The 144179-nt window shown below is 33.3% G+C and overlaps 2 protein-coding genes across 2 annotated transcripts; one reads left to right on the forward strand and one right to left on the reverse strand.

The window, feature by feature from the left end:
• Positions 1-1367: 1367 nt before the first annotated feature.
• Positions 1368-72008, forward strand: LOC308509197 (putative ATP-dependent RNA helicase DDX60; the record flags this gene model as incomplete). The annotated part of the gene is made up of 37 exons (XM_081076950.1): positions 1368-1635; positions 4931-5000; positions 6418-6607; positions 6955-7296; positions 8298-8420; positions 10208-10378; positions 11494-11652; positions 12899-13040; positions 13880-14035; positions 15083-15185; positions 20895-21010; positions 23569-23735; positions 26212-26464; positions 27853-28016; positions 30736-30891; positions 31791-31940; positions 33578-33697; positions 34739-34834; positions 37803-37918; positions 38543-38682; positions 39641-39750; positions 39850-39954; positions 40547-40672; positions 46534-46661; positions 47987-48145; positions 50047-50191; positions 52171-52323; positions 54941-55045; positions 55655-55855; positions 56588-56692; positions 56836-56980; positions 58811-58932; positions 61137-61284; positions 64467-64609; positions 65882-66033; positions 71752-71814; positions 71903-72008. 37 exons carry the CDS (start codon positions 1368-1370, stop codon positions 72006-72008), a joined length of 5418 nt encoding a protein of 1805 aa, XP_080933076.1.
• Positions 72009-74119: 2111 nt separating this feature from the next.
• On the reverse strand, positions 74120-114382 carry ANXA10 (annexin A10; the record flags this gene model as incomplete). Its single annotated transcript, XM_081077371.1, has 11 exons — positions 74120-74188; positions 76174-76296; positions 78400-78458; positions 80774-80869; positions 81535-81628; positions 81725-81778; positions 88473-88552; positions 89542-89632; positions 91173-91286; positions 108563-108657; positions 114283-114382. The coding sequence occupies 11 exons, from the start codon at positions 114380-114382 to the stop codon at positions 74120-74122; spliced, it is 975 nt and encodes a 324-aa protein (XP_080933497.1).
• Positions 114383-144179: the final 29797 nt, after the last annotated feature.

The raw sequence follows: 144179 nt of genomic DNA on the forward strand, positions 1-144179 counted from the left end.
CGTCTTTGTCTTATTTCTGATGTTACGAAGAAAGCTTTCAGCTTTCACCATTGAGTATGATGTTAGCTTTGGGTTTGTCACATATGACCTCTATTATGTTGAGGTATATTCCTTTTATATTCACTCTGTTATTGAGTTTTTATCATAAATGGATAGTGAATTTTGTCAGATGAGTATGTGCTTCTTGAGGCTAGAGGTCTTGATGATATTGTCTAGAATAGTGTCTGATGTTATAGTAAATACGCAATAAAAGATGATTAAGTAGATTAATTAATAAATTAATTTTATTATTATAGACATTCAGTAGGATGACAGGTATTATAGCCAAATAACTCTCAGCTATTCTTTTTACAAAAATAATACATCGACTTTTGCATATCTGTGTATGTAGTTTCTTTTCATATAATTTAATCATTAATATCTATGATTTATTTTAAACAGTCCATGACATTAAAATATCTTGGTGACACTATTAATGCTACTAATGCTATTAATACCATGGAGTTTATTTACAGAGAATTATTCTATCTCCGTAACTGTTTTGTGAATCGAAGTATCTATATTACCTATGGCTGTATCTATTTGCCTTAGGTATATAGTGGCCCTTGATAAGTTTTATTTCTGAGGAACCATATTTGACTCTTTCCTCTATAAGCTGAAGAATGAACATTTTGATGTAATATGAAGTCATGCTATCTGCCAGCCAACATGGCAGTGTCCCCCTGTTGGTATCTTTCTTAATGTCACCACTTAAATATTAAATCTGTTCCTATTAAAAAAGGAACAGATTAAGGAAGAGTACAGATGTTGATACAATGATAGAATGCATATTTCATAAACTCAGTTGAGAAGATGATGAAAGTCATTGGGCCAACAAAAACCAGCAAATTTTAACATTAATTGGATGCCTATGCATTATAATCTGGTTACAATGGACTAGGTGCTCAACTATGAAATAAAAGAATACAATTGAAGGAATATTTAAAATGCTGGGACTTAATCTATGCAGACTGTTCCAAAGTTAACATGTACATAATTTTTTTTCTATATTCTAGTTTTCTTGGATCGAATAAATCCTCTTTTAAACATGTACATTACTTTTTGTTTTTGTTGATGTGACTTTCACATGTATATTTTCAGAAATATGTTTTGCCTGACCGTGCAACTCCACCATTCCTGTTGAGTGACTTAATTATAAACACGTTTGGGGAGAGGATTATGAAAAATTATCCTCATTAGGAAACTAGGTTTTGAAGAGATTTAGAGACAAGAAGGAATTGAAAAGATTTTTCCTTTGAAAAGAATAAACTATATTTTCATATGTTATTTTAAATAAAGTGATATTAAAAGCTTTGTTTTTATAGATCATGGCTTCTGCACCTACTATGTCAGATGAAAAATCAAGCCCTAGTAACAGTGAAACTGAGAGTGATACTGAAAGTGATAGCAGTGATGACGACACCACAGAGAGCTTGTCTTCATTTGATCAATCTGAAGAAGAAGGTCATATAAGTTCAGAAGACATAATAGAAGAGCCAGCTTCTGAGCAGTTACTGTGTGAGTTTGAAATTGGTGAAGAGAAGACTTCTGAAGTTGAAACTACAGACATTAAAAGCTATGATTTAGAAAGATCAGGTGAGGCATTATCCATGGGTGAATTTCTCTCCCTCCCTCCCTTCTCCTCCTCTTCTTCCTTTTCCTTCTTTTTTTCTTCTTCTCTCTCAATAATATTGATGCCTTCAGACATTTTCTCTTCCATATTAGAAAAAAAATATTGTTTTTTAGTTGACCACACAAATGAATAGTTTGCTTGGCTAAGAATCTATATAATAATAATAATAAAAAAAAGTATGGACTTTTTATTTTTTTATTTTTTATGAATGTGTATAGGTGATTTTATGTAAGTTAAATATGGATCTGTCACACTCCACTCTAGCATAGATTCTTAGAATTTTCATCAATCCAATTGTATAAAAAAATCCTTGGGGATAGGGACTGAGTATCAGTAATTTTAATAAGTTTCTCACATAATTCCGATTATAGTACTCTACTCTAAATTTAAAAGCAAGTCCCAATGACTCTGCTTGACACAAAAGGATGAAGAGTACTCAAATGTTAAGCATGAATTCCTAAACTAAATATTAACACATAAAATACAATTATACTGAATGTAAAAAGAATCAAGACCGTGTTAAGTTTTGATATATATCTCAATATAAAAAATGTAATAAAATTCTGTATATTATCAGATTACAGGAAAATATTTCAGTAGATGCAGAAAAACATTTAATAAAGTTCAATAGTTACTCATGATTACTTTTTTTCATCAAATAGGAAAAGAAGATATTTACCTAAACTTAACAAAAGTAGCCTGCTAAAAATCTAGCTCAAACATTGAATAATGATAAAACTTTATCTGGTTTGTCATTAAAATGAGGAACAAGAAAGTGTATTTGCTCCCATCACTATTTAGTATTCTATTGGAAGTTTTAGTAAGTTTAATAAAATCATAAAAGTACATTAAAAATGTGAGGATAGGAAAGAAAGAGGAAATTATTTTTATTATAACCTACCTCAAGCATTGAAGACAATCTACCTTAAATTTCCAAGAGAATCTACACACAACTGAGATATAGGAGAAATATCCTTTAGGATATAAGATCGACATTATTAAAATACTGATTCTAATCAGCATCAGTATGGAAATGTCCATTAGTATGGAATCTAATACTGATCTAAGCATCAGAAATGACTAATTGGAAAATTTATTAAAGAAAACCATCAAAATAGCCACACAAATTAAAATATGCTCAAGAATAAATCTTACAAAACATTAAGGAGAAAATAATTATGAAACATTATAGAACTTAATTGTACTGAATAAATGTAAAAATATACTAGGTTCTTGTTATCATTCAATATCATAAATATATTAAATATTTCCAAATTAATATTTAAATTTAAAACATGTTCAATCTGAATCTACTCTTTCAGCTTGCCTCAGCTTGTAGAATATCTTTAAAATCTTGGGATAAATTTCTTAAGCAAGATAAAACAACTGCTGAATTCCTTAAACAAATAAAAGAAAAATTCAAATAAAAAATAAAAAGTTTGGTAAATTTTACCATAATCAAAGAAAGAAGTTCTATGTAACAACAGACTCCAAAGTTAAAGGGACAGATTGGAATCCATATATAAAGATAGGAATCACTTATCCTGGAAAACTAAAGACTATACAAATAAATTGGAGAAAGACAGACTAATAGAAAATGAGCAAAGATACAAATAAGCAAACCACAAAAGGGAAATCTGAATGTTAAAAATATTCTACAAGATACTTATCATTGGTACTAATATAAATTAGAACCATGAAACACAATTTCACATTTCTCAGATTAGAAATATTTTAAAATTTGGCAATATCAATAACTTAATGATGCATTCAATACTATCTAGTAAATTTGCTTACTTCTACAGTTCTTACTTTTTAGAGAATCTCTCTTGCATAGGCTCAGTGAGACACATTAAAAATAATGTACAGTATGCCATCATTTGTAAGATAAGACAAGAAAACAAAACAACCTAAATAACTATCAGTATGGAAGTTGGTTTTGATGGGGATTCCATTAAATCTGTATCTTGCTTTGGATATGGCCATTTTAACTATGTTGATTCTGTCAATCCATGAACACAGAATATTTTCCCACTTCTTTGTTCCTTCTTCAACTTCTTTTAATAATGTCTTGTAGTTTCCAGTGTGTACGTCCTTTACATCCTTTATTAACTTTATTCCTAGGTATTTTATTCTTTTTGTTGCAAATACAAGTGGAATTTTCTATCTTTTTCTGAAATTTCATTGTTAGTGTATAGGAATGTAGTGGGTTTTTGTACATTGATTTTGTATCCTGCAACTTTATTGTATTTGTTTATTGTTTCTGATAGTGAAGTCATTAGGGTTTTGTATATAAAGAACCATGTCATCTGCAAAAAGTGATGATTTGAATTCTTCATTGCTAATTTGGATGCCTTTTGTCTTTTTCTTGCTTGATTGCTCTGGCTAGGACTTGCACTACTATGTTGAATACCAGCGGTGAGAGTGGGAATCCTTGTTCTGTCCCTGCTTAAAGGAAAAGCTTTCGTTTTTTTACCATTAAGAATGATATTAACTGTGGGTTTGTCATATATGACCTTTATTATGTTGAGGTTCATTCTTTCTATACCTATTTTATTAAGCATATTAATGATAAATGGATGTTGTATTTTGTTTCATGCTTTTTCTGCATCTATTGATATGATCATATGATTTGCATTCTTTCTTTTGTTCATGTGGTGTATCATATTGATTTGTGTATGTTGAACCATTCTTGTGCCCCTTAGACTTCACTTGGTCATTATGTGTAATCTTTTTTAATGTATTGTGGTATTCAATTTGCTAGTATTTTGTTTAGGATTTTTGCATCTGTATTCTTCAGAGATGTTGGTCTGTAGTTTTTTTTTCATTTGTGTTACCCTTACCACGTTTTGATATCAGGGTAATGTTAGTTTCATAAAATAAGTTAGGAAATATTGTCTCTTCAATTTTTTTTGGAAGCATTTGAGAAGGACAGGTATTGAATCATCTTTGAATGTTTGGTAGAATTTACTAATGAATCCATCTGGTCCTGGACTTTTGCTGTTGGGGAGTTTTTTGATTGTTTCAATTTCCTTGCTGTCGATTGGGCTATTTAGATTTTTCAGTTCTTTATGATTCAGTCTAAGAAGGTTATATAGTCTCATTTTTAACATATCTGTCTTTTACATGCTTACTGAATATTTCAGCCATGTAGATGCAGTCTTGCATAAAATGTAAATATACTCAGTTCACAAGAGAAGCTGTCATTTAAAATTAACCCAAAATTTAGTTTAAACCTCTGTTATTTATTTTTTAAAGGATTAACTGAATATAAGGGAATTCTGAAAAAGCTCTCAGCAGTGATTTTGGAAACTCTATCAAAATCTAAGTAAGTAAAACACAAATTCTCCAAAGTAATATATCATTAGAAGTAATTCATTTCATCTGTGTAGCATAATTTTATATTTCTTTCTGCTAAGAATCATTTTGGAGAAACTGCCAATGGGACAAGAGATTAAAATATTTGAAAATGGGTAAACATTTCCTTTTCTTGGAAAGGGTTATGGTATATGGCTTTCATTCAGTATCAAGGAATAAGATATTGAAAACTTTGAAGAGAGGTATAAGTGGAGGAAAGATTCACCTTTCTTTTAATATTGCACAAGACTAAAGTAGCAATTTAATTGGAATTATATTACATGTCAAAATATTAGGCAAGTCTCATAAAATTGTCTTTGGTATGTTTTAACTAATGCCAAAACATTATGTAAAACACAAAAATGAAATTAGAAGAATGTATGTCGTTCATGTTTACACAGTACTAGGTGTTGGAAATTATGTAGATGAATTGGATTCCTGACATCTGCTCATGAAGGTATAACTCCATACAATTGCTTTAGAGAACAATTTGGTATTACCTTATGATGCACAAATCAGTAATGCCATTTCTATAAAGATATCCTAGAGTTGCATCTGTGTGTTAGGAAACATTCACAAGAATGATCATTGCAGCATGGTTTGTAATAAAAATAAATGAAAAAAACAATTCATTAAAAGGAGAAAGATGTAGAATAAATTGTGGTGTAGACATATAATTGAATATTATGTAGTAGGTAAGTTATTCAAGTGTCACTTCCTGTAATCATATGCTAGAATTTTAATAATTGGTAATTAAGTTTAGAAAGTAAATTCCAGAAAACACATATAAGACATTGTCCTTTTAATAAAGATTCAAAACTAGGCTTACATATTTTGCCATAAAAACTTTAAAAAATTAAGCAAGACAATAATGAAAACTAAATTCAAGACAGTAGTTGCCTTTGAGAGGAGAGGTAGGGAGAGATGAAGTCTGAAAACAGCTCATAGGGTAAAGATAAGTTATAGAAAATATGTTATTTCTTGAGTTTGGTGAAGAGTTCACACCTGTTTGTTATATATTAATTTACAAAGCAAAATAAGATAGTTCCATACATATAATTGACCAAGTATAACAATTTATTTAATTTTTCACACTGAAGTACAAAGACAGTATTTAGGTTTAAAATAAAGATGTAGTTTTTTGCATAAGTTTATGCTTATACTGATGAATTTTGAGTCAAATCTTTTAAGGTTTATTCTATCACAGAATGATGGGAATGCCATAGAAAAGTGTTACTTAAATATGATATGAATTTGTGGTTAGTTTTTCTGTAAGTTTCTTTCTTAAACTGGAAGAAAATTTGTATAACCGATTGAACTATGAGATTTTCTCTCAAGCTGCTATTATTTTTATAATTTTTGGATTATGTGTTTTATATGTTTTTCAGAATCGTAAGCTTATTTAAAGACTTTGTTGAGTCTGAATTTTTTTTGGTTGACGGAGATTCATTATTCATCACTTGTGCTTTTAATGTGAATTTCAAGAAAGGACAAACTCTTCACTTCTTCTATATTGTAGAACGATTTCTTCATGATTTAATTCAAAAGGAAGCCAAATTTGTAATAGTTTTTTTTAAGGTAACAAACATTTAATTCTGTATTCTTATTTTGTAAAACCTATGAAAAAATATATTCATTTTTAAATGTGATCAGTCATTACTCACACTTTTAGATATTTTGTTTCTTCAAATTATAACGAAAGTCTCTACTGATAGGAATGATACCAAGTATCATTGATAGGAAAATAACCAATGAGTCTTTATTTATCTGACATTTCTATAGGATTCAGAAATATATATTTCAATAAACTTGAACTTCTTTGTATCATGTTAATACAACAATTTATGCACAATATTTATATTTAGAAAATAACGAGTTATTCTATTTTCATCTCTAAAATTAAAATGGTTTTTTTTTTTTTACAGGATGCAGAATATATGTATTTTAATTACCCTAAACTTCTGGCCCTCCGTACCACATTGATTCAACATTTAGAATACAATACTGATGTCACTGTTTATACAGAATTTTCCAACTGTTTGTCACCAGAATGGGAGTTATTTCTTAAAGAATGTTATCCATATTTCTTAATTGTCTCAGAAGAGGGTATAACACCTCATCAAACAGACTTTTTAAACATTTTTATCATTCATGCTCTTCAGAAGAAAATCAATATTGTACAGTCTTTGGGAATAGAATCAGATGTCCTTAGAACTTATGGACACTATACCTTAAGTTGCTATTCACACAAACAGTTTTTTGAAATGGTAAGTTAGGTTAAATTGCCCAGAAGAAATAAGCAAATCAGAAATAAGTAAACGTGGGAAAGTTAACTAGACACCTGATAGCATAAGTCTTTATTAGAAAATGCTGGACATGAGAAAACTCTGAAGGAATATTCGAACATGGGAAAAGAGGGCAGAATTTTTTATATCACCTTAGCAAGAGGTTAGTTTAAGTTCTTATGTATTAATTAAGCCTTTGTTTGGCGATTTTGAGAGGTGGGAAGGAAAAGTATGGGCTAAACTCAAGCACAAGGGACAATGGGGAGGGATAGTTCAGAAAGATCAGGGACATTTGAATACCACAGTGGGAAATTCTCAGCCAGTGTTCTGCACATAAATTGCATGTATGTGTACATACACACATACATTCACATACACATACATTTCTATATTCCTATATATTATATATGTATGCTTGTTGTGTGAGTATAATTTACACAAATATATGTATATGTGTGTGTATATATTTATAATATATATGTGATGATTTTTGTTTCTATTCTCACTTTTAAAATTAAGATAGCTGATGGAGAAAATATTGTATTATCTTATTTGTCAGTACTTTTTTGCAACCATTTTGATTAGTTGTACCCATTAAAAATAGGAAGCTATAAATACTAAGGCTTGAAAATATCACTTATAATATTCTTTCTTTCTTTCTTTTTGCAAATAGGTAACAGATTAGAGTGGGGCAATATAAAACAATTATACTATCACTAAGACCAGTACTTTTTAAGTGATTGATTTTATTAGAAATAAATGCATTTTAATTTCTGTTCTTGTATTCTAATAATCTCAGTAGTGAGTAGTTCGAGCAAAAGGAGTGGAAGTCTACTATTTTAACTTGAATTAACTGAGTTTGTGCTTGGTCTGTAGTCAAATGACATACACATTATTTTCTACCTTCTATTTGGTTTAACTAGAAGTTTGCAATATATATTTTTATTTGAATCGAAGACTTATTTATATGTTTTGTTTTTTAGCATGAGATACAACTGCAACAGGCTTTACATGCCTATGTAACTGAGTATTACCGAAGGGCACAGAAAGCAGAAATATTTTTGTATGGTCATTTGAAACTAAACTTGGGACACATGCAGAAAGAGGTAACAACACATTTATCTGGAAACTTATCAGCATTTAGGAAATATACTTTTAACGATGTTTTGCTTTTACAAGATAGACATGTCTTTTACCAATATTTACATCCTTATTGATTATATAGATTTGCATCTTTAAAATGTATTCTTTAAGCACTGAGGCAGAAGGAACCTTGCTGTATTTATTGATTACAAAATCCTAGACATTTTCTACAAAATAAAATCTTTGTATAAAACATATATAGTAAAATTGGAGGAAGACAACTGCTGTCATAAAGATCTCAAACTCGTATTCTTAATATCTGGGTGACTACTATGGTATTTTATTCCTAGAAGTTAGGAAATTTTAAGTATTCTGGAAAGGAAAGCTGTCTATGTAGCTAGTAAATGGAAGTTAAGCAATTGATAAGTCAAAGGTATTTTACCCTTTTGATTACTCCAAACACACTCTCTGATATTGTTTTCCCTTCCATAGATCATTCTTTTTGGAAGACTATGTATGATGTGATGATGTGATGAAAGTCACATGACTCTGTAGTCAATATATTTATAAGCAAGATACTTAGTTTCTCTCATCAACAACATCTCCCCATGGATTTTTAATAGACATCACAGACTTAACATGGCTAATTTTAAGACCTCCACTCCAAACCCTTTGCATTGGACTCTTCCACATGTCAGTTAATGGTATCTCTATCCTTATAGTTGTTCAGGACAAAAACTTGGGAGGTATTTTTCACTTTACTCTTTCACTCATACCCACATCCCATCCACTAGTAAATCCTGTCACTATGTGTTCTGAACCTGACACCTTCTCACCATTTCCATCACTATGACATTAATTTGAGACTCTATCATCTCTTTCATGGACAGATTTTCAAATGCAGTAGACTAGAATACATGAACCTGCCTATATTTCTGCTTCTGCTCTTCATCTCCTATGATTTACATTCTACTCAGTAATCACAGTTGTCTTTTAAAAATGTAAATCTGATATCATGGTTATTACTTGTCTCAAAATTCTACAAGGCTGTGTTATCACTCTTAGAATAAAATCCCTGTAAACCATACATAAAATGTGGACACTAAACAAGCATTTTAAATGAATGAATACGGTTCAGTGACTTGTTTACTGAACATCTTAAGCTTTAGGAGAAGCCAAGTTTATTGGCTCAAACTTGATACCCTGCCACAGATCGAGAAAACTGCCTTAAGTCTGTATAGTTACCTCCTATTCTTGTCTAGTTAGTTACCTTGCTGAACTTCTCAATTTCTTGATCCTTTCCAACTTTCTCCAAAGTATGGAGGTTGTAGTGGTGACACTGTTAGTAGCAGTGGTTCATAATTATCAATTTATGAGAAGATGGCTTTGAACATGAGAATGATACACCTATTTGTCTCAGTTGCCTCAGTGGCCAATGAAAATTGTCTGACTGACAACACTGAAGAATTTACAAGTTAATAATTTAGGGACTTGCAAATGGGGCATGGCTTATCCAGGTTTGTTAAAGACTATACAGATTAGGGGGAGAAATAGTTATTAATATTAAAATGGTACTTAGAACCTAGTGAGATACAGCCTTATTTTCATTTTTCATTAAACATTTTCCAACTGTTCTGTTCTTCCCTAGGCATTTCTTTTATATTTTTTTGTTTATTCTTTAAAAGATTAAATTTCAGTATTAACATTATTAAGGGGAAAAATTCAACTTCTTTTTCTAGAGTTCAGTATAATCCGAGCTTTGAATCTTGTCACTGGTAATCACTAGATCTTTAAAAATTTTTTATTGCAGGTACATCAAACCTTGACCTTGCTTAAGAATCTGTGGCCAGAAGGAGCTGATATCAGAAGTGTTGTCTGCTCTGTTTCATGCTCTGTGACACTTAAACTCTATAAAAAAATGTTACATGATGCACAAGACTGTGAAAACCTAAACACACGCTCAGAAAATCATAACATACAGGTGGGATTCTTTCAAAAATTAATTATTCAATAATACTTTTAAAGACATGGTAATGCTTATGAGTAGTAGCTATTGGTTAACTTCATCACCAAATGGGAAATATGTGATTCTCACATGTTCATTGAATAAACATTGAGGTAAATATATTGATTGTGTTCTTATGAAAGCATGCAGCACTCTTTACAAAACAAGTTAGGAACATCTTTTTTTTTTCCTGTGGTGATCTCATCACTTCTTTCTTCCCTGACCAAAATATTGATTTCATTCTTGTTCTCAGCTGATTATCACTGCTGCTGAGAATTTCATAGACCAGTACCAGGGAATAGGTGGTAACATCCTACAGGGGACTTAACATTTGTAAAAGCTGATGGAGAATGGTATTGCTGGTTGTAATCTAGATGAATATGCCATCTACTCTGTTGCACGGAACCCCTGTTTTCTGTTAGGAATACCAATAATAATGAAGATGTTACTATTAATAGTAGCAGCTAACTTTTGCTAAGTCTATTATGTGCCAATGCCAGGTACCTTCTACACATTATCATTAATCTTTACAGTCATTATCTGCAGGTAGGCATTCTTATTATTCTGCTTTATAAGTGAATAAGAATCAAACAGGTAATTGGTGGCAGAGCTAGGATACAAACCCAAGTTTGTTTGTTTTTTTGTTTTTGTTTTTGTTTTCCATGCTAGACAACACTGACTTAGTATACAGGTCATATCTTCTACTAAGCCATGGTCTTCTACATAAGAACAGGTGTGATAATAAGAAACATTATTAACCTCCTTGTATTTCTGCTTTGGGATTGTAAATAAGTAGGTACTAGACATGCTTCCAAACAGGTGACCATCCTCCACATTTAAAAAAATGAAAGTATTAGATATAGTAAATGTTGGGACTCTATTTATTTTGAAAAGTCTTCTAATCAAACTCACTAGTTATACTGTTTAGAAAAATAAATCACATACTTATTAACATTTTTCTTAAAATAACTGAGCAGAAATGCATCGATCATATGGGGAAATTATGTGTAAGATGCTTTAAGATGCTGTTATTGCATATCTGAATTTTTACATTGCCTGTGTTGATACTTTTTAAATTCATATTTTTCTAGGACTTGAAGAACCCACCCACACTAAATGAAGCAGCAGATCTTTGCAGAATGTATTGCCTTAGTGTGATTTTCCTTCAATATATACCCCTGTTTCAAAGAGCTAAGAGTAGAATTATTACTTGTATTTGGGACAGAACACTTCCACCATTTCTAAGAATGGTAGGTGAACTGCATGGAGATTCATAAATACTGTAAATTCAATAAGGCAAAAGTTAGAAGGCAGAATATTTTGCTTTTTTTGATATTGCTTTCCCCCCACTGTATGCAACTTAAAAATTGCCAGCAGCAAATAATGCATGTTTCTAGGAAAAATAGGTCTGTCATAGATAGGAGTACTTAAGAAGTAAAGTACTTCAACTACATATAAAATGATCTATATGTTGAAGAATTCCAAATAGTTAATTTATTTAAAGAAACAACCGTTTACACACACACACATGCATGCCCATATATGTAATGAATAGTTTAGGTCAATTACATGTTTACACTTTATTATTAATTAAATCAGAACGATAAATGTAATAGTTGTTTGTCAACTATTATGAAACTTTAAAAATCTTAGTTTTCATATTTAATATAGTGCTTCATGGTTAGATTTTTTGTATGATATATTGCAGTCTTATTTTGGATTACCATTTTAGTTCAAGACAAAAGATGCGCTTTTGAGCAAATTTAACCAGAGCATATTATAGTATAATCCTTTTTATTACAACTTAAGTCTGCTAAGAGTAAAATCATTCCCATTAGCTTTAGCACAGTATGAGCTAAAGGGATGTTAAGTTACATAAAACTGTGAGAAACCCACATAATATAATAAAGGATAGTTGTCTGGTTATAAAACTGTATTGTCGATTTTATTACTTAGTTGTGTCAGCACCATACTATTATATTACACGTATACATTCAGGTGACATTTTCATTGTATATTTAAGAAATCCCATCTGGTATGTGATAGTGTTTTATTTAGAACCTTACTCATTAAATGATGCCATAAGCAACATTTAATTGAAACTCTATAACAATAACAATGAAACACCCACTACTTTTCTATAATGACTTTATTATTTTGAGTCAATGAAGGAGTATTTCTTGTGCTCATGATTGTGATGAGCTCAAAAGAATCATCTCATTTTAGACCTGCAAGGTACCTTGGAAGGTTTCGATTAGTCATGTTATCTTACAGTTGGAAAACATAAAGCATGAAGATAAGCCATTTATATACATTCATATATTTTGTCAATGTCAGGAAAGTGGTATTGCATTTTGATATTTACTCTAGTTCCTTTTTCTTAGTTAAGCATAGATCCTGTTGAAAGAAGCTTGAGAAAGATCTGAACATTCTGGGAAGATTTTATATCATTAGAACATGCCCCCCACCCTCTCTCTGTCTCTTTTTTTCCCCCAGCTAAATAGGTGTCAAGTTTTCATCCTAAAACAGTTAAAGGCTAAAAATAATTGGAGTGTGAATTTCACTGGCCTGCCTGACTTAACTGATAATAGTTTATGGAAAAATATTGCTTATTATTATGAAATTGAATACAGTAGAGGTATGTTTTAAATAATTGTATAATTAAGTCTTATTCATGTTTTTTGGTGGGTGGGTGAGTATTGTATCTTACAAATAATGGCAAAAGGCTATTCGTTAATTAACGACAATTCAATAGGAAGTTTTCTTTGCAGAGATTTTCTATGGAAAGTCTGCATGTTCACAAAAAGTAAATGCTTCCATTGAGGATCTTGCAATATATATATATATACATATTTCCCCCCCAAAGCTATGGAACAATATCAGCTGTTTGGGAGAAAAAGGAAGTTTAAATGGTAGGACTTTAGGAGCTACCCCTAGAATACTATGATAAGCGTTACCATTTATTGCATATCTTTCATATATCAGATAATTTGCATATATTATAAAATGACATCAAAGCTTTGCTGCTGATTGTTTTGGACAAGGTGTTGTTCTCATGAAAACTGAAAAGAAGAGTCAGGTTGGAGTATTATGAGAAAAAGGAAGATGCTCAGTGTAGAAACCCTGCCCCACTTCTCCAACATGACCTTCAGGACTCCTGATATTGGTTCCTGAGTCCTTCACCTATCATATTGGAGCCATGGGTTGACTTCTCATTGACCCATCTGGTTTTGTTTCCTTAGTGACAGAAAATTACAGCAATACCAGTAACAGTTCAAAAATACTTTTACTTTTTTATAACATTAGTTACAACATGAAAAATATGCCAGAACCTATTCTGTTTTGTTTTAAGCGTTCAAGATGAGATGCTCACTGACATAAGCTTATGAAATAATTCATATACTCGTAAAATAAAATATGGTGACTACCACTCAGACTTTCATTATTGATTTGAATTTGTTTTCTTCTTTTACGTAGGGCTAACTTTGGGTTTGGGTGACACTTTGATGCAGGAATATCAGAAGTTGTGGAACACGGTCTTAACATTATCAGAGGATAGTGATCTTGGAGGACCCATGCCCATGAGGACAACATCCCGGCTATTTCTTACACAGACAAAAACATCTCCTAGAGGTGCTGACAATTTTTTAAAGCTGATCTCATGCAGGATAGAAAGAGATTAGCAATACAATCTGTGTTTAAAAATAAATCTGACCTTTTAAAACGTTGTCTTTTTACAGGGTTAGTCCTGCTCTTAGCTCCAGGCCTATACACCTTCTTTGTCTTCCCATTGTTTTGTTTCTTCGCTTATTTTGTTCTCTATCTATTTCTTGTGAGAAATGAGAAAGTAAACTAACGTTTATTAAATACTCATTCTGCCACATACTGTGCTTTGCCCTTCACATGAATTTTCTTATTTGGTTTTCAAAACAGCCATACTCCTGGTATTATTATTAATCTAATTTTACAGGTAAAATCTTGAGAAGGTGTCATAAATACACAGCGAATTCAGGGTAGAAGATTTGAATCCATTTCTGTCTGTCTTCATAGGAACACAGGGCATTTTGTAATAATATCTTTACTATATTTTCTACAAAAAGTGTACGTTTTTTTAAAGCTCATATGAAGAAGCCAGCTTGTATTTAAGTGGACCTTTGAGGATGGTGATAGATAAGACCAGCCTATTTATGTGGAAATTTTTATTTGGGACTAAATGAAATATATGAAAGTTCTTTTAAGTTTCAACCAAGCAAAGAAACAGATGTTATTTTATTACTATTTCATTTTATTAATACTGATTAAATTTAGAAAATTTTTATAAACAATTTCCTTTGGTCTATGGAAAAACAGACATCTTTTTTACTGTGGTTCAGAATAAATTCTTGTCTTTTCTAGATTGCATAGTAATTTCATGACAATTTCTCAAATGCCTTCAACTTCAATTGAAATGAAATTTTATATTAGTTAATTCAATATAGACTTAACTAATTTGTGACTTAATAGATGTAATATAAATTTGATTGAAACATCCTGATTTACAATAATTCTATTGATGCATTTTTTATTTTGCAATAAACATTGAAATGTTTTAGCTTTCCTATTCCAGAAACATTTGCATCACAATGGGAAATTATTAGAGTTTTGTGTTCAAATATTAATTGTATTCCTGAAAACTACCAGGATCAAATCAAGAAATTCATAAGTTGGGACTCATTCCTCTGAAAGCTGAGATTATAGATGATTATGCTGGAGATATTTTGTCAGAAGTACCTTTTCTAAGCAGGTATCTATAGAAAAACTTTGCATGTTTGTGATATCTATATTTCTATATTTCTATATCACTGAACTGGAATTATTGTTTTATATATTGTGTATATGTGATTAAAACTTTACAGTGGAAGATACATTTTAATAAGAAGTTTATTGAATTTTGCTTTCATATGTGATTAATAATCATAATTCAAAAATACATATATTTTTCTTAAAAAACTTGCCTTCATTTCTCACATATAGAGAGATCTCCTTTACCTTTTTCTCTGTAATAGGTATGACTAGTTAAGAATATAATTAAAAGAGTGGGTGGCCAAGATATGGTAGTAGCCGAGATATAGAAATTAAAGGCTAGATGTGAAATGAATCACCAATGTGAATTTTGAAATCATTAAGAAGGATGAGAGAAGAACACAGTAAAGAGAACGATAGTAAGGTCGGTGTATATCTTACTGTGAAAAGAAACAGAACAACAGGTGGATAACTCTCTCAACCTGGAAGAATTGTTGGAGTTGACACAAGAGTAAGGCTACATGGAAGATACTTACACTAAAATGTATTCATTGTTTATCTGAAATTCAAGTTTGTCTGTGTGTCCTACATTTTTATTTGCTAAATCTATCAGTATTATATCAAATATATATATTTCAATGGAATAGAAAAGGAAAAAGATGTCATAAAGCAGCAAAGAGGAGCAAGGAGAATATTCAGTTGCCTCTAGGTCCAATAGTAAGAGAATTATTGAAAGAAAAAAAAAACTCGAAGAGGAAACAATGGAAGCAGAAAAGTTCCTCAGGGAAGAGTCAGGTTTTAGTCAGAGAAACTTGAGTGAAGCATATTCAAAGAATTTATGCATAGAGGCAATTGCTAATGACAGTCTCTGAGTTCTACAATATGTAGTGAAAAGGTTTAGTGGGGTTATAGAAGTAGATTCATATGAAAATTATGGTCTAGCAATGATGTATGGTGACCTTATCAGTATAGACTTTGGGGGAAGAATGAGATAGATGGAGGTATCTGGCCTGATGGAACTAGTTCTGAAGGTGGTTTAAAGTAGTCCAAATATTAATCATCATTGTATGGATGTGTATTTTAGGCAGTTAATGGTGGTGAGACAAGAAATGCTGGAATGTGTCTGAGGGGGAAATTGTAGACATTGATGGTCTCACCAGGAGACTGGAGAATTTGGAAGTAAAGTCAATCTGACCAATTGCATATATGGCAGACATAACAAAACAAATCGCTCAAAAATAACAAATTATTTTGCAAATGTTATATATTTTTAAAATATGTATATATTTTTTAAAAGGAAGTCCATCCCTACATGACATCATTCAATACAATAAATTACAAATGGATAGAAATCTAAATGTAAAAGACAACAGTGGAATAAAATAGGAAAATATCTTTATGATTCCAGGGTACAGGTATCAGAACTTTCAAATACATTACAAAACTTAAGTTATTGAGAAAAAAGTGATACATTTGACAATATTAAAATTAAATACTGTAATACAAAAATTTTGGAGATGTTTAAAATGTATGTTACTAGCATAGGTAGGATTAATATCAAGGATTTAGTATAGAGAATTCCTATCATTCGTAAAAAAAATTATGAATGAGACAAAAGAAAAGGGAGAAAAGAATAGGAGCAGTTAATTAATAGACAGGCAAGTGTGGTAATAAAGTGTGGTAATAGCCAATGAAACTTTAAAAAGATATTCAACTTCACTGTTAAGCAATGAAATAAAGATTAAAATTAGTCATTATTCAATTAGTCATTATTCAACACTTTTCATTTTAGGAAGAATTTATAAGACTAAGTGATGCTAAATGTGTATGGCAATGGAAGCTAGTTAGAGAGGCAATGGAAACGTTCAAACATTGATAGTGGGATAGAATCTAGTAAAACCTAATCAAGTTCAAGATGTGTATGTTCTACAACCTGCAATTTAACTAGAGAAACTCTCCTTTATTTGAGTAAGGAAAAACTGCATTAATGACCATTGCAGTATTGTTTGTGCAGAAGTAGGAGAATAAAAATTACATTGTGGAAATTAATACAATGCAATACTACACAATGAAAATAAATAACTACACAAACACACACATCAACATGTATAAATCTCAAAATCATACTGTTAATGCAACACCGTAAGGTAGAGAATGGTGTATCTATCATGATTATCATTTATGTGCAGTCTATTTAGTAATAGTCTATAAACTTGCATGGGACAAGGGGATAGTTACTTTTTGGAAGAGAGAAGAATGAGATTTCTTAGTAGTATCTAGGAGGCTTAAAATATATCTGCAATGGTTTATTTCTTTAAAATAAATAAGATCTGAAGCAAAACTGGAAAATCATTAACATTTCACAAAGTGAGTGGTCATTCCCTTGGTCATCCAGTATCACAAATTTAAATAGCAACCTTTTGCTAGCATGTATTGAATTCATATCTCCAGCCTTTTTTTTTTTTTTTACTATGAAATCCCCAAATTGTATCTTGACTCAATCCTCTGAACTCCTGATTCTAATTCTATTAATTGGATGTCTCATTCCAAACTCAATTTGTAAGTACTAAACTCCTGATCTAGAAGGAAGCTCATTTTGCCCTCAGTGTCCCTGTCTCCATATTCCCCTTTCTTTCAGTTTCTCAGGGCAGAATGCTAGGAATCATGCTTGACTTCTCTTTATGTTTCTCATATCACATGCAGTCTCTCAGTCTAACCCATTTCTCTTCCCCCCAAATACATGGAGAGTATTTTCTTGCTTCTGCCAACCCTACGTACCCTGGACAATATGCACTGATCTCTCCATTATTGCAGTAGCCTCCTAATTGGTCTCCTGCTTCTGCTTTTGCCTCATTCCCTGTGTTAGCACAGCAGCCAGATTATTTCTTTCCTCTGCTCAAAACCTTCCTGGGAGTTTGAACTAACGCGGGTAAAAAGGACTACAGAGCTCTACTGCTCTCTGTCCTTGAACCTACTCTCCTTTACCTGTTGACCTTATTTTCTACTAATCTGTCCCAAATTCTCTTGCTTTGTTCATTCTGGCCTCCTTACTATTCTTTCCCATCCCCCCCAAGCCTAATTGCAATATAATTGACATATAACATTGTGTAAGTTTTCGATGTACAATGTGATGATCTGGTACACAAATGTATTGAAAATGATGACCTCAATACGGTTAATTAACCCATTCATCACCTCCCTTAATTAGCCTTTTTTGTGGTGAGAACATTTACTGTGTTTCCACGAAAATAAGACCTAGCCAGACCATCAGCTCTAATGTGTCTTTTGAAGGAAAAATTAATGTAAGACCCGGTCTTATTTTACTATAAGTAAAATAAGTATAAGTATACTTATACTTATTTTACTATACTATAAGTATAGTAAAATAAGACCGGGTCTTTAATATAATATAGTATAATATATATAATATAATACCGGGTCTTACATATAATATAATATATAATATAATATAACATAATATCGGGTCTTACATGATATAATATGATATGAGATCGGGTCTTCTATTAATTTTTGCTCCAAAAGGTGCATTAGAGCTGATTGTCTGGCTAGGTCTTATTTTCAGGGAAACATGGTAAGATCTACTCTCTTAGCAGTTTACAAGAATTCAATACAGTATTGTTAACTAAAGTCACCAGGCTGTACTTATCATCCCCAGAACTTATCCTTCTTATAACTAGAAGTTTGTATCCTTTGACCCACGTCTACTCATTTTTTCCCATCCCCAGGCGCTGGCAGTCACCATTCTATTCTCTGTTTCTAAGAGCTTGGGTTTTTTTTTGTTGTTGTTGTTGTTTTTTCGGTTCTTCATGTAAGAGAGATCATATTGTATACATCTTTCTTTGTCTGACTTAATTCACTTAGCATAATGCCCTCTAGGTATATCCATGTTGTCTCAAATGGCAGAATTTCCTTCTTTTAATGGCTGAATAATATTTCATTGTGTCTATCTACCTATCACATTTTTACCCATTCATCTGTTAATGAATACCTAGATTGTTTCCATATCTTGATATTGTACTTCTTGAATATAGTGGTTGCTCTCCCACCTTACACCCTTTCTATTTGCTATTCAATTTGCTCAAAATGTTTTGAGTCAGACAACCCTTAACCCATTGCTTCTCCTCCTCCCAGAACTCACTCTTTATTTTTCTCCTTCCTGCTTTTCACCATCTGCCATAGTATTATATAGTCATGCACTGTATGATGTGTTAGTCAATGATGACTACATATATGACAGTGGTCCCATAAGATTTTAATGGATTATAAGCAAAAAGTTTGTTTGTGATGTTTAAAGAAAAAGCTGGACCCAACTATGGTGTTGAATTCACTAGTAATGTTGAGTGGTTTAAACAGACAAGCAGACTCAATATGCTGTCCATCCATCCTTCATTCCTCTGCCTGCCCAAGGCTGTGGCCCTGGGTTGGCAAGGGAGTGAGAAGAGAGGGCTGGGAAGGAGGGGAGCCAGGAGCCTACCCTCTGTGCTGCGCCCCCCCCCCGCCCCCGCCATACACATGCACACACACACACACACACACACACACACACACACTTGTGCACACAGTCATTTCCCTTTTTTCTTTTTATCTTTTTCCTCCCAGTCCCTTTCTGCTCTCTCTTTCTTCCTCTCCCTCTCCTTTTTATTATTTCTCTTCTCTTTCTCCCTCTCCCTCTCCTTTTTATTATTTCTCTTCTCGAACTTTATCTCTCTGGGTCTCTTTTGATCTCTGCTTTGCCTTTCTCTCCCCTATTTTTCCTCTGCTCTCCTTCCCTCCTCCTGACATCTACTCTCCCTCTGAAGTCACCTCCCTCCAGAGCCCCCACACCTGGCCATGCAACGTATGAGAGTGTGCACACACATGTTATCTTTTCTATAGCATTTTTGCTGTACCTTTTCTATGTTTAGATATGTTTAGATACACAAATACCATTGTGTTATAATCCCCTGCAGTTTTCAGTACAGTAACATGCTGGACTGGTTTGTAGCCTAGAAACAAGCTATGCTATTTAGGTTTGTGTAAGTGCATTCCATCCACAATGTTTGCACAATGAGGAAATTGACTAAAACATTTCTCAGAATGTATCTGATCGTTAAGCAACACATGACTGTATTTTACATTTATGTTTCTTTGTTGTTTGTAACCCTCTGTCATTATATAAACTCCACAAAGACAGTTTTTAAGTCTGTTTTGTTCATTGACATAGTCTCAGTTTCTAGAAGAGTATCTGGCATATAGCAGGCACTCGATGGATATCTTGGAATTGAATGAATAGTCAGTTCATGGGTGTCATTTATTCTTTAATTATTGTCTGTGCTTGACATTTTTTACAAGTATGCACTCATACATACAAACAACAAGCTAAAATAATCCGGAAAGATTTCTCAACTTTAGAAATATCATCTTTTATGGGTAAAACTATACACTTCATTATTATTTGGTAACTAATTCAATCCCACATACAAATAAATTCTTAATATGTATGTTTTATTGCTATGGAGATGACTGTTCTACTGATATTCTTGCCCACTTGACTATTTCTTCTTGAGAGAAATTGTTTTTTAAAACAGGTTTTGTTAATTTATAGTTGTAAAATTAAGGGTAGAGACCCATTAAATAAGTTCAGGGCTTATAATTGAAACAAAAAAAATTATCGGTGTATTATAATATATGCTTTTTTATTTTTTCCCAGTGATGATCCAGCTGTTACATCTCATTGGAAGAAGAAAGAATTTGATGAACTCATACACTGGCACTCTCATAGACCTCTCAGTGATGATTTTGAAAGAACTAGGTGCAATAGTGGTTGTAAGTGTAATTAATATCTAGTCAACGGTTTCAACTTTCTTATATATTAAAGAATTATAGTATATGTATAAGAAAAAAAATAACTCATCTGTGATTAACAAAGTCTAATTTATAGTCTCCTTCTTCTCTCTCTCAGGCTACCACAGACATTTCCAACACTTTTCACATCAAAACCAGGAAGAAGCTAGTTTCTATAGTATGAAAAATGAGATTCCAATCTATTGGGGAGAAAATCTATTTTATTGAGACAGGATCTTTTAAAAATGTTCCTTAGTTTGCTACAATAAATTGCTTTGCATGTTGTTATTTAAGTTCCTTTACTTCTTGGTTCTTCTCAATTAAGAATTCCTATTGTATTATCTTATGAGACCCAATGCCTTCATTAATCACATTCTATTTTCATTATTTGCCCAAATTACTAATTATGTTAATAACTTGCTGTAAAATATTGTTTAGTAATTATATTAATTAAGTGAAATACATATTAAATATTCAAATAATCTAATAATTGTTTTGGCGGTGATATTTTATGGGCCTCTATAGTTTGTTAATCTTTTTTTCTTCTTGGATTTAAAACCTGTAGAGGAAAATCAGTATAGGAAAAATTAAAAATCAGTTGCACACAATCAGGATTCCTTATAGATTGGGAAGTGGCTGCCAGATTGGTATTGCAGATGTCTGGCACACACATTCAGCTACTGTTCTATGAATTGAAACCTATTATGTGCCCAGCTTTGTGCTGGACTCCAGGAGTATAGCAGGGAACATGATATATATGTTCCTGTTCTGGTATTGCTCATAGTTTAGCAGGGAAAGCAGATGTTAAGCAAACCATTGGAGATAGTTATTTAAAATTGTGATGATACTACAATCAAGTGCAAAGGGTATAAAGAGAGTTGGCTTGAGGGACTGGGGGATTTTCAAGCCAAATCTGAAAGATGAAGATAGTTAGCTTGGTGTGTGTAGTGATGGGGACTAGTAGGGAAACCCCAGAGAGCCCGGAGTCCAGAGAGTGATGTGAGATGAGTACAAATCATGGAGGCTTCTGTAGGCTTTCGTGAGGATTTTGAATAATAGAAGAACAGGAAGCCATTGAAATGTTCAAACCACATGAGTGACATGATCAGATTAACATTTTAAAGGAATTGCTTTGAAAAACCAGTGGAGAGATTATTTGTTTAGTTTGCTCATTTATTCTATTCTTTAGATTCCACATATGAGAGCATGTGGTATTTGTCTTTCTCCATCTGACTTATCTCACTTACATAATATTCTCTAAGTCCATCCATGTCATTGCAACTGGTAAGATTTCGTTCTTCTTTATGGCCAAGTAATACTCCAATGTATAAATGTACCACAGTTTCTTAATCCAGTCATCTACCGATGGGCATTTCAGTTGTTTACATGTCTTGGTTGTTGTGAATAGTGCTTCATTAAACATAGGGGTGCATATATTTTTTTCAAATTAGCGTTTTGGATTTCTCTGGATAGGTACCTAAGAGTGGAATTGTTGGGTCGCTAGATGGGAGGGTGGTGGGAATGAGGGAGAAGTTGAGGGGATTAGAAAGCACAAATTGGTAGCCATAACGTTGCCATGGGGATACAAAAGACAGTTTGGGGAATATAATCAATAATGTAAAGATTTTGTAGGGTTCCCGATTGACATTTGTCTTACTAGGGAGACTGCTACATGAATGGCGTAGATTCCTGACCACAGCACTGTACATCTGAAGCTGAACCTGAATTATATTAAATGTCAACTATAATTTAATATATGTAGTCACAGGACATGAAGCACAGCATAGGGAATAGAGTCAGTGGAACTATAACAGCTACGTATATACGATGTCAGTGGGTAGTAGATTGGCGGAGGGCGCTTATCACTTTGTGAGGGGTGTATATGTCTAGCCGTTACATTGTTTTGTACACCTGAAATGGGTAAAAAAAGGAAAGAAAATGTAGACTAAAGCCGTAAAAAAAAAAAAAAACAATTGAGAAAGCAGACATGTCTTTTAGTTATGTCCAGCCTGCAAAATTTAATAACTTGTTTCCAGAGTCCATTCTGTGATATTACCTGGAATTTGATAAAGTTGTTTTAGTTAAATGTTTCTGACCTAATTTTGGGGTAGTTTTCAGAAACTTTTTCTAAATCAGATGCTTTTTCGAGTGTCTGTGGGCTTCGTTCCTGACCTTGGACACAGTACCATCAACAAGGCCAAAGAGCTGAGATTTTTCTGATGGCTTTGATATTCTGGAAGAAAAGAAAGACATAAGCTCACTACTGACTTATTCTATGGAGCATACTCATAATGCCTAGTAAATACTAATAAAGTGAAAATACAAATGACAGACACTGATTTAGATTCATCCATATGATTTAAATATGGCTCAAATAATTTGAGTTTTTATATCTCAATCTCTAACATGTCTGTAAATAGATTAGTGCAAGTTTCTAAGAGTCTTTGCCAAAATCTTTTTTCATGAATGTCCTCTAAATGAAACTTTTATTTATGAATAACATTGTTAGCATATTTTAGTAATTTATTTGTTTCCTACAGTTAAATCCAAAGATGCCAAAAAAAGAAGGGACATACAGAAATTACATCATTATTATCACGTGTTTGGGAAATCTTTGATCGGGAGTAACAGGTCAGTAAGGATCGTAAGAGGAAGAGCTCTGCCACCTCCAGAAAATTCTTCTGTGCAAAAGACAAGAAAACACCAGGTATATTCTTGATCAATCAGGGCTCAGTCATGTGGGGTCCCTACTGCTCTATCTTTACATGTGGGACCTTCATGAACAATATCCAGAATTATGCACACTGGTAAATTCATGTGTTATTAAAGAAGAAATAACTCCCTTTTCTAAGCAAATTAATAACAGTCAAATCAAGTAGACTCTAAATACTAACCATGAATTACAAAAAATTAAAATACTTGTAAAAGGAGGAAAAGTATAACAAAGAAAATAAAATCCTAATCGGAACTTCATGCAGAGTTAAAAACTTTTAGCATTTTAATGCATTTTCTTGTTATCATTTTCCCTTTCATGTTACTAAAGATGTTGTGAAACACGTTTTTTGTGTCTGTATATAATATGGCATTCTATTATATGTTGAATTATTTTTGAAGTATAAAAAAAGGTAAGAAAAAAGGGAAAAAAATAAAAGTTTATACTCACATCCCACAGATAACCACTATCAACATATTGACGCACAATCTTTCAATCATTTCCACTCATAATTTTTTTCCCCAACCCCTCTATGTATTTTTAACCTATGTTCCCCACCTATTGACATATATAATGGACATTTTTCTTTGTCATTAACTATGCTTTCATAATAGCACATTGTTTCCCAAATTTTAAATAGCTTTGAAAAAAAGATTATAAAGGTTATAAAGATTATAAACACATCTAGTAAATTTAGGTTATCTAGAAAAGTATCAAAAAAAATCACGAAAATTTTGCCCCACCCCCAAAGTTACTTTTATTAGCTTTCTGGTGACTATCCTTTGAAATATTTCAATCTACATATACATATTTACAAAAACACACAAACAATTTTAAAATTCACATGTGGTTTTATTATGCTTCCCTATTAAACGATGTATTTTGAAGAACTTTCTATTTCAATGAGCTAGGAATAAACTTTTCCTTGTAATATTTGTATAATATTCTATATGTTTATTTTTCTTTTTAATTGTTTATTATGTCTCCATTAGTTTACTATTCTAACTTATGCTATGATAAATAGAATTTTATCTGAATCTTTCTACCCTTTTATAATTACTTGGAAAAGTCATTGCTGGATCAAAGGCTATGAAAACTTTTAAATGCAAACATTTTAAATATTCATTTTGAAACGTATTCTTATTTAAGATGGCTATTCCAACTTTTATTTTTATTTTAATATTAATACAAATAATAATAATATGCTACTGATTTATTGAACTCTTATGTGAAAAACACTGTGCTAAGTTACAGAGTTAGTGAGTTGCTGACCCAGGATGGACTCTGGAACCTGCCCCTTTAACCATTCAGCTGTAATGACCACCACCATGTATGAGAGTGCCTGCTTTTTTTCTCTTTCCCCCCCTTTTTTTTTTTCAAAAACAAATTTTTAATTTTTTTTATAGTTTTATTTTATTTTATTTTATTTTATTTTTACATCCCTCACACCGTGAACCCTCTCCCCCCTCTTTTCCTTTTTTTTAATTCCTATCATGAGAGGTTTTAGTCTCAATGTTTTGGACACCAGTAATATGGGTATATTTTCAAAATTTAGACTCCATTTGGGTTTGTTCCCCTATGAATTTCTTTCATGTCCTTTGTGTACTATTGAGAGGGTATTTTTCCTTCTGCTTATTCATATCAAGAGCTACACATATTTAAACTTAACATTCTGTTTCATATATATTGAAAATGTTTTGAGTCTTAATTCTCTGTTTTGTTCTTAAGGAAGCTCATTTTTTCTGGATGTTACCCTATAGACTACTCTCTCCAGTTACATCTTTTTACCTCTGGTTAGGATGTGCTACTCCCATGAGGAGCTAACATCACTTAACTGGCACTCGGAAGTTTCTAAAATGGTCCATTGTTTTCATGTGGAGGAGACAGATGGTAGAAGAGAGTTAAATAAGCACATACCCTGAGTTCTAGACAAGAAAGTTGTTACAGAGATTGGCTATGGAAGCATTCTCTTTTGCATACAATAATTCAGATATTACAATATTAGACCTGATGACTTTGTACCCCATTCAGGCTTACTAGCTTTCTTTTGGACATCTTTTAGACATGAGTTATATTTGTTTTTCTATAAAGCACAGTATGGTACACTCCTGGACAGTTTTTTGTGATTACATCACAATTGTCTAGTTTTACAAAAGATACATTTCCCAATTGGATATTGTTTTCCTTAGACCCAACCCCACTGGCTTGGAATGCCAGAACACTTATTTTCTGGATTAAGAAAATAATAGCTGAGGAGGGAGAGAAGGGAATGTTGAATTATCATGCTTGTATAAATATAGATGCTCTCATTTAATTATTCAGGACCTGTAAGATCCTTTTTGATGCGCTATTTCAGTGTCCTAAATGGTAAACTAATGGCCTAAGATACTAAATATTTCTTTAAAAATGTATTATTCTGGAAACACTTGTTTTATTGTTGATTATTTTCCTATTTCTTTTTTTTTCCCAGAAGACAAATGCAGAAAAATTTATTGAGGAAAATCAAAAGAGACAGCTAGCTAAACTAGAGAAAAGAGAGGAAGAAAGATGGAATAACTTGTCCCTATATATTGAAAAGGAAATTAAAGAAAATCCTAATTCTGGAATAAAAAGACTAGAAGATTTTCTCCAAACATGTTCTGTTAAATCTGTAAAATTTACTGCAGAAATGGTAGGATTGGATGCCTGTTTCAAATTTTGGATGGAATACTGTTTAAAAGCAGGTACATAAAATATTAATTTCTTGAAATACAAGGTCAGTAAGAACAGAGCAAAATAATTGATAATGACCACATATGCAGAGTCTTCCAGCCTGTATCACTTCCAGGAACTCTTTTTGATGTCTAAAGAGTAAGACGATTTCCTTTTGTTTTAACTACTAACAACATTATGACTGTTTGTAAATGTGATATGTATTGGCGAAATAGATTTAATTTGGAATTCAATTCAGTAAACAGTGTTTCAAGGTTAGCCATGAACTGAGTACCTCATTCAGTACCCAGGGGGCTTCTGAAGAGAAGAGTATGTATGGGCCCTGTTCTGAGCTCCTTAATGAATAGTCTCTCAAGGGACTCAGGCAACATACTGCAATGACCACAACCAAAACTATATACTCATACAATAAGTCCTCATGTAAAGTCATCGATGGGTTCTGCTACGTCAAGTGTATAGTGAACCTGATTTTACCTTAGGCTAATAGGAGTTAAATTCCTATGGCATCTCATCAGTGTTATAATGAAATGACATTGAACAAAATGATGTTATTTGAAGACCTACTGTGTGTTATATATATAGAGAGAGAGATTCTCACAATTCTCTGATGCAGATTACATTGCCCTGATATTACATTAATAAACCGAGGTTCTAGGAGAACAAATTATGTGTCCATCAAATGTCAATAACAGGGAAAGAACTTTAATATAACTCTCTTACTCCAAAAAATAAGCAGACAATAAATAATTAGTAAACTGGGGCACAACAGTGTTTTGGATGTGGGCCAGAGAATGAACATTTCTGATTGGAGGGAAGATGAAAGATATTTATCTCTTGTGTTCACAGAAAAGTAAATATTAAAAAAGTAAAATATGGAATGGCCTTGTTTTTAAAAAAAAAGTCAATTCAGCCTGTACTCCATATTAATCCTTACGATTAATAATAACTGCTGCCATTATTGTATTTTTGTATAAATTAATTTGTTTAATCTTTATAATAACTATATGAGGCGAGACCTATTATTAGTATCCCCATGATCTGCATAAAGAAAATGAAGCTTAGAGAGGTAACTTTTCAAGTTGTTAAATCAAGCACAGAAAAATTAAATTTGAATTTCAGAGAAATAACAATTTTTTAGTATACGTGCATGTCATGAAATATATATCTTAAACTGGATCTCCTATATTTTTATTTGCTAAAACTGGCAACCCTATTCTAACTCAAGGCCATACTCAACTGCTATGCAATAGTAGTTGCTATGAATCCCTCAATTATTATGAGTGATTCATATGAATATGTTTTTCTAAAATCCTGCAATAAAATTAAGTCAATTTGGGGGGTTTATTATCAATATGTTACGTAACTTAAATTACGCATGCCAATGTTTTTTTCCCAACAGAAGCAGAATCCAGAGATATAAGTATAATAATTAACTTGATGAAAAGAATTCACATAATCTATGAAAAATATTCAGAACTATTACAAAATACACATCGACAAAAATTAGCCAAGTATCTAAAATATATTGGATTTGACAACTTGGCACAGTCATTATCTCCTCAGGTAGATGCTATAGAAAATATTATGTGACATTCATGTGTGCGTGTGTATGAAATATTTTGTGGGATGTATTTAGAATTAATGTTTATTAGATTAAGTTAATAATTAGTCATGCATTGTCCTATATAGACACAGATCTAATGTTTTTTATGGATGTATGTTTTATTTGTTGTAGAGGTGCTATGATCTAAATATTTGTGTCCTCCCCCCAAAATACATGTTGAAATTTTAACCTCCAGAGTGATTGTATTTAGAACTAGAGCCTTTGGAAAGTGATTAGGTAATGATGGTGGAGCCCTCATGAATGGAATTAGCGCCTTTACAAAAGACTGGCTCCTCTCTTTGCCATGTGACATTAGAGCAAAAAGAGGATCTTGTAAGGGGCAGACTCTTAGCAAACCACCCAGTTTATGGTATTTTTGTTGTAGCAGCCTGAATGGATAAAACACAGGAGCTTCCCATTTTACTTAGAATGATTTTTTGTTTTTTTACCAAAGCCCACAAGTCCCTACATATCTGGTCCTCAATTACCAATCTGTTCCCATTTCAAATCATTCTGTTTGTTACGTGAACAGGATTATTTTTCTTGCATCATAGTATTGCATCAGCTATTTCTTCTATGTGAACGTCTGTTCCCTCTCATGTTAATATGGCTTACTTCTATGGTTATTAATGTTTTAGGTGACACATCATGTTATCCAAGGAACATTTTATGGCTGGCTTGAGACCATCAATATTAAGTAGCATTTCCTCCATTCTTCCCTCCTACCCATGAAGTCACTAAAAGATTAATTTCTCTTTCTTAGCAGCATATGTCACTATCTGAATTTTTTTGTGTATGTTTTGTCCATTTGTTTATTGTTTGTTTCCCAGAATTAGAATGTAAGTTCAATAGAAGCATGGCCTTTTTATGTCTTGTTTCTTGCTGTGTCCATAATGCAGTAATTTTAAAAACCTGCTCAATAAATGAAAGGAAGGAATAAAGAAAGGAGGGGAGTGTAGAGGGAAGGAAATAATTTTATAGATTTGAGTGTTGCCTATAAATTTTGTTGTCTGTTTATCTGGGAGATTTCTGAAGACTTCTGGAAAGAATTAAAATTCACCCTCAGAGAGATGGACCAGATTAACCAAATCAGAGTAACTGGTCAGAAAGAGGAAGCATAGTTAGACTTTCATTTCCTCCTGAACTAGACCTTTCTTTAATGGCTCTATAATGTTCCCAAGTCTTCATACTGACCTACCCCAAAGATCCAGCCTTTTGCTAGTTTGCCCATTCCTGAAGAATTCTAACATTGCCCATAAATCCTTTCTAGCTGTAGCTTGCTTCCATAATCTCAGGATTTATTACGTTGGGCCACTACTTGGCAATTCTGTAAGCCCCAGTGGAGAGCGTGAGGCTAGCTTTCCCAGGTGGCTTTTGTTTTCCCATATTATACTTCACATTCAGCATGGAAACAGCCCTGCATTTTGATTACCCAAGTGCCACAGATAAAATTCACCTGTCATATTTAACAAGACTTTTGAAGCTATGTGGATATAGAAATGAATTGCACTGCAGAAAATTATCTCAATGTTGAATATGAGATGAGCTCATAGTCCAAATCCAACCATAATATCGATAAGATATCTCGTTCATTGGTTGCTGTATCCTGACCTCATATTGCAAGGGTATATAATATCCAACCAAGGGAGCGCTATGTTTCTTCACTCCTTTGAGGGACCTGAAAAATTGGGGGTAAAGAGTTTTCCTAAAATAAACATACAAGCTCAAGGGAAGCAATTCTTTCTTTAAACAAACAAACAAACAAACAAACAAGAAAAAACCTAGATGATGGATGGAATTCTAGCTCCCCACTGTTTCCAACTCTAGATCTGGAGTTTCTGCTACAGCTCAGAAATAACATATTTACTTTATTATTGAACGACCAAAAGTATTACAGTATTTTTCCTTTTTTGTTAAACATGAAAGTAAATAGAAAAAAATATTAGTCATTTAAAAAATTTAATTGTATTTTTGGTAATTTTTAATGGAATTTTTTTCTGCTTCCCGCCATCAATGTTTCAAAACATGTTTTGTGGTTAATTCTCAACCAGAGCACCACAACATATGAATTTGTATTTCCCACGCTTTGTTAATATTATCATAATCAAGTGTTATCAGAACTTCAAGAATAAAGGCCAGGTCAAATATGTGAATTTCTTGTAATGGTGAATTCCTTAATGATAAGAATTATTTACTTATTGGTAGAGTTCTTTGAGTAAAATAATTTGTAAGATGATGTGTACTATTATATAGACCCTGATAAGAATATTTCCTTTACTAAAGAAGCCCTTTCAAGATTGACAAGAGTACTTTAATTGAAACACGATTTTTATTGTGTGTGTGTGTGGGGGGGGGGTTCTTGTTGATTTTAACAATTATCGAATGTTATGCTGATTTATAATTGAAATATTAATTTTATATTCATTTTACTTATGTTCTATGGAACATGGTACTGACATATAAAATAGTATTTTAAAATTATAGTGAAATATAGTATCTATATCTTATCCCCTTCTTTGTTAACTGAACCATCATGAAGCATGAAATAATAATCTTGTTGAAATAAAGCAAACGACAATGTTATTGATAATAATTTCCTTGCCCAAGTTAAAAATCATAAGTATGAAAATGTCATACTTATTGTATGAGTAATATAATACTCATGTAATATTATTTTAGTTGCAGGAATCAGCTACTAAGAAGGATATTTCTAAATATTCAGTGCCCATGGGAGCAGCTCGGTTTCAGTTAACATACATGGGTCCTTACTTATTTCGAGATGAAAGAAGTGATCCAGATCCCAGGGTGCATCGTTTTATACCAGACACATGGCAGGTATTTACCAAAAAAGTCTGTAGTCCGGAAGAATGGAGAAACTTGATGGAAACAGTTGGTTCACATCTCATTGTGTGTGACAAGTTTTGGATATGTCAACCATTATAGAATGCAACATAATGACAATGAAAATAAATCATCTTTTGACCTAAAAGGAACACAATAGTCAGCTGAAATAATATATATATATATATATATATATATATATATATATATATATATATATATATATGTTCTATTAAACGATAGAGCCTGGATTGAAAACTAGGTTCTCTAACTCCAGTTAGTCTGTTCTTAATTATTATATATAGTGTTTCAAATCAAAATGTAGTACCTGATGTTTAATGATATATATTTGGCAAGAATTTACTATTCTTTGAAAGTAGTGATGCTTTCAGATTGTTCAAATGTTGAACAGCAGAGTCATTCATAATTTATCATGATAATGAGAAATATATAACCTATTCCATATCTTTATATTTTTTGGAATATAACTGCCATTTTCTATACCTTATTCATTTGTTGATACTTAAGTTATAAATAGAAACATGGAAAATTAAGAACAACAGATTTGGGTAATTTTGATTTCAGTCTGACGTTCCCCAAGCTAACAAAGAGTGCAGAGAGCTGGGCTGCTTGATAGCCTGGGCAGACCCCTTGCAATGATGGGTATTTATTAGGGTATTTTTATCCAAGTTTAAGTGAAGAAAGAGAGATGTGAGTTATTTCCTAATGAGAGGAAATGGTGATTCCCTTAAGTACCTGCCATCTTGAACACTATTGTATCTCAGAAGGAACTGTGAATTCTCATTTGCCTTAGATACAGTTGTTGATAAGTTACAATGTGACACTAAATATGTGTTTTCAAAATGAAATATGATTTTTTTTTTCTTATCTAGAGGGAACTTCTTGATGTTGTGGATAATAATGAATCTGCTGTAATTGTTGCCCCGACTTCATCAGGGAAAACTTATGCCTCTTACTACTGCATGGAGAAAATCCTGAGAGAGAGTGATGAAGGGGTGGTTGTGTATGTTTCTCCAACAAAGGTATTTTGTCCACATGACACTGTATGTCTCACCATAATTTTCCTGACCTGTAGTTTGTGCTTTTAACCACAGTATCCAGGCTCCTGCACTGCAGTCATGGATTTGAGGGCTTATGTGCTGTGTGATCATGAGCCTGTTTTTTCCCTTGGTTTTTCTACCTGTAAAAAAAAGATAATAATGCTTTCATTATACATTAGTCCTGCCTTATCCATGGTTTCACTTTCTGTGGTTTTTGTTACCCAGGGTCAACCATGGTCCAAATATGTTAAATGGAAAATTGCAGAAATAAACAATTCGTATGTGTTCGCTAGTGTGCTATTCTGAGTAGGGTGATGAACTCTTACACTGTCCTGTTGTCTTCCTCCCTGGGTGTCAATCATCCCTTTATCCAGCCTATCTATGCTATATGCACTCCCCGCCCATTGCTCACTTAGCAGTCTCCTCAATGATCAAATCTACTGTTGCAGTGCTTGTGTTCAAATAACCGTATTTTACTTAATGACTCCAAAATGCAAAAGTAGTGATGCTGGCAGTTTGGATATGCCAAAGAAAAGCCATAAAGTGTTTCACTTAAGTGAAATGGTATGTGTGGTTAGGAAAAAAAACAACAACAAAAAACATAGTACTGTACATATAAGATTTGCTGCTATCTGTGGTTTAAGGCACCCGTTGGGAGTTTTATAACATATGCCCCGTGGATAAGGGGGACTATTTACTTTTATTCTAAACATTAAGTCACCTGAGATATGTAAAGCATCCAGCATATTGTCTGGGCGTAAACAATGGTCAATAAGTGGTACCGTTCCCCCTTATTTTTTATTAATTTTATTGTTTAAGCCTCCTTAGGTCCAGTACTTATTATTAATAAAAATAATGATCTGACACTTTTGAGAAGTTTGCTAAAAAAAAACATTTGGTGTCTGTGCCAAGGTTAAGAGAGTATGGACAAGTTCATGACAGAGAGAGGAAGAGGGAAAAACAGCTGTTCTTGGTTGGATAAATGTTCTGCAAATAACCCCTGATTATTGCAAGTGCTGTAGACTTCTTCCTTTACAGCATCCTGTGTAAAATGAAGTCAAGAGGCTTTTGGCCAAATCAGATTTTTTTCTCTTTATCTAGAAGGGATTTGGGGTATCCCTCTTTCTCTCTCTTTCCCTGAGAGACTCCTTAATTGTAATCCTTAAAGATGCACTGAGAAGAAATTCAGAATGCTAGTTTGGGGATGGATCATCTCTATCATATGACCCAGTCCTCTGACTTTACAGATGAGAAAACAGAGGCTTAGTGAAGCTAAGTAATGTGCCTATCATTGGAGAACCAATTACATTTTTCAATAAAAAATCATCATCTGATTTCACCTGTACAATGTATATCACATTTCTGTGGCATGGATTGTTTACTGTTTCTAGCCAGCCCATTAATAAGCAGTGTCATATATGATACATTAAGGACAAGTTTAAAATGGAACCGGTGGGAACCACTTGTGCAAGTAAGTCTTTTATTAAGAAAGACTTATATAAAATTGGTACCGCAGTTTCTTACATGTAAATTTGTTGCAGACGTTAGTTTACTTTAAATGCTTTTTTCAGTGCTGTCAATAACAACTGAATACCAGGTTATGTCTTTTATGATTTAAGGCTCTTGTGAATCAAGTGGTAGGAACTGTCTGCAGTTTATTTACCAAAGCGCTGCCAAAAGGATTAGTGGTGTGTGGAGTCTTTACAAGAGATTACCGTCATGACACCTTGAATTGTCAGGTACGTCACACACATGCACACATAATAAATAATAAGGAATAGTAGGGTACTTTGGTAGGCACGTCAAGGTTTTAATGTGAGGATAAATTAAATTCACAATGACACTGACCCATATATTTATATTTGAATGTATTATTTCTATTATTTTTTTTATTTAATAATTTGATTAACTTTCAAATAATTACCGTACTTTGCCATGTATAATGTTCATCAACAATTTTGTCCCAAACTTTCAGGTAAAAAAAATCTTCCTTTTTAATTTTTTAATTCAAATTTTTATGTTTACATTTAAGTAGTTGTTTTTTGTATTATAAAAGAGTTTTAGCATTTATGTTTTAACATGTTATGGTGTGAGAAATTTTATGTAACAAATAATTATGAAACACAAGAACAGATACAAGGTACAAGAAATTTTATGTACCAGTAACAAATTTACAATATTTAAACAACACAGAAGGCCAAGAACTCTTCGTCTTGCAAGTTCATCCTAAGTTCAACAAAACCAATTATCGTATTCCAGGGTATTATTTTACATATGAATATTATTGATTTCTAGAGTTAGCTTTCAACTCATAATAATAAATAAAATAATTAAAAACATTTATATATATGGAATTAGTACTACCCATGTATAATGTCCATCCCTATTTTTTCCTCACAAATTTGGGCAAAAAAGTGCCCATTATACATGGTAAAAGATGATGTATTTTCTATACAAAGTAGAATTATTTTCTTTTCTGAAGTTTCAACAGGAGGAAGCAACTTCCTTCAATGGTGATGGTTTCAAATGCTGATGATTTTATATTCCCAATGTATTGAATATTATTAATGAAATAAGCTTAACTCCTTTTTAATTTGTCAGCAGCAACATACATCTATTACAAAAATTTGTTTTGTTTTTCCACAAATGAGATGGTTGTTTTAATGGAATGACAATATAAATGTACTGTGTTACCTAAAATATGTTATTAATGTCTAAAAGTTAAAGTTTGATGTTTGAAAAAAAATCAAGTCAATGGTTCCCTAATTTTTCAAAAACAGATATTGGTGACAGTGCCTCAGTGTTTGGAAATACTCTTACTATCACCTCATCATCAACAGTGGGTGAAAAGGATAAGATATGTCATATTTGATGAGGTATGCTACCTTTCATCATCATTATCCCAATTAAATACTTTTATGTATATAAAATATGTAATTCTTGTACTTTAGTAAAGATGGTGATCATATGGATAATTATTAAAATAAATACTCAGTTTATGAAAGGGGTATGTGCTCATGGTAATAGATAGATCTGGAAGGAGATGGAATGGGAAAACAGAAAGAAATTCTAGATTAAGAGTGCTAGTAGCAGAGAAAAAGTATTCCCAAAATCACTGGACACACCAATGACTAATTGGTAATAGACATATTTTTCTTTAAGCAAAAATATTTTATCCCACTGAACTAACTATTTTTTAAGAAGTACTTTTTAATTTTACCTATCTACCTATCACTGGGTGCATTCATGGAAAATTAGTCATGTTTTCTCTATTTCTGGTTTTTAAAAAAATGCCTCGTACTTCCCAGCTAGCATTAATTTGATGAATAACACTAGGAAGGAAATAAAAAGCAGAATACAAATACACAAATAAAGCAAACAGATAGACTAAAATAAACAAATAAAATAGGCAGGCTGCAGATTTACAAAGGTGACATATAATTTAAACATTAATTTTGAGTTCTTTTCTGATACATGTACGTATTCTTTTCTAATACATTAATGCATTGAAGATTATGCATTAATCTTAAAGTACTGCTTGAGCAACACTTGAAACATTTCATTTTTTTTAATCATTCAGTTTAAAACACCTTTTATTGACAACATGATTTAGTTTTCGGTCCAGGATTAATTAGAAGTATATATCTTAATTTCCAAATATTTTTTTAAATTTCTTTTTGGCTTATCTTTCTAGCATAGTTACATTTAGGTCAAGAATATATCCTTATATTTTTCATCCTTTGAAATTCAACTTGATAAATAATTTTCATGTCAGTGACACATGTTGAGAAAACGAGATAAATAAGCATTTTTAATATCATTATAATTGCATAAAATATATGAAGTACTTTGGAATAAATCTTTAAAAAGATGTGCAGACATCGATAAAGAAATCTTTAAACTTTACTGAGTGATATATTAAAACCATTAAAAAAATAATCGAATGAATAGAGATACCTAGGGAAATGGTCCATGTTTTTATATTGGAAAATTCAATGTTATGATTATAACTGCCATGATTATGATTATAATAGATCATTTTGGACACGCATATTATTAAGTCCCCAAGTTGTCCAATATATTCAGTACAATCACAATAAAAGCTCACAGAACTTTTTCTGTCCTTCTGTGATATTTGTGTGTGTGTGTGTGTGTGCATATGCACTTTTTTTTGCACACATTTGTATGTTTGGGGGAGGGAGTTGATTACCTGATTCTGAAATTTACATGGAAGTTCCAAAGGGAAAAAGTTACCCCAGATAAATTTGAAAAATATTCAAGTAGTCAAAAAGATACATTTGAAAAAAATGATAAAGGTGGACAAACTTGCTCTATCAAGTATCAGGATTTATTATAGATCTATGGTAATCAAGTGATGTCTTTTGATGAATGTCTAAGTATTACCTTGTCTTGTACACCTTTAACTAATAAATTATAAATAATAATAATAATATATAAATAAATAAATAAATAAATAAATTTTAAAAAAAGTGATGTCTTTTGAAAGAGGGATAAACATATAGACAAATGGGACAGAAAGCCCAGAAATAGAACCACATATAGACATTTTATTTAAGAAAATTGTGGTACTGAAAACAGTATTAGAAAAATTGGGAGTCCATATGGAAGATAAATGAAATTAGATCACTTCCTCACATCATACACAAAATCAATTTCAGAAATGATTTAACACATAAACATTAAAGGAAAATGGATGAAACTTTAGAATATAATATTTGAATGTCTTCATTACTTAGGAGTAGAGAGAGACCTCTTAAACACAAACCTGAAAAGCTCAAACTATGAAAAATAGATTTAACAAATTTGACTATATTAAAATCAAGAATTTTTATTCATCAACATACATCATTAAGATAATGAAATTAAAAGCCATTGAATGGGAGGTATTTGTAATTTATAAGTGGTGGAGAACTCTCATTGAATATATAAGGATTTCCTTAAAATAGTAAGAGAACGGCACTCCCAAAAGAAGATTTCCATATGTCTAATACACACTTGAAAAGAACCTCAACTAAAAAATAAGTTAAAATCATAATAAGACTCACCAACAATACAGTAAAAATTAGAATCTGACAATGCCAAGTAAGTGGAGCAATGCGAAGGTCATACACAGCTGGTGGTTGATACTCAGCAACGAGGTATGTGACACTTTTTCTAGGATGAGTTTGCAAGCTTAATTGTTTGACCTCCTACAACCCAAATTGCAAAACCTTACAAAACTGGCAAATCAACTTAAATTGTTTGTGAATACACATATGTGTACATAAAGAACGAGGCTTTCTCCAGGTTTCTAACTAGTACAGGATAAGTGCTCTCCGTATATTTACAGACTGAACCCTGGAGAAGTTTATTTCAAATTAATTTATTTCATAAATATTTTTATCTATATTTCAGAGGTAGGACTAGTGACACATGAATAAATGTCTTATTTTGATAGAGATATTTTTTCATCTTATTTTTTTGTGGCAACACTATAATTTAGCCAATTTTTCATTTGTAAACAAGACTTACAAAATGTATCCTTTAGCTCAATTTGTTCTTGTTTAAGAGTATTATTATTACCATGGCACGTAATAATCTTTTTCACAGTCAGCTATTGTCATGCCTGATAGAGCAAGTCATTTGTCAATATGTTATTCTTAAACTTGCTTTAATTCTTCTCAAAAATTATGTTGGGATTCTTGGACCCTTTTTGCCAGTAGGTGAATGAACATTACTGAATGTGGACAGAGAAGAAGTAATAAGTTCTGGTAGCATAATCTATTGAAATTTGGGGGGGATTGTAATTAATTTTTTAATGAGTCTATTTGACCACATTGCCAGGTTCACTGTCTTGGGGGAGAAATTGGAGCAGAAGTTTGGGAACATCTCCTTGTTATGATTCGGTGTCCCTTTCTGGCACTTTCTGCTACTATCAGTAATCCTGAACATCTCACTGAGTAAGCCTGAATTTTGCATTCATTATAATTGCTGTTAGTTATGATATTAATAATAATAAATAATCCAGTCATACAATATTTAAAATAATCTCTAAAACAAAGCAGAAATGTCTTTTCAAGTAAGACTTAGCTTCTTCAAATTTTGTTATATTTAACTATAAAACACTTGTTCTCATCCTTTGACTAGATGTAATTTACATGCTTACCTGTTTCTTCAAGAATTTTGTGTGAGCGATTTAATTTTCCTATTTATAGCTTAATATTTTGATTCTCAGAGAATAGTGTAAAGTAGTTTAGAAGTATCCTCTCAATATACTATGAACACTACTTTCCTATGCAAAACACCAAAAATGTTTTCAAAATGAGTCAACACAAAAAGAGAAATGGATACAACCGCTTTATTTTTGGGTTAACAAATTTCATAAGAAACATCAAAGTATCAGTTTTTGGTAATTGTACAAAAGTGATTAAATTATGCGAATATAAATATAGTTTTAATATTCTCAAAGATTAGAGAAGATTATTATTCTCTTAGAATTGAGTTTTAATGATCTTTTTCTTAGAAAAGTAATGATATTATAGATTTGTTTTTTGTGACAATAATACTTTTTTTTTTTTAAATAGATGGTTGGTGTCAATTAAAAGATACTGGCAACATGCTGAGAGCACGATGGAAAATTCTGGTCCAGTTCAAAATACCTTGAAACTTTCAAAGAAACAACAAAAAAAAAGAATAGAAAAGCCATCATACAGAGTTAGACTGGGTATGACTATTTTAACTTAGGAGAAGGGGAGCTCAGAACTACTCAGTATACTCTATGTGTTTGTGTCATATTAGTGCATGTTACAAATATAAAAAGAAATAGTGTTACTACAACTCTGAAGGGAAATCAATTTTGTTCTAATATACAGAAGAAATTAAATAAGTAGGAATCTTAGCCATAGAAGATTAAGTGACATGCGGAAGTCCACACAGCTAACAAAGAGGGGATCTAACAAATATTAAAGTTCCTAATATATGCCAGGCCCCATTATTGTCCTTAGCATTACAATAGGAAGCAAACTGTTTGCTATTCTGGAGCTTAAATTTTAATGTGGACATAGAAATTAAACAAGATGAATAGTAAATAAAACAAAAATAAAATAAATAACATGTTAGGTAGTGGTAAGTGCTAAGAAAAAAATAAGACCAAGTGTAATATTAATAGAGATATTTGGAATATCAGCTTCTTTGATTAAAGGAAATAAACAAAAAACAAAAGACACGTATACTTTCTTTGACCGAGTAATATTGTACTTAATGATAGAGAAATGATATAGTAATAGTAGTAGTAGTTATAATGTTCTTAATTAAATAATTGTATGTCTACACATCTATTTATTTATTCTATGTCCCCATTGCACAAAGGCATGCTTTATAAGAGTACATATAGAGAAAAATAAATTATAATATCATAGGTAAATACCAGGAACTGAAAAACAGGATAGAACATAATTGAAGATTAAGACCAAGAGGAAAAATAAAGCACAAGTATGTGATATAGGTACATTGAGTCCTGTTTCAAGGTTCTTCCCAATGCACAACATTGTTTTTAGTGTTTTGTTGGCAATGGAGGCATGCATTGCTCTTTCTAGGCCTGCTTATAATTGTAAAATCATGATTAGGTTATTGTTTTTGAAAGCAACCAGATCTTAATGATTATTTCAATCCTATATTTACAGTATGGTACAAAGAGCGATACAATGATCTAGAAAAGTACGTGTGTTCCCTAAAGGATAATGACTTTATCATTGAACACTATCACCCATGTGCTGCACTCACCGTCAATCATGTAAGTACAAACCACTTTGGAAAATGAGTATGTATCCAGATTGTGAAAAATTTGTAAATGGGATATAAAATCAATCGTTTTGGTTTTTATGGTTTTCAGATGCAGAAATATGGAATCCCTTTAGACCTTGGATTTTCTCCGCGGGAAAGTGTACTGCTTTATGATGCTATGGTACACGTTTGGCCAGAATGGACAAGAATGCAGGTGTGTGGATATTTACATTCCATGGCTGATATCGCTCGTTCTTTGGCAGTGGCAGTTCATTAATAATGAGCAAATTCATGAATGGTATTTATTCTGGTATAGATAAGGGAAGCATATTTCATTGTTAAGAATCTAAAATCTGGAGACGCAGTGCTCCAGAATTGGGCAAATTAGTGAAATTTTCTATATATATTCATATTTTTCCCTGTTCCCCAAAACAATATCTGCTTTGTGGAGTTATTATGAAGAGTAACTGAATTGTTATTTGTAAAGTGCTTAAAATAGTGCCTTGCCATGGTAAGAAAAATATGTATGTTTCAAATAAACATTTAGAATTTTTTATTTATTTTATCATAAAGCTAACTACAATATTTTTAAAAAATGGTGTATTGGTAGGTTCTAATGAACACAGAATAATGATCAACCATTACATAGAGAACAGAACTCTCAGCCTACATGCAGTTAATCATGTAACTGAATGTCTATGAGTATTGACTGCATGAGAGATTTACTTCATAGTGGTGTATATGAAAAACTTTAGAAAGGGTGATGACTTTATTTTCCTTGGTATTTGTGAACCTTCATTTTCAAGGAGTTAGAACCTGAAGAATTCAGGTGCTTCAAAAATAAAATAGTCATCATGAGGGCAGATGCCAAGAAATATGAAGAGGAACTGAAAAAGGAAATGATTCGTTGGATTCAGCTGGACCCAAGCAAGGTAGTTAAAACCATTTAGGATTTATTTAAATTGAAGATCAATATGAAATGAACTTGACTTCTTCATTTAGTTTCAGTAGAATCAGCTCTTGAGGCTGATTCAGTAGAATCAGCTCTTCAGTAGAATCAGCCCAGAAAGCTCTTGAGGTTTTGAAGATTAATACCCCATTGCCATGCTTTATTATTCTACCTTAAATTTAGTTACCTAGAAGTGGAAAAATGCAAAGAATCATTACTTGTGCTCCAGCGTGGACAACCCACACACACTGGTACCATGTCTTTTCCGAATCTACATTTCAGACAATAAAACTAAAGTTGGGCTTTTCCTTTTCATAGAAGATAGGACTTGTCCGATTTCCGATACCACTGGGTCATTATCCCGATTTTCATCTCCAATATTTCCCCAACAAAGACCTTTCATCTATTTACTAATTTGGATAGGTAAATGTCCAATTTCTTTCTGTTGCCAACTAACTGGATAGATAAGAGAAGTTATAAGTATTATTTAATTTATCTTACTTTAAGTTCTATTCTTTAACTTTACTTTTTTGTTATGATAAAAAAAAAAATCCCAATTATACTTTACTTCCTGAAAAGGGGTATTACAACATTTTGGTGGCATGAGCAGTGGCACATGTCTTAGTTACCCAAGTCTGATTCACCAGACTGTTAGAGGAAAGGAATATGGTCCAACTCATTTACATATACTGATATGTAATATCAAATAATGTTGACTTCTTGAGGCCTAAGTCATGGTTAAGATGTGATCAGCATGATCTCAGCATGATCTTGATCAGCATGATCTCAGGTAATGGAAGCAGAACTTCCGTTCATTTCAAGTTCCTGCCTTCTCATTCCATGTGAGAAGGAACCCATTTTTTCTTTTAAAATTTTAATTGCACACTGACTTGAAAAGACTACCTGACCTTCAAGTCTGAAAACCACCTAATGCAGAATTGCTATTTTATATATATATATATATATATATATATATATGTATATATATATATCCAGAAGCTATTTTAATGAGTGATAAATCCTTCCATTAGGAAGATTTACAGAATAACAGCTGAAGTTTTGAAGTACAAGCAAATTTATTACAGTGTATATTAGGAAGTCTTATGGAATGATAATAAGAATAACTCAACTATACTTGGAGGATTACTTAAATATGTCTCTTTATTTAGATTGCTCTATTTAGACTCTGAATTTTACAGTGGTAATCTCTGACACCAGAAAAGGGAAGAAGCAACATGACAAGTTAGTTATTTGTTTTTTACTAGAAAAATAGGAAATGTTCAATTCTATTTACTCAGGTACAAGAGACATGCATTTTATTCAAGCAATATGGTCAGTCAATATGGACAGTTAAAGCAATGAGACATTTTTTGAGGAAGGAAGTAAGAGGATAAAAACTGAGTCCTAATAATATGCGTAGTAATTCATTCATAGCAGCTTTATTAAAATATAATTTATATGCTGTGATGTTCATTGGTTTAAAGCATACATTCAATATTTAAAAATATATTTACAGAGTTGTGCAGCCATCACCATCATCTAATTTTAGAACATTTTTATCATCCCCAAAGGAAACCTTGTACTCATTAGCAGTCACTCCTACTTACTCATTCTCTTTCATCCTCTGCCCTCCAGATGTAGGCAACCACTAACCTACTTTCTATCCCTGTAGATTTGTGTTTATTTTGATTAAAGACTGTCCAGCAGTGAGAAGTTTTACCTAATTGTAATTTTGATTTATTTTTCCCTAAAGACCAATGGTGTTGAGTACGTTTTCATGTGCTTATTAACTATTGCTATATATCCTTTGGAGAATGTTTATGAAAACTCTTTGCCTGTTTTTAAAATTGAAATGTCTTTTCAGGGTTTTTTGAGAATTACTTTGGGGAACTTATTCAATAGTGTTTGGGGATTTTGTTGGGTGTCCGATGGACATGTGTCCTTTTGGGGAGACCACCTCAGGGATGCTGTGGATGCCTGGTCATGGCATTGTACACCAGAGACTGGATATTAATGAATGCCAACTATAATTTTATGTGTATAATGTGATGGCTCGGTGTGAGGTCGGGGTGGTGGTGGATGGGGGGAGGGGGGTTCACGGTGTGAGGGATGTAAAAATAAAATAAAATAAAATAAAACTAAAAAAAAAAGGTTTTTATTAAAATATAGCTAACATACAGTATCATATTAGTTTCAGGTGTGCACCATAGTTATTCAACATTTAGGGTTATTCAATATTCGATTAAAGAAGCAATCACCATAAGAGTTGCTATTATATTAAATAGAGGTTTTCAACACTGGCTGCTTATTAAAAATTGCAGCTTATTAAAAATTCTGATTTGATTGGCCTTGGGTGGGGCTGGGGCACTGGAATTTTACAACAAAATTCTATGAAACTTTAATATGCAGACAGGCTTGAGAATCTTTGGTCTACCATTGTTATTATCTGGCTTTCAACACACGAGCCTAGATCAAACTTAATTTTACTAAGTCCTCTTAATTTGCCATATCATAGGAGATGGCAAACCTCTAATTAGTTTCTAACTAGTTTCGTCCAATATCCTCTCCATTAGGCACTCACCTTGTATTTCCTTCCCTTGGAGCTTATAACATGCCTCATGGCAATAAGCTGTGCCATTCATAACATGAAAATCCTCTTCTCATCTATTGATCCTGCATAATATTTTTTATTGAGCATTTCATATTCTTTTCACCTAAATTTTCAGTTTTAAATATTTATTTTGCTTAAATTTATTATTGTAAGTACTTTGTTAAAAAATATTATTTGGAGACCACTAGTGCATGTGTAGGATCAGTTGAATGAATGAATACATAAAATTATCTCTTAATTTTATTTTTTACCAGGCATCCTCTGGTACAGTAAACTAAATTCTGCTTTTAGGCAATGTTTATGTGGCCGGCTGTTTTTCTTGCTATATCATGGTTATTCTATATTCAATATTTTTAATTAGAAGGAAGGTTATAAATATTATCTTATCCCAATTATTTTACTAGATAAGCCTGTAGTTGTTTTGCTTGTTTAGTTATATTATTCTTTTGTGGCTTAATATGGCTTTGATTAATGTTACAATTTTCCACTGATGGAGATGTCAACACACTTTCCAGTTAGGAATTTCGATATCTCTCAGCAGATAATTAAGAAGTCCTAGTTGACATACTTTAGTCCTAGCATCAGTAACAATCTTTTTTCTTGTGTTGGCATCTATAATGCTTTCTTGTTTTTCTGAAGTTCATGGAAGGCAGCTTCTTCAGAAAGTCTAGTTTTACTATATTTAGGAAGAAATTTTATTGTAAGTCTCGTGGTTCAAAATTTCTCTTTTTCGTTTTTTCTTTGCATTTTTTCCTATGCCTGTAGTTAATTTTCTTATCCATGTCCTTTCCTCCTTCGGCTCTTTTGGCACTAAATCTATTTATTTATATTTTTCAGCACTTTTTATTCTGGGGTTCTTTTTCTGCTTCCAAATCCTTGTCATCTAATTTTAACATTTATATCATCTCTTGTGTTTATCTGAAATCATTATTTTTGTTTTCCTTTTGAGAAGGGGTCATATTTCTCCTGTTCCTTACATGTTGTTATTTTGGGGATTTTCTTCGTTTTGTTATCTTTGGATTGTGAATGTTATATTGTGGTGATTCTGTTTTCTATTACAATCCTCTGAAGACTGTCTTTTTTTTTAAATTTTATTTTAGGAGGCAATTAATTTAAACTCAAACTACAAATGCTATCTTCTTAGTGACAGCTAAAATCTTAATTTTTCACCCTTAGTTGGGCTACATGAGGTTTGCGTTGCATACATGTCAGTCAGTAGCTGGACAAATTTGGGCTTAGTTGATTGACAGCTTTTAGGGAAATTTTATTTTCTAGCTCTGGAATTGTCCCCTCATTTCTTTCTTTTTTAAAGTAAATTCCTTTTTTTTTTTTTTTTGGGATTTAATTGGGGTAGGGGAACAGGGCTTTATTGGGGAACAGTGTGTACTTCCAAGACTTTTTTCCAAGTCAAGTTGTTGTCCTTTCAATCTTAGTTGTGGAGGGCACAGCTCAGCTCCAGGTTTAGTTGCCATTGCTAGTTGCAGGGGGCGGAGCCCACCATCCCTTGCAGGAGTCGAGGAGTTGAACCGGCAACCTTGGGGTTGAGAGCCCACCAGCCCATGTGGGAATTGAACCGGTAGCCTTCGGAGTTAGGAGCATGGAGCTCCAACCGCCTGAGCCACAGGGCTGGACCTGTCCCCTCATTTCTTAGTGGCTATTGTTCTGAGCTCAATGTACTATTTCTTCAGACAAGAAGATTGTGGAACGGGGGTGGGGGAGAATTTATCAACATTTTGGCCTCTCTACATGGCTCCAGGCTAAAAACCATGAAACTGGGGTTTTCCACTCCTCCTGTTCCCATCCTCTATACTCTGCTCCAGAACCTGTCTGCTTTTGTTCACTTTCCAGTGACTTCAGGTCAGTGTTTTGTTGTATTTTTCCCAGAAGTGTCATCTGTTACCTGCAGGAGGAAAGGTTCAGTAGGAACTCATCCAGCTGTAACAGAAGCAGGACTCCTACGTTTCTCTTTTTGTTCTTAGAGAATTTCTCTCACATTCCTGAAGGATAATATGCATTCTAAAGTACTGCTATACATTTCAAGAAATTCTGTTGGCACTTTTCACATGTACTTACGTATCTCTTTCCACTCCGTTTTATCTGTAGCATAGACTGTCTACTGATGAAAGCACATCTATTTTTTTTCTCAAAATATTGGATAATGGTATCATAAAAGAAACAGCCTTCCTCATTTAAAAGCAGAACAAGCTTCATCGATGCAATTTTCTTTAATATTCTGCTTCATCTACTGAATCTACTAGAGATACTGAGGCCTGGTGGGGGTCATCTCACAAGCCATAGGTCCAGGCTAGAGATGGTTAAATCACCCAGTCACGTGGAGTGGATTAACCTCTACCTTCTAATAGTTGCAAATGGCTGAGAGGTGCATCTTCAGGGTGAGTCTACTGGTGGAGTGGAAGAGATAAGAGGACAGAGCAGAGCTTGTTTGAATTTTTTAATGATATATTTATTTATTATGTATCAATTGAGTAAATAAACATAAACTAAAAGGTAAGGAAACATGGAACATATAGTGTGGGATACTGGAACAGATCCCCTATTCTCTTATTCCAGCTTGAACTAATATTGAAGTACACAATGCTCTAATTCCAACATTTATATATTATCTGGTTTAATTATTGTGTCTCTCATGGTTGGGTTCCTAAACACTTGGGGAGCTAGCTGAATTCTGCTTTTAAATAATAAGTAAAATTACAACAAGTAAAGTTCACATTTCTTAGTTTTCCCAAGACAGCCCAGGTTTGCACCTGTTGTTTTCAGCCTCCTCAACCCTTCACTCTGAATACTTTTATGGATGATGAATTTGGAAGAATATATTTGGAAGAATCTCTGATTTCCATTTGTAGAATTTTGAGCAATTTAGACTTTATTTATGTTGAAGTCCTATTTAAGCTGTGTGTACGCTGTGTTCACTCTGATAATAACCGTTGTGAATTTGTGACAATCTCTGTCCCCTTCCCTCAATACTATGCAATGGTACTATATAGACATGATTACAATATTGTAGAAATATATCCTTCAACTTTTCTCCGATTTTAGTTTTATTTAAAAATATTTAGCTCATGATCTTGATGTAATTCCCAACTTGCTCCATGAAAATGCACTAAGTCTTACCAATTTGATTTCAGTCTCATATGTCAACTGACTTTATTATCTTTTCTTCACAATCACAAATATTTTATGATCTAATTTTTAATTATGATAATTTTATTCAGGTGAATCAGTTACTAATGTACCTTAAGCCTCAAACTTTTGACAGTGCAGAATCTGAAAAGCGTAGAATGTTTCCCTGTTTTGTGGAAAAACTTAAAGAAATGGATAAGCTGCCAGCAATATTTTTTTTGTAAGTAATATTTACTTAGAATTATACTTAATATTGTATCAATTTAAAGACTTTTGAAAAAATAGTTGTGGAAGGATACATATAACCTCTGATTCATACTAGTAGAATTTTGAGAAATTTTAACTATGTTGAAATCATGCTTACAGTACGAACCTGGGTATAGGATGAGAGGAAGGAGGACTTCTCTTATTAAATTATACTTCAAAATCTAATTGTATAGTTTAGTACAGTAGAATTCTCTGGCCTATCACTTATTAGAAAAGTTCTGTATATCATCAAAGTAAAATAAGGGGCAAAGGATAAAATATAGTGTGCATTTACCAAAAGAGAGCATGTACACTGACACACACATGCATAACACATACACATATGACCTCACACTATTTGTTCTGCCTGTTGTTTGCAAAAGTGATTACATCTAAGCCCTTCACTTAAAAAGGTGAGATCTTTAGTCTGCTAGTTTCATGTTATAGATGAAATGAGCTCACATTCAGTTGATTTCACTTTGTTTCTTGATGCTGGGCCCAGGACTCAGGGATGCAGAAACAATTTGTGACATGACTGCCCTTAAGGAATTAACATCCTTAAAAGAGTGATTATGTATGAGCTTGAAACAGTCTATAGTTTAGCCAGTCAATATATAAACAGTTACTTAATATTTCGGTTTTCAAGGCATTCCGTAGGTTTAATAGTGCATATGAGGAGATATTTGTCACCTCTGGGAACATAGCAGGGTAAAACAGTAAATGTTTAATTGTAAAGCACAGTATGACCCTTAAGGGTATAACATAATATATATTTTAAATAAATGTGTGATAAAGACATGAGGTGCTTTAGAGTGTAGTGGGAAGAGAAAACAATAGTCTAGAGTGGTCAAAGACATTTTTACAAAGGGGCTGGGTCTCAAAGTGTAGATATTCTAGACAAGGAAGAGAGGGAAGGAAACCTAGATCTAATTTATTTCATTCTATTTGAAATAAAATAAGACCTTCTACAAAGCAAACAAATAAAAGATAGATTATGAGCAAAACTTGCATGATATACAGAGGGTGACAAAAAATGTATACACATTTTAAGAAAGGAAAAAACTGTATTAAAATTTTAATACTTAATACATACCAATAACAAAAGATGAATACAAGTCGTGTATACATTTTTTTGACACGCATGGTATATATATATATATATATATATATATATATATATATATGAAATTATATAATCTCATATATATAAGATACATAAGAGATGTATATAAGATATATAAGATTTATAAAACTGGTATGAACATACAATTATTAAAAATTCTCATATTTTTACTTTAGATACAACATTCATTCAGTGGAAATGTCAGCTTCACGACTTCTTACGAATTTGATAAGTAAACAAAATACTCATAATGGTCCAAATTCTGAAAGAGAGAAGAAAATTTTGAGGAAGAAACTATGGAAAGCAATAAGGACTCAAAGGAGAAACTGTGCTTTGTGAGTATTTTTACTTGAGCTGTGAAATTTTAAGTGTTTAATGAAATTTATGAGTATTCAACTGCTTTTATAATTCAAACTTGCTTTTATTATATGATGTGACTTTCTTCTCTTTCTGTGACACATGAAGTTATCTTATTTATACTTTATTTTTGGTGGGTCTTCTACGAGAGGATTTTTGAATATTTTAGTAGTTATACAATAGTTTATAATAATTTTCTTCATGGTATTAGCTTCCTTTTTCTTAGAAGTGCAAATTATAGATTTGCTTTTTAGAAATTGCAAGTTTGATTCACTGATATGTGGTATATAAACCAAAAACAAGAAAAGAACAAGACAAACAAATGAGAAAGAAAAACTCATATACACAGACAATAATTTAGTGGTTACCAGAGGGTAAGGTGGTGGCGGATGGGTGATGAGGGTAAGGGGGATCAAATATATGGTGATGGAAGGAGAACTGACTCTGGGTGGTGAACACACAATGGGATTTACAGATGATATAATACAGAATTGTACACCTGAAATCTATGTAAATTTACTAACAATTGTCACCCCAATAAATTTAATTAAAAAAAAAATTGAATCCAAAAAAAATTAAACATTTTATTAATAAAGGTTATGTATAATTGAGAAAAAAAATGAACATTTCATTAATAAAGGTTATGTATAATTGAGAAAAAAAAGAAATTGCAAGTTTGCAAATTTGTCTGTAATACATTGTATAAATGTTTTTACTACTTATAAAAGATAACCATTAAAATATCAAACAGGTAATTAATCAGAACAAGTTCACTAACACATTTGTCTTTTAATATAATATGGAAATAAGATTTTAACATTTTTATGCTTTTATTGTCTTAACATAAAGCAGACAAATATATAAAGAAATGCCTCTGTTTTTGTTTTATTCTAATGTATAAATTAACCTGGGGAACATGATATATGAATTTTGTTATATAATTTTGTTTGATAATAGTTACACAATTCTCACCCTCACTCAGGATTCTTTCCTAGCATTTGTCCTTACCCACTCTTGGGAAAAAAAAATCATATTTTTTTCTTTTCTGACTGTTTCAGGAATATTTCTGGAAAGGGGATGGTCATACAGAATAGGTTTGGGTCTTAAAAGAGTGAAATTGAATGGAAGATGGCCGATACAGGCCTGTTCTAATGGTTCCGCAGGCTGTTCACCTTTCCTCTATATGTCATTCCACCAAGCAATGACTTATTGAGCAATACCCAAATCTCAAGGCTGATTTTGTCACTTAGAGGAAAAAATAATTACCATCTATGTTAGAAAGAAGTGTGTCTGGCAGATAAAATTTTTCAAATACTTCTCCAACTATGAAGAATTTGAATTTGGTAGAATAGGGTAAATGGGGTCAAATATATGGTGATGGAAGGAGAATTGATTCTGGGTGATGAGCAGGAAACATGACATATGGAACATGTCATGTCATTCGAAACCTATGTAATTTTACTAATCATTGTCTTCCCAATAAATTTAATGGAAAAAAAAGAATTTGAATTTGTATGCAATTATTAGAAACATTGAATTTTTCCATCAAACTTAATGTCAAAAATATAATTCCACTGGATATAGAAAATAAAAATTTGGTTGGCATGAGAGATGGGAGAGATGGAGAAGGTTTTCTATTTCCTGTTAAATACATCTTAAAGCATACATTTAAAATATACTTAAATGGTAAGCTGGTAAACAGACAATTGAAATAATTACAGTCTGATAAATATCCTCTAATCAGGGCATTATTTTTTGGGTTTTAATTACCTGGCATTCTTTTTACCTAGCATTTATATACATAAACTCAAACTTAAAAACATAAAGGAACATGCTATAATCAATATATTTACTGATTTTCCTAATATTTTATGTTCAGTTTTTTAAATTCAGATTCAGGTGCTAGAATTCAAAGAATAATTTTATTGGCAGCTGAAATAAAGGAAATAAGGAAAAACCTGAAGAAGCATTATGCAGTTTCTCCAGACTGTACTTATACGGATCGTACAGTTGTGGATAATCAGGTAAGAGAAAAGAAACAAGGATGCATTCAGGTGTGTTTATTGGCTTGCTAGGCTGTTGTAACAACGCCCAGAGTGAGTGCCTTAAGCAACAGAAGTTCATTTTGTCCCAGTTCTGGGAAATAGACAGTATTGTTAGGGTTGGTTTTTCTGAGGGCTGGGAGGGAAGGATCCATTCTAGGTCTTTCTCCTGGGTTTGTAGATGGCCATCTTCTTTCCCTATCTTCATATTGTTTTCCTTTTGTATGTGTCTGTGTCCAAATTTCCTCTTCTTATAAGTACACTAGTCATACTGGATTAGGATCCACCCTAATTACCTCAATTTAACTGAATTACTTTGTAAAAACCCTATCTCTAAGTGTAGTCACACCTTTTGGTACTGGAAGTGAGGGCTTGTACATAAGAATTTTTGGAGGAACACAATTTAGCACATAAAAATGTTTGTAGCGTCTATACTGTGATATGGAATTTATAAAACACACAATATACTTCATCCACATTGATCTGAAACAATAGATGGGAGACTAAAGTTGGAGGCTGGAGAAATTAAGATCATTCATGTAAGTTTATACAACTATTAACAGCAGCTCAAAGACTGGTGACAAATTATAATTCCAATATCTATGAAATTGCCTTTATTAATTGAAGTTATTTATAACTATTCCTTTATACAGACAGAAATACAAAAATTGAATGTAACATCCTTTTTCTGAACTACAGGCATGGATCACAACTTGCTAAAAGAACCTCAAAATTAATATTTGTCTGCTGGAAATTCTTCCACCTCTGTTGTTGATGTACCTTGTACCTAGTTCCTCAAACTGGAAATTTTGGAGTTGTGATTGTTCTATACTTCTTCCTCCTGCCACAGTTCATTCAAAAACTTAACTGTAGAACGTGGATAGACACCCTACGCAAAGGGTGCTCATGAAAGGATTGTTGGTTGACCTAATTGTTCAGGTGGTAGTCAGAGAACTGTGGTTATTACTCGTTTATGCTTTTTTCTTTCCCTAAGTTATGGGAGGGGGAGAAGGAGAGGCAGAATAAGAGAGAGAGAAAAGGGGAGAAAAAAGAAGAGAAAGATAATAATAGTGAGTGACAGAGATAGACAGAGAAATGTACAGAAACAGACACAGGAAGTTTCAGAGAGAGAGAAAGGAGACAAGGGGAGAGCGAGAAAGTGAGAGAGATTGAGAGGGAGAGATAGAAGAGAGATAGAGAGATGAGAGAGAGAGAGAGAGAGAGAGAGAGAGAGAGAGAGAGAGAGAGAGGAAACAGGAAGCGAGATAGAAAGATAACACAGAGATAGAGAGGAAGATACAGAGAAAGAAAGACAGTGAGAGAGAGAAAAACCAACACTGGGCAGTTGGTCAGACATGACTAGAGGTGATGATGAAAAAAAAGTAAGTTAGATTTGAATTAACAGCAAAAGTAGAACAAAATGGGGATGGTAGAAAATCAGACTAAGCTGAGAATTTAGGCAGGGATGGGGTTTGGTACTGGGCTCAGGGCACTCTCCTCCCTCACCCACCTCTTGTCCTTTCCCTTCAGTGTTTCCTTATAACCCCAGGCTGACCGGAAGCCCTTAGTTCAGTTCATTAGAGCCACAACCAGACATTAAACACTGGTAACAAGGTTAGGCCTCAACCACCCTGTGGGTATAGGGAAGAAAATGGGGTGCATATTCCTGGTGAGGAACTGGATAGAGAAAGAATCACCACATACAAGGTTAGGTTGCATTTGCCTGTATCAAAAATCAGGCTTTGCGTGTCAGGTACTATGAAACTATTCTACTTAAATACCATATATTAGACATTTTGTAGTTTAAATAAACTTTGGATGCTGGCCTAAAACATGGCTACTCTTCAGAAGTGTTTCCAACGGTGCATTGATTTCTAAACAATCTTTTAACACATAACATCATTGCTAAATTGAAGGATAAATGCTTTAATATGATATTGCAAACTCTTTGGGTATTTCAGACTTTAACAAAGATCTTACACAGACTGAGAGGAACGAGGCAAAGCTACAAACTGCATGGTCTGTTAAGGAGGGGCATTGGATATCATCACGGTTCCATGGAATATAAACAAAGACAAGTTGTAGAGATGCTTTTCAGATTGAAGCACGTCAAGGTTGGTGAACTTCAAGGGTAATTTTCCTAAAAACAGCACCTTCATTCCTGGACAGGAGGAAGAAATGTACCCTGTCAGCTTGTAGAGAAGTCACTCTATCTACCTCCCCATAATCCCTCCACTTGGAGGGATGTTCTGCCATCATTTTAGCATATTATATTACTTTATTTTAAATACAGTTTTACATAGTTAATATATAATGTATATGCAACGTGGGATCCTGTCTACCTTGTCTAATAGTTTATATTTAAGTTAATTATTAATTGGCATTATGAGTGCATCATAATATACACTTATATAATTTATTTGAATATTCTGCTAATGTTGAAATTTTTTATTTATAAACATATGCCATCATTTCTGATTGTTGTTGGGATCAATTGATTCTGCAAAGTGAAATAACTGTTTCAAAGACCAAAAGTGATTTTCAGGTTCTAGAAATATATTGCCACGTTTCTTTCCAGAATGACTCTATGTGTTTACTTCACCTTGACAAATTTTGGGTATTGTGGTTAAAAACTGGAGTTGTGAGTATAGTATAGAGAGTATTTTATGTACTACGCACTCAATTTTCATTATTATTAACATCTTACATTAGTATGGTACTTTTGTTATAATTAACAAACTAATACTAATACAATTTTTATTAACTAAAGTCCATTCTGTATTCATAATTCCTTAATTATTCCCCTAATATCCTTTTTCTATTCTGTGATTCCATCCAGGATACAATATTACATTTATTTGTCAGGTCTCTTTAGGCTCTCTTTGGCTGCGACCGTTTCTCAGATTTGCCTTGGTTTTGAAGATCTTAATGGTTGTCAGGATAATTGATAAGCTATTTTGTAGAATATAACTCAGTTGGGAATTCTCCGATGGTTTCTCATGATTAGATAGGAACTATGTGTTTCTTGAAGGAATACCACAGGAGTAACGTGTTATTCTCATCATATCATATCAGGGTTATAGACATGGCGTGTCACTATTGATATTATTCGTGAGCACTTGGCTGGGATTGTATTTGTTTGACTTCTCCACTATACAGTTACCTTTTATTCCCACTTTCCATACTGTCTTCCTTGGAAGAAAGTCACTCTGCACAGCCCCCACTAAAAGAGTAGGTTGTTCAATTATACTTCACCCCCTTCTAGTTGGAGTATCTACATAAATTATTTAGAATTCTCTGTACAAGAACTTTGTCTCTTCTCCCTCACTTATTTATGTATCCAACATATGTTTATATCAGTATGGACACATGGATGTTTATTTTATGCTTTGGGTTATATTTCAGTGCTACTTTACCTATTGTATCGCTCAAATTGTTCCAGTTTTGACCATTGGGAGCTCTTTCACTTGCTTCCTGTACCCCTTTATCATGCTTGTGAGTGTCGTTGTTGTTTTTGAGTACTTCTGTACTTTCTGGCAAAGTAGGATGCTCCCTCATCTTGTATATTTCTTGACTCAGTCTTAGACTGAGTCGTATCTTTAAAGAGCCCTGACTTCTTTCAGACAAGCCTGAGAAACTATTATAACCAATAAGAGCCAAAGGCGACGTGTCTACCAAACATAATGTGATACATGTGATACCCTGAGTGGATCTAGAAAAAGGACATTCGGCAAAAACTAAGGGTATCTGAAAAAAGTGTGCACTTTAGTTAATAATAATGTATGGATACTTTTTCTTTAATTGTAACAATGTACAGTACAAATTTAAGCTGTTCAGAATAGGGGAAATCGAATGCAAAATATAGGAACTCTGTACTATCTTCACAAATTTCTATAAATCTAAAAGGGTTCTAAAACATAGTTTATTTAGAAATATGTTCCATACATGCATTAAAATACGTGTTCTGTATATCCTGACTTCAATGTTCTGTGAGCCTTCTTAATTTAAATCTGTATTATTGGTAAATTTTGTATCTTCTATCAATTATTGAGAGTAAAATTATTGAGGAAAGAAAATGTGACTATCTCTTCTTCTTAATATAAATTTTTCCATTTCTCTTTGCAGTTCTGTCAGTTTTACTTTATATGTTTTAAAATGTACTATATTGTATAAGCAAACAGCATTAAGGATAAAACACATTGAAAGCATTCTGAGAAAATAGATTCACAGACCAACCAAAGCATTTTATAAATATTCATTATATCATGTTAGTCCCCTTTCTCTTAGAATCTAAACTTCTTAGAGAATTTTTTTTTTCCTAATGCATGCTGTGACTTGGTTCCTGCTTGCCCTCTGAGTTTATCCCTTACTGTTTTCTTAGTAATGTTTTCATGTAAAAGCAATATTCTTTTTTCAACCCGTTGCTTTTATTTATGCAGAAAAATTTAAAAGCTTATTGAATTGCTATGATTTCCCATCACTTTGAAACCTGAAAATGCTGGATAATTGTAATATTAAGGAAAACATTAAAGTGAGTACAAATGTCTTTGAGACATTATTCCAAAAGAAAATGTAGCAGAGTTTGTATTTTGGGTGACATTGGCTTCCCATCGGAGGTTTACTCAAGAAAAAATGATTTCAGGGGATCTAATCTATTCAAAATTTAGAGACTATGCAAAGAATTATGTATTCTATGATAAATTTTAATTTTTTTTAATCTTTCATTCATAGGTGGTAACAGCTACATCTTCCCTTGCTTTGGGAATTAATATGCCATGTAAATCTGTTGTTTTTACAGAAGATTCTATTTTCTTGGATGCCTTGAACTTCAGACAGGTGTTTATACTACCTGCCTTTTTTTACATTTGTATACATAGGGATTGGGAATATCTATTCAGTAAGCCAAGATAAACCAGGTTTATTATGAAACATATGGGGACTAGCAAAATATTTGTTAAATGGGTTCTAATATATACATTGTATAAACATGATTCCATTTAAAGACATTTTGAGCACTTATTGATGGGCAAAATAAATCAGTTTTCTTGAGAATACTCCTGCTTTGGTAAATTTTATTGAACTTAAACAAAAACAATATGAAGAAGTAACCACATCTTCTGAGCACCCCAGGTGCCAGGCATGTACGATGTTCTCAGTTCAGTTTCTGGAAATACGTGGGTTAATAAGACAGAAATGTCTCCTGCTTTAAAAATCCTTATCTTAAAACATAGGTATTACTAAAAAAAGCAAACACAGTTTAGTAATCTATTTGTAAAATAAAATAATATTTTAAACTTTGCTAAAATTAATGTATCAAGCAACAAAGAAGTAGTTCAAGGTTTCTGAAAATGCAATGTTCCACATGGTATAGGCAGGTTAAACATTAACTGTTTACAGAGACAAGATTTGCAATGCTTTAAAAGTGTTCTATGATCATCTCTTTAGATGTCTGGTCGTGCAGGAAGACGTGGAGAAGATCTTATAGGAAATGTGTTCTTCTATGGTATCCCATTACCTAAGGTAGAAAGACTCTTAAAGTCAGATGTGCCGAAACTGAAGGGTCAGTTTCCTCTAAGCATATCCTTGGTTCTCAGACTTATGCTGTTAGTTGCCAAAGCAGATGACAAAAAGGACGCCAAAGCAAAGGTACTCTGTTTCATATGATTTCAATTGCTTTAGTAAAGTTAAGCTCAATTTTATAATAAGTTATATAAATTACATAAACTGCAGGGAATAAAATGCCATTGTGCTGTAAATAAACTCACTGTGCCATTTGAGTCTACTTTATAGTACTTTTATTCAACACAGACATGTGCTTTTAACCTTGGTGCTTTTAAACACATGGAAAATTGAGCCTATGATTTTCCTGCTATAATTATCCCTGGGCTCTGTATATATTAGAAAAGAAACATTTTTTCCCCTGTAATTACATCTAGTCTAAAACATTTTAAAAATCAAATTTCAAGCAAATAACTAATGGTTGAGAAATGTAAAAGATAGCAAAATATTCATAATTATTGGTTTTACATTTTTATACCTTATTTTACTTCTGACCTCTCATGCATAAAGTTGTAATTATTTATCTCTCCCTCTAAGTTTTTCTTACCATTTTCTATTATACACATATAATATTAAAACATTTTGGAATACCTATTCATAATATATATAATAATTATATTAATATAATAAACTAATATTCAATGCCTAATTTAAAAATGTAAAAATATATCATACATTCATTATATGTAGTATGTAAGTACATATAGTTCCCAGTTCTGCAATAGAACTGTTTAGTTGTTATTTGTATATTGCATTTGGAAGATACACTACAAAATGTGCTTAATATCTAACTTCATATTTTGATATACGTACGTATAGGCATTATCCGTTCTCCAACATTCATTGATGTCCTTCAAGAAACCGAATATCGAGTGCATGTTAAAGTTTTACTTTATATATTCTTTGCAATTCTTGGTCACAGAGGTAAGATTTAAACCCATTTTCACTAAATTAAGGTGTTAGTGCACATATTTAGATCCTCTGTACTAAAATCTCCTTTATTAACAACTTGCTTGATATTTCTGAGATCTAGAGGCTGAAGTTCACATGTTAAAATTGATTTATAGGGATACCTGAATCAAGAATGTATTCCTATTGGATATTCTGGACTTGTGTCCCATTTGCACTACCATGAACCTGCAAACTTTGTTTTAGTAAGCTTTCTGGAGAAATGTTTATTCCACAAGTTGTGTATTCCAATCAACATAGATGGTAAGCACATATTCCTTTCCCAAATATTTACTAATTAGATTGTATGCACAAACACATACTTGCAAACACACACACACAGACCACACATGTATTTACATATCCCCACCCATTCCCCACAACTGGATGGTGTGACATTTTGTAGCTGCTTTTTGTCTTAATGCATTTTGAACATGTTTTTTACTTTATATCAATACATGTTTATAAAAATATTAATATGCATGGTGTATTTGTAATGTAATGTAAATATTCTAAGTGATCATTTAATGTACTTTAAATTTAGAAAAAGTAAATCATTTTATTAGAATAATAAATTCTTCTGAAATCACAAGGCATTTTAAATATGTATCAATTGAAATAAATTGCAATAATATATGTAGAATCATGAATTTGTCCTTTTCATATGTGTTCATTGATATGAAAAATAGGCCTCTTTGTGTTATCCTCACATTTTGCTCCTAATCATTAGGTGTATCATAGTCAAATAGGAAGGTAATAGTTCAAAGTCAAACATAAACTGTAAGACTATACTGGCATCATAATTTTGTCATCGGTAATGATTTCCTTTTCTAAATAATAAATTATTTTTTTACTTTTCTATAACTTTAGCAAAATGAACTTTAATTTGCTAGAGAGAGAAATAATGTGACATGATCCAAACTCAAATAAAGACAGCTGAGAACTGAAATATAAAATTAGTATCCCGTTGTTAGTTTTATTTTCAGTAAATTACCAACTTTGGTTCAAACAGCATAAAAAATAATGAAAATACTATTATATAATATACCATAGAACTACTAATACATCAAATAATAGAGACTTTAATCCATATTAATGTATATTTTTCCATGAAACAATCATAGAAAATAATCACTTAATTTTACTTATTATATAAATACTTTGAGTAATGTATCACAACATTACAGGAATAAAAAAAACCTGAAAATAATTTTCCATAATGCTATCAGCATAAGCCCATCAAGTTGAGGGTTTTTTGTTTATGTGAAGTCTGGGAGCTTTACTCATAAAGCTCTGCATTTCTCCAATAGTGTGATGCAGTCGTAGCTTCATACTATTGCAGTTCCCAAGTTATCAAATGAATATATGTCATTTACTCATTCACTTACTAATTAATTAGTGATGAAGTGGCTATCAATGTGGGCATGGAGCTCTGTTAAATGCTGTGGCTGATTAAAAACTGGGAGTTAGACATAGGTTTTCCCTCCAGATTCAGTCCCTAAAATACTGTAAGAAGTTGGATATACGGAAATGTGGGAAATAAATATTCCAGGGAGAGAAATATCAGGAGCAAAGACATGTCAATAGGAGTAGTTGTGAGCTCTTTTTGTTCTGTAATGTGTGCCAAAGAGAGAGTGGGTGTGGGTTGACATTTGGCCTTGGATAGCACATAAGGAATTTGTAAAGCAGCATGAGGCCTTCATTCCCTAGTATGTTTTGAAGAGAGGTGGAAAAACTGAGAGGAACTAAAGAAGAAAAGGGAAGGTTTTAAGCTCATGATATATTGGAATACAGGGTGATTCCAGAACTAAAGGACAAATGGCTATTCTTTTTTTTTTTTTTGGTTCCTACAGCTAAGAATGAATCCTAGGATACCAACAATCTGTGTCAGTAGGGGGTCAATTAGTCTGCATATTTATAATGTTGTAATTTATGTTTTTAAAAAATTCACCAAACATGTGGAAAATGACTTTTTGAAATGTGTCTTACCTTGAAATTTTAAGTTTACGTATGATGAACTGGCTCAGTATATTTCTAACATGATGAAATTTATTCCCTAATGTTTTGAAGAATTAAACTCTTTCTTTTAAACAGGCCAGAAGAGATTTTCTAATGACGTGATGGAAACTTTAGTGGTGGTGTTGGCAAATCTGTTTGGAAGACGTTATCTTTCTCCCTGTGAGAAAAAGTTGAAAAAGAGATTTCCTCATTCAGTGGTAAGGAAAAAAATATGTACCAAACCTTGTAGTTTTGTGTAAAATCTTTCCATGATAACATACAATGCAATCGTATTTTTCCAATCACAAAGTTTTGATGTCATTCACTAGAGTTATTTCTTGCATCATGTGTCAGTCAGATCTTGGGATATACAATGACTTCTCAGATGAGGAAAAAATTGAGATCTTATTTAAAAATTAAAACTTTATTCCTGAGAGAGCATTTTAGTAAGAGAGTAACATCAGATATTTTATTAGATTGGAGATGATCTCAAATACCACATTCAATGGCAAAATAATTGCCACAGTAACATTTATATTTGAAACAAGAAGACATGAATGTTCAGTTTAACAGCGATTTGAAAATATTGTTCTGGGAATTCTACTCATTGCCAAATGGCAAGAAATAAAAATATGACCTAACTATGGGAAAGTTAAACATAGTGAGCACGGAGCACAGTAGAGCAATTTAAAGGCAGATTCCTGGACTCCTTCCAGTTCTACCACTTAGCACATAGGTAGCCTTGAGCAAATTTCTTTATCCAGGCCTTTTGCCTATCTGTAAATTGGGAATCATAATAGTACCAATTTCAAAGGATCGCTATGAAGATTAAATTCATTAATATGTGCAAAGTGCTTAAAATAGTGCTGAGCACAGAGGAAGCACTCAATCAGTGTTAACTCTTATTTTAGCAATTATTGTTATTTACAGATGCAATGACTGGCTACTGAAAGAGCCAAAAAAAATCAACAGAAAATGATTATAATTAATGACAGTTAACTGTCATTAATGCAAATAGATCTAACAAATGCAAACTAGATCTATTTCAAATGCAAAATAGATCTACCAAAATGTATAGCTTTCCCATACAAAGAAAATGAAATGTAAAATAATTCCAGCAATAGTAAAAAATGAATATTAACAAGATAATATAGTTTACTTGTTAATATGGCAAAGATTACAATTAACAGTTACGTTGACAGGGCTATAAATAGACATATTCTTTAAAAATATTCTTTAGTGTGATGTTTTTACTTTTCGGAATTTATATACAAGTAAAAATGATGTGAAAATATTTTATTAGTTTTCTTTAGGCTCTTATAACCAAGAACCACAAACTGGGTGGCTTAAATAACTAAAATTTGCTGTCTCATAGTTTTGGAGGCCAAAAGTCCAGACAGGATTTATTCCCTCTAAAGACTTGAGGGAATATCTGTTCCACACCTCTCTCCTAGCTTCTGGTGGTTTCCTGGCAATCTTTGGCATTTCTTGGCTAGTAGACGCATCACCCCAGTTTCTACTTTTCTGTTCATAGGCATTTTCCCTGTGTGTACGTCTCTGTGTTCAAATTTCCCCCAGTCATTGGATCAGGGACCCATCCTACTCTAATATGACCTCATCTTAACTAATTTCATCTGCAATGATGCTGTTTCCTAATAATTTTACAGTTTGAAGTACTGGGACATAGGATTTTAATGTATTTTTTTTTGAGGGATACAATTCAAACCATATCATAATTATTTATGATTGAAAACTGTATCCACCTATATATCCAACAAAAAAGGAATGGTTAGGTGAATTTTAGTGTAGCTGTATGTGGCAATATTATGCAGCCACTAAAATTCATCTTTTCTATGACATGGGAAACTACTCCAGACATAATGTTAAATATAAACATTAGAAAAACAAAACTGAATACTACAGCAAAATTTGTATATAAAAGACTGGAAGGAAATATTATATACCAAAATCTTTATAACCTATATTCCTGGGTGGTAGGATCAAATGTGATTTTAGTTTTTATATTTATATTTTTATAACTAATATAATTTATGCTTAGAAACATATTTGCAACTAAACTTTAAAAAATATTATGACCCTGTGTCTCACAGACTTTGACAATTTTCTTTCTTTCTTTCTTTCTTTCTTTCTTTCTTTCTTTCTTTCTTTCTTTCTTTCTTTCTTTCTTTCTTTCTTTCTCTCTCTCTCTCTCTCTCTCTCTCTCTCTCTCTCTCTCTCTCTCTCTCTCTCTCTCTCTTTCTTTTTTTCTGTCTTTCTTTCCTTTCCTTTCTTTCTCCCTCTCTCCTTCCCTCCCTCCCTCCATCCCTTCCTCCTTCTCTCTCTCTCTCTCTCTCTCTCTCTGTCTCTGTCTCTGTCTCTCTCTCTTTCTAATAGTTACATTCATCTGTCTCATTGTTCCTAGGTCATTCTAGATGATCTTCCCAAGGAATTTGCTGATGTGGTAAAGGAACACAATAACAGAATTCAAAAGAATTTTGGTTCCTTTCTCCTAACAATTTCTAAGTTGGCCGACATGAGAAAAGAATACCAACTACCTCTCTCAGAAATTGGTAAGATTGTGAACAGAATGTGAAGTCAACAAAAATAAATAAATACAAATATTTTGAGATAAAACTAGCTTTACGAAATAAGGACAAAATACTGTGGAAAGTAAACCCAGAAACTAGCATAATCCTTCAGATCTACACTGTGAAATTATGTACTGAAAATATATTATTTGGAATTAGCTAAACCATCATAGATTTGGTTTGACACTACATGATTAAAATATTTCTATATTTTTCTGGTATTATTCTAAGTTAAAAGACTATGCAATGGTCTAAATTTATTCAAAAATATCCCCTTTCCTATTGGTGCTATTTGTCTTTTAATAGCTATTGATGCTCTTAACTAGTTAAACTTTCAAATCTGAATAACATTGGAAATACAAGAAAATTAATATTGGCATATTTATTAGTGGTTATCTGTATGTTATACCTCTTTGAGTATTATGGGGGACATTAAAGAAGTTAATTCTTTGCCCAGGTCTTTGAGGAAAGGACAGGATAAGTAAAAAAGGAAAATACAAATACAAGGAAAATTCAGCAATGTATGCCAGATAAAGTAAAGGGATTAGAAGTAGAGAAAAGACTCAGTGCCCTAAGATGAGATGACAGGAGAGAGAGCTAAGAGGAAAAGGGAAGGTGGCAGAATTCTATTTTACCCACTTCCAGAGGAAGCAAGGGAAAAAAAATAAAGCAGTAAGGTTGATTTGTTTTATTTGTATTTCTGGATAGATTATTATATCGGGATGCTGAAGATTTATGAAGGACAAAGAGAAAATGGTCAGCTTATTTTACCATAGAAGGAGAAATTAGCTAATAATAAGTCGACTTTGTAGCAAAGAACCTAAATGTTCCCAGGCAATTTTCTACACTAGGGACTTGGAAGGGTGAATACAAATATCTTTCTTCTCTGTTTTACTCTGAGATGATTTCTGTGGTAGACAGATTTAAAATCCCCCTCCCCCTCCGAAGATGTCTGGGTCCTAATCTTGGGAACCTGTGAGTATGTACTGTTATGTAGCAAAGGGGGAACTAAGATTGCAGATTGAATTGAATTTTCAAATCATCGAACCTTGAAATGGGGAGGTTATCCTGAATTATCTATGTGGACCTAAGGTAATCATAAGGACCTTTATAAGTGAAGAGGGGAGGCAGAAGAATCAGTGTTAGAGAGATGTGATGTGAGAAAGATTTGACCAACCATCTCTGGCTTTGAACATAAAAGGAGGCCACCTGCCAAAGGCTATACAGCAGCCCCTAGAAGCTGGGGAAGGCAAGGAATAGATTCTCTCCTAGAACTTTTCAGAAATAACAAACATAGCTCTGCATACACCTTGGTTTTAGCCTAGTGATACCCATTTCAGACATCTGATTTCCAGAACTGTAAGATTACAAATTTGGGTTGTATTAAAAAACAAAGTTTTATGTTAAACCACAAAGTTGTAATTGTTAAAAATTGCAGAGTTACTTATTAAAAATTCAAGTCATACATTTAATTTTGGGTGCTTAAGGGTCAGACATTAAATCCTTGTAGTTATCTCCTAAACTTGGGATCAACTGAACAATTAGTAAGGCAGTAATATGGATGAAACTGAATTAGAAAACATGGTTTCCACTTTCAGTGAAATGTGTTTTAGAAAGCATAGCCCTGGTGAAGCTGCATCTTCCTGTCCCCAAAATGAGAGTAATGCTCCTTTCTTATAGATTTTACCCTCTGAGTTACCACACATAATAGAGAGAATACTAAAATGTATCTTCTTAGTAATCAGGTGGATCTGAAACAAATTGAAAGACAAATAGAGAGAAAGGGACAGAAAGACAGAGGCAGACACAGAGAAGTGTGTACAGGAAAGACAGAAATAGAGATGATATATATATATTATATATATATATATATATATATATATATATATATATATAATATATATATATATATATATATATAGAGAGAGAGAGAGAGAGAGAGAGAGAGAGAGAGAGATAGATGATAGATAGGAAACATAGAGACAGACAATCAGAGAGAAGTGGAGAGAAAAAAACAAAGAGATGAGACACAAACATGGTAAAAAACACCGAAACACCAAAATACCGGAGAGAGAGGGACAGAATTAGAAATAGACAGAAATAGACAAAGAGACAAACACATGGACAGAAAGATAGAAGAGACACAGATGTAGAAAGAGAGAGATTAACAAAAATAAACAAACTAACAGAGTGAGACAGAAAAAAGAGACACAACAATGCAGAGAAAGTGGAGAGTAAAAATGAACAAACTTGACAGACCAAGAGAGGCATAGAGAGCAACAGAAAAGAGACAGTGAGTGATTCAAATGGAAACAATGAGACACAGAAACAAGAGTGTTATTCTCAGAGAAAGAAGAGAAGAAAGGAAGGAAGAAATGGAGGAAAGAAGGTGGGAAGATGATAGATAGATGACAGATAGATAGACAGATGGATGGATGGATGGATGGATGGATGGATGGATGGATGGATGGATCGATAGACAGATAAGATAGATAACTATTTGAGATGTACATAGCATTAGCTCCTTTTCCCAAATTCACCACTCAGGCCTAGGGTGACATGAGTGAGCTCCACAAGACCTCAAAATGTCCTTCTATTAATTTTGTCTCCTTGTGAGTAAAGTAGGAATTCCTTCCCTTCTGTTGAAATATGAATATGAGAATTAGCATAAGAAAGTGGGCAATGATGTACATTTTAACTTTATTATGAGAAATTTTGCAGTTTTTGTAGCTCCGTAGCATCTTGAGAGGAATAATTGATAACAAAATTTGTTTTAAAGGACAGTTGGATGGTACTGGGTTTTGATTTTGGATTCTCAGATCCACTAGTGTCCATTGAAGCAAGTTTCCTGATTTGTAAATAGTGTCTAATTTCTGAGAGGATAGACATGGAATTACCCAGTTGGACCAATTAATAGTTACAAATAATAGAACCACTAGCAGATTCCAGAATAATTTTGATTTTAGAAGAAAGCCTTCCGAGTGATGATCCAGCAATACAATCCTTAAATTTTCATCTTAAATATTTTCCTTTAAGCAAATTTCAACAATTTGCCTAGTAATAATGGTATAAACACATACAATTTGTTTTAAATAATTGGTGTTTTATGGGAGAACAATTTTCAATTATATTCTTATTTGATTTTCCAATTAATCTCTTATTAGACTTTTCAGGTAAAGAATATGAAGAGTCTGAATTGGTCTCTCATTTGATGCCTGGAATTGAGAGCAGAACTGCTGTTTCTCCATTTGCTTGCCTGTCAAATATAACTGATCAAGATTTATTTGATATTGATGTGGTAAATGATGTATGTAAATTTTGGTGTGAAACTCTCTTTTATCCTGTTAATCATTTAAGAAAAATAATTTTTATGTGATTATAATACTAGCTACGTGTCCAGTAAAACAAAACCATCTTACTCTTATTTTATACTAGTAGTACTTTTCACTGAAGTGGAAAAAATATATTATATTTTATTATATATTATATATATATATTATATAATATATATATTATATATATAATAATTTTTTCTTTCATTAATTGGGTAGTTTTAAAATAGAAAAATTGAATTAAGTAAGGAAAAGAATGTGACTTTCTAGATTAAAAATCTTGTATCAATTATCTCACTGTGTGAATCACTATAGCATAAACCCTTCACACTCCAGGTGTGAACCGAGAGCAGCAACCTCAGTATCACCTGTCAGAAATGATGAACCTTGGGAGCTATCTCAGAACTACTGAGTTCAGAATGCACATTAATATTGGAGAAGCCCTGGTCTAACCCATCTGAGGGCAGTTTGTGTTTGTCTTCATTTATGTGATCCCTGCACCTAAAATTGATGTTTGGTACAGAATAGAACCTCAATAAATATATATCAAATTTTTAAAAATGGACACAAGAGCCACTTTGTTTACTGCCCCACGTGTCTGGGAATAATGAGACTGCCTGTCTTACCTGGACCTGTGACGGCTTATCCATGGCATGTTGATGGAAAATAAATTACAATGACTGTTACTATACCATTGACCAAAATCAGGTACTTTTATCTTGAAAGGAAAAAATAGATGTGTACGGAAAAAAACAACAAGCACTATCACAGTTATGTGTAGCTGATACATGTTCGTAAGCTCGCAAATGTTTTTTGGAAAAAATGATTTTTTTTTAAATTAAAGTTTATTGGGGTGACAATTGTTAGTAAAGTTACATGGGTTTCGGGAGTACAATTCTGTAACACGTCATCTATATATCACAATGAATTTTTAAAAAAATATTTGTAGTATATTTCTAAGGTTGTAAAGTGAGTATGTAACTTCATATTCTGAATAAATTACAGGTAGCATTCTTGTGATTTCAAAAATAATTTTAATATTTTGAATATTGATATTTTTACCGATTTTATTTGGTTATTTAAATTAAAGTTTGGAGAAGCTTAATACACATAACATTTGACAATATTTCATTAAAATATATTGGGTTATTGTTTTAGCTAGCTGGATGTAATGAACAAAAGTAATCAAATTTTATAGCATATATGAAAAGAAAAATCCTCATAATCTAAAATGTCTGCTTCCTCAGGCAATGTTCCGAACAATTGATGTGAATGATAAAAATATTCCTATACTTTGCTTGGAAAAACGTGATCAGAATGGAAGGAAGTGTCCGCTGAATGGTTATGTGTTGAACTTCTACAAAACCGGTTCCCTGTCAGCACTTACTTTGGATAATCGGTAGGACCTTTTCTATTTTAACTCTCCTTACAGACATAGGTGTCCTTGTGTAATTGACATTTATTGTGCTGTGGCATTCTGATTTATAAAGATACTTTTAAGACAGTAATTTAAGAAGAGTCATGAAGATGCAGTTTACGTGGAACTATTTTTAAAATGCTGTTTATTATTATTACTATTATTATTATCTATGTGATCTTCACATCACATAAAATTAACCATATTAAAGTGAACAATTCAGCGACATTTGGTACTTTCATAATTCTGTGCAACAACCACCTCTATCTAGTTGCTAAACATTGCCATTAACCCCAAGGGAAAATTTGTGCCCGTTATGCAGTAACTCTCACTCCTTCCTTCTTCCAACCTCTGGCAACTACCAATCTGCTCTCTGTCTCTATGGATAGACCTAGTCTGAATATTTAAAGTAAATGGAATCATACAATTATGTGAACTTTTGTGTCTGATTTCCTTCACTATAACATCTCAGATTGTAGCCTTATCAGTACTTCACTCCTTTTTATAGCTGAATAATGTCCCATTATATGTGTATATATTATTTTTTTATCCAGGTGATGAACATTTGGGTTGTTTAAACTTTTGGTTATTGTGAATGGTGCTGCTATGAACATGCATGTACATTTATTTGTTTGAGTGCGTGTTTTCAATTCTTCTGGGTATATACCTAGGAGAAGAATTGCTGGGTCATATAGTAACCTTGTATTTAATTTTTTAAGAAGCTGCTGAAATATTCCCCACAGCAATTGAATTATTTAATATTGCCACCAGTAATGCACAAGGCTTCTAATTTCTCCATAACCACATAATACTTGTTTTATATATATACCATTCTAGTGGGTGTGAAATGATATATACCTCCCTGTTGTTTTCATGTGCATTTCCCTAAACACTAATGATGTTGAGCATCTTTTCATTATGAAAAGATGTATATATTTTTGGAGAAATGTCTATTCAAACTTTTTGCCCATATTTAAATTGTGTTGTTTTCCTTTTGTTCTTGAGTTGTAGATGATCTTTATATATTTTGGATACTAGATCTTTACCAAATATATGATTTGCAAATATTTTCTCCTTTTCTGTAAGTTAGCTTTTCATTTTCTTCATAATGTCTCTTGATACACAAAAGTTTTTAATTTTTGGTAAAGTCCAACCAACCTATTTTTTCTTCTGTTGCTTATATTAGGTTGGTGCAGAAGTAATTGCAGTTTGAAAGGTTAAAATCATTGAAAAAAACCACAATTACTTTTGGACCAACATAATACTTCTGGTATCATATCTAAAAATCCATTCACAAATCCAAGGTCATGAAGATTTATCCTTATTTTTCTTCTAAGAGTGTTATAGTTTTGGCTCTTACATTTAGGTTTTTAATCCATTTTGAATACATTTTGATATATGAAATGAGATAAGGTCCAATTTCATTCATTTGCATGTGGGTATACAGTTTTCCCAGCACCAGTTTTTGAATTCCTTCCCCATGGAATGGTCTTGGCACTTGGTCAAAGTCAACTGACTATAGATGTGTGGGTTTATTTCTGAACTCTCAGTTCTATTCCATTAGTCTTTATGTCTATCCTTATGCCAGGACCACATTATTTTGATTACTATATCTTTTGAAGTAAGATGTGTGTCTTCAATTTTGTTCTTCGTGTTCAAAATTGTTTTAGCTATTCAAAGTACTTTATAATTCCATATGAATTTGAGGATGGTATTTTCCATGTCTACAAAAAAGGCTGTGAAAATTTTGAAAATTTTGATAGAGATTGCAATGAATCTGTAGATCACTTTGGGTAATATTTTCATCTTAACAACATTAAGTCTTTCAGTCCATAAACATAAAATGTCTTTCTATTTCTTAGGTTCTCTTTAATTTCTTTCAACAATGTTGTTGTTTTCAATGTACAAGTCTTTAACCTGTTTGGTTAAATTTATTCCTAGGTATTTTATTTTTCGGATGCTACTGAAACTGGATTTTATTCCATAATATCCTTTTCAGAAAGTAACTTGCTTGTGTATAGAAGCACAACTGATTTTTGAGAGTTGATCTTGTAGTCTACAACTTTTCAAAATTTATTTATTAGGTCTAATAGTTATTTTGTGGATTCTTCAGGATTTTCTATATATGGGATCATGTCATCTGTGAATAGAGAATTTTACTTCTTTTCCAATTGGATATTTTATTTTATTTATTTTATTTTATTTTTACTTCTTACTTAACTGCTCCAGTAAAATATTTAATAGCAGTGGTATAAGCAGGCATCTTTGTTTTTTTCCTGACCTTAGGAAATAGCTTTCAGGTTTTTTTTTTTTAAATCATTTTGATGTTATTTGTGAGATTTTCCATAAATGTCCTTTATCATGTTAAGGTAGTTCTTTTGTATTCCTAGTTTGCTGGGTATTTTTTTTTTATCATAAAACGACTTTTATAAGTGCTTAGTGTACATTAACTGAGGTGATCATGTGGCTTTTTTCCTTCATTCTATTAATCTGATGTATTATGTTGATTGACTATCTTATGTTGATATTTTTTTGCATTCCTGGGATAAGGCCTTGGATAAAGCCCAATAAATCATAGTGTATAATCTTTTAAATGTGTTGTTGGATTTAGTTTGCTGGTATTTGGTTAAGGAATTTTGCATCTACATTTATCAGGAATATTGGTCTGTAGTTTTCTTTTCTTGTAATGTCTTAGTCTGGTTTTAGTATGAGGGTAATATATGCCTCATAGAATGAGTTAGGATGATTGATATTAATTTTTTAAATGTTTGGTAGAATTCACCAGTGAAAACAGCTGGTCTACACTTCTCTTTGCTGGGAAGTTTTTGATAACTGGTTAAATTTCTTGTTATAAGTTTTATGAGATTTTCTATTTCTTTTGAGTCAGTTTTGGTAATTCGTATATTTCTAGGAATGTATCCACTTAACCCAGATTATCTAATTTTTTGGTATAGAGTTAGTTGTTCATAGTACTCTTGTATAATTCATTTTGTTTCTATAGCATAGGTAGTAATGTCCCTACATTCATTTCTAGTTTTATTTATTTGCATCTTCTTTGTTTTTCTTTGTCAGTCTATGTAGAAGTTTATCAATTTTGTTGACCTTTTCTGAGACCCAAACTTTGTTTCATTGATTCTCTTTATTGTTTCTCTATTCTCTATTTCATTTTATCACCACACTGATCTTTTTTTATTTCCTTTCTTCTGCTAGCTTAAGTTTTAGATCATTCTTTTTCTGATTCCTTAAGGTATAAAATTAGGTTGTTGATTTCAGAATTTTTATCTTTTTCAGTATAGATATTAACTGGCATAAATTTCTCGTTCACACTGCTTTCTCTGAATGTCAATAGTTTTGATATGTTGTGCTTTTACTGTCATTTGTTTCTAAATGTTTTCTAATTTTCCTGTGATTTAATCTTTGATCCATTGTGTGCTGTTTAACTTAAATATATTTGTCAATTTTCCAATTTTCCTTCTGTTAATGACTTGTAGCTTCATTTCATTGTAGCTTGAAAAGATACTTGGTATGATTTCAGTATTTTTAAATACATTGAAACTTGTTTTGCAGCCTAATATATGATTTCTTCAGGAAAATGTTTGATACACACATGAGAAGAATGTGTATTCTATTGTTGGGTATAATCATATAACTATGTCTGTTAAGTCTAGCTGTTTATCATGTTGTTTAAGTCATTTATTTCCTTGTTGATCTCTGCTCTAGATATTCTATCCATTATTGAAAGTGGGGTATTAAAGTCTTCAATTATTATTTTAGAACTGTCTCTCTTCAATTCTGTCAGTGTTTGCCTCATATATTTGGAGGCTCTGTTGCTTTGGCTCCACATGTTTATAATCATTTTATATTCTAGATGAATTAACCCTTTTATCAATGTATAATGTATTTTTTTGTCTCTTATAACAGTTTTTGACTTAAAGTCTGATATTAGTATTAGCCATCCCAGCTCTCTTATTTACTATTTGCATGGACTATCTTTTTCATCCTTTTACTCCCAATATCTTTTTGTTTTAAGACCTAAAGTAAGTCTCTTACAGACAGTATATAGTTGGATCCTGTTTATTTTTAATCTTTTCAGCCAGTCTTTATCTTTTCATTGGATAATTTAATTTCATTTACATTTAAAATAATTACTGATAAGGAAGGACTTACTTTTGCTATGTTGGTATTTATTTTTTATATGTCTTATACCATTTTTTTTCTCCCTCAGGGATAGTTTCTGATAATTTTATCTCAATAGGCACACTTTCTTGTTTATTTTCATGCTTCAAAATTTTTTTTGAGAACTGTACATTTTGAATATTATAATATGGTAATTCTGGAATTTTCTCCCTTTTAGGGTTTGTTGTTTTTGTTTCCAACTGCCCACCATCGCTGTTGTTTCATTTAGTGACTTTTCTAAACTGTTTTTATAAAGTCTGTATTCATCATGTGTGATCTCCGAAGTTCTTATTTCTTTAGTTGTGTACAGCCACTGTATTGACAGAGATTTCTTTGAACACAAGAAGAGAAAGAGAGAGACAGGGAGGGAAGGGAGGATGGGGGGCAGAGAGAAAGAAAGAGAACAGAAGGAGGAGGAAGAAGAGGTAGAGAAGAAGGAAGAGAAGAAAGCAGAGGAGGAGGAGGAGAAAAATGAAAAAAAAAAAGTCTTCCATTCTTTACAGATTGGCTCTGTGCTGGGAACCTCCTTTCAGCACTTAGTCCACTTGTAACTCAGGGTAAGAGATGCTTTACCCTGCGTCTCTATCTTGCACTAATCCTAGGGACCAGCTAGAGGTGAAAGTTGAGGTCTTTTCTGAGCATGCATCCTGCCCTACACTTGAGTATGGCTTTCTAAATTACTCAACATATGTGGGTACTCTTTCCCAGATTTTTCTCAAAGATTCTCATTACTTAGTGTATTGATTCAAATGTACCCTTTTGCCCAAAGCAGCTGCAAGTGGTTCCTTTGCCTTACCATTTTTCCTCCCTTAGTGAGTTCTGTGCTAGGCAAAACACAGCCAAGCACGTGCCTCACCTCAATCCTTTAGCTAGCTCCAGACAGCTTAAAAGGGACAGATAAAACGTTTCTTATTAATTAATTAAGGCTAGCTAGGGATCAAGGCCACATTGGGGACATAGGATGCTGTCTTCAGGACTGACCATAAACTGGAAGGAGAGAGGGGAAAGGGCAAATAAAAATGTTACAAAGCTTTCCTACCTTGTCTAACCTTTTTCATGATTCAAGTTAAACCTTTGACTGTTTTCTTATAAAATTGATTCTGACAGTTGTTGCTTGATTTTTCTTTTCTTTTTTTCCTGATGTTTCTATGGAGAGATGGGCCCTTGGAGCTGCCTACTCTGCCATTTTCTGTGACATCACATATATTTGGCACTGTTTTAAACATTTATGAAATACTTTGCTTTGGCAAGAATAATGTGCTACAATATAAATGCACTACGAGTCATATATTTAGACAAATGATCAGCCTCTTTACTAGCTTAGTCAATTCAGGGCTAAAATGAGCATAGTAAAATACTGGATGTAAAGGATACAAACACTTCTCTTCAGTCTTTTCATATCTGTTTTTATTTTGTCTCTGGAAGAGCCAGCAATTCCATCGTTATTTATTATTTCCTTTACTATAGATTGATAATACATCACTAATAAATGTATTCCTTTAACTGTTACTTCTTTTTCTATAGGTTAAATATGGGCGATGCTTTTAATTTAATAAGAAGTTTCGCACTTGCTATTCAATCAATCAGGTATAGTAAACATTTCTGCTTTTGAAGATCACGTAACCATTAAGTACAAATAACAATGGTAGTAACTTAAACACTTAATCTTTTGCAGGATTTCACTAAGTGAATTATGTGATGATGAAGACGACAACGTTGTGTTAGCATTTAAACAACTAAGTGACGAATTCAAGAAAAAACTTGGGAAGAAAATAGACTAATAATGTTAAATTTCACCCAGTGCTGTGCTCCTAGGAAACAAAAATGGTCAAGAAATGGCCTGCCCTTTTGTGTTTCAGGAAATGGATTACTGCAAAGAACCACTCTTTTTTATATGACTTAGACTTGCAGAAGACTCCCTTGTAAACCGATTCCAATCCTCAACACACCCTCCAAATTCCCAGTCTTTGTTTCATAAATGATTAGCTATGCTGTTTTCCCCTGAAGAGCAATTTGGACAGGATGTCAGCTAACATAACCAACTATAGTCAGGTTTCTCCCCTCGCTACAGGTTCTAAACTTTAATCCTTAGGCTCCTCCTTAAAACTACCTGGAGGTATTCTCAGATCAACTGTCCAAATCTCAGATCAACTGTGACTGGGAATGTCAGCCCAAGACATTCCCAGATCAACTGTCCAATCACACTACACATTGACCCCATTCCCTCACATCTGATTATTTCTAGCCTTGTTTTCTCATCCCGATACATTAAAAATCTTTCCTGGCTGATGTTCGAGTCCCCTGAAAATCTCAGTCAGAGTGTTTTCTGACTGCATTACCCAAGTCCCCCACCTTTCACTATTGCAATAGGCCTCTCTGCTCATTGCAAGTCTTTTCAAATAAAGTCTCTCATTATCTAAGTCCAGATTTCTTTTTGATTTGATTTTCATGCTGTGTAAAAGAAATAAAATACATTACCTAGCTAAAGTACAGTCCTCACCGTTTATTGACAACTTATAGAAAGATGTCCTGGTGAGGAAAGTTTTTATCGAAATTCTCATCGGGAACTCTAGCAACATTTTTCTCCTAAGAATTTTAGCTTCTATAATGGCTACTCCAAATGTCTCAAACAAGTACTACTTTAGGCTTGAAATGTGATTTTTTTTTTTTAAAAAATAGATACCAAACCCAATTTACAGTGACATACATCATATACCATAGCAGTAAGTTGATGTCATGAAGATGACTTCGGAAGTCTGAAATGTCTCATGTTGTACCCAATCATGGTGTGCTAAATGTCTTATGTTATTCTTCCCATTAGACACCAGGTTCTGAGTACATTTTTCATTTTTCCTTGAGACCAGTAGAAACATAGGGAATTGGCTATAGGCTATTGAAAACTCTTCTGTGAGGAATAAAGCACCTCTATCAGCTTCACCAGTTTATCTACATTTATTGCATCTATGTTCTTATTTCCCTGGCCTGACATCATTTAATCTCTGCTTTCTATGATCTCAGTTTTTGTGTTGCTCCTTGCTTATGTTGGGAGCCCTCTTTTGTGGACTCATCCATCCCTATCTCTGCTTTTATTCTCGGCTAGACTGTGGCATTAGTCTAGATTTTTCCCCAAATCTGACCTCAGTGAGTATTTTTCTTTTGCTGTGTCTAATTGACTGAATGTTGACACACACAAGGTTCTAGGCTCTGCTGATGGCACAAAGCTAATAACTTCAAAAAGACTTTGATGTTGTTGTTAAGAAGTGAAGACAAATTCAATGGGCAAGTGTTTGATTAGGTACCAACATAGAAAAAAATGCCTTTATTAGAGTGATTATCACACACACACACACACACACACACACACACACACACACACACACACCCCTCTTTTTACATCCAAGTCTCCTGCACATGTAAGTCTGAAAAGAATATATCTGACTGCATTTTGCTGTTTTATACCTTTATTTTCTTTGACAGAATGTTCACTTTAGCTTTATTCCATTTGTACAATTCTTGACAATTCTTCTAAGGGGCATGGCCACACACTGTGTTTTCGTTGGTCTCTCAAAGCATGCTAAGGACAGCTGTAAGCAGTCTCCTGTTGTAGGGACTTGATGGTTCACATTTCCATAAAATCTAATTCAGTGCAGTATATTTTCTTAGGATTTCATTAAACACAATTTAATGAATGGTTGATTTAGAGATTAAGTGAAAATCCAATCTCATAAATTTATCAATACAGTTTTCTTTGGCTTAGAAGAATTTTAAAGATAGAAAAGGAAATAAGATTCTGTCGTTTTGTTGCAAGGCTACTAACAATGCAAATTTATGAAAAAAATCTAAATTTTGACATGACAAAGGAGTGCACAGTCCTCCAAATCCTTCCCCTGATCTAGTAGTCTTCAGCATCCCCAGCACAGATGGCAAGCAGAGCTTTCTCATAATGCCCTGAAGCAAAATTCTGGAAAGAAAAATGTATTCGAAATAAAATGTTATAGTATTTCTAAAAAGAACCGTAATTTCTCTGAGCTATAGTGGGAAAGACCCATGGGCCATTTGCTTTTCCAAAATTATTTACTTTTTCATTTAAACATATAATATGTCCTGAGGACTATTCCCAGTGAAAGTTATTGAAAAATAATACCATAATTATAGTCAATGGAATGGGGATTATACAAAGATGATTGAACTCTAATGTGTATTTATAAGCGGAACAACTTACAGTAGAATTAAATCTCCTCAACTTTAGAAAAGTGTCCTGATATTATTGCTATAAATCAGTGTAGTGCCTGGAGGGCAGATTGATAATATGCCTTAAAAAGACATACAAATGTTTATATTCATTAATGTAGTAATTCTACTTTAAGAAATATATCCTACTTTAAGGAAATAATTATCAATTATCGATGAGCACAAAGAATTATGCTTAAAAATATACACCATAATATTATGTATAATAGTGAAAAATTAAAAATCAATACATAGTAAGCAGGATAGTTTATGTACCTTACAACTTATACAAAAAAATATTCCTTTAAGTAGTAAAATATATTAATGTTTATATTTATTTTTTAAAAAGACAAAGCACCTATGACAAATTTTATTACTGGTTATCTGTGGTGGAAAATTAGGGTAATTTTTGTCCTTTTTTATGGTCTTCTATAGTTAATAAGTTTTTCAAAACAATGATAGTAATAAATGGAATTCTAAAGCCTATCTTTGTTAAAAATCAACTATCATATTCATGTTCTCTTATACAATGTCATGTAATTATAATTTACTGGTTTAAATCCATATAATAAAGTTGCATTAACATGTAAATATTAAATTTTGAGGTGGCTGTGATTATTTGCAGTAATTGTACTAGAATTAGTTTATTGATTTAAAAAATGAGTAATGACACATATTTCTCAATGAGAAATATTTATCATAACTAAAAGTTTAGGGTTTTGAAGGTGATGTAAGGAGAGTTTTATCAAAGAAACAGAAGTAACACTTCTCTTAACTACTAAGTGGTCCATCAACTCTTCCTCTTAGAAAACTCTTTGGCTACCCAAAGGCCTACAAGGCTTTCTAGTTTTTGTGGTATCTTGGTCTTTGGGTTGTCGAGTTGCTTCTGGATCACTCTTTCAATGAACGAAAAATCTGTGCAATTGAAAATTTCAATGGAAAACAATGCGAGCAAGGTAACAGCATAGGTATGTGAGAAACAGAAGTTGAGATACAGTCTCAGGGTCTCGTGTTTCCTTTAATGCTGTACTGGTGCCATCTTGAAATGCTTTATAATTTTTTTTTTTTTTTTTTTTTTTTTTTTTTGTAAAAGGGATCAAGCATTTTCACAAGTGGTTCTATGTAGTCTGATAATTCTTTGCTAGGTCTTATCAAAATGCAGGGTAAAGTTTAGACATATTGGAATGATGAAACCGGCTTGTTTACTTCTGAATCATTGTTCTTTGTCCTTCAAAGGCGAAAGGGACAGGGATACATAGAATTTGACTCAAGTACCAATGTTAAATTCATCTAAATTGATTGGCTACCTCATCTTCTCTGACAATATGAGAGGACAGGTGAACTGATCTAAGAAGCCTCTTCACGGTTGAGGTGGTCTTGTTGCAAAATGTATTTTTCTCAATGCTGATCATACTTCAGAATTTAGCTCGTAGAGAGCAATTACACAATTAGGGATGAACGGTTTACGTGACTATATCCATGATTTTTGCTTAAAACACATGAAAGAGGAATAAGTTCTGTCACGGACGCGAAGGGATTTCCTGTTAGCACTATTGATGCCCCGACAGCTGTCTGATATACTGAAGGAGATTATTACCCTCGTCAGAACATTTAACTTTTCAGATTCTAACATGAAGTCATTTAAATTAAAGCTGTTATTTCATTTTCCAATAGGACAAACTATGGGTCAAAATAAATCATGTGTGGGAGACTTACTTTGATATCATGAAACAGGGATTTTCCATATCTCTCTTTGTATCGTTTCCTTATGGTCATCAGGTCTATTTCACTTCTGGCAATTAGAATCCTGATTACGGTTTTATTATGGAAACCAAAGTCCTAAAATATATAGAAAAGGGCGGGGGGGGGGAGGAGCAAGCAATGAGAAAAATCGTACCTTACAGTTAATCTTTCTAAAATAGACTCATCCCCTTTTCCGTAGCAATTTGCTCTTTCTCCTGTATCCCTCAGACACTGGCAGCGCCATTTGGTGATGGTGGTGGGTGGGTGCCCAAGTCACATTCTGAGAGTCATCCTTCTCTTACTATGTACATACAATGAAATATTTGACCTATTTTACTTCTTAAATGTTCTGTAATCTCTATTTCCAGTGCCACTGACTTGCTGCTGGCCCTTATCATCATTTCTTTCACCCTGATTCTGCAATAGTTGCTTCTTCTTCCATAAAACTTCTTAGTGTGTGAGCGGGGAGAGGTTGTGGGAAGGAGTTGGGGAGTAGGAGGGGATTCTGAACTCTGTTAGATGAAGACTGATATATCTAAGACAACAATTACATTTTTATTTTTTTCGTGTCTATTATGGAAGATTATAAAAATTCCAAGTACTTGAAATGTTTGCTGATTGAAACTCAAATACTGAAAAATTTACATCAAACCATTTCTGTGTACTAGCTCCAGAACGAACACTGCGTCATGAATAAATTTCAAATCGTCTTTTCTGGTGGAGTACTAGTGACACCCAGTGGCTGGTAAGCATAAATTAACATTTGATAGACTCACTAAAAAGCTTTCCATTATTTGACGTGATTAAAATGAATGATCTAACCAAGTTTCCATATGTAAGTTGTATGTCATTCACTTACAATCCACTGGAGAAAAACACAGAGATTTTCCGTGGTCAGGAGTGGTGAAACACCACCAATATTTTACATTTGAAGGCCTCAGATATCAAAAGTTTGATTTCTTAAATATACAATCCTCCTCTTTACCTCCAAACCATTTGTGAGCACACACACCTGCCTCTTGCATTGCAACACACACAACAGGGATACAATTTTTACTTATTAGAATAAGTAGCCATCGTTTGGGCATAATTGGAATCAGAGTAATTGTGATAATTTTCCCATGGTCACTAACAAGGGAAGCTTTATTCTGTTGTTTGAGAAGAAAACTGTTGAAATCATGCAGCAGCATTGCCCAATACAATGTTTTAAATATTTTTTTAAATTAAATCAACTTTTTCTGCTTGGAGATACAATAAAAGAGAAACAGTGGACAGTGAGCATTGATCTCCCTTCCGTGTTCAGAGAATACATAGGTTCTTGTACATAAATAAAAAACACTCTTTACACAACATATATAACAGAAGTATTCTTGATAATTGCATAGTATCCAAGCATGCTGGCTACTTTTACAAAGTTTGTAAAAATTTCTTTGCAGACACTCTGATGATTAAATTTACTGTACTAGTGAAATATTTTTAATAATTTTCGTTGAGTTTTCAAGGCTATAACATGTATAATGATTTGTATCAGATCTTTCCTTTTTCTCAATGTTTTGTGCACATTATGAATAAGGTGTGAATTGTCTTAGGCATTTAAGTGTTTGTTTTTTAAAAATGAATGTACCAAATGTTGTAAAACAGACTATCATGCTAGACTATTAAAAACATTCTGATTTGGTCACAAAAACAGATTTAGAGTTTATTGTTGTCTAGGTATCTCCTTTTAAGTATTATTTTGAAAATAACACTTTATGTTTAAAAATAACCACTGATATTATTTTCTATTGTAAAACTGCAGAAATGTAACAATTTCTTACGGACAGTTTGTAATGTTTTGACATTTTTCTGCTTGATGCCATATGTTTTGTACATAAATATTAAGTGGAGTCTTTGACAAGATACAAAAGCATTTGGATTTACCAGTTTCTTCAGTTGCTAAGGAACACTAAAGCACGTGGAGGAGATAGGCCCCAAGGAATCATACTTCTTTCTTACCTCAATTTGATAAAGAAAGCAGAACGTTATTTTTATTTAATGAGTCATTTTGGTGTATAACATGACTGTATTTTCTTTTAAATGCACATTTGCATACAAGAGCAAAACTGAAAATCATATTTAAATAATGGAAGCAAAACTAGTCTTTTAAGAGAGTAGAGAACATTTCTGGAGAAATTTAAAAAATATGTGGTCAGTACTTACATGGATTGCATTGTATAGTCTGTAAGCAAAATAAGCTGGTTTGTCTCGAACACAGAGCACTAGCAAAAAATCAGAGAGAAAAGAAGAAAGTTTGAGTGACAATATATGTATTTTTAAAATTTGAGAAACAATAAAAATTATTATTTTTTCTGTTACAATCCTAAAAGAGTGATACTTTTTGAGTCCTATGTGGGATCTCCCTCATTGCACATTTATTAAAATTTTAACATTTAGAACAGTAGTAAAACTATATCTTATAGAAAGATACAAAGCAACAATATTAAAATGTTTCATTAAGGTTATCATTTATCTATACCATTTATCTTGGACCTCTCTTAATTCCTTCATATAGCCCAATGAAGAAAAATGTGTCCTCTTTATTTGAAAATTAAATAGAGCTTCAAAGAGACCCAGGTTATCAACACTATTATAGATTTTTATTATTTATTATTGTATTATTGTAGGATTCAATGTGACGTGGTCTTGTGTAAATGTTCATCTTCCCAAACACTATTTTTAATCCTTTGCAGACTTGTGAGTAAACCTGAGGTCTCTTAAGGAGAAATTTTATGGACCTTAACTGGCCTGTCCCAGTGTTAGAAATCATCTAATCAAACCCACCATCGCATTAGAACAGCCTGGAGCCTAGTCAATAGTTGTCCTTGATGAAAGTCAGTTGGTGATTGTAGACATTCAATAATGTTCATTTAAATAAGTAAATAAATTAATGAATGAGTAGTGTGTATAGGCTGTAACTTCTAGGTGAAATAAAAATCTTCATAACAATTGTTTTGTCTATAGTCCTAGTGATTCTTTTAGATGGTGAGACCATGCCTTGATCTTTTCTTTTTGTTTATAACTATGAACTCCATAAGCACTCTTGAGTTGCTGCTAGAGTATAAGTGCCTTAAGGATAGGGACTTCTGCTGTTGTTTTTGTTGTTTGACTGTCCCATCTGCAGTGCCTAAATCAATGACCCGGACAGTAAATAATAAATATTTATTGAATGAATGAACGAATCCATTAAATTGTTTTCTGGTATTTCTGATGTCCACTATTTCTTTCTCCTGCCCACTGCTTTGTTTGTGGCTGTGGTCTAGAGTGGAAAGAGAGCAATCTTGAGGTTCAGATGACTTGGGTGCTAATCATCACTTTGTTGCTCATTGGTTGATAGACTTTGGAGAGGTCACTTAACCTCCAAGGCTGTGTCTGTAAAATGAGGAGTTTTGATGTGACATATAATTATTAAATTATGTTGAGAATTTGCTGAAATATATGCACCTTATTCTCAGAAAAATATACAGACAGATATTTATATTTTGTATACTATTTTAGGGATTTCATAGAACCCACCAAACCCTTTATATGGAATCCTAGGTTAAAACTCCTTTACAAAACAAACTATAAAAATTCTGTTATCTCTCAGCTCCCATGCCCACATGTGTTTGTGCCATTCTAGGACTAGAAAAATCACAATATTAATTTGTTCAACAAACATCTGAGTGATTATTTGATGCATGTCTACTAAGAGGATATTTCACAATGACCCCTCATTTGTACTCCCTGCAATGTATGCTGTCAAGTCAGAGCACAGCAGAGGTAAAGCATGGGTAGTTTAATAATAGTTTTTGCGGATAGCTACCACTGTTTCCCCCTTAATGGAGGGACGCCTTTTCTTAATTAGGAAGAATATACTTCTTTCACAATAGCCTGCAGAAATGACGACTAAAGTAACAACTTGGTAAATCTTTTTTTATGATAAGAATTAATCCTAAAGGTGAATTTATTAGAGTTGGTGATAAAAAACAAAACAAAAAACTCTTTTCCTTGTGGAGAACAGGAACCCATATTGTCAGCATTTACCTGCTCTTTAACAACGGAATGGAAGTCCATATATATATGAATTTAATGTATATTTATTTAATGTATATTAATTTAATGTATATTAATTTAATGTATATTAAATTTATATAATGTATATTATATTATATAATGTATATTAAATATATATAAATTAATTTAATGTATATTAATTAATATATATGAATTTAACCATATATAATGAATTTAAACGTGTGAGATCCCAATTACCTGAGAGAGAGCATCTGAGAATCCAATGTTTCCTAGTATGTAACTTGAACCAGGTATTAGAGAAGGGTGTTAGTTCATTAAAGTGATCGGTTGCCAGTTGAGTGCATTGTATCAGTAGCTGGTGTACTTTTCCTCTGTAGAGTTTACATCCCTTCTAAGTAATTAAATTCAGGGGGAAGTGACTCAATCAAGAGCATATCATGCATTTTTAATATAATCAGAGTCAATCAGCATTTGTTGTAGAATAAAAGGTCTGCTGTTCACTAAATAACTTATTACTTACCTATTGCAACTAGCAGCTCTTGAAAGTATCCATCATAACATTCATTAATGGCATCTACTATGTCTTGCCCAGAAATATTTTGAAATTCCTGGAAAACTTTAACAAAGTGATATAATTCAATGGAAGTTTTGCAAATATTATAAATTAAAAACATAAACATTGATCAGATGCTTGCACACAGTGCAAGTAAATAAAGTGTAGGGATGGAGGTGAGGGTGAAGTAGGCAATCTGTAAAAAAAATTTTATAGATTTTTATAGATTTCTTTTCTTTTTTCTGCATAGGTAGAAAAAAGAATTAAAAGAATAAGCGAAACAGAAAGGTACACACGGAGAAAATCAAACAAAGTGCAAACTAATATGAGCACATATCTAAGACCAACAAGGCAGCTTCACATAAATCATGACGTCAATACTAATGATCTTGATTCAACATGGACTGATTAAGCCATTTTCACTTTATTCTTCTCAAGACAACATAAAATACGCCCAATAGTAAATAGTTAATATACTTGAGTAAGTTCTCCATCAAAAACAAAGATGGTTTAAAAAGGTTCAGTATTTAAAGGTTATATAAATTCAGTTATTGGAAAAACTAAATGTCTGTATAAACATCATTCAAAATTAGTATCTTTGAAATAACTGGCTTTCCTCTATTTATATGTAATATTCCCCCCCACACCCCTATGTTTTTCCAGTTAACTACTTACTCTGTATTATTTAATCAGTTAGGTATCTGAAAAGAAACCTGATGAATAATTACCCAGCCACAGCTGCTGATAACTCTTGTTGCACAGGATCATTTGTAGCATGGTTTTGTGTTCCCCTGTCTTCTGTTGACAGGCTTCCCACAGGACCTGAAACATCATACATGCAGGAAGTAGCCCCAGGACCATCCCAGACCAGTTTAACAAAGGTTCTTTACAGTCATTTTGAGAGCTGGTTGTAGTTACCATTGCATCCTGAGCAGCCATAGCAGGGTCTGTATACCCTTCCTCTCTGGTTACCTGTAAAATAAGCACAAAGGGTTTCCTTTGTAACTGTTCTTAATTGACAACCCTTATAGAAACATTGGGACAAAAATCTTTGCATCACCAAATACAGTGGTAATTCCTAAGAAATTTCTACCATTATTTGAGTTAGATAGTCTATGAAGTGTCTTTTTTTTTCCTTTTTTTTTAATGTGGGTTCTTTTTTTTTACTTTTTCTTTTAATCAGTGGTGTTATTTCAAGATGTTAAAATGTTTTTCACTTTTCCAAATCTCTGTGCAGTATTTTCTCCCCCATCAAAAAGACACTCTGTGTAGTATCTTCTCTCCCATCCACTGACTGGCAGTAAGTGGTAGAGATAGGATTTAACATTATTAGAATGAAAATGCAGACAGAAAGAATGATTATTATTCAATCTGTGACTTATAAAATGGCAAATATGCAAAAATAAAATAGTCATGAAATCCAAATTTTGTGGAACAATTATAGTTTGTAAATCATTCCTTTATCATATAAAGAACAGACATGGCCAAATTAACCTAAGAAATGTCCATTCAAACAGTAGAAGGAGGGCTAACCAATGCAAGACCCTCTAGTTCCCAAGGATTATGAGGACAAGAAGGGAGAAAGAGGTAGGAGAGACGTGTGATCAATTTATTTAACTTTTTCTTTGGGCCAAGGTCTGGAGGGTAGGCTTTATATATCAAATTCTGTTTAGACAACACTGAGAATAAAGTGGTTTTTGATCCTGTCATGTTTTTAGACTGGAAATAGCCCTATTGCAATGAATTCAGTAATAAGCAAGACTGGGCAGAGGGAAGTCCTGAATATAACTCTCCTGAGTTAATCTCAATCCCTAAGTAGTATAAATGGGCCCCGAATTTCTTATCTGCTTCTGATGGAGGAACTGGTATGGTAGCCGAGAACATAGTTGGGGAGCTTGACTGATGGAGTTGTTTATGACAATGGCAGGGACAAATTGTTTCAGTAGCCAAGGGCTACAAGGTAGACCATGTTGGCTGGAATTGTGTGAGAGACACAGCTCGACCTTAGTGGGATTCTTCAGCTCCAGTGAGGGCAAAGGTGAGGATAAACCATCATGAAAGGTTACTTGGCTCTGACCAAATGGAGACAGAAAAAGGATCATAAATTCACCAGCTATATGGTTTGACAGCTGACACTGAGAAATGCTCATATCCTGAACACCTATACCTCATATGTTATATGTCCAGAGTTGCCTAGAGCAGTCGTGATGAGCAAGGATGAAGAAAATATCTTGATGACCTAAGCACACCATCACTTCTCTGTTCCCAAGACATCTCATAAACTACACATATACATGCTTCTCCACCAAGTGCCCTCGTAGAGAGAAGGACAGGGCAGGACCAGAAATCTGACAGTTGACTTTTTAGCTCAATAAACATATAAATGAGACTGACCATGTACACTCACATTGACTGTTCCACATAGTATATGGATTAAATTTGCCATATTAGATTAAATATTAGTTTTTTTCTTCCTAATCAAAAACTAGAGGCATATCAGAAGGATCAATACATTAATAGAGAAATAAACTATGTTTTCTTGCAAGTAAATTTGTAGCCCTGGAAGATTTAGTAAGTTTAACTGTAACTCAGAAGTTGTGTATCATCTAAAGGTGTACATCTAAGGGAAAATTGATATAAGCCTATCAGACATATTTCTTCTGCTTTCATTTCATTTGCTTAAAATATCAGGTGACTGAGAATACACCATGGGATTCTTATTTTAAAATATGTTATGTTTATAGTTATATTTATATATTTATATTTTTATATATTACATATACGAGTATGACAAAGAAGTAAAAGACAACATTTAGAGTGAACATAATTTTATTGAATGGTTGGATTATGAGTGTTATTTTCAAATTACAGAAGTGTTGAGGTGCAGGGACCTTAGTGGTTGTATTTTTTTGCCCATTGAAGATAAAAAAATAAATGAGCTTACATATATAAAGTGAATTACCTAAGATATGATTGTTAGAAAAAATGATTATTCGATTTCAGTGCTATTTCTGTCCCTGAGATTCGGTTACTATTCTCCTAGCCTAAAGAACTCATTATTTTCAGACAGTCTTCTCTGGTCACTATCTTATGGTTTTAATTTAAAGCAACAAATGACTGAAAGCAATTAATATCCTATATCTCCTATGGATATATGCCATCTATTTAATAACACAAACTTATCACGGTAATTCTTAGTCTTCATCTTATTTGACCTATCGGTAAGATTTGAACCAATTAATCACTCTCTCCTTGCTACACATTCATCACTGGGCTTCCAGAATCTTGAACTCTCTTTCTCTTTCTTTCTACTTCATTGGTTAGTCCTTCTCAATCTTGTGTATTCGTTCCCTTTTACTTTTCAATCTCTTAATACTGGAAAGTTGTAAAATTCACTCTTTGGTCTTATTCTTGTCTGTATCTACAACCTTTCCCTTGTTAATCTTAACCATGCGTGTAGCTTTAAATCATTCGTGTTTGCTTAGTGATTTCCAATCAAACTATATAGCTAAGTCAACAGGTACCCTTGCAAAGTTTGTGAGAACTATTTAACATTTTTCTGCAGTTCTGTGTATCTGAATTTTTTTTTTTGAAAAAAAGAGATTTTTGGACATTTAACTTGAAATGGTGCCCATCTATGTACTTCTTTGTGAAGTTAAGAGCACTTAAAGCCAACTGGTAAATTAAAATAATGTGAATAAGTAAGTTTGTGATTTAGCTTTTTCCACCAAGGCAGAATCAAGCTGATTTTGGCATATAAACAGCCTAAAATAGCAGCAAGCCATGTGTGATTGATGTATATGCCAGAGAAATGGCATAAATGAGTACAGAATTGGCAAAATAAAAATGTGACAGGAAGAAATTAAGGAAATTAAAATCTAGCTGCAAATATTTGGAACAGTAAATAGACTGCAGATATCACTGAAAGCTGTTGGCAATAACATTCCCAAAGGCCTCACTGGACTAGGCTGAGAAACTGTGGTAAGGAGAATCCTGACAGCCAAGATGAGGAGGAAGCATCCACTTGGGTGGGTTCCATTTTTTCTTTTTGTGAAAACATTTATCATCTTCAGGGTGATTTGCACATATTGATTAATTAATCTCAAAGTGACTAATTTTTCATTCTTTGACAGATAATTAGATCTTCTGTAAATCTAGTTTAATAAAAGCACACAGGAAATATTGTAAGCCAGTTTTAATGATTGGCATTCGTTTTCAAGAAGAATGTGTTCTGGCTGAGTTGTTTCCTTATTAGAAATAGCACGGTAGGAAAATACTTTATAGATTAAGTGAAAGATTTTCTCTCCCAGAAAATATGACAGTAATTTTCAACACTTTCCATTTCATGAATATCTTAAGGCTTCAGTGCTCTAATTCCCTCAGTCTCTATTAATTCACAAAAAGAGGTGTATCTTAATTTTCCTGATGTGAAAAAGATGAAAGTCATGGACAGTCTTTCCTTTGATTCAGAAAGTGACCATGCTGAGGGAGGTAGAGACTGTAATTACGACAATTGAAGAACTTTAGAATATTTGTGCTGGGAGGGCATTGAGAGAAGAATGGGTTCACATACTTTAATTTACGGAGTGAATCTCTCTAATCTGAATCACAAGAAGGTTAGATGATAAATCTAAGGATATGCAACTGACTTATGGCAAGCCAAAAGAAGCAGATATATAAATATATACCTTGTTGTGTTAAAGAAACTAGATAGATAGATGATAGATAGATAGATAGATAGATAGATAGATAGATAGATAGATAGATAGATAGATAATCATAATCCAAAAGAGAGGGTAGAAGAGATTTGGTTATGCTGCGGTACCCCTCAGTTGTTTGGTTGGAACTCATCAGCTCTAAACTTCACAACCCTTTAGGAAGTAATTCCAAAATATATAGATAGATTCTCTCTGAAATGGTGTACAACACAGATAGGTCTGGAGAAGTGATGGACTTTTTCAATTACCTAATTCAACTTTACTCATATATCTTTCTTCCAATCTTCTAAATGTACTGATCCAAATCCTAAGTCAGGAGTTCCATGCTGAACCATTAGTGTAGAAGTCAGGAGTCAATTGGAAATCTTCAAAATATTTAAAAACTTAAGATAAATTATACATCTTACTAAGAAGTATGAATTATCATGGGACATTTGATTTTCAAAAAGATTATTATTATGAAAGGAGATTATACAAATATGTATCTTTTTATAAGTTTTTTACTTCAATTTTCTATTCTGAGTCATTTCTATGAAATTTCCATGTATTTTATACGTGTAAAGTATGTTTTAAATTTTAAGGGAAATGTACTGTGAAACTTAATAAGTATATAATCTTTAAGGAAACCTTATTAATTTTCTTTGGCTCCTAATAAAATCTAGGTCTCTATTCTGCCTCATTTTTCATATTCTGTGAAAGGAAAATTTTTCTACACTGACAAGCTATTTCTAGGGTAAACACACACATACACACTTAAGGTTCGAACTCTAGAAATTGAACTTAAGAAGTTATACTTTACCCTGTAAAGTCGTAATACAAATTAGGTGAAACCCAGTGATGAAATAAATTGTTGTGTGTTATTTTTAAATATGTAAGTGTGTACAGATAGTATTATATTTACAAATACACAGGCTCACTTACAGACTCTGTCAATAATAAAGCATTATTGTTTAATTTCAGGAAAAAGGAACACCAATTATGAATATCGATTGCCCTATTACATCAAGGGAAAACATTGTTCATTGATTTCCCCTTCTGATTTATTTTCTCTTATGTTTAATTTTCAGAAGTGTGTTTTATTTTCTGAAATACAAGAAAGTTTGCTTTATAAAAATATACTGTGATCTTGATTCTTAGATATCAATTACTTTTAGGTGGTTTATACCTCAACCTTCAAAAAGGTGCAGAGATTCCAAGAGGTTATTTGTGTATTGGTCATTGACGTTGTACCAAATGAAGTAGAACTGTAGTGAAATCAAATGGAATTGGATGTACGAGTAATTAAATTGAATTGGAGGTATAGTGTAATTAGGTGTATTTTTGTAGTAGCCCTCTCATTCAGTAGTAGATGTGTCATGCTGGGCAAGTCAATTAACCTCTGGGCTTCAGTTTCCTCATCTCTCCAAGGAAGGGACATAGCCAGTTGGGTTCTGTGGGAAGCTGACTCTGAGATGAGATCAGCATGCATCTTGTTTAATATGGAATGTGCTTGAAACCAACACTTATGGGAAAGAGAAGAGAAGCAGAATTTGGCAGAAGGAGAAGCTGGACTGTGATACAGTCCTAATGGAAAGCAAAGTAGTCCTAATAAAATATATTTTTCCCCTATTAGATAACATCTTATCTTCAATAATTAAATGAACTTTTATTTCGTTATTAAGAAAATAAAGACTTGTTTGTTAATAGAATGCAGCTCATGGATTTACAATGAGACTATTTGCTTAACTTCTCTATTAGGAGTAATACATATATCAACATGAATTTCTAAACTGGAAAGTATTGTTTTAATTTATATTATATAGCATCATTATATGAAAATTTAAAAATAATGACCCTTATAAATAGAGAAAGTGTTTTAGTTGAAATTAATCTCATAACATTTAAAAGATAGAAAATGTTCTATTAGCATGTTAAGTGAGATTAATTTTAAATATTAATAATTTTTTGAAACATTTTTCCTATAATGACTTCAACTTCTCTTACAAATTAAAATAAGCTGATTTCTACAATTTACACAGAATTTCAAGTTGTACTATAAAGAAAACAAACTACTCTCAGATTTTTTTTTTGATATTCATGTAAGTGGCAGTAATATAATATATTAGTTACAATCCTAGAGATTAGATGTTACAATCCTAGAGATTAGAACCCTTATAATAGAACTCAATTAATTGAGATTGGTGATATAGGCAGTTTATGAACTATGCAACCAAACTATACAAATCCAAATCAAACCAAATCAAAACCAGACACAATAAAGCAAATTCTTGATTTTGCTTTTAAAATTTGAAATTTTAACTTAAAGGAAAGTTCAATGGATTTGCTTAGTACTGTGCTACTTTTTTCAATTCAACAATTTGAAGGACTCCAATCAGTACAAATCACCACTCTCCTCAATCTGGGGGAGTTAATACTTGGCTTTCTTAGCAATGTTTTATTTTGTATTTCTTTACTTATGCTTATAAAAATGACAATAACTTGGAGATGCACACACGTACACGCGCACACACACACACACACACACACACGAATTAAAATCTGTATTTCCTGACGGTAAATATAATTATTAGTATGTGTTCCAATCTGGCTAATATATTTATCCATTCTTTAATTAAATCATACAAAACATGTGTAGAGATTTTAATCACATTAAACACACACTAAAGGGAACCACAGCTCCTGTGTTTGATTGGACATGTGAATCCACTACAAAGGAGGAAGTTAGCAAAATAGCAGAGATGGTGCATTATTCATATTTGTTTGACTCTATATCCAACTCATATGTCTATTATAATGCCTTGAATGTAGCTGATATTCGACACATGTTATTATACAGAATTTACTGTTAAAATGGAATAACCTGGAGTTTTATGTCCTTTTTTTTAAAAAAAATGAAATGTATCTATTTTTTAATAGTGCAAAATGGTGTGAATTTTGGAGTGTCCTACCTGGGCCAAATTCATGAGAGTATCTCGGAAGTGTCCTGAGGTCACTGAGTAAATGTCCTCTTGAAGGTTACTGCTGTACTCTGGAGAAGAAAACATCCATGTTACAGGTATGATTTATTATAGAACCGCATATCAATGTGTTTTGAATAAGGTAATGCTACTTCTACAGTTGCAAGTGGTAAGTACAGGAAATATAATAAATCTGCGACATTTCTTTGCCTTTTACTACCTTCTAGTCAAATGAAGCCAATCAACCGTTCACCAAAGAAATCTGACACCTAACAATAACACAGGAACCGGTCTGTTTTCTTAAGAAATATCTTTATTCCAAAGTTGAAAAATATTAGAAGTCATATTACATTCTCTAATTCTCAAAATTCAGAATTAGGCATTCTATTTACATAGACTGCTGCTCAGTCCAGAGCTTTTCCCAAGTGTTTTGTCTCATTTTAATATTTTAAGTGAAGGTTCTTACTTCATTCCCCTCGAGAAAGTCTTACTTTTGTTCAAGTGCAATAGAGCTGACTGTTTGGAACATTTTCTTGACGTTCAATGTCACATAATACATAATGGAATGGAATTTAAGGCATGACACCTTTTAAAAAATGAAAATAACCTTTCTATTTTTAAAATGTAAAAATCTGATTTTGAGGTAGATTACAGTGATTATGAAATTTACGTGAACTGAAGTCATTCCCATATTTGTAGAATCTGTTGAGTGATTATTACACTTTGCTTTATTTTGTCCACGTACCTGGTCTCTCCTGGGTAAGAGAGAAAATGGTCCCTGAACCATTGTGCTGGGCACTTGCCTATCTTAATGTAAACATTCACCTGACAGAAACTTGTAATTATTATCCTGGAAAATTTGTTTAATTGATTGTCTAGGCAATTATTTCATTTTTAATCATACATTTTGCTTAGTGCACTGATTGGTCTTGAGTGAGTGCTATTTGTAATATAACAGTGTCATAAACATTCTTTAAAATACATAAACTTTTGTGTGTTATTTGAAAAGTATAAAGTTTATATGTGTGTAAAATATAGGTACATAGGTATATTTCCTTACGAAAACAGTAGGCTTCTTGAATCTGGAAAATTTCTCCATTTGTTCTTGAAGCTAATATATCAATGAGGCAATTCTCTTCAGTGCCCACCCCCTGGAAAGACAGAGAAAGAGAGAAAAATAAAGGCATTTGTGTTGGGAATAATAGTGCACCTTATGTTGTCTAAAGGGATACAGCATTCCTGGAGTTCTGAGAAGTGGCAGAGGGGAAAGGAAGTGTGTTTGGAATCAAGATAGGCCCAGTTAGTTCTGGATCTGTTATTTACCAGCTTTTGGATGCTGAGAAGATACTGAAACTTTGTTCTTTCATTCAGAATAAAAGAGCATACACATTTCTAAATATGTGGACAAAAGATGTTTAAACAATGCTCTTAAATCTGATTTTTTTTTTTTTTTTGGGTGCTAGGATATCAGTTTTTTGACAAGCTGAAATTTCAACCCGAGTCTCCCAACTTCTCAAGGATGTTTAAGGGACCTCTCTTTGACTCTCCCTAGATGTGGAATTTTGTACCATTTACCTAAACATTCAGACTGCATATTATCTGTGGTCCCTTACAACCATGCGCATATATTCTTCTCTAACAGTGGTTTTAAAGGCAACACTTCTTTTTCAGGAAAGCTTCAGAAATCCTTACCATTCTATCAGATATTGATACAATATCACAGTTTTATCTAAACAGTAACATATCTTTCTTCTTATAGTTTTTAGTAACATAATTTTGTAAGAGGAAAGAACTTACATAGGCAACTTGAAATATAAGCGATTAGGTGAAACTCATATAAATTTTATACAATGGCTATTCTGATCTGCAAATGTATGTTGAGTAAAATCCAGGTTCCCTGAATTTTTTTCTCTTTTCCTTTTTCCTGTCAAACATTGTTCACAGATTGTGGTGATCTGTGAACCACAGATCTGTGGTGATCTGTGAACCACAGATCTGTGGTAATCTGTAATCATTACTATTCATCGTATTGGAATGATTTAAACAGTTCAGAAGGTGTTTTCTATAAAACTTTGGAAAGATGTAAAAAGCCTTTTGTCCACCATCCCTGGCCAACAAAATCTCTACCAAATCTGTAGTCAATTTATTTCATGGAAATGACTTCCCCTGAGAAAGAATGATTCTAATCCTTCGGAAGTAAAATTTTGATACATTTGAGCAATAATTTTTGTAAAGGACTGAACATAACAAAAATATCCAAATAAAGATGTCATCTATATTTTGCCTCTGATTCAGTATCTTGTTTTTACTTAATGAGCTCAATTTTTACAAATAATTGAAAGAGCCTCACATGACAAAACATTTCCCCTTACTGTATGAATACTTACTGGGGAGAGACAAATCTGAATTTGCCCGGAAGCTTACTTGCTTTTTCCTTTTGGTATCTCAACTGGGCTAATGAGTCTGAGTTTGCACAACCAAGAACAGGCTAATCCCAGCCTGAAGGTTTAAGAGACCCCCTCTTACTAACAGGGCCACTTCCCGTGACCACAGCATTTCCATTGTTTTATCTTTGTTCAGATATTCCCTCCCCTTCTCTGACTACATGTAGCAATATCACAGGACAGTTCCATCTCTACTGAAATATCAGCCTGTACCTGTCACAGGTATATTTTTGCATCAGACCACTACCTTCATAGCATGCCAGAGTTCATGAGCATCATAAGATGGTGGTGGGTACATGAGACCAACCATCACATCTTTGAAGTGATCTGAAAGCTTCTCCTTCAGGTCACCAATCAGGTCCTATGAAGGGGAAAAAAAAATACTTTTATTATATCAGTTACCAATTTTACAAGAGAAATGGGATAATTGCAGAAAGTCTTCCAGTAAAATTTCCTTTTCCACATCATTTCACAAAATGACAAGTCTGGTTTTGATTCACACATATATACATGTATCACACGAGATGATGGACTTGAGGGTTTGAAAATGACTGATGTAATCACATCTCTCCGTGAGATGTCATTTATATGGACATTTTAGTCACATACACATAGAACAAAATTATTTCCTTAATCTCAACCCCAACCCTCTTTTGACCTCATTATGAAAATAAGTAAAAGTTAAAACCTAAAAACATTTTAGTTAGAACTTAGTTTTGTATAAAATTAATGAAACATTAATCCTTAAATAAAACATGCGTTTTATTTTATTTTATTTTATTCAATTATTGTAGCAGTCTCTCTTAGCAAGGGGTTCCTAGTTATACTATTGCCAAAAAGCTTGTGTAAATGATTTAAGTAATTTTAGTAGCCACATTAATACATTTATTTAAAATATTGAAAGTTAAACACTCCTAGAGAAAAACAAGCATGCTGAGTTTTTACCCTTGGAAGACAGATATAAAAGTATGAAACGGATAATTTTATTTTGACTTTTATGTTACGAGTATAGAGGGAATATTTAAAAACATATATATTAAATTTATCTTTTGTAAAGTTACAAAGATATATGAAAGATGTTTAAAATTTATCATTTCTTGCTGAAATGTATAGAGTATATTCAGTTTTACTCTAAAATATGCAATATTTTAGATCTGAGGTGGTTCAATAATAGAATTCAAGTGAAAGATCCCAGTGAGGCATAATGTGCTTTAATAGAATAAAAACAAAATAGTTATAATTTTTATTTTATTTAGTGTAATCTGACAGCACCTTTCCTATACTGTAATTTTCCTTTGCAGCAAATAAAAACATTCATGCACATAGTGGTAACCAACTGGTAATACAGAGAATCTATTGAATTTTTACTAGGGTCAATGCAATTCATTTAATGAACAATAATGTCCAGAGTTGTGTCAGGTGCTAGGGGTATATATAAGAAGCATAAAATCTCCTCTTAATCACCTCATTATTTACCATTGACTTTTTCTAATTCCTTTACCAAATAGCTGTTAAGATGCTATTATGAGCCAAATACTCTTCTGGGTACTGGGCCCATAGCAATAAATAAAACAGATATGAACATATGATCTTGGAAAGCTTATATTCTTAGGAGTTTAATGAACATTTTTTGAATGAAAGGTTGCAGTTACTCAACAAGTATTTATTTACTACTGTTTCCCAGACATGGTGGTAAGTGCAGGAGAAATACAACACAGTCTCTGTTTTCAAGGAGATCCACATTGCATAAACCCAGATATAACATACATAAAATAGTGAGTTAATATGGTTTCTAAGGCTTTCAATATCGTTTTTCACATTATAAGATCCGAAAGCAGTAATAAAAGAGGGTTAAAACAATTCAGTTAAAAATTTATAGGATTGGGAGAGTGGGATATGTTTAGACAAGGAAGGACAAGTAGCATTGTGATAGGAGACAGAGAAACCATTTGTGATGGTTCATTTTATTGGTCAATGTGACGCGGCATAGTATCCAGCTATTTGGTCAAGCATTATTCTAGATGTTTCTGTTAAGATATTTTTTAGATGCAATTAACATTTAAATCAGTAGACTCTTAGTGTATTATTCTCCATAATATGAGCAGGCCTCATTCAGTCAGCTGAAAGGCTTAATAGAAATACAGTGACCTCCATGGAAGGAGAAAGACTTCTGCCAGCAGACCATCTTTGGAACTGAATGGCAACTCATCCCTGAATCTCAAGTCTGCCAGCCTACCACACTCTGGTCTCTACAATCACTTGAGCTAATTCCTTAAAGTCTCTCCCTCTGTATATTTGTATCTATGATAGATATGTGAAAAGAAGAAATGGAGAAATCGTGAGTATGTATGTCTGTATGTATGTATGTACGTATGTATGCATGCATTTTTTTGGTGGAGGGGCAGGCAGAGGATGATGGGTTGGGATACACTGAACATCAATCAGAAGAAGCTCAGAGATCAGCGAATCAGGCCCGCGGCCTGCAGGGCAGCTGCAGCACCTTTCTCTCCCCAGTGGCAGCCGGATCTCACGGGATCTCGGAGGTTCTACGAGACCTGCCCGGGATTCCTGTCATGAGAAACACCTGGGTACCTCAGTGAGGCGGCCCCTTGTTCTAGATTTGTCGGAGGAGTCTGGCTCATGCCACCTATCAAGGAAATGTGTCCAGGTACGTGTACGTATTCAGTTTGGTTATGTTTCTTTGGAAAATTCTGACGTGTACGCCATCCAAGAAGGTGAGTTGGTCGATAAAAGTGCGGGGTCACAGGTAATCCTGCATCTGAGCCTGTGTGTTTGCATTTGTGGTGTGAATAAGTCCCTCTGCAGAGACTGAAAGATCCATGTGGCGAGAAGATGGATATCAAATTAGCCTTACGGTGCAGAATTGTGTGAGATTGTGGATCTTCGCTCCTGTGGAAATTCAGGAACCAGGGCAGCTTTTGGTGACAAAAGAACTCTAAGACTGTGTTCCATTAATTCAGCAAATAATGATGACTTCTTGAAATGATGAGTTTTCTCAATATGCTTTACCAAGAGATATGGACATTAATTAATATTAGCTATTTTAACTTTAATGTCTGCCCCTTTTGAAATTTCAAAATGCAGTATCTCTAATATAGGAAAAGACTTGTGCCCTTAGGATTATTTCCTTAAACATTTTCAGTTAGTTACTTCGTTGTTTTAAAAGTCTAGCACACAACACTTGTTTCTTTTCTTAATGGACACTGCTGTGTAACATTTTTTGGAAAAGCTATTTAAAAGGAATCAGATGTCTTCTAATTTAGTCGTTTTTAGTATTTCCCCTCCCCATACTAGTAAAATTATGCACCCCATATTAGGAAAATTATACACCCCATATTAATACTGATGCCATAAAATAATGATTCTTTAATAGGGATGGGGATGGGTGCCAGGTGGGAATTCTAGGTGGGAGGACGAGTTTGTAAAGTTATTCAGGTGAGTTTAATATAATATCCTGTTTGGAGATGGAATTCTTGTTCTTTTACTCCAACTGAATGTCACTGAAGTGGAAAAAAACAGTATATACACAGTAAAGCAAAACTATAATCTAGTATATTATTAAAGGCCCAAATGAGGCTCTTTTGGGAAGGGCATTGAGGCTCATAGAATTATAGAAATTCATAAAAGAGAGATCATATCAATAAAATGAGGGTTCATGGAAAGTGTAGACATGCGCTAATTTTTGAAAGATGAGGTGGGATTTAGTTAGGCAAAGCATAGGAGATATCAATAAGAGACAATATTTAAAAACAGAGAAGACACTGGTCTGGGTAGAACAGAATGTGCTTATTAAAGGGATAAGCTAACTCTAAATAAATGTGGAATTGATTTGAAATCTAAATGTTTTTAAAAATCTTTGGATGTCAGATATTCCTATGTCCATTCTAGTTCAGAGTGGAAAGGTCCTAATAATGGAAATTCAAGCGGGTGAGGCAGAATAGTGTGGTGATAATAATAAACATTAATATTTATTGTTTACTGTCAGACAGGATTCAGAGTATTAGAATAACTGTAAAAATTCATTACAACAACACTATGAATTAGGAACTGTAACCATCCCACTATATAGATGAAAAAACTGGCGATTAGAACTTAGGTAGCAAGTGCCATATAATTCAACAAGTAAGTGATGGGGCCTGGATTTTAAATCAAGCATTTTGGCCTCTAGCTTTTTTTCAAATGTTCTGTGGGCTGTAGAAAGCTACTGGTCATATATCAGCAATGTGATGAACATAACATAACATATACATGGTGAATGTAGCATTTACGGACATTTAAATTTAGTGGTAATGCTTTGAAACTTTAAATGCAAATAGATCAATAATGATACCTGGAAGTTGTTGGAAAGGTAGAAATATTAGAATTATCATTTTTATGAGCCTTCCTTTAATTCTAAGTGAAGTTGATTATTTCTTTGCCAGCATGGCTCTATCTTCACATTTATTACACTAGATTTTAATGACCATTTTATTTGTATTTATTTCCCTCAAAAGTCTATCAGGACGTGGACTTTCTCATAAATGTTCTTAAATTCATCTTTTGGTTCTAGCACAATGCTGAGTATACAAAGTGTGCAGAGCATAAAGTATATATAATATGTAAATGCATGAACAAGTGAAAGACTATTAAATAAATGAATATGGAAAGAGAAAACCCCTAATTTACTGATATTTAAAAGATAAAGGAAATGTTCAAGCTGAAGATTACCTGGACATTGCAGACGTCTTTTATTTAATCTTTAGTCACATGTCTCTGATCACCATCCCTCTCAAACATTTGTGACAACAATTTTCATTTACTGTCTATGCTAATGCTGAGAGCACTTCAGTATGTATATCACTGTAGACTGAGATTAGTAATGCCACTAGATGGCGCTGGTATAGTTTTGTTTTGTAACTCGGTGTGTGTGTGTGTGTGTGTACATGGCTATAGTAAACTGCTTTTATAAAAGATTTCAATGAAATTATATAATTGCATTGGAGGAAACAGAATCAGATATCATCTAATGCCATTAGAGTGTACAGGTTCTGCAGGTACATTGTTGAGGTTTGAATACTGGCGGTGCAGAGTACCAGCTGTAAGGTTGCAAGTCGGTTGCTTAACCTCTTTGTGTCTGCTTCCCTATCTGTAAAGTGAAAATAATAACAGCACCTGCCTCAGAGGCGTGATCTAAGTATAACAATATTTAACTTAGGTGAAATTCTTAAAATATATCTGGCTCATATTAGGCACTCAAAAATGTCTTTTTATTTTCAAAAAAAAAAAAATCCCAACTAATATGCTGCAGGTCAAAAATGCCTGATACTAGATTATCTCCCTGTTTCTTCCCCTGCTCCACCTCAGAAGTTTATCTATTCTACTGTATTTCTCACAACTTTTACACTATCCAATTGCAGTAAATTCTATTGTCTCAAACTTACAAATACATCCAGAAACTTTCTTACCGCTTTTATTGCTTCAACCCTTGTCCAGGCCACCACCATCACTCTCCTATATGAACCTAATAACCTTCACATGAGTCTCCCTTCTGTCCTCGCACCCCACAGTCTTCCCTCAATACATCTGACAGTGTGATCCTATAAAAATACAAATCAGATTTGTCACTCCTCTGTTCTAAATGCCCCTTCCCACTCTAAACTCCAGGATAAACTACAATGACGTTTGTGTAGTTCGTCTCAGGATGAAGCAAACAGGCCAGGTGTTTTATTCCATGCAAATGTCAAAGTCATTGCAGTGGTTGACAAGGTACATGACATGTTCTTGGTCACTGCTCTGCAGTCAACTCCTACCACTCTTTTCTTCCTTTGGATTTCACTGTTCCACCCGCAGTGGGCTTCTTACTGATGCTGGAATAGCACACCTGCTCCCATCTCAGGGTCTTTCTTTTGCCCTTCATTCTTTCTTGAATGTCCTTTCTCCAGATATTCAAATGGCTCACGTGTCTCTGCCTTCTTCATGAAGCCTGACTCTGTCACACTTTAAAAGTACACCTGGTCCCCAACACTTCCTTTATTTCTCACCAGGCTTCTTTTACCCCCCCCCCCCCCCCGCCCAGACACACACACACACACACACACACACACAGAGCATTTATTACCCTCTGACATGACACACATACTAATTTTTATCTGTCTCACCCAGGCAGATTGTAAGCTCCATCATGGCAGGGCATTTGGCCTGCTTTATTCATGGCTCTTTTTCTGGCCTATAGAACTGTGCCTGCTACCCAGTAAACACTTACAAAATTGATATAGAATAAATGAAAGGATGAGAACCACTTGTAATTCAACAATTATTTGTTTGGACTCATTCTCGGCTGTTCAAAGATAAACAAGTGAAAACTGCCTATCCTTAAGCAGTTTTATTTAGTGGAGGGGGCGGAAACACAGGAATTAAAATTTCCCTGCAACACAAAAAGTGTTATAGCAGAGGAAATAATATATTATCAGGACATCAAGGAGATAATACTTTCAGTTGGGAAGATAAATATTGAACAGTATGTTTCAATCTAAACTTTGCAAGTTCAAAGAGGAGCCTTCAAATAGGTTCTCAAATTAGAGTCTTAAATTCTCACTTGGAGTTATATAAATAACTTTGCCGAAGCAACCTTTGGAGTGTGACTTTCCCCAGCCTGACTGCCTCTGAGTTGTTGTTTGCCAAAGTCTTGCCTTAAAGGGACTCTGTGGGAATCACAGCTTGGCCTTGCATTAAGCTAATGAGTACTTGCTTTGCAAATTGAGCTGTTCTATGCTGCTAATGAAACTGCAGATTACCCATGTTGCAGCTCTTCTGACCACTTCATTAAAACTGAAATTAAAATGGCAGGTTCTTCCTTGTTCCTCTTTCCTTTATCTAATTATGTGTGATAAAGGGGCAAGAAGTAAAAATATGACTGATATTTTGCAAGTCTGGATACGCTCAGGGGAACAGTTTTATATGCTTTTAACTTATTTGCCTTTTTCTATCATCATAAAAAATAATACTGGCTGTTTAAACACTCAGTGATGTAGGCCTGTATAAAGTGTAACTTTAGAATTTGCCTTAATTCTACCCACACCAATATTTACTGTATGTATACGTGCACAATTTGATATTATAGGAACATTTGTGCAAGCTGCTTTATCATTTCACGGTGGTAAGTGAATATTCTTCTGAACAGCTTCGCTTTAGAGATGTTTTCACAGTTTATCTAATGATTCACTTTTCAGTGGAAATTTGAATTGTTAATTTTTGTCTGATAATAATGATAATATTTTCATCTTCTGGAAAATCGGTATATTCAAGCTAAAATTCCCTTCCTGTCCAAAACGACAATAAAATACAACATTCCTTCAAAAGTATACGTGATCTCTGAAGAAAGAAAAATCTCTGGGTGTAAAAACCAGGAGATAAATGAAAATCAGAGGATAAGCAAATGAGCTGACCTTGGTGATGACCTTGTAGGTGACTGGGGAGAGTAGCGTTTGGTTTGGAACTATTTGTTTTGGGTTTTCAGTGCCCAATGAGAGACATTATATGAGGACAAGAGAGCATTTATGGGGCTAGTGTAACTCAGGGAACTAAGTTTGAAACCTCTTATATAGGTTGGTACCTTCAAAGGATTATACCCCCAGTAACAGTGTGAGCTAGGAGAAAAATACAATTGATCCTTGAACAGCACGGGCAGGTAGGCAAGCTGACTTTTTGAGCAGTGGAAAGTCCATGTATAATTTAAGTCGGCCCTCCCTGTACATGGATTTTCAACTTTGGGTCGACAGTGCATACCATTCAGCATTCGAAGATGGGCAGAAGATGGGCAGAAAAATCACCTCTCGCTGCCTGGGTTGTGAGTTGAATTTTTTCCATGAGAATTCAAAATAATAGCGCTGTGACTCCCTTGGGATTGAATTTCCAAATGAACTGAGACCTCCATGAAAGGAAATCATCATGAAAGTTGATCTTGAGCTGGTGATTCTCTTGGGACACCAGGAAGAAACAAATGCAAAATAAATCTAGAGGAATTCTGACTCTCCAGGGGGAATATATATATATATATATATATATATATATATATATATATATATATATATATATATATGAAAACAAGACCCACTTTAAAAGTTCTCAAAATAAAAATATCATGATATGCACTTAGAATCAGTTTTGCAGAGGGACAGATGGTGGACTCTACAAATAGCAGAATTAAAACCCCATAAATTTGAGGCAATTAATAGCAATCTAAAAGAACACTATGAAAAAAACAGAATTGAAAAGAAAGCAAATAAAATTCTAGAAATTAAAAACTTCTAGACTATACTGACTATACTGGGGGACACTGGGGAGTAGAAGGACTCCAGTTTTTATGAATTTGTTGGATGCAGCTGCTAAGTCACCATTTTCTGTGGACCTATTAGTTATATTTGGGGAAGACCCAAATTCATATGATGCATGTGGGCAAGGTTTGCGGTGGGAGAAAGGAAGCTAAAGGAACAGGAGATTGGGGTCCTTTGGGCTGATTCGCTGCACTCTTATCATAACTTCCATTGTTGAATATATTAGGTTGGTGCAAAAGTAATTGCAGTTTAAGAGGTTAAAAAAAAAAAAAAACTGCAAAAAACGCAATTACTTTTGCACCAACCTAACAATTAGTAGTATTTATGTTTTATTTGTTTCTATTGTGAAGGCTGATAAATACCAAAGGGGATGCTCGTGATAGGAAAAGAGCCACGTAGAGGGAAGTACTTCTTCCTGTAGCCATATATGAGGAGGGCCCCATTATCCCAATGATCACTTCCTGTTGCAAGTCCCTGTATGTGTACTTTGCTGATTAGAACCTATGGCAAGAGAAGGCAGCCTCCCAGAAGTATCTCTTAGTATTTAAAGTTGTTGTCTTTCTCATGCAACTTCCGTACTTTTGAAAAACAGCTGTTGGCTTGCTGTTAAACTCCTGTAGAAACTAAATACCTGGTCTATGGAGATTTGTGACCCTTGTGCCTGGTAGTCCCATTTTGGTGGGACAACTGGGACTCAGTGGCTAACAAGGTGGGCAGAAGTCAACAAGCCTCACTTATCTGATGGAAATGGCCCACTGAGGAAAACAGCTGGCCTGGCCCCAGGAACACCTTGACTTTCTATGAAAAATGGCAACTGTTTCTTTTGGAAAGACTTTAACCCCCACTGTGCTGCTTGAAACAAACTGCTAAATCCATGGAGACTTCAATCAGTTGCCTAAATGCCTTGACCTGGTTTACTGATGGTTCAGACACACTGAAACCAGATGGCGTCCACTAGGTAGCTGCTCAACTTCTCAACAGCTGTGGAGAAGCAAGAATGGACAATGTCTCTTCCATGGGCAGAAATCAAGGCTGTTCTCATAGTTCTGGCCTGTATTCACCCCCCTTGATAAACTTTTTATCTTTTTACTCACTCTTGGGCTGTTAAACCTATCTTTTTGGTCTAACACTTGGAAAAGTACAGGTGGCTTATGAAAATGGGGTTTATTTGGGGCTGTTATCTGTGGAAACAAAGGGTGGTTGCTGATGAGAACTTTTGTGTCATTCTTGTAGGTATCCACAGGAAGGGCTTAGTCCCTGATGAGACCAACTGGCTTCTAGCTGCTGATCAAGCCTGCAGATTATGTCATTGTTACCTGGATCCATCACCACAAAGCATCATGAACTGGGTATGTAGAAAGTAGTCTGTGTGTCTGATGCTAACGGTACCACTGCTTGCCAACTATGTGACTCTAGTCAGAAGTTGCCTTGCTTTGTTCTTGGAGAAGGATGTCACAGTTCCTGGGGCCTTGCTCCTGCACAGCATTGACAGCTGGGCCGAATCAGACTCTGATCCCCTCATGGGGCTACGAAGAGTCCTCACAGCTGTTGACACGGTTTCAAGTTACAGTGCTGTGGTTCCTGTGAAATTAGCAGTCTCTGGACACACCTTGTGGTTCTTCACATTTATCTGTGTCATGTCTTTGGCTTTCCAGGCTACTTGCAGTCTGACCATGTACACTTTTTATTACAAAAGCCACTCCAGAATAGACTAATAAAGTATTTGATGGATCTTTCATGCTCCCCACCCCACCATCCAAAGGCTTCTGGTATTGGTGATAAATGATCAACTCAGTAAGATTTCTGACTGTGTCTCCTTTACCTCCTTCTGATATACATGGCTTAGTAACGCAATTTGGCCACTGAATGCAGTTGTTTCTCCTGGATACTGATCATGATGAAGGGGGAGAGTTATTGTGATACAATAATAATAATAATAATAATAATAATAATATTTATTGATTGATTGTTTGAGAAGCTCCTTGCACCGAGCTTCTAAAAACCTTGTCATTTTCGGAGTGATAGAAGTGAGAGGAGAGTCTTTTGTTGTTCATTATAAGCCCCTTTCAACCATACCTAAGTTTATGCTGATGAGGTACTTTTAGTGAAAGGGGGCTAGTTGCCAGAGGAACCAACCTTGTGATTACAGGGTTGGAATCCTCAGCCTCATCCCTGATTTTTAGGGAGGAGAGAAGAGCTGGCGACCGACTTGCTCACCAATGACCAATGAGTTAATGGGTCTTGCCTATGTAATAAAGCCTCTGTAAGAACTCTAACTAAGAGGGTTGGGCTGCAACCAGGGTGGTGAACACATCAAAGTGACACACCTGGAGAAGGCAGAAAAACTCTGCCTCCTTTCCCACATCCCTTGTCCTATGCAGGTCTACCATTTAGTTCTTCCTGAGTTATATTCTCTATAGTAAACCAGTAATCGTAAGTACAACACTTTTCTGAGTTCTGCGAGCCATTCTAGTCTATTATCAGAAGTACAGGTGACAATCTGGGACTTGTAGTTGGCATCTGAAGTGGGAGGCAGTCTTGTGAGTCTGAGCCCTTAACCTGTGGTGTCTGTGGTAACTTTGGGTAGTTAGTATCGGAATTGTTTACTTTGAGGAAACCACTTCCACACATTTGGTATCAGAAGTGAAGTGTTGCATTATGTAATTGTAGAGAGAAACAGGAGTTTTCCTTTAGTTATATAGAGATAGTTTGAAGATTTGGGATTCTATCCTGACCATTCCTGGACATAGTGACACTTTCTTTCTCTTAACATTGTCAACCTCAGAGTGTAACTGTTGGTTTACTCTGTGGGTAGCAGCCTGACCAATAGTAGGCATAGGACTTCAAATAATCCTGGTTTATCCAATCAGGTTATCTCTGGGCATTCATAATTCTAGATCATAAGGAAAATGACTACCTGAGTACACAGCCTGTGTGTGGGACATAATGACTTTCTTGAAGATTTATTAAAATGCCATTGTCCCTCCTGCACCTGACCCTTCCCAAAGGAAGTTCTAGGTGTAAGTTGGAAACATGGGGAACAATGATGAAGTTATAGCTGCTAGAATAATGACAGTTTTCTAGTGATGGAGCAAGAACAACAACCTTGGCACCTGGGGAGGGAATGTCTAATCACACCACTTTGGCCCTAGTAGGTTTTCAGAACAGCCTCAATTCACTGGCCAAGATTGTTATGGATGATAGACTTATCCTAGACTTACTTCTTGTGGGCCAAGGTGAGGACTGTGCCATCACTAATACATGCTGCTGTATCTAGATGAAAACTTCAAGTGGAGAGGTCATTGCTAAAACTTAGAGAGAAATCCACTCAGCTTTTTAAGATAGGCCCTGATGATTTATGAGATTTGTTCAGCTCATTGGATCCAGGCCCCTGTGGGGGCACGGTTGGGATCAATGCTGACAATTGACCTTCCCCTGCCGCTTGTGTCTTTTGATAATTAAATACTGTGTAAGACAAAATTGATGGACTTCGTCTCAGCTTTTGTTGGTCACAATAATAGAAGTGGCTTAGGGATGGGTGTGCTCACAGAAAAAAAAAAGTGAATAGTGAAAGTGGCATAGAAATGAGCAGTGATATTGTTAGGAGACATTTGTCTGTAGGTCTCATGTTTCCAAATGTTATATGGAGTGAGCCTCTGACAGCCCGTTGTGCTGGACTACCTTTCCAGGGATGTTTGTATCGTGAACAGCATCAGAAGATAAAACGTCTCCTTACACATTCTGCCTGTGATAAGTGATTCGGATTTCTAATCTCATGGTTTTTCTTCTGCAGTACAACTCACTGCATGGACCAGGTGTTATCTGGTCATCTTTGTATTCATTTGTGGGATAGAGGCTTGGGGAACTGGTGCAAAAATTCTCACACACTGGCTACTACCACTCCTCTGAGTGGTAAGCTGTCTTTTGTGTTTGAGCCAGGAGTCTCCGGTCTTCTACCAGTGGCTGTGTTATCTTGGCTGGTTAAACTTGCTACCTTGTAAATATGTAAAAGTCTCATACCCGTCACAGTTCTTGACACAAGATTTGTACAAGATAATGTGAAATTAATCCATATATTTGGGGAAAATATTTTTCGTCTACACACACAAGACATGACTAATGTCCAAATTATATAAATAACTACAAATTAATAAATAAATGACAAGCTCCTGAAAGAAAAATATACAAGGTGTTTAAAGAGTTAACTTAAAAGAAGTAGGAACCAGAATATAAAGGAAACATTTGAAAAGATGCTCAACATTACATATTATTAGGGTAAATGCAAGGTAAAACCACAATGAGATTCCATTTACATCTGTCAGATTGGTCAAGAACCTAAGAAGTTTTATGAGAATTTAAGGGAAATGGGAATCATTATATATTGTATGTGGAAGTATAAATTTTTAGAAGTACTTTAAAGAGTGTTTTGAAGCTGAATGAGGCCTGGCTTTAGCAGTGTCAATTTTCTTTCTCCCTTTTCCTCCCTTCTTTTTTGTCTCCCTCCAGGTCTCTGTTCCTCCCTACCACTCTGGCAGAGATTGTGCATGTTATGTAAAAGAGAAATAATTGTTCAGGCTGTAACAAACATACACAGGGGGTTTACTAAACCTATAAAACCTTGGTTGATTCTATAGAAAATCTTTTTGAAGTGATTTTTTTTTTTAGGTAGTTAAGTTCCTAGTTTCACCAAAAGGAATATATTTAACCCATGATACATTTGAAAGATAAGGTAGTTGTACCATTTTAACTTATTGAATTCATGCTTATAAAATTGATCTGCGATAAACTGTATAATAAAATTCAGCTTTTGAGGTGTAAGCTATGTCTGCCCCTTCATTTCTAAACTAAAAGTGAGAATAGAGAAGATACGATCCCTATTACTGGTCCTAGTGGCATGATAATTCTACCTCTGAAGTAGGTAAGTTAATTTTATAGCCAGCACTTCCCAGATATGTTGATACTTCAAAAATCGGTATTTTTAACCATGAATCTGAGAGATGATAGTGGGCAAAAAAATGTTATGAGAACAAGATGGATTTGAACAGTGAACTTGAACTTTTCATACGTTCACAACTCTTTATTGAATACCAACTGTATTAGTCTGTTTGGGCTGCCATAACAGAATACCACACACTGTGTGGTTGAAACAACAGAAATTTATTTTCTCATGGTTTGGAGTCTGGAAGACCAAAACCCAGGTACCAGCAGGGCTGGTTTCTAGTGAGGCCTCTTTTCCTGGCTTACAACTGGCTATGTTCTTGCTGTGTCCTCACATGGCCTTTCCTCTGTGCACATACCCCTGGGGTCTCTTCCTCTTCTTATTAGGACACCAGTCCTATCAAATTAGGGCCCCACCCTTATGAGCTCATTTAACCTGAATCATCTCCTTAAACACCCTATTTCCAACAATTATTAAGTTGGTGCAAAAGTAATTGCAGTTTAAAAGGTTAAAAATAATGGCAAAAACCGCAATTACTTTTGCACCAACCTATACATTGGGAGTTAGGATTTCAACATAGACATTTTGAGGGGACACAATTCAGTTTGGAGCACCAACTATGTGTCTGCCACTGTTGTAAGTGCTGGGGACACATTAGTGAACAAAACAAAGATTTCTTTCTTTGCGGTGCTTGTGTTCTAGAGGGAAGTGGCAAACTCAATATTCATTATAACACGTACATAAATGATATAATACGTGAGAAGGTAATATGTGTTGTGAAAAAAAGCAAAAGAGCAGGTGAAAGAGATGTGGCGTTCTAGCATAGTCTTTGGGATGTGTGACAATTTTAAGTAGGGCAGTCAGATTAGGCCCTCCTGAGTAGCTGACATTGAGTAAAGCCTTGAAGGATATGAGGGAATTAGCAGTGTAGATATCTGCCCTTGTTAAATCTGGTGTTTATTCAGTTGAGAACAGCAGGCATTATTGAGAAACTTTGGGAGACTTGATTAAGGGTCAGATAACCTTGGTTCGAGTTTTAACTTTGTGTGATTTGGGGCAAGTCAGCGTCTGTACTAAATTACATAACCAAGCCCACGGGGTTAATGGATTCCAGATGCCAGGATATTTCAGAGCTGATCATCCCTGTTTTAAGTGAAAACTGGGAAAACAAATTGCTTCAGTGCTGAATTGGAGCTCCTTCAGGAATCACTAATCGCCATCCATATCAGGTATAGATGATTTCTCTGCCCAGCCTCAGAGGCATTTCATTGTTCCCTGCTTTCATTGCATTGTCAATAGGATAGCACTTTTTTTTTTTTTTTTTTTTGGTATGGAAGATCAGGAGTGACCTCATTAATTATATTGATAAATATGTCAACCAGGCATTCCAAAGGGCTTTTCATTTGTGTTTAGGGATTAGTTTCTGCTTTGGATGAGGCAAAGTAGTTGAATGGAATTCAGCAGCTCTTCACGAATGTTAAATATTGAATAATGAGTATTTAGGGAACAGGCTTAGCATTGCACTTTACTCAGCAGCTAAGAAAATAATTCTGTCAAATCTTGAATATCCGTGTTAATAAAAAAATAATAATATCAATGATTAAGATACAGGAGATCTATAAACGCTTGTCAGAGAAAGGGAAAGGTAGCAGAAGACACACCTTGGTGAAACAGAAGAAGTAATTCTGAGAGTGAGCAGCAGGGGAAGTCAAGAAGCCCTGAATGAAGGTCAGACATATTCACTGGGGGGCAGCTAGAGCAGGGAATGAGGGAAAAGAGAAATTTAAACAATTTATGACAATTCATTTTAACTAAACAGTGGATAATAAAGAGATGTTTTCCTTTTCCCTTTAAATAAAAGGAAATAGGTAGAATATATGTCCTGAGATTCCCTTATTCTATAAATAAAGTGCTTCTTCTATGTCAGACCCCGGGCTGAGCTCTGGAGGGACAGCAGCAAATAATCCAGTCCCTGATTTTCCAGGAGATTACAGTCTGGTCAGAAAGAGATAATAGGAAACCAACACAACCCACAGTGGCAAGGCTGAGGTAGCATCATGTGTAGGGAACTCTGGGAACCCAGCAGGAAGCATCTAGCCCAGAGCAGAAAGGTGAGTGTGACCAGTGGGGAAGGTTTCCAGGAGCAGCCAAAACCTGACTACATGGTATAGGGGAGGTGCTGTTAGCTATGCCTTCACGTTATCATTCAACAATCATTAATTAAAGACATCTTAGTGTGTGAGACAGACGTTCGTGCTACGCTCTAGGGATGAACAAGGTGCATTCCAGCTTTCAAGGATTTAGACTCTGGTATAGGGAAACCAATATAAAAAGCTCGCTAATATATCATCGGGGACCAAGGGAAAGTTATATAAAGGATGCAGTAGCAACACAAGTCTGTTCCATTCTTTTAGGGGAGTAGAGGTGTCAGGAAAAGTGTTCAGCGTCGAGGAAGATGAGTAGGCGTGCAGCGTGTGGAGTAGGGAATCAGACCTTTGAAGATAGATGAAACATTATGACTAAAGGGGATAGAGCAGGAATGGGTTAGTTTGTAGAACTACAAGTAGTTCCCTTTGGCTGCAGTTGGCAGTGTGTGAAGAAAGGAGAGAGGGCTTAAGATGGAGAGCAGAGACAAAGCAAGTAAGGCTTTGTATGCCCTCTGCAGGCATTTGGAGTTATTCCATGGACATGTGGATATTTGTGAGTGAGAAATAAGGTTAAACATTCAGGGATTGAAGTGGGAGAGTGGAAATTTAGGTTTGGAATCTATCTGGCTACAGTGTGGATTGATGAGAGTGGGGAATGACTGGGCATAGCAGCCTCCAGCTAAAGGTTTTACCATTCATTAGTCGGGGCCTCAAATGATGAAGGCCTGAATCAAGACTGTGTAAGTGGAGGGCAAAAGAGAGAAATGTGAGAGGAAAAATAATTTGCAGGACTCGATCACTGATTGTCTGACAAAGGTACGGTATGGCAGAGGAAAGGGGCCAGCATGACTCCAGCTGGTGAAATTTAATGCAGTAGCCATGCTTTTCCACATGGTATGGATTATCCGGCAAAAGTGAGAGCTTAACAAACTTTGAGACCCTCTGTGTATAGTGAACGGTGCTTCACAGAGTATAAATTGTTTAATGGATTTTAGATTTCTTGAGTGTAAGTACCTCATTTCTTAATTGTTTTAATCTATTTTAGTATAATATTGTAAATATTGATAAAGTAATGCTTTAACCTAAATGAACATGATGTATAAAAAGCAAAAATGTCTGCAAGCCTTCTGATTAAAAAAAAAAAAAAAAACTGAAACATAACCTCCCTATAGCAGTATGTATTAAAACAATATTAGATTACTAATGCTACAACTTTTATAGTATTTACATTCTCTTTCAAAAGAAAACTAGCACCGGTGTCACAGAAACATAAGCTAAGATTACAGTTTTACCTGTATTAAAAAAAAATAATAAAAGCAAAATTGGTTTCCTTCCATGGCTTAATTCAACTAATTTCACTAGTAGTTGTGGGATTTTTTTTTGGATAATTAATTCATTTTAAAACAGAGGGCTATGTTTTATTTCATGTATTATAGCTGTTCAGAGACTGAAGTTTAGAGATGAAGTAAATTTATATGGACTAACTATATACAGAAGAGTTTTGTGATAGTGTTTCATCGATGATGCTCAGTTGACAAAGTAATTGCTCTTCCAGGTCCTTCTGGCCTGAAGAGTTTTTATTCTGAAACTGTGGTTTAAATGCATAACAAATGAAAGGGACCTTTTTAATGGTACTTGCTTGAAATTAGAATGTGATTACTTTAAACCACGATGGATACTTTTATTGCCTTAAACTATTTTTAACTGCCATTCTTTTTTTAATGGTTTACTTAATTGCATGCTGTGTAAAGAAAAGCTAGTAGAGAATTCACTTTGGTTGCCAGTTAGGTGAGGACCTGTGGAGAATTGCAGGAAACGGTCTTACTTTTGACCTAGTGATCATTAGTTCTTTCTATGCTATCCCTAAAGCTTGACACAGGGGTGTTTCCAGTGCAACTTTTTCAGCCTAATTGGACGAACCAGCAGTGAAAGCCAGCAGAACTTTCATTTTATGACGCTGAATGATTTTTGAGAAAGGACTGGTCGAGTCCCCGTGAGTATGAATATACCTCACACATCAAAACATTTGATGGTATAGCTTTCTAATATTCCTTGAAGTATGTCAGAGACATATAGGAACTGTTTCTGACATACAGTGAAGTTAAAAGCTTTGTCATCTGTGAGATTGAAAAGAATAACAGTACCTGTTCTCCAAGAGTATTGTCATTTCTCAGGAGTTTGTCCTAGAAATACATAGGTCAAGATGAAGAGACCTTACCCGGCCGTACATGCTCTGGTATGCCTCAGCAATCATCAGCCTTTGTGCGTTACAGCGTTGAGTTAGAATGTTGATCAGCACGTCTTTGTCACAACCTGGAAAAGAATAATAACTGAAGATTAGTAAAGTTGCTACGCCATAGTTAGGAGGAATCCATTATCTAAGGATCAAAACCAATGTACAAGCTGTGATGGTACTTTAAAGCAATGAGCAATTTTAACTAAGATGAGAAATCACAGAATAACACTTGATGAAGCCTAGGCTTTTCCTGCCTCTCATTTGGTGCTATTGCTACAGATTTTCTTTTAAAAAGGTGCACTAAAAATACAGAAACATAGGAAAATAGTCTTTCTTTGAGCACCTCTCCTACCCCACCGAAAAGGCTTTCCTGACTCAGTGTTGCTTAGTGTTTAAACAGGCACAATATCTTTCTTGTTGGATAGTTAGAAGGATATGACTTACAAGGAACATACATTAACACAAAAATAACTGCTGTAGTTCAGAACCTCTAGAAGAAGAAGGAGAAATAGAGAAGAAAATCATGCAAGTACAAAGGATATGCACCCTTCTGAAGGATGATTTAAATGGAATATGGTCTCTCTGTCTCATAACAGAAGCTCTGTTTCTGGGCTATGAGGCCTCTGCTTCCTTGTATACCAACTAATTGAACTGATAGAACACCCGAATTTACAGTTAGTTTAGATAAATTTAGTTGTAATTGTAGTCAAAGTAAAGTGATCAAGATAGTCTTAACACTTCCCTCATCTTGACGAAAATTTACACAGGTTTCTTCCTGACTAGAGGCCTTTGATCTCCATTTTCTGAGAGCATTTACTTTGGAACACTTGCAAGTGTGAATATTTTTCTTTACTCTTTTGAGATGTAAATCTTCTCCCAACCACTTGCCAGCTATGCAACCCAGAAACGTCTTTCTCAAGTTCTTGGGAGCCATCCCTTTAAAATATAATAATCAAGAAAGATAGAGTCCCTATCTCTCAGTCTCTGTTGGAGGGCCGAAACCTAACTTCCGATAAGTGCCAATTAACAAATACAGATGGCCTAATCACATTGATCGATGTCCCCAAACCTCAGTGTCCTCCAGCAGTTTTCCATTAGCTCACCCCAGTGCTTAAAAACTCTCTTATCTTTTGTTTCAGAGGAGTTGAGTTCTGTTGCAACAGAATTAAACAGTCTTCCTTGCCTGTTTAATTCTTTGTGGTACAAATTTTCTTTGACAAAAGGAGATATTTAATGGAGATGAGGAGAAAAAATGAATTTAAAGGCTAGGATGTTAAGCAGATAATCTTTGGAAATGAAAACCATCCTGGATGGCCTTAGGATCATAGGAAAGCCATGAATTAAGTACTGAAATATCCAGTGGAGGAGGACAAGTGACTAGGATTTACATAGACAACTATACCAATGAGAAACAAAAGGAACAGCAGAGTGTTTTTTGTAGGTGAGAGAAATGGTATGAAAGCTGTAAAATGGAGAAAGGGAGGCATGGAATCATCTCTAAAGACTGACTTTATGGTTTGTGAGAAAAAGGACACCCTCCAGTGGAGAGGCATAGAACAACATGGTACCATGGGGCTAGCCTGGGTGAAGCTCTGGACTCAAAGGACATTAAGTAGTCCTAGAGGAGTCTGTTAGCTGCATAATGGGCATTGCAAAACTAACATATTTAATAATAAGTAGAATGATTTTCAATTATATCCATTGTTATTTTTACTGTTATCACATTTATGTAATTGGTAACGTCTTCTGTTTTTTGTTGTTCTGTTAAGATTATCCACAACCTCCCTCTCTGAATTACTCTTTATTTTTCAAAATGTTCATTGGAATTCTTGCTCATTTATTCTTCCAGAGATATTTCAGTATAATTTTATATGGGTCTCAAAAATTTTTAAATGTTTAAAATAACTATAAACTTACAAATCGATTTAGAAGAGTTGTCTTTCTATCACTAACATGATATAGCTGACAAATTTGTGTTGTTTTCTTCTAAAAGACAGTAAAGATTTTTTTGCAAATGACAAAAATTTTTACAAATGACAAGAACTTGCAAATGACAAAAAGCTTTATTTTGCTAAAATTATACATATTTGCCTTTCTATTGATGCTTCAAGTTATATCATTTGTATTTTGTTTTTAACATACAATTGCTTAAATAAATGATACTGAATTTGATTTTACCTTATTTCAGAAAAATTATTGAACTCATAATTTTTAATAACTTTTTAGTCAATTACCTTGTATTTTGAGATATATAATGATATTCTATGTAAATGAGAATTTTAATTTCTTTTTTAGAATCATCGTATGTTTTTTTCTTTCTTTCCTTGTAGTAGGAGTTTCTAGACAGGAGTTTCTAGATAATTTTTATTTCCTGGCATAATGAGCCATGACAAGTTTTAGACTTTTATGATGTACTGTTGATTCCTATTATTTGTGGTAGTTTTTTACAAAGTAACCATGAGCACTGAACTGGTAAATGCTGAACTATTCCTCCTGGGGGAAATGTAGGGTTAGGATTTTATCTTTTGGTTATAACATTTTTGTCAACATAATTGCCATTTACATTATGTAGGTTTGTTTGTCATTGTCCTTGTAAAATAAGCCCGTCTCATAAGCATTGAAAAATCCTCTCTTCCACATCTGCTTTTCCTGTATAAAACTTACAATGTACTTGTTAAGAGCACCTTAAGGAGGTATTCTTCTGTAGCCTCCTGACCTGCAGGACTTGTCTTACCTGAAAGTTTAACAGTTTTTGTGCTATATCATCTTTTGAAACGTAAACCATCCAGCACTACTTTCAAAAGAAAGTACACTCTATTTTATTATTATCATTATTATTATCATCATCATCAGTTATCATCTCATGAAGTGACCAATTTATCTGCTTTTCCATAGCTTCATAAGAGAAGAGATGTTACTTCAGCATTTTCTGGACAGACATAATACAGATCAATGAATTTTCTCTCTTTTTTCCTATTATTTTAATAATCAGCAAAAATGGAAAAGCAATCTACAGAATGGGAGAAAATATTTGCAACCGTCTATCTTATAAGGAGTTGATATCTAAAATAGATAAGTATCTCATACAACTCAATAGCAAAAAACCCGAATAATTCAAATACAAATGGGCACAGGATCTGAATAGACATTTTTTCCAAAGAAGATATCCAAATGGCCAATAGGCACATGAAAAGGTGCTCAATGTCAGTAATCATCAGGGAAATGAAAATCAAAAGCACAATGAGATATCACTTTACACCTGTTAGACTGGCTATTATCAACAAGATAAGAGATGTGGAAACAGGGGAATCTTCATGCACTGTTGGTGGGAATGCAAACTGGTGTGGCTACTATGGAAAACATTATAAAGTTTCCTTAAAAAATTAAAAATCGATCTACCATATGATATAGCAATCCTACTTCTGGGTATTTAACTAAATGAAATGAAATCTCTATCTTGTAGAGATATTGCACCCCCAGGTTCTTTGTACCAATATTCAGAGTAGCCAAGATATGGAAATCAATATTCAGAGAAGCCAAGATGTGGAAATCACTTAGGTATCCATCAACAGCTACATTGAAAAAGAAAATGTGATACACACCTCACACACACACACACACACACACACACACACACACACACAGTGAAATATTATTGAGTCATAAAGAATAATGAAATCCTGCTATTTGTGACAACATGGATGAGTCTGGAAGGCATTTTGCTAAGTGAAATGAGTCAGACAGAGAAAAACAAACATTGTATGATCTCACTTTTATGTAGAATCGAAAAAAGCTGAGCTCATAGAAATGGCCAGGGGCTGGGGATTGGGGGAAACGGAGATTTTGGTCAAGGGGTACAAACTTCCATTTATTAGAGGAATAAGTTTTAAGTATCTAATGTACAGCATGGTGAGTATACTTAACAATACTGTATTGTATACTTAAAAGTTACTAAGAGTAAATCAAAATTTCTCACCATAACTCCAACAATAGAAATGGTAATATGGAAGGTGAAGGATGTTAACTGAACTTTACTATGTTAATTATTTTGCAATATATACGTATATCAAATCATCACATTATATAATTTAAACTTACACGATGTTATATGTCAATTGTTTCTCAGTAAAGCTGGAAAAAAATCACATTCGCTGAGGAAAATATTAGTAGCTGTCTTTTTCAATTACACATTACCAGGGTTATCAGGATAGATAGACTTTTAAAGCATTTTGAGCTGTGGTCTTTCTCTGGCATTCTAGAGTGGACACTGTACAATCAAACCCAAAACCTCCTGAATTTCTTCAGCCTAAAATACTGACAAACAAAAAAATTATGATTGTCAAAATGAATCCATATTCTGTCTCTGAAATTAAAAGAACAGGGACCTTGAAACTGCAGCAAAGAAACTTTTTTTCAGTGAATGGATTGCTCTGATCTACAGTTTTAAAACAAAAATTTCTCTCCTGAAGAAAAACTTAATCCATAACTTATTGTTATCTGGTCTCTATATTTTTTCTAGTGAGTGTTGATATTTTAAAAAGCATGAAAGTGTAAACTCCTGAAGTCAACTTTAGAGAGCATGTTTAAAGTTCTTTATTGTTTTCCAATGGGGTTCTGCAAGTGTATAAAACACAAAGTGAATAAAGTGTGTGTGTGTGTGTGTGTGTGTGTGTGTGTGTGTGTGGTGTATGTGTGTGTGTGTACATGTGTGACTGCACGTGCACGCACACACACACACAGCATATTTCTCATAACAGCGACTTTGTCTTTACAGTTAAGAGCTTGCTTTCTTATGAAAGGCTTTGCACGTTTTATGCAAATGTTTCCTTTATGTTGTCAGTGTTTATCTTTGTGCCCACCAGAAGTCTTCTTAAAACAGCTCTTACTTAACGAAACTATATGGATGCTTAACAGTACCATATCATATCTTAAAAATTAAATCTTTTTTAAAAGAATCCAATAGTTTTCCTCCTTTTTTTATAAACTGCTTTTCTAAACTTTAGTTTCATTCATTGAACAGCCTCTAGTTAAACACCTGTGTACCAGACTCCATGTTCTGGGAGCTCACAGAGCAGTCTGTAAGTGAGACAAAGAGAGCAAGCTCAGGAAAACGGATTAGTGATATGGGAATGCAGAAGCATGGTGTTCCAGGTTTGGAATAGCTGGTTGAGTTTGGGGTGCCCAGAGAACGATTGAAAGAGGCAGATTCATTTGAAGAGCTTCTTGAAGGAAGAGAATTTGGATGTAAAGTAGAAATGAGAAGAAAATAGCATCCCAGGCAGGGGGATTATTGGGCCAGTTTACAGAGATGTGGAAAAGCAAAAACCAGCAGGAAGTTTGATTTAGCTGAAACTGAACGTAACAAAAGAAACAGGCTAGAAAACAAACAAGGGCAAAGAAGGATATTTTATCCTAGATTAAGGTTTTCTTGGTTTGGGATTTAATTCAATAGTTAGTGATGAGATATTTAAGAACTGAAGGCAATACCAAGTCAAGATGAAATTTTCATTTGAGAGAAGCAAACCTGTTCACCATTACTATCCTTTTCTATTATAATTTTTCTTATTCTACTTTGCCCTGCTTTTAACTAAATCCATTTGTCTTCTGTTAGACATCAGCCATACCCATATTACAGTCTTAAAACGAGGTAAAGCAAAAAAAAAAAAATTATAATAAAAGATGATAGAAAAGATCAGGCTTACCAAACCCTTGGAGTGCTGCCCCTAGCATTTGGGCATCCATTATGGGATTGAAATTGGGAGCCGGAAAGATGGTTCCTTGCACCTGGTGAGAAGAGTCCATGAGAAGAGATTGCAGTAATTCAACATTTTTCAGATAAATGAAAACAAAAGTATATTCGATATTTTAAAATTACTCTAAGATATGCACGTAGGTCTATTAAACAAATGTGTTAATTGTATGTTAATTGCAGAGATGAAATTTGGTTGATTTGAAAAAAAATCCATTGGCCTCTGCTGTATTGGTATCTGTCATTCACATAGGAAACTTCGATACTAGAAACAATAGTAGAAAAATGTGAGAATCAAATATATATATCTTTTTAACAAACAGTAAAAATTTTCTTAGGAATTAGAAACTGTAGAAATTGAAAAGAGAACTGGATGGGGGAATTCGTGTCATTTATATCAATTAGAAGTGGCACTCGCCACTACCGCTTTTTTATACATAAGGGGCCCTAAAATGTTAGAGAAAATTGAAATATTTGAATTTGGTTTATGGGATTTATACAAATCTAGATGATATACACAGGGTAGAGAATTTTTAGCTGAAGCTTGCAGCCGCAGAGGAAAACATGAAAACCTGACTGGCATTCCATTTAAATTCTCTTTCTTGCCAAAAATAAAATGGCAGAACATTTAAGTTGGGCTTTGAATCCACATGGTCTATTATTTCAGACAGAGCCAGCCAGGACTATGCACCATATGACCACACATAGCACAAGAGAACTGTCAAACAAAATTTATTAAGAAGGGAAGGTCTCCCCCTGTTTGTTGTCAGTGTGCCCAGAAACACTGGGAAAAAATGCCTTTCCCTACCAAACAGATCTACTAGGCCTTGAAAACTCAGGCATTCACCGAACTCTTCTGCAGCAATAATATTTTAGCTGAAGACGACGCTTTCTTGTGCTCATTTTCTAATGATAGACAATTGATTAATTAATTAATGAGAAGACTGGACCTTAGTTTCTAGTCCAAGAAATGTACATATACCAATACCAAAATATTTATGAAAAGTTTTTTGGAGGATTAAGAACAATGTTCACTTGAGTTGAAACTAAGAATTAAATTCAGTTTGAACTCCATTAGACTGATATTAATAAATATGAAATTGTCTATTTGAAGTAGCCTAGATACCATATAATAATTGTGATATGGCCATATTTTCATACTTAGAAGTACGACGAGGTTGGTGAAATGTTCTTCTTAAATGCCTATATGAACAGATGTATGAGTACGTAATTAAAATAAGAACATAGTCTGTATCTTATATTGCTGAAGTTCATGCATTTACAAACAAAAATCCAATTTGCTTCTGATATCTCAAATTTATTGTTCTCCTGAGCCAAACCTCAACTCTAGAAGCTATTTATTAGGAGACCTCAAGAGTTTCATTTCCCTTATTCACTTTCCTGATTGGGTGAGACTCTATTAGGAAAATAGACTGTGATTCTGTTTTGATTTATTAAGTTTGGATAGCAGATTCTAATGTTGAATTCATAGGTTGAGTTCTCCTCACCTCAAGTGTTTTCTTTTGAATCTTATAATCCTAGAGGTGTTTAAGATTTAAAGTTTTGAAATAACAGCCATACCATTAAATGTTGAAAAGTTTTTTCTTTTCTTCTATTTGTCACTGCCTTTTAGTAAATTCTTTATGTCTATGTAGTCCTTTCCAACTTTTTTCATTGGGGAAATGAGAAGTTTTTTGAGGCATGAAAAAGAGATAACTTTATTTCTTCTATTTTAGGAGTTGGAAGACTTGTTTGGACAAATTTTGTGTGGATAGTACCACTTTTTTGCCTTAATGACCTTACCCTTGCTGAGTGCTATCAGCCAAAGGGCTGTTTTAAAGTATAAAAGAGAATATGTATTTGAAAATGATAAGACATACTGTGAAATATGTGTATGTCATCCAAGCAATTCTAAGCACAGAGTGTACAAATATTCGCTACAAAACATTTTGTTAATGACCAGACTAGGATCCCCCTGATTTTCTATTTGAGTAAGTGCTATAAAATGAAATTATGTACGTGTCTACGTACGTACACACACACACACACACACACACACACACACACACACACACACACACACACACATATACAAAAGCTCTGAAAGTTATAGATAAGGAAAGTTAGAAATGTCTATAGTGATTTATCAGACACGATCTGTAGGTGAAAGAAGAGTCCACAGTTTTTTCTTCACAGTTTTTTTCCTTGTACAGATTACTAGTATTATTTTATTTTTAAAGTATAATGTAAAAAGTACTTTTTTCTTTACAGTTCTCATCTATTTGCCACTAAAAAATTAATCTCCTTGTCATCTGGCCCTAAAAATAATACACTAAAATTGTTTTGGAAATAAATTCAACATTAAAAATATAAAATAAAAATCAATGAGTACTTAGTAATTCACAAAACGCAATTTTTCTAGTAAGCATTTGCTATCTGTGCCATTTGTATAACATATTAAATCATTGTATTATTTTTATGCCAATTATGCTTTATTTAAGCTCAAGTCAGGGACATTATTTCATGTAAGGCACGTACTTAATGTTCCTTTTACTTTTTTTGACACTGGCTTACTGAATTTATCTTTTAATGATCATATTTTTCTAGCTTTATTGAGATATAATTGATAGATATTATGTAAGTCTAAGGTATACACTGTGATGATTTAACATATGTATATATTGTGAATTATTGACACAAAATTAGTTAACATATCCATCATCTCACAGTTTCCGTTTTTTTTCTGTTCAGAACGTTTAAGATCTACTCTCTTAGCAACTTTGAAGTGCACTATAAATGCAGTATTGTTATCTATAAATGCCATGTTGTACATGAGATCCCCAGGACTTATTCACCTTGTAACTGGTACCCTTTGATCAACATCTCCCAGTTGCCATCCCCGCAACCCTTGCCCCAGCCCCTGGCAACCACCAGTCTTTAAATGAGCATTTTGACTGACCTGACCTGTTAAATCTATTGAAACAGTCAGTTACTAGTTTTAACCTTGTCCTTGAATTAAAGTATTATTTCAAGAAAAAAAAAATTGTTTTGGGCCATAAAACTCTTTCAAGTGACTATGATATACCTATAAATATATATTCATATATTTAAAGGTCATATGTAATTTGACCTTTCCTTTGAATTCCCCCGCCCCAAATTTGTACTCGGCTATATTCTGTGCATTTCCTAATACTCCAAACCAGTTTCTCTGATAAAATCTCTCTCTATTGAGCATTTCTTTCACTAATAGAACCCACTGTATTTTTATTTATAATTAGTACCTTATGTTTTCCTATTTGGTACCTGTTCTTAAAGTTGGGAATTTGATATGTCATATGTTAGTATTGTTTTATAATATGGAGCTGTACTAAGTAGTTGTTCTATGACTCCATTTCTTATTCTTCTAATTATATTTTATGTCCTTTGTCTGCAAAAGGCATATCAAATATATACCATGATTTTCTATCTAGTCTAGATTTTCTATCAGACTTCTTAAAATGTTCTCATTTACTAGTGATACCACTTTAAGTTAATTATTTCTTTAAAAAAATTGTAATGAAATTTTTGGCTTTATATATAATTAATATAATAAAGCTTTTAAAAAAATGCAAATACAGAAATATGTGAATCATTCAGATTCTTTTAATCATTATATTTACTATTTTGTATTAGGAAAACTGAACAGAGACAAATAAATCAGACACACAAATAAGAATTAACCCAGATAACAGGGTGTAGTAGGGGAAGATATTCCTGGTTGATAGGGCAAAATTTCCCCAGTGCTATGTGTGAACAAGTAAGTAAGAAATAGGGATACAGTAAGGCTTAACATCTGACTTTTCTGAGAAGCAAAGATAGAGATGAGGAATGGCAAAGACGTGATTACTAATGGACATCTTCCGGTTTTTAAGCAAGATAATGAAATAATCTGATTTGAGTTCTGGTAGTAACACACTATCACAATGTAAAGAATGAAACAAAATGAAGTGATACAGGTTGTCAGGTGGCTAATTCAGAAACCTAGTTGAGATATAAAGCACACTTGACACAAATAGCATGTTCTTAATAAACACAGTTGCTTGGTTAACTGAATGTAATTTAACTTACTAATTTTTGAGACATATTTTAAGTTAACCCAGTGACTGTAGTTTAACCTTTTGAAAGAGTCAGAGACTGCCATTTCAGGGGGTTTTCAGCATATACACCTTATAAAGAAATACTCTAAAAAAAATGCTCTTTTTTATATACATGTTCCTGATTTTTCTCACGTCTTAGAACAAGTTGGAAATTTTGAAAAAAAGTGGACACTTTCCAATTTGAGATGAAATAATATGTATATGGTAAAAGTATTTTATTTTTCTTGCTTTGAAAATTGACACATTTAGAAATAGCGTCTATTGTCTAAGGCAAAACAAATTCCTATGCCTATCATTTCAATTTGAATTCTTACCACAAGGTAATCAAAACATTATCTTGGTTTCTAGTCATTTGTGAATTTAGGTTTTGACAGAGGAATAGAAAATACTTCCTTTTAAAAGACAAAATAAACTGCTTAATAAACTCACTATGCAGAAAAGCATGAGTAATTTGTGGGTTTAAAGTTGATTATGGAATATATCCCCTGAGTAAATGATCAATAGATTTCTTCAACTGAAGAAAATTTTCAAAATTATTATATGGAACTGAAAACTGTCTGAAGAAAATCATATATATTTTACTCATGAAGTTGATAAAATTATTTTCATCATCTTATAGAAATAGGTACATCAATAAATGCATCCCATTTCATTTATTCATAGCTAGTCCAGTGGCTGGGGTACATAAACACATATCCCTCCAAATTCAACGCTCCGGGGCTACCCCCATTTTAGTTAGTTTTCTCAAGGGGCTTTTGGATCACACTCATATTGGCAACCTGAGTGTCTTCAGACTTTTACACTTTGAAATATTAGCCATGTGAGTTGGTAATTTGATTGTATGGATGCCTATTTAATGAATAATTCCTTGTCATTGAAATACCTTAGTTTTAGTGTAGTTGAAGTTTGCTAGATCACCAGTTAATTGATCATTTTTAGAGCCCTGAGAGGAAATTCTGCAGAAATCTTGGGATACCCTTTTCATAGGGCATTTCTCTTGAGCCAGTATTTACTTGTCTTTTGGGTATTGGTCCTAGGATCTCCATTGGCTCAAGTCCAAATGCCCTCATCTCTCTGGAAGATCTTCAGCCACACTAATCTCCTCTGACTCATATCTGACCAGAGTTATTTTGAAGTGTTTTCAGTAGCCTTAAACATAAACAATGTTGATATATTGATATAAATGTAGGTCAGCCTTATTGAAGTTTTATAGAATTTAAATATTCTAGGTCTTATACTAAATAATTAGATGTGTTATTTCATGTTCATAGGCCAAATAATTTCTTGCCTTTTATGCAGGTTTTTATTACATAATTTAAGGTTCTTTAAATGTTAATTGAGTTTAGTTTACATATAATAGCTTATTATAGCCCCTGTCAATTTGTTAAGTTATTATTTGAAGAAAGTGAAAATAAACATGTGTTGTAATAGGTTGTGCTACATACTATTGTTAGTTTTACTATACATAAACACAACTAATTCAAGGTAGAGATGATAAGTTATGTCCTAAAAGACTAACAAAATACCATGGAATTTGGAGGAAAAGAGATACCCTTCAAGTGAAAATTAGAAAAAAATTCATGGGAAGCCTCCTGGAAGAGGTTTTATTTGAAGCAAAAACCTAATGTTTGATTAATTTTCAACAAGTGGAATTACATGGCTCAGAAATGCTATTTCTTCATGTTGTACCTCATTTCCCAAGACAGTTTTACAGGCTGACATTATTAGTTCCTTTTTCATGATATCATATTATTTCTAGCCTAATATTCTCATTAGAAATCTAAATAGTACTAAAAATGCTTGGCTAAGAGAACAAAAGACCTACGATATAGAATCTTATACATCATGGAACAATATACACATTTTCCTATATATTATTGTATGTATAAGGTTATATAAAACACACACACACACACACATATATACACATATATATGTGTATATATATATATATATATATATATATATATATATATATATATATACACATATAATGTTTCTAAGGAAAATGTTAGCTAAACTAAAGCTATTCATAGTTAAATATAAAAAAAAGCATTGTAGAGACTAAATATTTCCAACTAATAGAGTTTCTATCTTTTTTTATTGTTTGCCCAAATACTATTATGTATTAGCTAGATAGTTTTGTATTAAAGGTATAAAATATAGAGAAATACAGAAAACCATGATTAATAATTTTTACTTCTTCATAGTATCTTTCTTCAAATAAACAATGCATTATACATAATAATGTCATTACACATTTCAATAATATTTTCAGAATTGTTTTCTTCTCACTTAAAATATATACACATATATATTTTAAGCAAAACTCTAAAAATTTTTCCCATCTGAAATGGTTTTGAGGAAGAAGTGCACTATAGTACAAAATATATTCTAAAAGGCTTAACACCTTCCGCTGAGTGAAACACCAGCTGGATTCTGAATAATTTAGGCAACAACTCCCCATTCATTAGTATGACTCATTAGAAAAGACAGAACACTGATGCCATCATGCAGTCCCTCCTGCTGAGAGAGCAATCACATTACAATCACTTCACCCTCAGATTGGTCTAAAGGGTTTTCAGGAGCTGAGAGCACAGCATAACTTCAAGTGAACAAGAACCTGCAGGGTTACAATAGCATCCTTTCCAAAATAGAACCACGTGGCTGGGACCACTGTGAGACTGATTATCAGATGATACTCTACATAATCACTTAAGCCCAAAGAGAGGAACTTGTGTTTTTATTTAATCTTTTTGAAAGCTTAGTTGTTTAGTATCCCATGCTAATAAGACTAACTGTGCTTCACCCCACCCCCCCCTTTTTTTCTTTATAGCTTTACTACAGTCTCCAATCCTTATATGATGGCAGATCTACACACAGGTGAGTCACTTCCTGTTCACAGGGAGTTTAGTACTTAGCTGGTAAGACAAAGACTTTGCTAAGAAACAATGGTACAGTGTGATTTATTTCTGCTAGAAATTGGAAGAATACAACATTTATTTATGTTTTCAATTATTGGTGTAACTTTAAAAGCAGTTATTTTGAGGGGCACACCACTATTACCACAATTGTTTAAATATCATATTTCTCATTTTGGGGACAATTATTTCAGAATTGCTTTTAGAGCTATTTGAATATTTATCAGTTAATAATGAATGTGATGTTTCCAATTAGTCAAAGCCAGGACTAATGATATGAAGAGTAATATAACTGGATAATCCACCTCCCCCCTTTTGGGTGAAAAATACACTGTGAAATTAGTGAACCTGGAATCAATTTCTAAAATTAAATCAAAAAATAAAATTTTGCTAGTAAAATGCATAGTGTTTCATCAGCCTACAGCTTCAATAAAGCAAATTTCACTTAGCTAATAGTCACAAAAGGCACGGATTAAAAAAATGTGGATGGATTTGACTTAAACTTGTTCCAACTTCTGGAAGAATATTTGCCTTACTGAGCCCTGGTCAGTAGTTATCGTATGTGAAGAATGGTATCAGTTTCTAATATCATAATTATACCTTAATGAAAATGTTCTTAGTTATTAGAATATTTCCTATATAATAATAAAAAATAAAATATGAAATTTAAATATAGTGCCATTTGTTAAAGTTAATGTAATTTTCAGACGTATTCTATTCAGTAGCTTAGTTACAGACAGTTGCAGTTACCTTTTGGGGAGGGGTGAGGAGATACTAATTTTTTTTTTTTTTTTTTTTTTTTTTTGCTTTCTTGTTTTTTCTAGTATTCTGGTGATAGAGAAGGTAGTGGTAAACATCACACCTCTACTTTTCTGTCTAAGTAAATGGTCACTGACCTCTTACCATGTGCCATATAATTGGCTTCGAGGAATACTGGAAATATAACTTGTACACAGAGGCATGGATTCAGGGAAAGAAAAGAAAGCTGGGATAAGTGATTTTGTGCAAAATCTCCAAGCTGATCACACCTCTAGTTTCAGTCTTTGGGTTTTATTCATACCTGTCAATAGGCTGTTTAGTAGTGACCACATACGTTTTAGACATAGAGTCAAAGAAAAAAAAATTTCTTTCTCCACTTGTTCTATCCACATGGATTATATCCCACCTAAGCTCCAGACTCAGTTTAAATTCCACCTCTTATGAGAAATCTTTTTAGATTTTATCAAGTATTACTTATTATTTACTTTGCCTCTCTATTATGCATAGCCTTGCATTTTTCTGCATTTGTCTTTTCCTCTAAAATTTTAAACTTATGGAGGGCAGGTACATTTTGTTTCTTACTCTTCAAAGCCTTAGATAAATTTAGTGCCTTAGATAAAAAAGAGTGCTCTAAGAATGTTTATAAAATATAAAAGTAAGAATACATGTAGCACAGTGACATCTTTAGTTTATCAAGTAATTTTTTAAAAATTCATCATTCATATAAGCAGGCTATGCTCTATGCATTCTCACCTGCATTTCTTTGGTAATTGCCTCAGCAGTCTTGCAAAATTAATATATTAATTTTACTTCCCAGATGAGGAGACTATGAGGACAAGCTGTTTAAAGCCATACAGATAGTGTGTCATAAAGTCAACACTTGAATCCAAATTCAACTTCATGACTAGCGCCCTTTCCATATAGTTGTAATTGATGTAAAGTGATATATACTATTGAAGCCCTTTTTTCATCTTTGCAAGAAAAAAAAATGTTTCTATTTACAAAGGATCTTACAGGTCAAAACACAACACTAAAAGCATAAGCTGTTACTCCCAGGTCAGTTCTAAGAGGAAAAAAAAGAAAACCCTGTGTGTGTGTGTGTGTGTGTGTGTGTGTGTGTGTGTGTGTGTGTGTGTGTTAGAATGAAGGATTGAGAAGACAATAAGAGAAAGACAATCAGAAAGAAACTCAGATTGGCTGGATCACCAAAATGCATTTAAGAACAGAATAGTATTTAAGTTCAAGGTATTTGCAGTACCTCAATATAAAGCTTACTCTTATCATGAACCCCCAATAGAGATTGGTTGGGATGGCTTTTTGTTGATGATATTTTGAAAGAATGAAGGAATTAGGTTTATGCCCACGATAGGATTACCACCCATTGAGAAAGGATAGCATACATGGGCTGGCTAGATATTTTCTGAACTAATTAAAAGAAAAGGAAACATAGATTGAAGTGAAAGAGAACAATTAATCTTATTCCCTGTGATCTCCTCGCCTCAGACAAGAGACTTTAGGGAGACAGAGTCACTGGGATAGGAATTTTGTGAACTTAATTTGAATCTTAAAAGACATATGACTTCAGCTTATATCTGGGTTATATTGTACCACTCTGTAGGAGATATATTAAATACTACTCTGCTATTTTCTTATCTTTGAAGATAAAAAAATATGGAGCAGATCTAAAAATTCCACTCAACCTTCCTTATGAATGGTCTAATTAATAATAAGGTGTCATAACACTTTTTGTTTTCACTAATAATATTTTATTTAGAGACCTGCAATAATGTAAATCTAATGAACATATCCATGTCTCAAATAAAATAATGTGTAAATGTATTTTGAAAGACATGGTATTCTAGAGGTGAAGGTGCACGTCTTACTATTTGTATAGCTACTTTGCAATTAATCAGCACCTTTATATCCTTTATTTAATTTGAAGTTATCAGCAAGGCTGTGTCAGGCAAGGTAAGTGTTCTTAGTTTTATATTACATATCAAAATGATGACTCAATATTTATACGAGGCCATTGGCTTAATAATTGGCAATCCAGAATAATAGTGTTCTGACTTTGAACCCAGTGCTTTTCCAGTATATCTTATCTCTCAATCCTCTTCTTTTTTACTGTTATAATTCTCATTTTTCAAAGAATTAATGCTACTTTCATATTTTGTTTATGTCTCTTATAAAATGGATAAAACATCCTAATGCACATAATGTAATCTAGAGGGGATGAAATGTATAACGATAACATTTTTAAATGGTTAAATGAGAAGCAAATTCAATACAGGATCTACGTGATCACTCATACTCAAGGAACACACGCAGGCCTGAATTTCACACTTAAGCTAAAGATTATGCTGACATTTATTGTGTGAAGAATTGCATTTCATGGGTTTATTAGAACAATTTCTACAGAGTGATGTTGCAGCTCTTAGATGATGATTCTAAAATCTCAGTAACTTTCCTCTAATTTGATATTTTTAGGGAGGTTAGTAACCAGCACTCTGAAAGCACGGTAATTTATTTCACAAATAGAAATAGACTCCTGGAGATTAAATATTCTTTAGCTTTTAATAACAGAAATCAATGATAGTGTTATTGATTGAAGTGTATGTTCGTGAGCTATTAATGAGAAAAATAATGGTCTCCTTAGCCTACCATTATCCTTCCTTTTAGGATTGAAAGGCTACTATGGAAAATATTGTGATGCTTTATTCCCAACAGATTTTTCTTTTTTAGTAATGCTTGGTTCTAGCTGGTTTTACATTTTTCCTTTGTCTGGGTTAATACTAGCTAAAGCAAGAGAATATTATTTTACAGAAAAAATCAATTTGCAGCTCACTAAAATCTCATCTGGGTAATCCATAAATAAGTTATTTAGCTATATAATAAATACATTTTATATTTCTATATTAAAGGGAATTTAATCCCAACAAAAGCTTTGCAATTTTGAAATTAATTTTGATAGACATATGGCTGACATATTACCATATGTTTATGGCCAGTTTGCTTAGGGTGATTTTTGCCTTGAATTGTTTTAAATAAATATTCTGGAAAGCATTTCTATTCTATTCAGTAAATGAAGATGTACCAATCTAAATAAATAAATAAATACATACATACATAGAATTATACTGAAGGAAAAAAACATGATATCACAATGAAGGTGGAAGGTATTCATTAAAAATATTCTTTACATATGCTAGTTGTATATTAAGCCACAATTTGCCCTGGGGATGCAGGACACCAAAGGGACACACTGTATCTTGATTGACTTTATATTAGTTGGTTTACAGCTTTCTACTTCATTAATGAAATGCATTGATGGCATTATCATAAGGAATTTAAGATATCTTAGTTAACTTTACAAATAGCTGAAATTCTTTTAAAATACTTGAAGTATTTGAAGGTAATTTTTAAATTTCTCAGGAATTCTTGGTTTTATGAGGACATTGGATTTAATATTGTTGTGCTTTTATATTGTGAAAGTTGATTGAAGTTCTGATAAATAGCAATTAATAAGTGATCTCAAAATTAATTCAAAATGGATCAAAGACTTAAGCATAAGACCTGACACAGTAAACTGCATAGAAGAAAACATAGGTACTAAACTTATGGACCTTGGGTTCAAAGAGCATTTTATGAATTTGACTTCAAAGGCAATGGAAGTAAAATCTAAAATAAACAAATGGGACTATATGAAACTTAAAACTTTCTGCACAGCAAAAGAAACCATCAACAAAATAAAGAGGCAACCGACTGAATGGGAGAAGATTTTTGCAAACAGTTCCTCCGATAAGGGTCTAATATCCAAAATATACAAGGAACTCATGAAACTCAACAACAAAAAAACAAACAACCCAATTGAAAAATAGGCAGAGGACCTGAAGAGACATTTCTCCAAAGAGGACATACAAATGGCAAATAGAAATATGAAAAAATGCTCAACATCACTAATCATCAGATAAATGCAAATAAAAAACACAATGAGATATCACCTCACCCCAGTCAGAATGGCTATCATCAACAAGACAAATAGTAACAAGTGTTGGAGAGGCTGTGAAGAAAAAGGAACCCTCATACACTGTTGGTGGGAATGCAGAGTGGTGCAGCCACTATGGAAGGCAGTGTGGAGGTTCCTCAAAAAATTACAAATAGAATTACCATATGACCCAGCAATCCCTCTCCTGGGTATCTACCCAAAGAATTTGAAATCATTTATACGTAAAGACACGTGTGCTCCAATGTTCATTGCAGCTTTGTTTACAGTGGCCAAGACATGGAAACAACCAAAATGTCCTCCGATAGATGAATGGATAAAGAAGTTGTGGTATATATACACAATGGAATACTATTCGGCGTTAAGGAAAGATGATATAGGAACATTTGTGACAACATGGATGGATCTTGAGAGTATAATACTAAGCAAAATAAGTCAGAAAAAGCAGAGAACCCTATGATTTCACTGATATGTGGTATATAAACCAAAAACAAAAGAACAAGACAAACAAATGAGAAGCAAAAACTCATAGATGCAGACAATAGTTTAGTGGTTACCAGAGGGTAAGAGGGGTGGGGGGAGGGAGATGAGGGTAAAGGGGATCAAATATATGGTGATGGAAGGAGAACTGACTCTGGGTGGTGAACACACAATGGGATTTATAGATGATGTAATACAGAATTGTACACCCGAAATTATGTAATTTCACTAACAATTGTCACCCCAATAAATTTAAAAAAATTAAAAACAATAAAAAAGTAATAAGTGATCTCATTGTGTAGTATATATCTCAGAAGTCAACAAATGTTTAGGAAGAAAAATAATTCAGAAAATATTGATGCTCACCAAATTATGTGGTAAAGTAGCTCCCATTTTTATTCACCGTGAAAGTAATCTGTCAGCCATTTGCCAAACCACACAATAATGCCAGGATGGTCACCACCCGAAGGGGGAATCCAATATTATTTTATTTTTTAAAATACTACTCAATTGGTTATTTTTACACTTTGAAAAATTGGTAATGCACCTAAAATTTTCCTAATACTCAGGTGTAATTCCAATTTCTACTTTAAATTGCATTTGGCATGTTTTTATAACATGTTTTTTTGTTTAAAAAATGTAATAAGTACAGAGATGGACAGAGGAAGAATTAAAGCAGTACTCAGTCAATCCTTATCAAATTACCAATGACATTTGTCACAGAGCTAGGACAAATAATCCTAAAATTTATTTGGAACCATAAAACACCCCGAATAGCCACGGCCATGTAGAGAAATAAGAACAAAGTGGGAGGTGTCACACTACCTGACATCGTACTACAAGGTTATAGTCATCAAAACAGCATGGTATTGGCATAGAAACAGATGCATAGATCAGTAGAACAAAATAGAGAGCCCAGAAATAAATCCATTCCTATATGGTCTGTAAGACAACGGAAGCAAGAATTTACATTGGGGTAAGACAGTGTATTTAATAAATGGGAAACCTGGACAGCCACATGCAAAGAAATTAAACTGTACACCTTCTTAACACCATATACAAGAATAAATTAAAAATGGATTAAAGACTTAAACATAAGACCCGAAACCATAAAACTCCTAGAAGAAAATATAGGAAGTAAATTTGCAAACATTACCCTTAGTAATATTTTTACTGATATATTCCCTCGGGCAAGGGAAACAAAAGAAAAAATAAACATGTGGGAGTGAATCAAACCATAAATATTTTTCACAGCAGAGGAAATCATCAATTAAGCAAAAATGCATCCTCTTGATTGGGAGAAGATATTTGTGAATGATACATCTGATAAGGGTTAATATTGAAAATTTATAAAAAAACTCATACAACTCAACACCAAGAGAAACAAAACAAAAACAAAAAACAAAAAAAACAACCCAATTAAAAAATGGGAAGAGGACATGAAGTGGCGTTTCTCTAAAGAGGACATACAGATGACCAACAAACATAGGGAAAAATGCTCAACATCACTCATTATTAGAGAAATGCAAATAAAAACCACAATGAGATACCAACTCACTCCTGTCAAATTGGCTATCATCAATAAATCAATAAATAACAAGTGCTGGCCATGATATGGAGAAAAGGGAACCCTTGTGCACTGTTGGTGGGATTGCAGCACTGTTAGTGGTGCAGCCACTATGGAAAACAGTATGGAATTACCTCAAAAAATTGAAAAATGGAACTACCTTGTGACCCATAAATTCCACTCCTGGGTATCTAGCCAAAGGAATCCAAAACACTAATTCAAAAAAAAAATATATGCACCCGTATAAACATTGCAGTGCTATTCACAATAGCCAAGATATGGAAACAACTGAAATGCCCATTGATAGGTGATTAGATAAAGAAACTGTGGTACATTTATGCAATGGAGTATTACTCAGCCATAGAAAAGAATGAAATTTTACCATTTGCAACAACATGGATGGACCAAGAGAATATTACGCTAAGTGAAATAAGTCAAACTGAGAAAGATAAATATCATATGATCTCACTTATATGTGGAATCTAAAGACCCAAATAAGTGAGCAAACAGAGCAAAATAGACTCAGAGATAAAGGGGGGAAAAAGAAAATTGATAGTTGCTAGATGGGAGGGGTGTGGGGATGGAGGAGAAGGTGAAGAGATTAGAAAGTGCAAATTAATAAAAAGTGTCCAAAATGTTTATGTTGCACAAACATGGATTTTATTTTTAATTTCTAGAAATTTTGGTAAGTGGAAGTGGTTTATGAATATTTAATTAGCTGAGAGTAACACAGATGTCATGAGCTCTCTTATAGCCTGAATGTTTGTGTGCCCCTCAAATTCATATAATGAAGCCTAATCCCCAGTATGATGGTATTTGGAGGTGGAGCCTTTGGGAGGTAATTAAATTTGCATGAGATCATGAGGGTGGGGCCCTATGATCATAGGGATTAATAATATCCTTATAAGAAGACTAAGAAACCAGAGCTGAGTCTCTCTCTGCCATGTGAAGCCGTAGGGAGAAGGAAGCCTTCTGTGATTTTGCTTCCAATTTATTTTGTGTTAAACTGAATTATTCCATGTTTGGTCAGTAATCGAGTAAATCTGTACTTTCCCTTTTTTATTGGTCTGCTTATACAATCGTCAGTGACGTCTGTATGAAATGAATACTGACATGGTGATTTCATGGTATATTTTGGTCTTTTGAGGACCCCTTAGGGAAAAGTAAAGAGGTCCCCCACCTAATGTGGAGTGACTATTCCTGGGGTCTCTATGGAGTTATTGATGTTCTGTGGCACTGACTTAAATTCCTCTATCTCTATATGTAATGCATCTTGGTTCTCTAGGGTTTGCTATTTTCTTGATTCGAGGAGGAGCATGAAAAGAAATGTACATCTATCAAGTAAGTGAAAATTTGAAGCAAATATCATGACATGTATAACCAGGAAACAGCTGATAATTATCTTCTCTCTACATTGCAAAAAACAAAGTGTAGCCAGTAAAATTTAGGACCTTCTCTCCATTTCCCTTGTTAATGAAAATATATGTTTCACTATAGTAAGGCTGGCTTACTTTCAAAACATCTTTGTTCCTTACTGGACAGTGTAGCTCTTAATTATTGAAAACGCTCCTGATTTATACTTTGTGGAGTTACAGTCATGGATAGTTTGTATACTTCAGTTATTATGACAGTTAATGAGATGTATATTTCAATGGATAGTATTTGTTATTAATCCTATTCCTTCTCTTCCTCATTACTATCATTTACTTCACATTGTACTCCCACGTAGGTTTTGATTATTCTTCTGAGAATTCCATGGGACACTCTCATTTTCAAGAATCATTGATATAAAATTTTAAGTGCTATCTTAATTGAGTTGTAAAATTAAAACATTAAGTCTTTTAGGTATCCACAGATATATTTATAATATTTTTCCATTTCTCATATACTGTATCTTAGAAATTCATAATACATGCTTTAAAATGTTGATCTAAAATTGTTTATACTCTGCAAAATTACAAAGTTGGTCACTGATCCTACTAGCTTTCAAGATTACATGGATTTTTCTTCTGATGAAAACCAGACATGAGAAACAAAATCAACATTTACATTCGTCATTGCAAATTTGGGACTTACAATACTCAATTTCTTTCAGCGTTTTAAGAAAAATTTATAGCACTAACTGTATATGTTAGAACAAAAGAAAGTTCTCAAAAAATTTAAGCTTTAGCATAGCAAATTAGAAGAATAATAGAAAATTACACTTTAAGCAAGCAGAAGATAGAAAGTCATAAAGATAAAAGTAGAACTCAATAAAATTGAAAATAGAAAAATAGAATCATAGCCTTATTCTTTGAACATCAATAAAATTGATAAAACTCTAGCCAGACTGACAGAAAACCAGAGGATACAAACTATAAATGTGAAATAGCTGAGGGCATCGCTACCCAAAGAAATGTGAACAATTTTATGCCCACGGATATGACAATATAAATTCCTTGAGAGACAAAACCTATCAAAACTCATTCAAAAAACAGATAACATGAATAGCTTGACATTTATTAAGAAAATTGAATTTATAATTAGAAATGTGTCAACAAAGAGAATTTCAGTTGCATATTTAATTGGGAATGTCTGCCAACCATTCAAGGAAAAATAATAACCAATTTTACAGAATCTCTTATAGAAAATAGAAGAGAACACTTTCGAACTCATTTGATGGAGTCATAATTACACTAATACCAAAACAATACCAACATTACAACGAAAGAAAACTACAGAACAGTAATCCTAATGATTATAGATACAAAAATATAAGAAAATCCAATGAAGCAATATATAAAAACAATAATGTCGCATAACCAAGTGAGTTTTATCCCAAGAATGCAAGGCTGATTTGACATTTAAAAACCAGTTTATTTCAACATATTAATACATTAAAAAGAACATTTATATGGTCATCAAAGTATGATGCAGGAAAAGCTATTGGCAAGTATAGCATCCATTCATGTTAAAAACTGTCAGCAAATTTGAAAGAGCAGGCAACTTTTAAAATCTGATTAAAGACATCTACAAAATCTTTGCAACTGTACTTAATTATGCAACATTATACTTAAGGGTGAAATATTGAATGTTTCTCCACCCCATTGCCCCCATCACTGCCCAGCCCATACTGGGAACAAAGCCAGGCTGTCTTTACCCATCACTTCTTATACATCCTTACTGAAAATCATAGTGCTATAAGGAAATCAAAAGAAATAAAAGGCTATGTATTGGAACAAAGAAAGAAAACACTGTTGATAATAATTAGAGACCTAAATAAATTGAAATATATGAGTATACTATTTTCATTGCTGGAAAACAGCAGCATATTGTGCAGTTTTGTACAATTTGATTCTAAAATACCTGTGGAAATGCAAAGGACCTAGAAAGCTGAAACAGATTTGGAAAAAAAAAAGGAGGAATAATGCTAACTGATTTTAAGAATTATTATGAAGCCATAGTAATAGTGAGAATGTGAAATTGCCTGACAGTCTAGAAAAACAGATCAATGGAATAGAATAGGGAATCTATCAATAGATCCACATAAATATAGACATAATTTTTGACAAAGTTGTAAAAGCAATTCATTAGTGAAAGAATAGTTTTTCCAAGCAATGATGCTATAAAAACTGGACATCCACATGAAGAAAAATTAAGCTTTAACACCTTATACAAAAATGAATCCCAAATTGATCATAGACCTAAATGGAAATGAAGTGTAAAAATATCTGGAAGAAAATATAGGAGAATATCTGCATGACATTGGGTTAGTCAAAGCATTTTTAGATGACAACAGAAGTATCTATAAGGAAAAAAGATGCATTGGACTTTATCAAAACTGAGAACTTGCTCTGTGACAGATACTGTTAAAAGAATAAAAAGAGAAGTCACAGAATGGGGAAAAATTATGAATCTTATTTCTCATGGAAATCTTTAATCCAGAATATATAAAGGGCAATAAAAAAATAAATGCCAGATTAAAAATAGGTAAGCATTATAAATAGACATATTCCCAATGAAGGTATGGTACATCAGCATATGAAAAACAATCAACATCATTATATATAAAGCAATGCATGGTAAAACTACAATGAGATAGTGTGACATGTTGTTGGTTGGAATTGGATACTGTACAGCCACTTTGAAAAAATATTTTGGCAGTTTCCTATAAATTTAAACAGACTCTTAGTATATAGTACCTGGCAATCCCTCTCCTAGATATTTGTTCAAAAGAAATGGAAACTTACCTCCACTCAAACACCTTAACTTGAGTGTTCATAGAAGTTTATTTGTATTTTCTAGAAGTTGGAAACAATCCAGATGTCCTTCAAACTGAATGGACAGATTGTGGCCCATCATACAAAATATTACTACTCATCAATAAAAAGACAGAACTATTGATTCATTCAAAAACTTGGATAAATATTAAATGCATTCTGCTAAGTGAAAAGAGCCATAGCCAAAAGCTTTCATAGTCTGTGATTCAATTTATATGGCAATCTGGAAAAGGTAGAACTTTATATGACAATCTAAAATAGGTCAGTATTTGCCCAGGTTGGGGACATGATTGACTATAAATGGAAAGTATGGAAGAATTCTTAGTTGATGGAAGTTTTCTATAAGGCAATGTGGTATTAGATGTGACCCTCAAAACTCATACACCTATATACCACAAAGAGCATATTTACCACGTGTACTTTTACATTAACAAAATCAACTGTGATGTAGGGAGAACCCAGTAGGAAATGCAGACTCTAGCAAACAAATTTGTCTATGTTACAAATGAATCTTGTAATCACAGTCAAGTGGGTTGGAAGAAGGGACATGCCCTAACTTTGGAAAATAGTGTTTAGCTGGATACTATAAAGCTAAAAGAGGAAAATAGCCCAAACAATATTTTCTTATTGGCAAATTGTTTCCCACAGGGTTATGACTTAGCATGTTTCAAACTATATGTATGCTAGGGTTGAACAAATAAGCACATATACTTTAGATATTGATACTGGATTAGGTTGAACGTATCAATATGAAGACAGATGATAGATAGATAGATAGATAGATAGATAGATAGATAGATAGATAGATAGATAGATAGATAGATAGACAGACAGCTATATACATACATACATACATACATACATACATACATACATACAGAATAGATGTGTGCAGATGTATGGAGATTATCTATCTATCTATCTATCTATCTATCTATCTATCATCTATCTATCTATCTATCTATCTATCTATCTATCTATCAATCATCTATCATCATTTATCTTTGTTCTATCTTCTGAAAGAGCATATAAACAGATTCCCCTGTAGCAATAAGCACACTTAGCATCTAGATCTTAGTTTTTAAATATTGTTCTTTTATTAAGAGAATAAAGGCTCCTTGGAGAAGTGGTTAATTCCAGGGCTGGGGCATGAAAAAATACAATAAACTATTTACACACTACAGAGGATGATACACCTATTCTAAAATTAGTTCCTACGTCAAATTCTAGACTCCATGGATTTCCTTTTGAATACTTGTCTAAATATACCAAAAAAAATTAAGTAAGAAAATGAAAAGAAATAAACCCAGGTCATGAAGCTGTACTCCTGCATCTTTTTGAAGAGGAAATGAAGCACAATATTTGAGACGGAGGCTGGCCTACCTGTTTCTTCATTGCCATTGGCAGACAAGTGATATGTACCCCTGTAATTCTAAGAAGGCTTATTATTAATACTTATTTCTTGCTGCTAAATAACTAAAACCATTTCCACATCTGAAGCATTCAGGTTATTCTGAATTTGTATTACACATAAGAAAAAGACCAAGTTCGCTAAGTCATGAAGTTAGAATTCATTGAATATCTTGAAAGAAGATGTCACATATCCATATACAGTCATCTTACTATTCACAGTATTTAGTATGAAACAAAGTAAGAACTATAGGGGAATGAGAGCTGCCAGAGCTTTTATTGACCATTAAGTTGTTATAGGCTCAGTTGTGACCTTGGTTACACAAAAAATTTCCATTTCAAAACCAGTAATTTACCTATCATTGAAGGTTCATACATCTGACCCTTTTTTTTTGCTTTGAAGGACTACTATACTTACTGCGAATATTTACTTTTTTTATATATATACAAGCTCCATGTTTGATTAAACACAAAGCAGTCAGTACAACAGGTGATGAAATGTACACAGAAAGTGTGTGTGCCCCCAGCTAACAACACCTCTATCTTTTAGCACCTTTGTTTTCTTATTTACCATTTAAAACAATGACATTTTGAGTCTGGCAGCTAAATGAAAACCTAGAATAATGGGTACATCTATCCAATATTTCTAAAGAATTGAACAATAATTCAAGAAGATTACTATTGTTAGTGATGGCAACAATACAAGAATCATCTGCCTATAAAATACAATATGATTCTTATATTTTTAGAACCATTGTTAATACACATTACTTAGGACAGTGTGTCTGCTGGGGTTAATGTGCTTTTTCTTACAATTTGAAAAAAAAAAGTATATATATTTATGAATCTGTGCTTTTTTAAATTTATTGGGGTGACAATTGTTAGTGAAATTACATAGATTTCAGGTGTACAATTCTGTATTATATCATCTATAGAAAAATATTTTTATAATGCTTTCAATTCTGGCTTATTTAAAAAGTAAAAAAGCACAATGTTGCAATTAAGAGCTAGCATGATAAAGTATATTAAGACATACTGTTGCTTTATTACAAATTGCCACAAAATAAAGATGAAAAGCCAATCCAAAGTACGCTGGGAGTGAAGTTGATTCCACTTTATCTATAATAGGAGTACATAAAACACATCATCTTACGTACAAATAGCCTATAATTACTTTTATGTTTTGTACATTATACTTGTCATGGTCAGTTACCATTTTTTTCTGGTTCCTTCTAGCATAATTACCAGTATGTCTGAAGGACATAAATAAAAGTGTAATTGAAAAGATATTCATAGCTACGTGTTCTGATAAGATGGGATGCTGGCAAAGAAAATGGGTCTTAAGAAGTAGAGTTTTCTATGCGTTGGTTGAGAAAGGCAGGTCTACAGGCCATAAGCAGAGTTTTCTGACCCTTTGGGGACAATTCACAAAAGGCTGAGGCAGGGAGATTGACAGTATGAACTCTGAAATACTTTCAAAAATTCCTGTAATACTTTCCTTTTTGGCAAATCAGGCCGAGTTATTCCTGATTACAGGAGTTTCTGCTAATAGAAGAAATCTATAGAAGATAGAAGGCTGGGTGTTGGTTTAGGAGGTGGTACTATAAAATGAACAATCAGTCAGTGATGCCCTCTAAATAGTGTCTTTCTATCTGCTTTCTCCACTCTACCTAATTCCAGAAATACATGACTCATTGACATAACTATGAGTCTATCGTTCTTAGAGCATGTGGAAGGTATTTTTTTCTGTTACTTGGGTTGTACAATGCCCAGTGTTATTTAAATTTGAAGAGGGTTCTGGGTTTAACCTTTATTTCAATGAGTATCTTGTATTAACGTTAACAGTAGAAGTATAATGTCAAAATAACTTTCCAGATAGTTTTATAATCATTTAAGAAGCCAATATATCTAGAGAAGTATGTTAAAGATGTGTCTCATCTTTCACAGGCTTTATGAGCACAGGACCTGTATACTATAAGCACTTTGGAAAATGGAAATGATTCAACAAATTTAAGCTTTGTTATTGTTCTTGCTATTATAGCAAATACTCTAAGAGCTTATAAACAAGGACCAACCATTTTCTCAATCTCCTCTTTAATGTTTTCACCTTCTAGTCCATGACTTTGTCTAATTCTAGAATGATGATGGTTCCTGTACATCAATGGAATGCATGTTTCAAGAGTGCAGAGTTTTTGACACTCATATTTGCTGTCTCTCTAGTACATAGAAGTAAGAGCAAAGATGGAAGCAAAGAGTCCAAGTGGGAGGCTATTGCAATAACACTGGCAAGTGGCGATGATGGTGACTGGAGCTCGGGGAATTGTAGTGGAAGTGATGAGAGGTGGTCAGATAATGAATATATTATGAAAGTAGAATCAAAGGTTTTATTGATGGATTATTTGTAAGGTATGAGAGAGAGGCATCAGGGACAAATCTAATTTATTTATTTGTTTGTTTGTTTAATTTATTTTTGCCCGAGCTAATAAGAGGATGGACTATTCACTCACTGAGTAGACACCTGGTTATATGAATCTGGGGTTCAAGCATAGATGCTGGGTTGAGATAAAAATTTAAAGAAGTCTCTGTGAATACATTGCAATTAAAACTATTATATTGGATCCAATGACCAAAGGAGTGGCTACAAATGGGAAGGAGAAAAGTTTCAAGAATTTAGCCCTGGGATGGATATATATATATATATATATATACATACACACACATATATATATATGTATATATATATGTGTTTGTATATATATGTATGTGTATATATATGTGTATGTGTGTGTGTGTATATATATATTTTTTTTTCAAAGGAGACTGTCAAATGCTCATATATCTAGGAAGATAAAAACTGAGAATTGGGCATGAGATTCAGGCACGTGGAGGTCCCTGCTTACTTTATAAGGTAGGGTGGGTTTTGATGAAAACCCAATTAGAGTTAATTCAGAGAGAATTGGAGGAGAGGAATTACATATATTAAGTGCAATACACTTTCAAGGAGTTTTGCCATAAAAAAGGAATTTGGAAATAACTGGCAAGAGAAGTGGGATTATGAACATTTTTAAAAGCTATTTACAAATAAAGATTATGCTGTGTTTAAGAGAATATATATTTCTATTCGTGCAACTTTTGGTGTTACTCAAGTTTATTCATAAATTTTATGAATACAAACATATATGTACACACACACACACAAATTTACCTTAATGATATATACAAGCTAACCCTCATCTCTACAAACAGTGCCAGGACTTTTGAGTTAGAGCTAGGTTCAAGCTCTGGCCCTGCTACTTAAAACTGTTAATAGTAGCTCATCGTTTTGAAGTGCTATTTATTTTCCAGGTTTTCTTAGTTCTTTACTTGCCACTTAATTCTCAAGAGACTCTTATAATATAGGTACTATTATTACACCCATTTTACAGATAAGAAAATCAAGGTACAAAAATTAAGTAAATTATCCTCAGTTATATGGATCCTATGGGGTAAAGCTAGTTCTGATTACATGTGTAACTGCTATTCTACAGCCTTGTTTACCCAGCCCTTACATTAAAAAAAAGTTATCTTGGTATAAGAGGGTCTTATAAGGGTTTACCCAGCCCTTACATTAAAAACAAGCAATCTTGGTATAAGGGGGTCTTAAAAAATTTAACAACATCCTTATGTAACACTTCAAGGAAAAAGTTCTTATATTTAATTTTCTACTTCAATACATATTAGTTCAAAGAGGCTTCAGTAAAAGTTGAAGCTTTAACCAGCATGATTCATAACTTTTGTTGAATCAGTATGTAAAGTTCACACAGTGTAGTCTTGTGATAGTAAAAAGCAATCTAAATATGAGTAACCTTTTATTAATATTTGTTCAGTAAGTCATATTGCAGATAAACAATCAAAGTCAGATTTCCTGGATGGAAGTTTTACTCTCAGGAATACCTTTCAATCAGAAAAGACTGCCTTAAAAATAATCTTGCCTAACCAACAGCCTCTGCTTCCATGGGAGGTCTTCGCAGCCTGCACTCACTCCTGGATATAATGCCCTGAATTTGATTCTGATTTTCTGAATGCTCTTCCTTTCTTACATGCAGTTGGCTGCTAAACACCAATGCATGTATTCGTACTGTTGGGCTAAATGTTACACTGTCTTATTGCCTATACTAGGCATTGCTCAAATTGCTGCTGTGTGACTTTGGTACACTTGAGCCATTCTGGGTGTAAATTTGTAAGAGCATCTTTGTAAAGATGCTACTGCTAATTCTACATCCATTAGTTGGGTTCACAAAAAATGTATTCTTTGCTTTACACAGGAAGTCATTAATTATCTGGGATAATCATACTTTAGCACTTTTGTGTGTGTGTGTGTGTGTGTGTGTGTGTGTGTGTGTTAGAAATAGTTTTGGAGTTAGGCAGGATTCTATATCACTACTTCTTCACTTTTCATTCCTGGGAAGAGTGTGTAACTTCTCTAAGTCTCAGTATCTTCATATGGAAAATGGGGATGATAATACTTTCCTTGAAGGTTGTGAAGACTAAAAATAATATGTGTGAAACCACTGAGCAGAATATCTGGTGCCTCCAAGAAGAATGTCAAAACTTTTGCATGCTAAGTGGTATTCTTGTAAAAAGATTTGCTTTGACTATTAAATTTGTATGGAAAGCTCCTGATGTAGGCGACTCAGGATATTTTAATAATAATTGTTTTTCTACTTTAATTCATAATGTTAATATTGGTATAGAATATGATATCAATCTGTTACATTGCTGTAATACTCCTATTAACATTTTCCTGTCAGTCAATAAATATGGTAGAAATAAGAAAGTTGTGAAAAGTACAGGAAAATAATTACAGTTTACTTAGAGGCAAAAAGAAAGGGAATAATCAAATTAATGTATTTATAGTAAATGAAATGCTACTATACAAAAAAGGAAAGATCAATTGATGACAAACGTGACAAAAATAGCCAACAATTTCACTAGAAGAATAAGGGCTATATCTTTGAAAGAGGCCGTGTATTTCAGTGGACAAGAGCTTGAGTTATAATCGCATTGGGATTCCTGAGTTTGGATCCTGGCTTGGGCAAATTTGTTTGTTTGTTTGCTCATTTGTTAACTCTCCACACTGTAATTTCCTCCATTCTAAGAGGGCTATTGTAAAATCTTCCTGAAAGGTGATTTATATCTGAGTAATTAATAAATCAAAAAAATTCCAGGCTTGCCATAATCATTTAATTAAATCTTGCGTTTAATAGATGGTCTTACAGTCAAGCATATAAGTAAAATACACTTATGGATCAAAGATAAATTTACCTTCTTAATGTAACTCGCTTAAACTACCTTAATCATCAAGGGCCACTAACTCCGTAATTCTAGGAAGTAAGTTTAGAACATTGTGTATACTTATTTCTTACGGAAATGTAACTGCTTTTTTTTTTTTTTATGATTCTTGTTTCTTGTTTGACATATATTTAAATTTTCTGTGTTTTGTAACTGACATTAATGAATTACCTTGGTGGCTCTCAAAAATGGACACGCATTTATATCAAATGTATAAGTTCAGATGTAAATATTGAATCAGAACTGCTGAGTAGAGAGTCTAGGACTCTATTTTTAAAAAGCAATCCAGTCAATAATTATCCACATTACAATATGAGAATTTTTGCTTTCTTGCCTATGGCAGAGCTTGTCTTTTGCTTGAGGACACCAGACCCAAAATGGAGATTAAACAGGTGAACTTTACCTACATGTTTTGGATAAATTAGCATACAAATGTTAATATTAGACTACACACAGCACACAGAATATAATATTATTTCTAAATAATTTCCTTGAATAAATAGGGAGAAAATCTATAGCTTTTTACAAATTAAATAATTTACCATACTGGCCCAAATTACCTAATGAATTTTATTGCTCTGTAGTGAACGGTAACTGCCTCATAATTAATAAAACAATAGGGATAACCTACAACTGCAAATAAGATCCTGAAATCTCAAGATGAAATTAAGATTCTTAAGCCAAAGGTGACAGAAGAGCCACATTTGAGGTCCTCAGTATTTAATTTGAAAAACAAAATAAGTATAAATTTCTAGGAATTAATACTTTATAAATAGGTAAATAATATTATGTTGGTACTAAAGTTTACCCAAATAATTATGTTGTAATTTTTTGCATTAAAAATACATTATTGAAAGCATTTTTCCTGTATAGATTTCTTGAAAAATTATCAACACAAAACACACTTATATATAAGTTACAAGAGATGTGAATTGTATATCTTTTCTTTTTTTATTGTTAGTTGCGGGTGTGCAAAACAACATAATGATTACATTTACACCCCTCACAAAGTGATAACCCCCCCATCTGACACCGTACATAACCATTACACTACCATTGACTATATTCCCTATGCTCTACTTTACATCTCGTGACTTTTTAAAATTATAGTTGACATTCAATATTATTTTATATTAGTTTCACGTGTACAGTTCAGTGGTTAGGCATCTGTATAATTTGCGCAGTGATTTCCCCGGTAAGTCTAGTACACCCCTGCGCTATACATAGTTGTTGTAACATTGACTGTATTCTCTATGCTGTACTTTACATCCCCGTGACTATTTTGTGACTACCAATTTGTAATTGGATATCATCTCAAAGTGTATTTAGATAACTCAGTGTCTATATTGGCTCTTCAAAATTTGTGGACTGTTAGAGCAGTTGGATCAAAATGATTCAGACAAGGAAAAAAAAGGAAATAACTAACCTGACTTATACAATGGTTAAATTCAACAGATAATTATTCAAAAATAAACTATTTTCTGAAGAAATTATAGATTTAAAATAAAATTAACAGTTCAGTTTCTTATAGAGAAAAATAAATATGGAGAAAACAAAATCTTATAACTTTCAGTTAGAACTCTGAATCAGATTATTTATGAAAGTAGGGGTATCTAAATTGCCTCTATGGAATAATACAGTATTTCAAAATTCAGATTAGTTTGAGATTTAATAATATTAGCTTGTTTAATAGTTATATTGAACCCCTATTAATTAAGAATTTAATAAAAATAAAACTCCAGTATTTCCTGTTGAAAATGTCAAGTACCAAAAATGAAATTTTTAAAATAAGGTTAAAATCTCAGAAGACTGGAAAGTTTACAGAAAGAGCTATCATACTTACATAGTCTCCACAAAACATTTTGATGATAGTGGTTCACTTCAGAGTAGATCAAAAGACTTTTAATTGCACAGACTTGTTTCACTATGTAGCTTCAAAGAATTGAAGTTCACTGTTCAATCAAGTTTAAATGTGTCTACTGTTCACCTTGGTTTCTCGGGCAAGAAAATATAGAGTCAATTCTGGATACAGCATGTGTCGAGATACAATATCTATACTGAGCTATCAGTCATAAGTGAGTAGGCAAAATTATTGCACAAAATAAATAGAACCAGTAGCCTAATCCCTGGCCATATGTTGATTTAAGAAATACAGATTAGCCAACCAATGAAAGAAGTGTAATCTTTTGAAAAAGCTGATGACTTATGGGACGCTGAGTTCATTTAACCACACAGTTAATGATTTATTTTCTGCTTTATCATTTTTTCTTTTTTGCTTTATCATTTTTAACATCTAAACTCTTTCAGGTACTCAAGTCCCAAGCTTCATTTTTTAAATTACTAGGTTCTATGGGTATCTATACCATTCTTTAAATATTGTTAACTATTGTATATCTGGTGTTATGTTAAAAAACAATGTATTTAGGACAGAAATGATTGCCCCAAAATAAAATCTTTGGATAAATGATATTCACTGTTAATTTCATATTTTCTATGCATTTTATTTTAATATTTAATTTTACTACATTTTAGGGGAAAACATTAAAAATACCTTCAAGGTCCAATATATTGTTAGGCAATATCTAGCCCTATATGCTTTATACATTATTTCAAAAATCAAAATAAATGTATATTGTACCATTATACTGCTACTTACCAGTTAGTGAACAATAAAGTGTTCATTTCGTCCATAAAACTTTTCAAATAATTTGAAGACAAATTAGGTATAAATAATTCTTGGTCAAAAGAACAGAAAATTATAATAATAAGTATCTGCTGATCAGCATTCATAATTCCAGGACTGCCTTTCCCCAAATAAATCCAATGTTAAAATGTAAGAAAAATCTTATATAGTGCATGCGCGCGCACACACACACACACACACACACACATACATATGTAGAAAAATAGCTGATTTCCGCAGCATTCAGTTCATAATAGAATCTGATTACCTTGATAATATACTTGGTACTACGAGCATGTAAAGCATGATACCTGCTTTCAAAGAAGTTATACTCTAGTAAGTCAACCATGGATGTGGCACATGTGCATGTGCCACATGTGTGTTTCTGTATTTGTGTCTGAATTTGTGTCTTATATTTTCTCAATGTATATTTAGGTAGCATATAGTAATTACTAAATAATACTTACACTTATAGATATAGAATTCAGAATTAAAAACAAAGGAAAATGAGGTTTTTCAACTAAAATTATTGTTTTCCTTTTTATATTTTTGCAATGATTGTGTGATTTGTGACCTTGGTTATAGACTAAAGGTGTCAGTGTTAAATGAAAAATTGTCAAAATATTTGAGGCAACCATATTTTCCCTAACATTATCAGATAATTGAGAGACAACGAGATTTGATAATATTCCCTAATTTCCTTCCAGATAATGATTACTTAGTGTTTATTTTTATTCATCATTATTTTATTGTTTAGATTTTTTTAAAATGTACCTAATTGAAAGTATGATGTCGGGATTTATTTTGTAATAGGTCTTTCAAAAACAATTGTGGGAGACGTTAATCCAATATGGCAAAATCTTGAACTTTTAGGGAGATGACAGTCCCTTAGGTCATTTTTATTCTTGTATGTGTTTGAAAATATTCATAATAACTTTTTAAATTTAGGGTTTAACTAATTTAGTCACATTTAAATATGGTTAGAGTATCTATGATAAGAAAAATAATAAATGCTAATAATAATTGAGATTTTACTCTATATTAGGCACTCTTACTAGGTGAATTTACTTGTATAAAGGAATTTAATCCTTACAACAACTCTCTGGGCTAAGTACTGTTATTACCTATATTTTAGTGAGGAGAATACTGAGGTACTGTGTAGTTAGAAAATTTGCCGAAGATTGCACCCTAAGAAGTAGTAGAGTAGAAATGTGAACCTAGGCAATCCAACATCAGAACCTATAACTTTAATCTCTACGCTATACAGGTACTCTGTTAAGAAACAAAACAAAATAACTATTAAAGGTAAAAAGATTAAGCTTATTTCTTGATTCAAATGGGTTCATATTTTGGTAGGTAGATAAAATTAATGGAATACAAGATGAGGAGTGGTAAATGCTATAAGCAACGTACATAAGCTATTGTGGACAATTCCATACAAGTAAATCATGAAGCCTTTACAGGTGAATTATCATTTGAAATGTGGCTTAGAAGTTGAAGGAAAGAGCTCTTCAGGTATAGAAACCAAGAAACTAGCACTCACCTTGATAGATATGGAGGTGGGAGGTTGTGAAGTGTATACTATAAGGATATTAATTTTGAGTTTGACTTTGAATACTTAATTATATATGGCCTATGACAAAATGCATCTTTTTCTGCTTCATTTATCTGAGTGAAAATTCAGCCAGACAAGTATAAAGGAGAAATGTTACCACATCCGTTATCTTGGAATTAATATTACCCCCCATCACATATCAGCACATACTGGATCAGAGAGGAGATGGGCCAGATCAGTCTAAAAAGACAGAATGATTTCTAGGCAAGTAAGACATGATTGTAGCATACAAAGTTATTAATTTATTCTTAAAAAATAATGTAGAGTAGTCCAAAAGCAGGTGAATCAGTTAGTGAACCATAGAAAAATGGGACAAGTATTGGTAGTACCCAGCTAATAACTGTGTAAGTTAGATGGTGCATTGGCCTGAATGGCAGGTATGTTGGGTCTTTTGCTAATTATGTGCTTGTGGTAGATTATATTATTGTTCACAATTATTCTCTTTCTTCATTTCCATTCTATCGTGTACATTCTTATGCACCTTTCATTTTGGGTTGGTCATGAGACTTGCTTCAACCAAAGGAATATGAGCAGGCAGTGGTATGGTACATCTGACATAAACTTTTAGACACATTGTGAGTTTCTACCACTCTTTTCTGATGCTTCTGCACTCTGGCAAAAATAGCATATGCCAGAATGGGAGAAGCATAAATGAGAACCCTTGGGAGCAGCCCATAAGAAATGCC

The sequence above is a fragment of the Rhinolophus hipposideros genome (genome assembly GCF_964194185.1).
Source record: "Rhinolophus hipposideros genome assembly, chromosome: 16".
NCBI classification, from domain to species: Eukaryota; Metazoa; Chordata; class Mammalia; order Chiroptera; family Rhinolophidae; genus Rhinolophus; species Rhinolophus hipposideros.